The sequence below is a fragment of the Rhinolophus ferrumequinum genome, chromosome 18 (assembly GCF_004115265.2).
Source record: "Rhinolophus ferrumequinum isolate MPI-CBG mRhiFer1 chromosome 18, mRhiFer1_v1.p, whole genome shotgun sequence".
In the NCBI taxonomy this organism is placed as follows: domain Eukaryota; kingdom Metazoa; phylum Chordata; class Mammalia; order Chiroptera; family Rhinolophidae; genus Rhinolophus; species Rhinolophus ferrumequinum.
Window position 1 is genome coordinate 51,436,637 of NC_046301.1, and position 110,946 is coordinate 51,547,582.

General features: G+C 54.9%; 6 protein-coding genes across 11 annotated transcripts; 2 read left to right on the forward strand and 4 right to left on the reverse strand.

Annotated features, from left to right (window-relative positions):
* The first annotated feature begins 13,972 nt into the window (after positions 1-13,972).
* Positions 13,973-47,717, forward strand: UPF1 (UPF1 RNA helicase and ATPase). Of its 2 annotated transcripts, none has more exons than XM_033133631.1 (24): positions 13,973-14,322; positions 26,992-27,134; positions 28,650-28,739; positions 30,910-31,077; positions 31,448-31,628; positions 33,139-33,300; positions 33,914-34,031; positions 34,181-34,279; positions 35,334-35,442; positions 35,553-35,712; positions 35,812-35,930; positions 36,348-36,512; positions 36,603-36,717; positions 37,221-37,364; positions 37,722-37,935; positions 40,476-40,593; positions 40,890-41,046; positions 41,672-41,814; positions 42,777-42,951; positions 43,343-43,424; positions 44,528-44,689; positions 44,778-44,995; positions 45,299-45,421; positions 46,005-47,717. In XM_033133631.1, exons 1-23 carry the CDS (start codon positions 14,092-14,094, stop codon positions 45,416-45,418), a joined length of 3,393 nt encoding a protein of 1,130 aa, XP_032989522.1. In that variant the 5' UTR covers positions 13,973-14,091; the 3' UTR covers positions 45,419-45,421; positions 46,005-47,717. The 2 variants fall into 2 exon arrangements, with proteins under 2 accessions (XP_032989522.1, XP_032989523.1); XM_033133632.1 differs by having other exon boundaries at positions 13,974-14,322; positions 33,914-33,998.
* Positions 47,718-47,848: 131 nt separating this feature from the next.
* Positions 47,849-49,804, reverse strand: GDF1 (growth differentiation factor 1). Its single transcript, XM_033133633.1, has 2 exons — positions 49,453-49,804; positions 47,849-48,900 (listed from the first exon to the last, which is right to left on the reverse strand). The coding sequence occupies exons 1-2, from the start codon at positions 49,775-49,777 to the stop codon at positions 48,110-48,112; spliced, it is 1,116 nt and encodes a 371-aa protein (XP_032989524.1). The 5' UTR covers positions 49,778-49,804; the 3' UTR covers positions 47,849-48,109.
* Positions 49,805-49,955: 151 nt separating this feature from the next.
* CERS1 (ceramide synthase 1) lies at positions 49,956-66,119 on the reverse strand. Its single transcript, XM_033133634.1, is given in 8 exon segments — positions 49,956-50,094; positions 56,821-56,930; positions 57,161-57,308; positions 57,778-57,939; positions 59,538-59,718; positions 63,459-63,618; positions 65,870-65,893; positions 65,895-66,119. Coding segments are annotated over 8 exon segments (1,053 nt in total). The 3' UTR covers positions 49,956-50,051.
* Positions 66,120-69,292: 3,173 nt separating this feature from the next.
* Positions 69,293-83,622, reverse strand: COPE (COPI coat complex subunit epsilon). The gene is made up of 10 exons (XM_033133956.1): positions 83,337-83,622; positions 78,549-78,611; positions 78,226-78,326; positions 75,190-75,342; positions 73,986-74,039; positions 73,435-73,516; positions 72,154-72,309; positions 70,660-70,728; positions 69,621-69,695; positions 69,293-69,516 (listed from the first exon to the last, which is right to left on the reverse strand). Exons 1-10 carry the CDS (start codon positions 83,460-83,462, stop codon positions 69,469-69,471), a joined length of 927 nt encoding a protein of 308 aa, XP_032989847.1. The 5' UTR covers positions 83,463-83,622; the 3' UTR covers positions 69,293-69,468.
* A 173-nt stretch (positions 83,623-83,795) lies between these two features.
* Positions 83,796-91,026, forward strand: DDX49 (DEAD-box helicase 49). Of its 2 annotated transcripts, XM_033133951.1 has the most exons (13): positions 83,800-83,951; positions 84,804-84,927; positions 85,880-85,965; positions 86,054-86,175; positions 86,493-86,680; positions 86,831-86,971; positions 87,692-87,767; positions 88,047-88,123; positions 88,298-88,395; positions 89,340-89,414; positions 90,137-90,225; positions 90,317-90,388; positions 90,482-90,767. In XM_033133951.1, exons 1-13 carry the CDS (start codon positions 83,837-83,839, stop codon positions 90,665-90,667), a joined length of 1,449 nt encoding a protein of 482 aa, XP_032989842.1. In that variant the 5' UTR covers positions 83,800-83,836; the 3' UTR covers positions 90,668-90,767. The 2 variants fall into 2 exon arrangements, with proteins under 2 accessions (XP_032989841.1, XP_032989842.1); XM_033133950.1 differs by having other exon boundaries at positions 83,796-83,951; positions 90,317-91,026.
* A 601-nt stretch (positions 91,027-91,627) lies between these two features.
* On the reverse strand, positions 91,628-100,039 carry HOMER3 (homer scaffold protein 3). Of its 4 annotated transcripts, XM_033133954.1 has the most exons (11): positions 99,839-100,039; positions 99,332-99,481; positions 96,991-97,072; positions 96,755-96,911; positions 96,379-96,510; positions 95,200-95,307; positions 94,246-94,367; positions 93,571-93,727; positions 93,145-93,255; positions 92,941-93,027; positions 91,628-92,073 (listed from the first exon to the last, which is right to left on the reverse strand). In XM_033133954.1, the coding sequence occupies exons 3-11, from the start codon at positions 97,002-97,004 to the stop codon at positions 91,882-91,884; spliced, it is 1,080 nt and encodes a 359-aa protein (XP_032989845.1). In that variant the 5' UTR covers positions 97,005-97,072; positions 99,332-99,481; positions 99,839-100,039; the 3' UTR covers positions 91,628-91,881. The 4 variants fall into 4 exon arrangements, with proteins under 4 accessions (XP_032989845.1, XP_032989846.1, XP_032989844.1 ...); XM_033133955.1 differs by lacking the exon at positions 99,332-99,481; XM_033133953.1 differs by lacking the exon at positions 99,839-100,039 and having other exon boundaries at positions 99,332-99,756.
* Between the last annotated feature and the right edge of the window lie 10,907 nt (positions 100,040-110,946).

A 110,946-nucleotide genomic window follows, 5' to 3' on the forward strand; every position in this document is an offset into this window, starting at 1 on the left:
GACCACATCTTGTTTATCCGTTACCGGCTGAGGGACACTTGGGTTGTTTCCACATTTAGCTATTGTGAATAATGACTACTATGAACATGTGTGTGCAAGTTTTTGTTTGAACACCTGTTTTCCGTTTTCTTGGGTATACACCTGTGAGGGACATTGCTGGGTCATATGATAACTCCATGTTTAACTTTCTGAGGAATGCCGCACTGTTTTCTATGGTGGCTGCACCACTGGACATTCAACAGTGCCCGAGGGTTGCAGTTCCTCCACATCTTTGCCAACACTTGTCTTTTAGGTTTTTGATTATGGCCATCCTAGTGGGTGTGAGGTTGTATGTTGTTATGGCTCTGATTTGCATCTCTCTTCCTGCCGCTTGGGGTGGCAAAATGGGCCAGGCTTACGTTTCTTCAGCCTCTTTCCCCTGATAGGCCCAGCAGAGATCTCAGGGCTGACTCTCAATGCTCCCGGAACCAATCACTGTGGTGGGGGGGGGGGCGGGGAAGGAGATGGAGGAATTTGATTGATCAGACCAGGGGCCTGAGTCAGCCTTTCCCGGACAGCACCAGATGCTGAATAAGCAGATATGATGGAGCTTGGATCTCCTACCCCAGGCTCCTACCTCAGGAACTTTCTGGAGCACAGGCTGTTGGGACCAACCTGCTTTATAATGGGGGTGACTTTGGCAGTGTGCCAAGCCTGTATCCTCTGCCTCTGTCTCCAAACGCTACGTTTGAGGCGCTTCTTGCTGCCCTCTGCCCACAGGAAGCTCCAGTCCAGCCTCCCTGGAAGACTGCCCCTGGGGGCAGCTCCAGGCCTGGCTGAAACTCCTACTCTGCTGGCCTCCTGACCTGCCTCCGGAGAACCAGGCAACCTTGGACATCACAAGGAAACAGTCTTGGCCTGAAACAGCTGCTGCTGCCAGCCTGTCATTTCCAACTGGCTGGCAGATGGCAGAGGAGAAGCCCATAGGAGGGGCCTCCTCACCCCATCATTGGTTCCAAAGCTGCTCACAGCCCTGCTTCACAGCTGAAGGGTTGAAATGAGGAAATGCAGAATTGCAGGAATCGTCAAGATCTGGGCAGCAACCAAGACCCAGAGCTGGGGGGGGAGGCGGGGGGCAGAGGCAGGGAGCAAACAGAAGCCCAGAGAAGGCAAGACATTTGCTCAGGGCCACACAGTAAATGAGAGGCAGATCTGATTCTGATCTCCTGCTTTCATCCCTTTTTTTAAAAAATTACATTTCATTGTGGTAATAACATATAACATATACATAACAAAAACATAAAATTATCGTCTTGATGATTAAGTATGCCATTCAGTAGCATTAAGTATGTTCATACTGTGCAGCCATCACCAACGTCCATCTCCAGAACTCTTCATCTCGAAACACTGAAGCTCCATCCATATTAAACAACTCCCTATCCCCCTCTCTCTCCATCTTCTCAATCCACACTTGAACCCTTTCCTCTTAGCGACTAGAGTCAGAAGACCGGAAAGTGATTCAGCTCTGATTTCAAGCAGCCAACTTGCCCTTCTGGACTGGAGTATTTGGGGCCACCTGGGTCTTCTCCCTTGTGCTCCAAGCTGGGTTGTGGATGGTCCAACGAGGGATCCTTCTCATAGGAGTAATGATGCTCCTTGAGGTGGGTGATCTTTTTCTTCCCATTGTAGAGATGGAAAACCCAAGGCCCAGGGATGTGACAGTCCTTGTTTGGGGAATACCACACCCCATCCCACTTGCCTGGGAGGCCCTCAGGACTTGTCGGACAGGAAGGTCCCAGCACCCAGCCCAGGGCTTGGCCTACAGTAGGTGCTTTTAAGACCTTGAATGTGGAGGTGATTCCAGAGCAATGGCACATTTTCTGCATGGGAAACTGAGTCACCCCTCATGGCCAGAGAAATGTTGGGACCCAGCTTTTTGCCCTCTGACCTGAACAGGACCCTGGGTGGGTCTCAGGGCTTGTGCGCTGGGGGCGGGGGCCGTCCCAGGGCCTGTTTTTCCTCCCAGCACTGGAATTGATGACAGGAGGGGCGAGACCTCAGTGCTGGTGATTATTTTTTTAACCTTTGCAGCCAGAGACTCAAAGCCAAAGCCGCGCTCCCCCACCCCCCACCCCGGCCAGGCCTGGCCAGTGAGGCCACACGGAGGCCTGACCCCCTAGATGCCTCTCTGCTGGTCCGCCCCAAGCCACACGGTCATGGGGATGCATCCAACTGCACATCTGGACTTTTTGACTTGGTCCTGGTTTCCAGCTGGAGCAAGAGGACCCGGGATGGGGAAAATGTGGGCCCCACCTGCTTGCACAAAGGTTGGGGGTTAAGGGCTCGGCACATGCCCCCTACCTGCCTCTGCCCGTAAACCCCATCCAGGCCCAGACGTCAAAGGCCCACAGTTCCATCTGGAAAGGGGCCAGCCTGGCCTAGACATGTGGGCTCAACCAGACACTGGAGCTCACGGCCAAGGCGGAGCTGTTGGTCCCCAGCGTCACCTCTCTAAGGCTTTCCGTCTTAGGCAACGGCCCCACCATCCACTCAGGGCTGAGCCTGAGCCCTGGCAAGTGTCTGAGATTCCTTCCTGCCCCCCATATCCAATACGTCAGCGGCTCTTGTTCTCTCAGCCTCCAAAACATGCAAGTCCAAACACTTCTCCCCTCTGTGCAGCCCTGCCCTGCCAAATCCTGCCTACGGCCTGCCCCAAACTCTTCCCCACGGGAGCCATAGGAGATGTCTCAAAATCATAAATCAGATTGTTTTTCTCTCCAGCTAACACACCATCAGTGGCTCCCTATTACTTCCAGAATAAAACCTATCTCCTACCAGTGGTCTGCAAGGCCCCTTAGCCTATTCCCCGGCCTGTCTCCTCCTTGGCTCCCTCTGCTCCAGCGACACCAGCCTCCTGGCTATTCCTCCAACAGCCAAACCCTTTCCCTACCTCAGGACATTTGCATGAACCATCCTTCTGTCTGGAATGCTCATCCTCCATATTTACACGATACTTTCCTGTTCTTTTGGTCTCAGCTTAAAGATCACCGCCTCAGGAGGCCTCCTTCAAACACTGAGCAAAAATACCTTCACCGAACTTTCTTCCAAACACTCTTTACTCTTTGAAATTATCTTTGTATTTTCATATAAATACAAATTGTATGTTAGCCCCACTGCTTACCATCATCCCCAGCATGTACTAGATGGAGTTGTGTCTTCTTGGGGACGAAGGGATATACTAGCCCCAATGCCAAAGTTTGAGAAACATCTACCCCTCTGAGACCCCGTGAGTGCCCCAGCAACCCCCCAGGATTTATCACCCAGAACTTTGCTCTCAGTACATGCTAGGGTGGTTGAAGCTGGGCAGAGGGCTCACAGGGAGCGGGGCGGGGGGGCCAGGATAAGGGACCTCTAATTTCCAACTGAAGAAAGGAAAACAATCAGCCAGGTCAGAGGTCACAAAGGTGCTCAGGGTTGGGAGGTGATGGAGAACAGGCAGCATTCCTGGAACTCGATGTGGTTGTGGTGGGGCCCAGCTCATGTAGGGTGATGGGAGACGGGGCAGTGGAGTCTGACTCCATCCTGGGGCAATGGGGTGCCACGGAGGTGTGTGAGCCGAGGGCACGTCAGACCTGTATCCCATCGCCTGCGCCGGGCACTAGGAGGTTTCCTGCCCACACCTCAGCTGCTTGTAGATTCAACATGCTTATGCTGGCTAGGAGCTTCTCGAAGCAGCTTTATACAAATTCCTGTGGAGTGGACGGCGAGGCCACCCGCCATCTCTGCCACCACAGGGCTCAGCGAGTCCATCATGTGTAGGAGCCTCCCAGACCCATATAACATGCTGACAGCCACCTGGCCCTGCTGGGGCCCCTCGGTCTCCCTCACAACAGCCAAGTCCCCCCAAGACCTTGGGTCTGGCCACCCCATCCTGGTCCTCAGTGGACGCCAAAGACCTCTCTCCTTATTCCCCTGGAATTTTCCTTACTGGCCCTGCCAATGTCTCCAGGAACATATAAAGGAAAATGTTTCCTGTCCAAGTAGGGCTGTTTTATGGCTCTCGGGGGCTGGGAGTCTCACTGCAGAGTAGAAAGACCTCGTCACATGGCTGTTCCTCCTGTAGAGCCGCTCGGACCTGGCCCACCCTCCTAGGAGTCTCAGGTTCTGCAGGGACTTTCTAGATAATCAAAGTCCCCCTCGATCCCATCCCCAGACTAAGGAGAAATCCCCTGGAAAAACAGAGGCTCGGGCTACAGCCCAGAGCTGATGCATTTTCCATCATTTATTCACTCAACAAACACCTGCTGTGCTCCCACCATGAGCAGGTCTCTGTGTCAGCTGCTGGAGACACAGCGAGAACAAGTGGGATCCATGCTGCCCTTGGGTGGGGATCAGCATTGGGTGGGTGGGGGCTCCACATTACCCCCATGTCACAGGGCTGAAAACAGAGGGAGGCCGAGGAATATGGCAGTCTGCCCAAGACTGCACAGGGACAGGCAGAACGGTTCCAAAGTGGGTGTTCTTTTTTCTAACCGAGATGAAATACACATAATGTATAACTCACCATTTTGCCGTGAACAATTCAGTGGCATTTAGTACATTCACAATGTTGTGCAACCAGCACCTCTATATAATTCCAGAACATTTCTATCACCTCAAAAGAAGACCCCGTCCCAATTAGCAGTCACTCCCCAACCCTCAACCCCAGACCCTGACAACCACTAGTTTGCTTTCTGTCTCTATGGATTGTCCTGTTCTGGACATTTCATATAAATGAGATCATGTGATATGTGGCCTTGTGTATATAGTTTCTTTCACTGAATATAATATTTTCAAGGTCATCCTCTTTATTTTTTCTTTATTTTTACTTTATTTGCTGAAATATCTTAAAGCAATCCCAGGCCTCATGTCATTTCTCTATTTCTTTGCCACTTACACGGTTCCAAAACCACGTGGATTTTCATATACAACCGCAACGCATTTCCCGTATTCTAACTTTCCCAGCTGTCTCAAAAGTTGACTTTTTACAGTCAGTATGTTAGAATCAGGTTCCAAATGAAGTCCCCGTTTGGTTATCATGTCCCTTAACTTTCTCTTTATCCCCTCTCTGTTTTTTTTTTAAATTGTGGTAAAATAACATAAAGTTTACTATCTTAACCATTGTAAGTGTCCAGTTCAGTAGTAAGTACATTCACGTTGTTGGGCAGCCATCACATCGTGCACGTCCAGGACTCTTTCATCTTGCCAAAATGAAACTCTGTCCCCATTAAACACAAACTCCCATATTCCCCTTTCCCAGCCCCTGACAACCATAATTCTACTTTCTGTCGCTATGAATTTGGTGACTTTAGGGACCTCATATGAGTGGAATCACATAGTATTTGTCCTATTGTGTCTGGCTTATTTCACTGAGCATAATGCCCTCATGGTTCATCCAGGTTGTAGCAGGTGTCAGAGTTTCCTTCCTTTTTATGGCTGAATAATATTCCATTGTATGGATGGACCACATTTTGTTGATCCATTCATCTGTCAATGGACACTTACCGCATTGTTTCAATATTTTAGCTGTTGCTAATGCTGCTGCTGTGAACAGGTGTGTGCAATCATCTGTTTGAGGCCCTGCTTGCAATTCTTTTTGAAGGTGTTTGATCCAGGGCCCAGAACGTAAGACCAGGTGAGCTGGAACACGTTGACTTGGGGGTCACTTTCTCGGGGCATGGGATTTAACATCTGGGCCAAGACTCCAGGGGATGATGGTGCAGCTGGATAGAAGCCTGACGAAAGTGCTAACCCAGGCTGAGCAGAGTGGAAATGCTCGAGTGAGCTGTCCTGGCAGAAGGAGAGGGCCGTAAACGTGCTGGAGTATGTGGAAACTGCCCGTAGGACTGTCTGTGTCCCACGGGAAGGCCCACAGGACACACCATTTCCCAAGGAGTTCGGAGAGAGGTTCCAGCACCAGGAGGGAGCTGGGTGGGGGTCACCTCTTCAGGCCGTCACAGAGCTGGGCTCGTCAATGTCTGTGGCTGTGATGTGCTAAGTACTAGGGCCGGGTGGTACTTCGCCATCAAGAGCCAAAGCCTTCAATTATGCAAAGACAGTGTGATGGTGAGATTTAGGGGTTGGCCGTGGTGACATCCACAACCAGGTGACCCTAGGTAAGCACAGTGGGCCTCATTAATCAGCTGAAAGGCCTTCAGAGTAAACCTGAGCTTTCCCTGAGGAGGAAGAAACTCCGTCTTGTCAAAGATAAACAAAGCTGGGCACTAGTTAAAGTGGTCAGGATAGATATTTATTGGTAACAGACTATGACAATAAGGAAAAGGGTACAGAGCAGAGTGAACACAACTTCGATTGAGCATTTTAAGAAGAGAATGAGGGAACAGGGAGCGGGGTGAGTGGGGGACTCCATAGAGTCAGGGAGGTGAAAAATTGCAGAAAGCAGGCAGGAGGGACTGACCCACGTGAAACCCATCTGGGTTTGCGAACTGGCTCTTAGGGAAGTTCATCTCCTCACATCCCACAGAGGCCCGGAGACAGAGCCCATCTTCAGGTGTGGCTGCAACAGTCCATTCTTTTGGCACCCCTGAGTTTTCTCAGGCAGGCACTTTTAGGAGGGGTTGGGGTCCTCCTAGAGAAAAGTGGCCTGGAGCTTTTAGATACCATGTTAGTGTTTTTTCCAAGTCTTTATAGGCCAAGGTGAGATGGATGGGCAGCCATGACACTGAGGGTGCCATTTAATTAATACCCACAATCTGCAAAAAAGCAAGAGCAGAGGAGCAGGACCCTGAGGGTGGGTGCCCCAGTAAAGAGTCACGATTCCTTTGCCGGTTCCCAGACCTAAGCCGGACTGAAGAGTTCATCAGGTGCCAGGGCTCTGTGGTGAGTTTGCACTGTGACAACCTCCTAGCACTTCCCCAAAGCAGTCTGTGGTCCTCTTCCCAAGTGACTGTCCACTGCAGAAGTGGGTGCCCAGACATTCCAAGGACTAACAGACACGGACTGAGCTGACACTGATACCCACAGACCAAGGAGTCATCATGGCTGCCTGCAGACTGAGAGCACGAGGGGAGGGGGGACAGGTAGTGAATGGAGTCCTGGAAGATGTCCAGCTCACAGTGGACCAGCTCATCCAGCTCCGAGTATGGGGTTAGAACTGATGCTTCAAGGTTGGAGAAACTTAGTCCCGCTATTCAGTCCCTGGCCTGGGGGATGTAAGAGTGGGGGAGAGACTCTAGGAAACCTCTGAGGTTATTCCCACCTCCAGCCCAAGCAGTAAAACAGAAACAATATTGCATCCACGGAGATTAGGCCACTGTCAAAGGCCCAGAGGATGCAAAGAAGAGTCCCTAACGTCTCTATTTAATTCTCTGGTCAGCCATGCAGGCACCAGATGGGTCTTGGAGAGTGACCAAGGATGACTACAGGCCTGAAGGAGAAAATGCCCCACCCAGCGGCTCGGCCAGAGCGTATCACTAAGGCCTCGTGTGTGTCATATGTGGCCATTGGTTTGGCCCCTACATCCTTTCCTCTGCTGATTAGAAAGAAGGATCAGAAACAGTTCAGGCTCCCATGAGAAGGCCAAGGACATGCGTGGACAGTTTTGCCCCAAGGCTAGGCTCGCCAGATAAAACACAGATGCCCATTCTGTTTGGGGGGGCTGATGGGAAAGTTCTGGCACTAGATAGAGGTGGCGGTAGCACAACATTGTGAATGTAGTAGATGCCAAAGAATTTGTATATTTAAAAATGGTTAAAGTGGGAAATCTTATGTTTGCCACAATGAAAAACAACAACAAACAAATTAATAAAAATACAGGATAGCTCGTTGAATTTGAATTCAAATAAACAATAAATCATTTTTTTAGGGTAAGTATACCCCAAATATTACTTGGGCTATGCTTATCCTAAAAGTTTATTTGCTGCTCCACATGGCTAGTCATCAGGGAACTGCAAATCAAAAGCAAATGAGGGCGGACGGGTGGCTCAGTTGGTTAGAGCATGGGCTCTGGACAACAGGGCTGCCGGTTCGATTCCCACCTGGGCCAATGAGCTGCGCCCTCCGCAACTAAGATTGAAAGGACAACCACTTGACTTGGAAATATACACTGTTCTCCAATAAAAAAAAGTCCTGTTCCCCTTCCCCAATAAAATCTTTAAAACCCCCCAACACACACACACATAACGAGATATCACCTCATACCTGTTAGGATGGCTACTATGAAAAACCAAAAACAAACAGAAAACAACAAATGCTGATAAGGACATGGAGCTATTAGAACCCTCGTGCACTGCTGGTAGGAATGTAAAATGCTACAGCCACTGTGGAAAACAGTATGGAGGTTCCTCAAAATATTGAAAATGGAACTACCATGTGATCCAGCAGTTCCACTTCTGGGTAGAGCCCCAAAAGAATTGAAAGCAGGGTCTCAAAGAGATATTTGTACACCCATGTTTATAGCAGCGTCCTTTGCAATGGCGAAAAGGTAGAAGCAATCCAAGGAACTATGAGCTGTCACTCCCCACTTCCCCTCCCCAGCCCCTGGCAAACACTAGTCTACTTTATGTCCCTATGGATTTGCCTGTTCTGGACACTTCGTATCAATGGAATCATATAATATGTGACTTTCATGTCTGGCTTCTTTCACTCAGCATGATGTTTTCACGGTTCATCCATGTTGTAGCGTGTGTCAGTGCTTCATTCCTTTTTTATGGCTGAGTAATAATCTATTGTGTGGATGGACACATTTTGTTTATCCATTCACCTGTTGAAGGGCATTTGGGTTGTTTCCACCTTTTGGTGATTGTGTATAATGCCTGCATGGGCGAGGATCTCTTTGAATCCCTGCTTTCAATTCTTTGAGGGTATATACCCACAAGTGGAATTTCTGTGTCACACGGTCACTCTATATTTAACTTTTTGAGGAACTGTCAGACTGTTTTCCAAGCTGCATCATTTTACATTCCCACTGGCAGTGCACGAGGGGTCCGATTTCTCTACAGCCATGACATTTGTTATTGTTATTTTCCGTTTTGGATTACGGCCATTCTAGTGGGTGTGACACGGTCCGTTTTCCTTTTGATCCTTTTGTTACCTTCTAACACAACTACACCAGTTATTGAGTTCTGATGATTTTATTTTCTATCTCCCTGCTAGAAGAGGCCACACAGCTATCTATGAATTGGGGACAGTGACACGGGGTCAGGCCCACCGGGAGGTGTTAGTTAGTTTCCCACCCCAACACTTTCTAAAATAGCCACAGTGAAATTCCACCCAAAATGTATACCAGCGTGCAGCCTGGTGTGGGAATGAAGGGGGCCCCCAGGGGCCGTCTTCCTCTGGGAGATGCTAGATGGCCCTGCTGCCCTCAATAGCAGCTTTGAGTTGATGTAGGAATTGGAGCTTTGAGGCCAGGCCAAAACCCACCTCTCCAGACACCCCAGTGTGCCCCCAAAAAAGCAACCTGTGGTTGAATTAGAATCAAAGTGTCTGCCTGCTGTCCCCCCACCCAAGGCCTTCTGTGACCCATCATCACCTTCAAAGAGACCATTCAGAGAGCAGAGGAGACTATAAAATATATACACACACACTTATTTTTCTTTTCCCACCAGCATCACTGGGGCCTTGGCCACACATCCGTGTCCCACAAGGGCCTCCTTTGAAGCAAGAATGGGGCTGCAGAGGGGGGGGCCCACAGAAACCCACAAGCACCCACTGTTCCTGGGGGAGCTTCAGACGGGGTCTAGTCCATGGTCCAGTGGGGCTGGCCACTTCTCAGCAAGGGTGGGGTTTCAAGGGCCACATCTGTGGGAGCCTGGAGCCCGACAAAGGGTTTCAAAGAGGCCAGTGGCTGGACTGGGGGAGCAGCTGCAGGATCCTAAATGTCCTTTTCCCAAAGTTGTGGAATTTCCCTGTGGCAGCCACGGCTGCTTACCCTTGAGGGACCTCTCTTGGTACGAGAGAAGAATTCTATTTTCCCGGACTTGGAGGCTGGCATGGAATTCGAGGACGGGCTGGGTCAGCAGGTGGGGCAGAGTTGTGAATTTAGGGCTGGCGGGTGAATTAAAGTTGGCTTAAGTCACTGAGTGGGATGGGTCTAGGACTGGTTGAGATCTACCTGGGCTGAGAGAAACACACACCTGTGCTGAAGGCCCAAGAGGACTTTGTGTGGTCTGAAATGTTTTTAGTCTTTTCTTTTTTTTTAATTTCAATGATGAATTATTAAAATGCAGACAAAGCAAAAAAGACTAAGCATTCGCAAAGAGCTGGCGTTTGATGGCTGGTGGCCAGGTACTGCCTTAAGTTCTTCACATAACATGTGTAGGGTGTTAGGGCCACTGGAATCCCATTTCACAGGTGAAGCACAGAGAGGCCAAGATATTTGAGAGAGGTCACACAGCAAGCCAATGGCAGGGCGAGGATGTGAATCCAGACCTGCTCTGGTTAACCCAAACTCAGCAACTGTCTATCCTATGTGCTTAGAATATAGCCATACATGTATTTTTCTTTTTAATTGAATTTTATTTTTAAAAATCTTTTACTTTGGTAAAATATATAAAGTTGCCATTTTAACCATGAAATTCAGGAGCATTAAGTACATTCACCAAATGTTGTGCAACTATCACCATTATCTACTTCCAAAATTTCTCGTTGCCCCAAATAGAAACCCAGTATCCACTAAGCGATAAGCCCCCATCTCCAGCTCCCGCCCCCCCACCCCCAGCCCCGGCTAACATCTAATCTGCTTTCTGTTGCTATGGGTTTGCCTATTCTGGATATTTTATATGGAATCATTCACTCTGAGGTTTTTAGTGTCTGGCTTCTTTCATTCTGCAGGATGTTTTGGAGGTTCGTCCATGTTGTAGCGTGTGTCAGTGCTTCGTTCCTTTTTGTGACTGAATAACATACTACTGAATGGACAGACCACATTTTGTTTATCCTTCATCAGCCAGTGGACATTTGGGTTGTTCCTACCTTTTGGCTATTGTTACTAGTGCTGCTGTGTACATACGTGTACACGGATCTCTGCATCCCAGCTTTGAATGCCTTTGTTATAGTTTTCTCTCACACACACATTTTTCATAGACTACTAACTGTCATGGACACTACTTTTTTAAACAGCGTTATGGAGTTATAATTGACATACCAAATACTGCATATGTTTAACGTATACAATTCGATGTGTTTGATATACATCCACACCTGTGAAACCATCACCTTGATCAAGACAGTGAATACAGCAAGCACCCCAAATGTTCCCTCCTGCCTACCTCCTATCCCTCCCCAGGCAATCTCTGATCTGTTTTCTGTCCATTTACATTAGTTAGTTTGCACTTTCTAGAATAGCCTATAAATGGAATCTTGCAGTATGTAGCTTTTTGGGTCTGGCTTCTTTCACTCAGCATTACGCCTTGGAGGTACAGCCGTGTTGTTGAGAGTGTCAGTAGTGCACACCTTTTCATTGATGAGAAGTATCTTGTGTGTTCATACATTCTCCTGATGATGGACTTTCTAGTTGTTTTCAGTTTGTGATGATTGCAAATAAAGCTCCTGTGAGCCTTTGTGTACAAGGTCTGCTTTCATTTCTCTCCGGCAAATACAGAGGATGGGAAAAGCTGGCTCCCATGGTGGGTCCACGGTTAACTTTTAAAGAAATGGTCAAATTGCCTTTCTAAGCGGCTACACCAGTTTGTCTGTCCAGCAGCCTGGACAAGAGTTCTGGTTCATCCCTGTCCTCACCAGCGTGTGACAGTGTCAGTATTTTTCATGGTAGCCATCTCTGGGAAGGATCGTGGGAGAAATGTGCCAGAGATGACTGAGAAGCGAAGATTTTGACTAAATGTGACAATTCTTTTAGTCATCCCTTCATTAAACATGGGTAATAGGACACTTCGTTGTTCTACCCAAGCAGTGACAAGGGCTCAAGAGTTGTCCCCTAAAACATTTATTTAGAACCTATTGTGTGCTCACTATTGCACGAGGCCTTGGGTATAGAACAGCAAACAAGACTGACACAGTTACTGCCCTTCAGAGAGCTGGTTTCTGCCTTGGATTGGATCGGTTCTCTAGAAGCAGAGCCTGAGATGGAGATTCAGGGGTGTGAGTTTGGGGGAAATGTGTGAGGGAGTGAAGGACGCAGGACAAGTTAAGGAAGTGGGCTCAGCTGGAATCAAGCCTCAGTCTGATCCGGGTGAGGGGGGAACCCTGGAGCCTGATGACATTAGACTGGTCCCATTTAGTTGCGAGGGATTCAGCCTCTTGTGCCGCATACCATTCAGTCCTTGGCATGGGCTTTCCTAGGGTGTATATGTTTTAGAGGGGGCATGACCTCCCTGGTGAGACAGTTTGCTCCCGGACAATTCACAAGGGGTGGTTGTGAGCCTTTAGCAGTCAATACTTGCAGCAGCTGGCATGGGGGTGCGCCAACCAGTAAAAAAGTTCTGGGCAGGGCACTCAACAGCCTGTATCCTCTACAAAAAAGTGGTGTCCATTAGACAAATAATCGCACTGACAATAATTTAATCACAATTATGATTAATGCTGGCTATGAAGAGGGCTCTATCAGAGGAAGGGAGTGGAAGGTCTTGGGGTGACAGGGAAAGGAGGGCTAAGGAACACATCTGGAATCCTGGCTACCATGTCATTGGGACCTGGGGGTCAGCTGGTCCCGACTGCATTCTGGGGCTGGGCTCCCTCCTGAGGCACCTGAGCTGATTGGATAGGCTTTGAATTTTATTGAAACCATCTGTTGGCTTGTTCCGATTTCCCCTTAAACTGTCTTCCTGGAGGAGGGGAGATCTAATTATTCATTTTCTATACCCTCACATTTCAGTGCACAGGAGGCCAGAGAAGATGTGAAGAAGGAAAAAGGAAGCTCTTATCACGTTGTGACAGGAATACTGGAAAATGTGGAACCATAAAGTATCAGTAATAAACCAGGAGCCGTGTGAGATGACTTCAAGTATTTAGAGGGCCCCAGAATTTTGGGACAGAAAGGGAAGTGGAGGGTTCTTCAAAACATTTTGCAAAAAAGGATCCTGAGGCTCGGAATTTAAGGAGATTTAGGCTCATAAACCAGCGGCTGAATTTGGACAACCTTTTACTGAGCACCTACTGTGTGGGGGCATTATTCTCCGCATAGAAAAGACCTTATAATGAATAAAGCCAACCCCATGCACGTGAAACTTTATAAATATTAAGGGGGTGACTGGTATTTCATTTATTCTTCATCTTAATGGTTATTAATTCCCTTTCCCATGAAACTCAAGGCTCAGAGAGGTGAAATCACTAGTACAAGGTCACACAGCTGGTAGGTAGTCAGGTCTGGATTGTGGTCCCAATTGCTTTGCTATATACTGCCTCTGAATATTATTGTTTGAGGCAGCAGCAAACACCATTTCTGCGAGCAACAGGATCCCTGCAGGGCTGTCCCCACTCGTTTATTGAACCACTGCACACTGAGCACCTATTAAGTGTGCAGACACCCCCGTTTTACAGATGGGAAGACTGAGGACCAGGGGGCGTCTCCAGGAGATGGTGGTGTACTTCCCCAGCTCCATCTGCGTAGGGCATTCAGTTAGGGCTCAATAGAAGCGTGGACCATCGCAGCAGCACCAACCGTCGCGCGAGCACCCCTCTACAGCAGTTGGGGCGGGACTACGTGCTCCGGCAGCCGCCGCGACAGCAGTTGATAGCCCCGCCTCCGCCCCGCGCGTGCGCACTGCGCGTCCCGTCGGCCCACTCGACTCTGGGCGTCCGGGCGCGGTTGGAGAAGAGCGCGCGCCTGCGCCGACGTCGGGCTCGCGCACGCGCACCTGCGCCGGCGTCGGGCTCGCGCACGCGCACGGAGGTGGCGGCAGCGGCGGCGGTTCCTGCCGGGGGTTGCGAGCGGCGGGCGGCTCTGAGAGGAGCTGTGGTGCCGAGGGGCTCCGAGGCAGCGGCGGCGGCTCGGCGCGCGGCTCTCGGCTCGGCTCGTGCCGCGGCGGGCGTTTCGGTCCGGTTCAGGGGCGCGGGCGCGGCGGCGGCGGCGGCCCGAGGCCTGCGGCCTAGGCCTCAGCGCGGCTGCGGGCTCGATTGCGGCGCGGAGCCGGCCAGCGGGCCCTGAGCGGCAGCACCATGAGTGTGGAGGCGTACGGCCCCAGCTCGCAGACGCTCACCTTCCTGGACACCGAGGAGGCCGAGCTGCTCGGCGCTGACACGCAGGGCTCCGAGTTCGAGTTCACCGACTTCACTCTTCCCAGCCAGACGCAGACGCCCCCCGGCGGCCCCGGCGGTCCCGGAGGTGGCGGCTCGGGGGGCCCGGTCGGCGCGGGACCTGGCGCTGCGGGCGGACAGCTCGACGCTCAGGTGAGCGGCACATGGCGGCGCCGGAAGCCCGGCCGGGCCTCGGCGCCCGGGGACCTGCCCCGGCTCCCCCACTCCGGCCGGGCCCGGGATAACCTGTTCCCTCGTTCTCCACTCCATCTGGGCCCAGAACAATGTGCCCCGGGTCCCCGACTCCGGCCGGTCCTGGGCTGACCTGCCCCGGATCCCCTACTCCGGCTGGATCCGGGGTAACCTGTCCCAGGTCCTTCACTCTGGCTAAGCCTGGTCTGACCGGTCCCATGTTTCCCGTTCAGGTCGAGTGCGGAGTAATCTCTCAGGACCCCGACTCTGGCTAGGTTCAGAGTAACGAGTCCCGGTCCCACACACCGCCTGGGCGCAGGGCAGACCTGCTCCGGGTCCCACTCTGGTTGCGTCTCGGGGATCTGCCTTGAGTCCCCCTAAGCCTAAGAACTGTCCCGGATCTAGCTCAGGCCAGGTCTTAGGTGACTTCCCATAGGTTTCCTTCCGAGCATGTACGAGGTGACCTGCCCTACGTACTTCTCTGCCAGGTCATGGGTGACTTGTCCCCAAGTTGCCCTCTGCCTGGATCTCAGAGGATCTGCCCGGGTCCCCACTCTGGCGGAATGGGAACCGTGCCTCACACCCCCCACCTGTGGTCGCAGTCATCTGGACACCCCCCTTCTCACAGCCACGGAGCCTTAGGGTCAAATTTCCTCAGGCCCAGGGACTGGAGAGCGGAGGCTGCAGGCTCCAGGAGCACAAATGGAATTTTTGCCTCCGGTGGAGAGAACCCCACATTCGCTGGCTTTTGCGATTATTCAAGAGGCAGGTTGCGTTTTGTTTTTCCTTCTTGCATTGCCTGTTGCTGAAACCGACCTGTTACGTAACTCCACAGCTCTGCCTTGGAAAAGTTGGGTTTGAGTTTGTTCCTCCAGTGGGCAGTGATAGTGGGTTTTACATAAATGGATCTGCCACATCAGAAACTTTTGTTTTTAATGATGTGAATGTTTAGTGAAAGCGACTTAGGTATTTTAAATTTGAATTTGGGGGATGAGAAGTATCAGGCGTACACTTCCTGGAACTGGATGCCTGCTCCCCAGTGGGAGAAAGGGACTCCTTTCTCCCAGTGGTAGGGTCTTGGACTAGGGTCCCAGGGAATGTCTCCATCATCCTCTGGATCTCAGATTCCATTCCCCAGGTTTCCCTGTGCCTGGCACGTCCCTTAGGTTTATTTTCCTGAATTCACAGCCAGGGAGGAGCTACAAGGCTCACCTTATCACAGGTGTCAAGGCATGAGGTCCCAGTGCCTGGGCTGGGGCGACCACCCCATCCTCAGCCAGAGTGAGCTCAGACCCTGTTCTGGGGGATGAGGGTTATGTGCTAGTTGGGAGTCGTTGGTTGAGTCACTCCCGTGGGTAGACCACCCACTTGGCATTTCTTTTAGCCCCTAATAGAAGCGAAAAACATTTGACTCATTCTAACCCCAGATTCCTTAAAAATAGAAGTCTGATCGGTGGGGCATCAGAGAGAACAGGTGTGCAAGTGTGTATATTTTTCAGTTTTGTTTATGTGTGGTGGAGGGAGGGAGGAGAGAGGGAGAGTCTGCCTGGAGAGAAGAAAGAGCCCCTGGAGGTGTGTGATCACTTCTGTAGTCTGACTCTGTAGACCTCTCTGTTGCCACAGCTGTAAAATGGGGGCATAGCAGTTTTACTTTTGTTACTTTTAAACATGCATGATCTCTGGACTCATTCATATGGGCTAGATAGTGCTGTCTGTAACTTGTGCCCAGTGTGTCTAGAAGGTCCAGGATAAAGATCTCTTGGTCAAGCAGTGACCACGATCTGTGGCAGCGCAGGGTTGTGAATAGTAATTGGTTTTTTGCAAATCTTTTTTTTAACTGTAGCCAATACAACACAGCAAACATGGGTCAGCTGGGGTTCTAGTTTTGTTCCTCATATTTGTGATTAATTGCGGCGTGTCCTCTTTCAGTTGAAGTAATCGATTTATTTTCCTGCACCTGAACACTGAGCTGTACAATATAAAAGCATTAATACTCCCCACTGGAGGTAAACAGTACAGTGGAGCTCACTTGAGTTCTGATGACATCAAAAGGGCCTGTTCTTCCTTACTTTTAGTTACCCTGATGAGCCACCCACCTATACCTGTAGCCTAATTTTTGATTTATATTTGGGGAAGGGGAGTGATGTTTGTGTCACAAGAGGAGGCCCTGAATTTGGGGGCAGGAAAGTCTGAATAGAATTGGAAAGTGGAAAAAAATTGATTATCTTCTGTGCCAGGTGGTGGCATTTGCTCCCTACAGCGTTTGCTGGTCACAGCATTTGGGGAGCTTTTCCGTGTTTGTCCTCAGGAGTTGGCTGCGGAATGAACTGTGTGACGGGGTTGCCAGAGAGACTCAGAAACCTCCCATTCTAAATGCCTTTTGATTGAATCTTACTGGATTAGTGGTTGTAAAGTGTCAAGTGCTGTTGCAGCTGCTTTTGTTTCACAGTTTTATTGAAAGAGAATTTACATACCATACAATTTACCCATTTAAAGTATACAATTCAGTGGCTTTTAGTACTGAAAGAGTTGTGCAAACACCACCATAATCAATTTTAAGACATTTTCTTCACCCTAAACAGAAACCCTAGACCCCTTAGCCTAACAGTCCTCCCTCCGCCAACCCCAGGCGACCACTAATTTTATTTATCTCTGGATTTACATACTCTGAACATTTCCTACAAATGGAATCATACAATATGTGGCCTTTTGTGTCTGGCTTCTTTCAGGGAGCATGTTTTCAAGGTTCATCCATGTTGTAATATATATTTACTCCGTTGCTTTTCATTGCTGCATAATATTCCACAGGATGGACGGACGACATTTTGTTTATCTACACCTCCGTTGATGGACATTTGGGTTGTTTCCACTTTTGCCTTTGGTGAAAGGTGCTGCTCTGAACATGAGTGTACAACTTTCTTTGTGGATGTATGTCTTCAGTGAAATTGCTGGTCGTGTGGTAACTGTGTAACCCTTTTAGGAGCTGCCAGACAGTTTTCCAATGTGCAGCCACTTTTTTTTTTTTAAGAGGACAATTTATTTTTTTAATAAATTTTTCATTGAGGTACAGTGTGTTTCTCCAGGGCCCATCAGCTCCAAGTCGTTGTCCTTCAATCTAGTTGCGGAGGGCGCAGCTCAGCTCCAAGTCCAGTTGTTGTTTTCAACAACCATTTTCAAACATTGTTGCAGGGGGCGCAGCGCACCATCCCTTGTGGGAATTGAACCAGCAACCCTGTTGTCGACAGCTCGCATCTCCAACCAACTTAGCCATCTGGCCGCCCCTGGCCACTTTTGATACCACCAGGCCTGCCTGCTGGTTTTGTGTAGTTGGTTTTACCTGAAAGTTTGTTTAGAGGTAGAATGTGTGTCCTGGCAAGGGTGGAGAAATGGCAGGCAGGGGTGATTCCTGCTGAGCTCTTGAGTTGGTTCAAATAACATTCGTTTTCTTGTATGAAATGAAGCTGATATTTATCAAATTCTTTGAGATTCTGGAATGAAAAGGGCTGACACAGTCCTGCCAAGTGTCCTTAAAATAGAGGGACAGTTTTCTTTTGAGCATCTGACCCTTTTCCTGGGCCGTTCGCCTACGCCCAAGAGGGCTGGGAAAGGTAATTTCAGAAGCTTTTGCTTAATAGCTGGTATTACAACTCTTCTGTGGTCTTTCTAGTTGGAATATTTCCTTTTGACTGTTGGTACGATTGTGTTTCCTCCAAATATTGGAATTGTGGGGAAAATTTAAGAGTTGGGAATACTACCCAACCAAAAAAAGTAACTATATATGCAACAACGTGGATGCATCTCAGAATATGCACAGAGTGAAAGAAGCAATTAAACACAAGTACAGGTATATTCTACTTATGATGGCACTACATCCTGATAAACCCATTGTAAGTTGAAAATATATGGAAAATGCATTTAATACACCTAACCTGCCGAATGTCATAGCTTAGCCAGCCTGCCTTAAACGTACTCAGAGCACTTACGTTAGCTTGCCGTTGGGCAAAATTATGTCACTCCCCCTGCCCTGAGTCACAAGAGTATCGTACCACATATCGCCGGCCCAGGAAAAGATCAAAATTCAAACTACGGTTTCCTGAATGCATATCACTTTCACACCATCATTAAATCGAAAAGACTGTAAGTTCGGGACCACCTCTGTGTACACCATGAGTCCATTCATAGAAAGCTCTAGAAAGTGCTAGTAGCTAACTTATAGAAAGCAGATCTTTGATTGCGGGGAGGGGAAGAAAGAAAGCGGGAGGAGTGACAAAGGGCGTCAGGAGACTTGGGGGTGACGATTGTGTTCATTGTCTAGATTGCAGGGTTTACATTTGTTGACATGTGTCAACTTTAAAAATTAGACGCTCTCAACATATGCTGTTTATTATATGTCAGTTGTGCCTCAATGAAATTTAAAAACCACATGGAGATACCTCTGCCCACTCACTCAAGTGGCCCCCTCTTTTGAAAATGCTGGAAATGCCACTTAAAACTCTCATAGCTTGCTGGTTGGACCGTCAGCCACAGGTCTGTAGCCCAGCAGAGAAACAAGGCAGTTGCCCCAATGTGGGGCTGCTCAGAGTTCCAGCAGCTTCGTTCGTGAGAGCCCCAGACTGGAAACAGCCAGTGACATCAGCAGGTGACTAGATCCACAGAGGCTCTTCCTCAGTGGCAAGTCCCGAGCACACAAACGGGCTTCTTTCTCTTCTTCAAGCGAGAAGATGCTAGGATAACGAGTTGTTGCCTCGTCTTCAACCACGGATCTCCTGCCTTCAGAATTCACGGCAGGCTGTCCCATCATATGCTTGACCGTCAGGAAAACAGGTCCTCTTCTGCTCACTGTCCTGGAGCTTGTGACGAGGAGTGAGTTTGATCCAGCCCAGGGGTTCCTCAAAGTGGTGAGTTTAAAATTGGAGCGGGACTTTTTCCATCTGGTTTTGTGACTGTGCCGTTCGCCTGTGATCTCAGTGCGCCCTGAGCAACTTGGAGATAAGACGCTGGTAACCTTGCAGGAGCTCTGGCAAGGCTTCATCCAGCACTTTCCCCGATTGGATTTCCCGGGGTTGTTTCCAAATGGTGAGGACTCGACCAGCGATGAGGACAGAGGAAGGGCTTACGTGTCACTTACTGGTGACTACGTGCAATGACTTCTTACTCTATTTGCCTGTCGCTTCACCCAGATTCAGCAAGAGTGGGGGGAACGTTAATGCCAGTACAATACCAGTATTAACTAAACACCGAAGTTCTCAGTCCAGCTCCCACAAACCAAAGACAGACATCGTTCTAGTAGTTTCACTGAGGTGTGATCACAGACTGTAGAGCCCTCTTGTTTGTAAATGTGCGAGTCGCTGTTTGCCTAGTAAACTTGCAGGGCTGTCCGACCATCACCACAGTCACTCGCTACCTTTGATTTCTCCTGCACGCCGCCTTTTCTTTCCCCTTCCATTTTTCCTCTTGCTCATCTTTGTAGTCTTACGGCCACAGCGGTAACGTAGGGAAAGCAGGCGACCTGTGCTCCATCACTGCTGGTCACACGTCGGGGAGCTGTGCTAACCTGCGTGCTGGGGCCTGCTCCGGGTTCAGAGGTAGGCGCTGAGGCCTGGGAGCCCTCACGGGTGGGTCCGCGTTTACTTCTGTCTCCTCCGCAGGCCCTGCGGCCAACCGCTTCAGCCTGGCCCCTGACTCCCGCCTTCTCAGCAGTTCTGTTTGCTGTGCCTGGGGAGAGCTGTGGAGTCCAAGCGAGTCCTTTGCCAGCTGCAGCTGCTTTGTTAGCAACGACAGGTGCTGCCCAGACTGGTTGACCTGAAGGATGGTGTGGGCCCGGGAGAGGGCGTGGTCTGCCCTGCAGAGGGAGCGCCTTTGTGAGCGGTGTCCTTGAGTTCAGGAAGGTGCATCCGCTGGGCGGAGGGGTGGGCACGGGTGCTGCACAGGGCTTGGCGTGGAGAGCGAGTGTGCGCAAGGGCCCATGTGCCATGCAGAGGGCTTGGGCCGGCTTCTGGAGCCTCGGGAAACTACTGACGGGCTGAGCGGAGGCAGGGCCCTTAGACGGCAGAAGAGCCGGCAGAGAGTGGCCGAGGCCAGAAGGGGAGCTCAGGCAGCGGGTGCTGTGGGTGGGTGTGTGCCTGTGCGCGTGCAAGGTAGTGTGTGAATTACTACCGTACCCGGAGGCCGCATGGGCACGCCTGCTCCCGGGGCACTGCTCATCCCGCACTGGGCACCCTGCTGCCTCCGAGTCCTCACACGGACTTGTGTCTCGGGCAGACAGGAGTTCTGTCTGGTTTTCATCAGGGCCCCGGACGCCCCCGGCTGAGGCAGGGCTCCCCTTGACTGTGAAGTGGGAGTGGGAGCAGTCTGATCAGCAGACCCTTCCGAGACACCTGCGGGAGGAAAAAGCCCCCCGGAGTGGTGTGGGTGGAGGAGGGAGGGGCAGATTCTGGGCAGTTGAATTCAGGTAACCGTTAATGTTACCGCCGTGGCACGGCGGTCCTGCGGGGGTGCAGGGTCGTCCAGCCTGGCACCTCGCTGTGGCCTGGAAGGTGCTGAGGGGGAAGGGAGTCCAGCTGGGTCTCCAGGTCTTGGGGGTCTTGAATTCTTGCCGGAAGAGCTTTCCCTGAGAGAAGAATTCTGCCTCCTCTGATAAACATGGGAGGCTGGGTCCAGGGATCTGTGGCTGGAAAAGGGTCTTTGTGCCTTTTTGTGTGTTGGTCCAATAGCAGCTTGGGAACCGGCCCACCGACCGAGCTAGGCTTCCCAGGGTCCCTGTGGAGGCTTTCAGACATACAGCGGAGGGAGGCTGTGGGTGGCGCTTTGTCACCACTGACGATGGCACCTGCCTGTCTACTTGAGTTCCTTGCAGAGCTCAGCTGCCAGGGATGACAGTAAGCCTGGAGAGGTGGCTGTTGTCATCCCCGATGGGAGGGATTTGGTCAGAGCTCCCAGGGATTCCAGGGGGCTACCTGGTCCACCTGCGTTGTGTTTATTACGGATTCTCTCATGTGTGGGTAGAGAAAGGAAACCCTGTCCATCCGCCACTTTGATTGATTCACCTGTTTTGAAGTTTCTTCTCTTCCTTTTTTTCCTTTGCTGAAGTGTTTTAAAGTGTCACTTCACCCTCCTCCTGAGATTGCTTCACAGGAATTAGCAATACCCACCCACTGACCTACATTATTTAGTCTGCATTTCTAGAAACAAAAGGGCATCTCTCCTTAGAAGCCGTACTGTTATTTTCAGGTGAACAGCACCAGTAGTATTTCAGGGTCACCTAATATGTGGGGCTTCCTTTCTCCCCAGTCCGATTCTTCACTTGTCAGAAAGTGTCATCTTTGCTTGGTCCAGAGTCCTTCAAGGTCCAGCATTAATGTGATTGTCATGTCTCCCGTCCTGCTCTTCAGAGCAGCCCCTCCCTCTCCTTTGCATGTCACTGAGCTGGGACCAGTCTGGTCATTGTCCTGTGAGCTGTCCCTCCTTCCGGACACACCCTGACTTCCTCCACGTGTAGGGTGAATTCCACCTCCATCTCCTGTGAGAGTGGCTGGTCACGGGACTGGCCAAGCAGGGGCAGCTCAAGGTGACTCGAGGACACCTTGGACATGTCGAGGATAGTCTGCCTGTGGAAATGAACCACAGCGGTGGACTCAGCACGCTGACCAAGGGTCCACTGTAAGGGGGAGGAGGGCGGGGCCTTCTCATCCAACACCCAGTGGCACCGTGCGATGTCACCTTCTTTCTAAGTCAGAAATGGTTGACTTTCAGTTTCACGTGGTTTAAAACTAATGGATTAGAGGAGGCGAAAGGCACGTCATAAATAATGTGATCATTCAGTGGACTTTGAATTTAAACAGCCATAAAGGACGTTATTAGGACACTGGGGAAATGTACCTGTGCATGGTAGGTGGCAGTACTGTAGCATTATTGCTCCTGAGCGTGACCCCGTACAGGCACACCCCGGAGATACTGTGGGTGCACTTTCCAGACATCACAAGTCATGCGAATGTCTGGTTTCCCAAGTTATGTTTCTGCGCTACTGTGGTCTAGTCAGTGTGCGATAGCATTCTGGCTGAAAAAGGGCACATACCTTAACTTACAAATACTTTATTGCTGTAAAATGCTACCTATCATTGGAGCCTCAACAAGTCGTTATCTTTTTGCTGCCGCGAAGAGTCTTGCCTTCCATCTGTAAAAAAATGCAGTATCTGCAAAACGCAATGAAACCAGGTATGCCTGTAATGTGATTATGGGGAGAAAGCCCTTGTCCTGGGGCCCATGACTCTGAAGTGGATCAGGAAAATAAAAGTGTGTGTGCAGAGGGAGAAGCAGAGAGCACGTGTGGGGAAATGTGAGTGGCTGGGGAATCCAGGTGCTGGGTGTGGTGGCATTACATTGTAGCTTTGAAACTTTTTCAAAAGTTGGGGGAGGCTGGACCTTCTGTTAGCCTTTTCCTGAGGGGGTGGGGTGGGGGAGGTCAGAGGTCCTGTGGCTCCTCTCTGCCTCAGGCCACCCTGAGGGAAAGGTGATTTAACTCCCTCTTTTATATATAAACCTTGGGAATAAAAGAATAAATGATGAGTCACTTTACAGCCTTTGTGTTTTTAGATGAGAAGATTGTATTCATTTAATCCACACTTGGAGGGCCTCCTGGGGTGTGGGCTCAGTTCTAGGAGCTGCGGTCAGAGCAGGGAGTAGGACCTGCAGAGTGGCCCCACTGGGGTCCCTCAGAGAGTCAGGGGGGCCTCCCTGGGAGGCAGCCTGTGAACCAAGACCTGAAGGACCAGGAACCAGCTGTGCAGAGGCCAAGGGACAGTAAATGCTAAGGCCCCAGGGCACTGGCTGACTGGGAGGCTGAGGGACAGGAAGGTCTGCTTCATGCTGGGCTGTGATGCTTCCAAAGCTGCACGTCCATGTCTGTGGTCTCGAAGTTCTTTCTCGCACATCGATGGGTAGTTTTCCTATTGCTTTGATATGCACCACCTGAGTTCTGTAGTGGCTTGTACGAAACTCGGGCAGAAAACCTTTACCTTGATCAGCCCAGCAACTTCAGATAGTGAGTGTTAAGAGCACAGGTGGAAAGGGAACGGTTTCCCCAGTGACACCGCGCCTGGGGGTGGGCTTGGGGTGCCTGTGAGTGCAGGGAGGCCGTGGCCGTCTTGAGCCTGCAGGCCCCGGGGGCCTGGCTGGGGGTGAGCAGTTGATGACCTTGGAGGACCTCAGGCCTGCGTGGGCTGAGGACGAGGACACCCTGTAGTCCTTCTCCCATCTGGTCACCTGACGTGGGGTGTGGCCTTCTCTGTGGCACGGACTCACTAGTGCTTTGACTTATTTACAGTTTCTAAGGTCAGATGTATTTTTGAAGTTAATGTTACCGTAAAACTTTTCAGAAAGTAGAGGAAGAAACTAACAACCCAGCTATAGAAGTCAGTTTGTGCTGTGGCCAGATCACAGCTGTGCAGGAGAGGGGCGGAGTAGGAGCTGGGAGTGCGTGCACACGTGTGCGCATGAGCACACGCCAGCACACGGGTGGGGGGAGGCCACACCGCACTGCACTCTCCAGCCTTCCTGGCTGCAGTGAGGGTAAGGAGAGAACTCACCTGACTTTGGATCTGTATTCTGTTGTCTCGGGAGTTCCAAGAGTGGACTTACGATTTCCTGCCCCTTAGTCAGCCTGCAGGGGTCAGTATGGGTTCCCTAGGGTTGCCACCTGGCTGCTCGGTCTTCCTTAGGAACTGCGCGCTCTCCCGTTGTGCCCACTGCTGGTTCACGCCTCCTCTGCTGAGTGGAAGTGAAGTGTGAGGCAGGAGTGGTGGACAGAATAAGGCCACCCAGGAGGTGTGCATTTTTCCTTTTTCCTCTGCGTACTAATTCTGATGTTTCAGGAAAGGAAAGATTTAGGTATCACCAAGGATATTTCTTTATATGTAAAAGCTCATGCAACCTGATAAGAGATTTTAAGAGTTCTTCTAGACTAGGAGTCAGCATAGCCCTACTATTTTCTTGAAGGGCTAGATATAAATATTCCAGACTTCGTGGGACAAGAAGCAAAATTGAGAATATTATTAGGTATTTGAGCCAGTCATTAATGTAAATTGCTGAATCAAAGAGGGTAGCGCGCAGGCTGACCCCATTCCAGACCACCCTCTCCTGTATTCAGCATGGTATATATGCCCCTCTCACCGCCTTGAAGTGAAATCCGTGCCAGATCCTGGCCACACACTTTCAGAAAACCAGCATGTGTGTGCCTAGGTATATGTCACACCAAGAGACGCTGGGAGCCAGCAGTGCCAGCCCTGTTGGCAGCCTCACACTGGTGTTGCCCCTGCATGTGTCAGGAGAAAGATTGCCAAGTGCAGAGGTGACTCTTTGATAATCAGATTCACAATTTCAAACAAATCAAAACTCAATAAAAAATGTAACAACCAAATTAAAAATGGGCAAAGTACTTGAATAGACATTTCTCCAAAGAGGAAATACAAATGGCCAAAAAGCACATGAAAAGATGCTCGGTGTCAGGGAAGTGAAAATCAAAACCACAGTGAGATAACAGCTCACATCCATTAGGATGGCTGTTAAAAAATAATAAAACAAAACAAAAATAACAAGTAGTGCGAGGCTGTGAAGAAATTGGAACCCTTGTAGACTGGTGGGCGTGTAAAATGGTATCCCCACTGAGGAAAACAGTCTGGTGATTCCTCAAAAAGTGAAATATAGAATGACCATAGGTCCCAGCAATTCCACTTCTACGTGTATGTCCAAAAGAAATGAAAGCAGGGTCTTTAAGAGATACTTGTGTGCCCACAGCAGGATTATTCACAGCAGCCAAAAGATGGAAGCAACCCAAGTGTCCACTGGCAGCTTGGCTAGATAAACAAAATGTGGTAAATCTATGCAGTGGAATATTACTCAGCCTTAAAGAGGAAGGAAACTCTTGACACCCGCTACAACATGGATGAACCTTGAGGACATTATACTGAGTGGAATAAGCCAGACACAAAAGGACAAATACTGTGTGATCCCACTTATTTAAATGAGGTCCCTAGAGGAGTCAAGTTCATAGAAAAAAAGTACAGTGGTGAGTGCCGGGGTGAGGGTGGGGGGATTTCGTATTTAATGGGGACCGAGTTGGGGAAAATGGGAAGTTCTGTAGGTGGATGTTGGATGGTTGTACACCAGTGAATGTACTTTATGCCCCCAAACTGGGCACTTAAAAGTCCCTCCCATGGAGGGAGCTGAGCTGCGCCCTCCATGACTGGATGGAAGGACATGACTTGGGGCTGATGGGCTCTGGAGCGATATTGTTCCCCAATAAAATTAAAGGGAAAAAAAGTGGTTAAGATGGTACGTTTCATGTTGTGTATTTTACCACAACTTTTTTTTTTTTAAAGATCAGGGATTCACAAAGAAGTGCTTGTGGTGATACTATAGCACCGTCTTCTTTGCATTGAAATCCAGAAGCTCATTTTGATTTTTCCTTTTTTTCAAACAAAGCATTCCGTCTGTTTGTAATTAACCCGGTTGTTTCCTCCCTGAAAAGAGCACATTAATGTGGTGGCAGACACTGAAGTGGGGTTCTGATCGGAGCGGAGACCATTGCAGACTCAGGTGTTCCTGCAACAGGATGCTGACTTCCAGACACCCCAAATGCACCTTTGCAATATCCAGATCACCCCCTAGGGGGAGCTGCTCTTCTCACCAGAACTCCTGAGGATGGAATAGGGGGTGTAGGGCTGGAGCAGTGGACAGGGAAAGCCCCTGGGGGCACTGCTGGCTCAGGCTGTGTTGGCCTGCGCGCACTGCACACACCGTGGTTCTGGTTTTGGGTCCCCCGGCTCTGAGTGGCAGGGCCTCTGCAAGGGCATGGGAATAGTGTCTGCCCCAGGGCTCCTGTCACTTCCCCCCCCAACTCCGTGCTTCACCGCTACTGGACGGTCCTACTGCCTGACCCAGCCTTGTTTGGCTGTGGCCCGTGGGGGAAGCGGAGTCTCCTGGGCCCCTGAATGGACATTTGAGCTCAGCAGAAGTGCCTGTGAAATTCATGACTTAGCTACTTTGTGCGTTTTTGCTGTTGTAACAAAAAGGTAATACATTTAGAAGGATTATTGCCTGAATTCAGAAGGTTATCCTAACATTCAGTTTCTAATTCATAATCAAGAAGGGCTGCCTTCCTGTGAGGGGACTGGCAATGGAGGAAGTCTGGAGAGAGACCTGCCCCCACCCCACCCCCCCTTGGCTTTGGGAGGACCATTCACTATGGGATTCCAGGCTTCCGGCCTGACATGGTGCAGCTTTCCCCAGAGGGCACCTTAACTGGTTTGTAAAAAGTCATCTAGCTCCTCAATGATGGGCTTGAAGGCTTTTCCTCTGTATCTTGGTGGTGGCCATGGCTCTGGCAGACAGGGTTGGGGCCACTCCACAGGTGGATGACCTGGGCCCGCGGTGCACTGTTTGGGGTACTGGGTAGGCTCAATCAGGAAGGGGAGAGTCTGAACAGTCAAAGCAGAAGACACTAAACAGTTGTCTCTAAGCAGAACGCAGGCCAATGCTGCATGGGAGGGCGGCGAGGCTGCCCCCTTGAGGGGACGTCGCTTCCCGAGACCTGGAGGCGGCGGGCTGCATGGTGACACTGCTGTCCTATGGCAGGTGGGAGGACCTGAGGGCATCTTGCAGAACGGCGCCGTGGACGACAGTGTGGCCAAGACCAGCCAGTTGTTGGCCGAGCTGAACTTCGAAGAAGACGAGGAGGACACGTACTACACGAAGGACCTCCCAGCGCACGCCTGCAGGTGAGGCCCTGCCTCCTCCCCGCGCCAGGGGCCGCACGGAAAGCTAGGGCCCTGACGCCGGGCGCGCTGTGCTCGGGCCTGCGCGCACACGCCAGGCCCTTCTACTCGGCAGGACGGTGGGCTCAGCACCTTCTGGCACCCCTGATTCTCCCAGCAGATGGGGAAAGGGGCCCGTCTCTCTGCCTTCCTCAGCCCCGGGGCTGTTCCCGGTATCTGCCCCACTCATCAGAGAGAACTCATCACATTGGATGAGCATTTGCGGGCTTATAGGGTAAACAGCAGCCGAGATTTCGCTTACAGAAAGATGACTGTCGGACTCTGTAAAATTCTGCCTCCGATGTGTTCAAGATTCCTGAAAGATTGGGAAGTGAATAGTCAGTGGGTAGACCTGCATGCATGTTGACGAAACTTGGAATTACATCTAGCGCAGGACCCATCCCTTATATTTGGACTTATTCTGGCCTTTTTTGTTACATGCACATGAGAAAATTGAGACCAAAAGAGGTGAAATGATCTTGGTTGGAGCACTCGGCCAGTCATGGCAGCTTTGGACCTGAGCCTCAGCTCAGCCCTGCCCGCCCTTCTGGAGGCTGCCCCCACTTCTGGATGCTGCCCCCTGGGGTCTGCGCTCACCAAGGGACAGAGCCGCCCTTTTCCCGCTCTGTGGGCAGACTTTTTATTTTGGCTGTCTTTTCACTCTCATTTACAGCTGTTTTTGTATATGTGTGAGTGATGTATTAGTGTCCCTGTCATATGCACAGTTGTCCTTGGTCCTGGTGAAGCTACAGCTGGTTGAAGTCTACACAACTTCTGGCCCTCCCAGCTGTCCCCACATGTGGGTTGTGGGGGGGGAAGGTTCCTGGCCGAAGCACATTCTGATTTGAGACTGAGTCTTGGCTTCATACACATACAGAACTTCATGCGAAGCCAGTGTTTTTGTTTTTGGTGTGTTGATTTTCAGAAAAACGAGGCTGGGGAGTGGCGTCCGGGATTTTCCCGATGTGTTCCTTTCTAGCTGATGTCAGTCTGCACCCTGGACCCTCTGCTGCTAGGTCTGAGCCGTGTTCCTGGGAACACGGCGCCCTCTGCTGGAGCATGAACGTAGCGTGGTCACAGCTCACCTTCCCTATACCCAGAGCTACACTCGCTGGTCTCCCTGCTTATAAGTCATGTTCCTGAAATTTAAGGCCATGGGGGTGACTAGGTAACCTTGAGCGTGTTAGGCTCACCTGGCACCTCGAACAGCGCTCACGCCCCACCTGGAAGGGGCTTTTCTGCTGTCTAGGGTGTCTCCGAGGATCTCCACAGGACCCCAGCCGCTTCCTGTGCTCACAGCGCCAGGAAGCCTCTGCAGTTAACTGATTGGGTTTTGTTAGTAGGATCGTTGGGTTTGAGTATGTGTTTAATGAAAAACTTAAAAATGTTGTAAGAGGAAAGAATTTTACATCCTGCCAAATTAAAACCAGAGAGCGAGTGACCTTCCAGCTTTAACTGTTGATGTTTTTACTTTTTTAGTTACTGCGGAATACACGATCCTGCTTGCGTGGTTTACTGTAATACCAGCAAAAAGTGGTTCTGTAACGGACGTGGAAATACTTCTGGCAGGTAGGTATCAGGCCGAGCATGTGTCTTTAATCAAGCTATGTTCAGATTTGTGTGTAAATTATGGAAATGCTGAAGCGAAGCACAATATAAAATCACGCTAACAAACCTGGGTTTTTCCCTCCTCTGTGACGGGTTTAACTTGAAACAGATGGTGGTGTGTGAACGCCTTAATGTATTTACCCTTGATTTATTCTCTGGTTCTTTTTATTATGCAAGTTGGGTTGGCTTAATTCTCCTTCCCAGTTTTTATTTATATTTTTCTGCAAGATGAGCTCCTGGCACACCCGTTCATCTTCATTATGGGGTGCCCGGAGAGGATGTTTCCAAGACAGTAAGGGGCAGCCATGGGAGCTACTTCCTGGGAAGGCTTCCTCCAGCCTGAGCTCATCTGAGTCGTCTCGAGGCTAACACAGGCCAGATCCTGAATCATCAGATTCAATCAAGTTCACCAACCAGAGGCTCTGGGCTCCCTCCTGCTGTTGATCAGCAGCAGCTGTGATGGCCCAGGCTTGTGTTTGGAGGGATGAGAGCAGTGTGGTGCTGATGCTTGGGTTCTAGGGAGAGTCTGTCTAGCTCAAGCACGAGGGTTCCTCGGCTCCTGCTTCTGGCTCATTCCACCGTCACAGCAAGTAGAGTAGCGTGTCAGAGGGATAGGGCGCCAGGTGGCCAGCAAGGGAGTGGCATCTTCTTCTGAGGTTCATGTTTTGGAGAAGTAAAATGATGCAAGTCCACAAGCAGGTTTGTGTGCACGGAGCCTCCACCCGTCCTGTGCCTTCATCAGCTGTGGGCCGGCTCGCACCATCGTGCCGCCTGAAAACTGAGGGTTCAGAAGTGGGTCAGCTCGGAGTTAGATGAGAATTGTGGGGTTCTGAGCAAGGCAAGGAAGGGGGCTGATGTATTTAACAGACTTTAAAGGAACAGCATCTTCAGGGTGACCAAAAGAGATTCACGTCTCCTTTTCAGAATGTTCTGGGCAATTTACGTGTTATCATATTTGCATTAGTTCCTCTCCTGCAGGAAAAGCAATTAAGTAAAAGTTGTCTTAGTTGGCAACTCCAGCTTCCGGTCAGCAGAGCCAAGATCAGGAAAGTGAGGGAAGGGCCTCTAAGAGAAAACAGGCTCAGTCAACCAGCGTTGTGTGCTCTGCGTGAAGCCCCAGTGATAGATGACGGCAACCTGTTGCCTTCAGGAAGCTGCCAGTGTAGTGGGATGAGGTGGGCACAGAAAGAGCAAGAGGAAACCGCTGGTTCTGCTGATATGCTCAGTGGTGGCTCCAGAGAGGAATGGGGGACTTTGGGGGTGCCGAAAGGGACAGTGGTTGGATGACCTGATGAGCTTTGTGGGGCCGGAGTGGGTTAGAATGAGTGTTGGTGTCTGAGCCAAACCTTGCGACAGAAGGGGTTTCCTGAAGTGAAGAGAGTGTGGCAGCAAGGAGTGTCCAATAAAGCCACAACCAGGCTGCAGAGAGCCCGAGGCAGGGCCGGCCCCGCCTATGAGCCCCAGCGAAGCGGGCTTGGCATAGGGCTTGGCATAGTGAGGTCCTGGTTTAGGTGAGCTGTGGCCCAGAAATGAGAACAACAGCAGATCCTGTCCTGCCCATGCCAAGACGGTGGGGTGTCAGAGGGTTCCTTGCCTGCCCTTGTGCTTCCTGAGAGTAGCCCTGAGCCCCCCTACTCGGTATTTTTTACTGTCCTCAGGTTTCTAATACATGTGCTTATCAAGTTTCCTGGCTGGCAGCAAATTAGGAGGAGCTGTCGCTTCTGGCATCCAGCACGGGTCATGAGAAGTGACTTTGGGAGAAGCAGCAGAGAAGCCATGAGGAGCCAGAGGAGCAGGGAAAGGGGCAGCAGCCGGGGCTGATTCAGTGAGACCCGATAACTTGTATTTAAGAAAGCAGAAACTGGAAAAAGAAAAAAAAAAAAGGCAGAAACTATGTGAAACGTGTTAGGAAAGTTTTCCTTAAAAATGGTTCAAGTTGGGTTGACTTTTGCACTCAGTGGGGAGCCAGTTCTGGGGCTGGCTGGTCCCCTGGGATGCCAGATGGATGAGGTGTGACCGCCCCTGCTAATGGACCGTGAACGGTACCGGAACTTTTAACGGGGGCTCGAGAATTGGAAGTGGTGAAAAGCCAAACCTCGGGTGTTAACTATTTATCATTTCCTGGTTTCAGCCACATTGTAAATCACCTTGTGAGGGCAAAATGCAAAGAGGTGACTCTGCACAAGGATGGGCCTCTGGGGGAGACGGTCCTGGAGTGTTACAACTGTGGCTGCCGGAACGTCTTCCTCCTCGGCTTCATCCCCGCCAAGGCCGACTCGGTGGTTGTGCTGCTGTGCCGGTGAGGAACCCTCATTTCCGGGGGGCTGCTGTGCCTCAGTGGAACTCTGACATGCTTTCAGAGGGTTTCTGCTGACTGGCACGGGGTGTGAGGACATTCGGAGGTTGGGCGTGTTGGAGAGCTGGGAATGCTGAGTACCTCTCAGGGTGTGTTCTGGTTAAGTCATAAAAACAATTCTGTAAAACCGAAGACTGTTCTGAGTTTTAAGAGTTCAGAGCTCAAGTGTGTGGGGAGATGCGATTTATTACTAACAATTGAAAGGTAATTTGATCACATTATAAGACGCAGGGACAGGCACTTGGGGGTGAAAGGTAAGCCTGGGGTGCAGGTCATCGTCATCTTGGCTCTCCTGCCCTTGGGGCTTCCACAGGCAGCCCTGCGCTAGTCAGAGCAGCCTCAAGGACATCAACTGGGACAGCTCGCAGTGGCAGCCCCTGATCCAGGACCGCTGCTTCCTGTCCTGGCTGGTCAAGATCCCTTCAGAGCAGGAGCAGCTGCGCGCTCGGCAAATCACCGCCCAGCAGATCAACAAGCTGGAGGAGTTGTGGAAGGTGAGGCCTGCTGAGAATGCAAATCTGCCTCAGCACCAGTTTCCTGGAGACGGTGGGGTGCGGTGTCTTCAGAAATAGGAGATTCTGGAAGTAACTGCAAGAGACTGCAGCCTCTACCTGAAGGGGCCCTGACACGAACTGGCCCAGGGCAGCTGTGGGTGGATGTGTCTCTGGGCCTGAGTAGACAGGACTATGAGTACACTTTAAAACCTCCCTGGGCTGGGCCTGCCTGATGGCTCAGGTGATTGGAGCGCCGTGCTCCTAATGCCAAGGTTGCTGGTTCGATTCCCACATGGGCCAGTGAGCTGCGCCCTCTACAGCTAAGATTTGTGAACAACTGGGCTGTCGTGAGTAAGCTGGAGGTTAGCATGGGCTGCTTTGTGCTACCGTGTGCTGCCATGAGTGGTCGGCAGCCTGTGTGGTCGGCAGCCTGTGAGAGCTGCTCTGAGCTGCTGTGAGCGGCCAACCAATGACTGGCAACCGACTGCCTCAACCGGCGGGGGGTGGGGGGGGAGCGCAAGGCTCATAACACCAGCACGGGCCAAGGAGCTGTGTCCTACCCAACTGGACTGAGAAACAACGGCTGGAACTGGAGTGAGGTGGAAGACAGGGGGGCGCTAAAAAGTCCTCCCTAGGCCTGTGACATGTCTGAGCCAGGGTGACACCCGGTTGGGGGTGAGCATTTAGTGGGGAAAGGGATCTGGGTCCCAAAGGTCAGAGACACTCAGCCCAGAGCAGCCGAATGACTGAAGGGGAGTGGGGCCCCCAGGTCTTGTGTGATCTAGTTCTCCAGGGCAGCCCTCCTCTGGTTCTGTCTGTTTATAGTAAAGTTTTAATAACGAGGCTAGAAATTTTAATTAGGGCCCCATATAACCAGAAATCTTAAATGTGAATTTACCCTCACTTTGAGTGCAAGTCAAAATATTTTTCAGGCGTCATCTAGCACTTCCACTTTCCACTTTCATAACTGTTGTCACAGTTGTTTCACGATTCTTGTTTATATCCAGACAGTCCATCTCATGTTCTGTCCCTGCCAGGGAAGAGCGCATCACCCTATTGGTGCAGTAGAAGATCAGGAGGAAATGGGGAGGTGGGCCTTCCTCTGTTCACACAGCCACAGGAACCGGTGCTCTTTCTGGCATCCTGGAGGAAGTGTTGTTCAGGGACAGGCGATTGTGGAGGGCGCAGCCATTTGATGGTACACCTGGGCTGTCATCACCAAGACGCCCTTGTTGCTGTAACCCTGTGGAGGGGGTGGTAGGAGCAGCAGTGGAAGGAGGAGCAGGCAGGTGTCCAGCTCCCTGTGCCATGTGAACTTCCCCAAACGAGGGCTTCCCCGCGGGGTGGACACCACCGACTGCCAGACACCCTTCCCTGCGTCAGCCCAACGTCTGCTTGTTCAGAGAAGTGCTGGGTGTGCCCCGTTCCTCCGGTGATTGTTGAGCTTGCATGCAGCTCATTTCTTACACGGGTAAACCGGGATGAACTCGATGCTGTTCTTGTCTTCCAGGAGAATCCTTCTGCCACCTTGGAGGACCTGGAGAAGCCAGGGGTGGATGAAGAGCCCCAGCACGTCCTCCTGCGGTACGAGGATGCCTACCAGTACCAGAACATATTCGGGCCTCTGGTCAAGCTGGAGGCTGACTACGACAAGAAGCTGAAAGAGTCCCAGGTGATGTGGCGTGGACAGGAGGGAGTGGTCATTCTCACGTCTCTCCTGATGTCTGGGGAGGGCAGCTTTCCCTGCAGGCTGCCGATGCTGTCCGCGGCCCAGGCCGAGTGAGTCTGGAGCAGTGCACCGAGGGCAAACGCCCCGTCACAGGCCTAGACGCCGGCCATGTGCTGAGTTTAATTCCAACAAAAGTCCCTTGCAGTTCAGTTCGCAGCCTTTGCCCACAGCCACAAGTGACAGACCCGAGGAGCCAAGGCACACCAAGGCTGTACCTTGTTCTGGTCCCACGAAGAGCGTGTCTAGGAAGGACGAGACTCGGCGCTCAGGGCCATGTCCTCAGCTGTCCGCTTCCTTTCTCTCTCCGAGGACCTCCAAGAGCAGATGTCGAGTAGGGAATCCTGGCCGACTTAGTGCAGGTTCTGGGGGTCCTAATGGCTTCTCTCCCAGAGGGGCGCTTTTTTGGTGGTGCAGGCTGTTGGGTGCCGCTCTCTGCAGCGTGACGTCACAGCTCATGAGGTGGCCGTAGGGCACACGCCTATGGAAACCCGGACCCAGGAGTCCAGGCCATGTCTGGGTTGTAGGCTAACGGGGCTCTTATTTTTCATGTGCTCAGACTCAAGATAACATCACGGTCAGGTGGGACCTGGGCCTTAACAAGAAGAGAATCGCCTACTTCACTTTGCCCAAGACTGACTCTGGTAATGAGGATTTAGTCATAATTTGGTTAAGAGGTGATTTTAAGTTTTAAAATATTTGTGACCATAAGTAGCATTAAATTCCTAGTTTCTCCCTTGTAAAGTGTCCCCTTAATTTGAACTCTTCCTGGTGGCCACGTCGGCGCGTGTTGACAACGCTAACTTTCTTGCTCCTTCCCCGGAAGACATGCGGCTCATGCAGGGCGACGAGATATGCCTGCGGTACAAGGGCGACTTGGCGCCCCTGTGGAAAGGGATCGGCCACGTCATCAAGGTCCCTGATAGTATCCTTCATGTGACAAAAGGCTGGCAAAGGCGAGCTGTGTGTGGGTCACTGTGGAGACCAGTCCTGGGGCCTCGGGGGGAGGATGGCCATGGCTGGAGGGGCCCCTCTGAGTCATGTTTGTTTCAAGCCCCTGAGCCGTTTCTTCCCGCCCCTTCCGCCTCCCCCTCCCCCCTCTGGTTCAGGCCATCGTTTCTCAGTCTAGTTGTGTAGGAACACACCTCCCCGACCCGTGCTGATATCAGGAGCCTCGCGCTCCCCCCGGCTCAGGCAGTCTGTCACCACTTATCGGTCAGCTGCCTGCGGCAGCTCACGGCAGCTCTTGCCGGCTGCCGGCCACTCTGGCCACCGGCTGTTCATTGCGGCACAAGGTAGCCCGCGGCAGCACTCAGCAGCCTGCGGCAGCTCACGGCAGCCCGGCTCCAGGGAGAGCTGTTGTTTACAGTCTTAGCTGTGGAGGGCGCAGCTCACTGGCCCATGTGGGAATCGAACTGGCGACCTCGGTGTTCAAAGTTCAACGTTTCAACCACCTGAGCCACCAGGCCGCCCCCCCCCCTTTTTTTTAAGGCGGGCACAGCTCACAGTGGCCCATGCGGGGATCAAACTGGCAACCTTGGTGTTAGTACCACGCTCTAAGCAACTGAGCTCACCGGCCGCCCCCACTGAGCCGTTTCTTCAGGTGGACTCTGAGGGTTCGCCATTTATATGAAACTGATAGGAGCGCTGCTTTGCCGGGAGCCAGGTGCTTTGAGCTCTGCGCCTCAGGACTCTTGGGAGTTCACATGTGGAGCCCAGGTTCTGGACGTGGTGGCTCCATCCTGGCATCCAGGACAGTGCCCCGGGCTCAAAGGGTAATTGGGGTCGGGGGAGCTGGCTGCAGGGGACACCGACACCACGGGCAGAATCTGTCGGAATGAGGGGCTCACTGGCTGAGTTTTCACCTTTTGGCGCAAAGGAGGGTTCTGTCTCAATAACCAAGTGAGGTTATTGACCAAGGGCCCCTCAGAAAGGGAAAGCAGCTTGTGACAAGGATGCACCTTAACTCAGCGGTACAGATTATGGCGATGAGATCGCCATTGAGCTGCGGAGCAGTGTGGGTGCGCCTGTGGAGGTGACGCATAACTTCCAGGTGGATTTCGTGTGGAAGTCCACCTCGTTTGACAGGTGTGTCCGCCTTTGCTGCCACCTCTGCCTCTAGATGATTCTCTCATCCCAGGCTCAGGGCTTCCCACCCGCCCATGTGAGCGTGTGGCCAACCCGGTGCTTCCCCACAGGATGCAGAGCGCACTGAAGACCTTTGCCGTGGATGAGACCTCCGTGTCGGGTTACATCTACCATAAGCTGCTCGGCCACGAGGTGGAGGACGTGATCATCAAGTGCCAGCTACCCAAGCGCTTCACGGCACAGGGGCTGCCCGACCTCAACCACTCTCAGGTTCTCACTGTGCTGGGGGTGGGAAGCGCTCGGCCTGCAGAGCTGCGAGGTGGGGACTTGCCGGGCATCTGGACCCCTAACAGCTGCTTGTATCTGAAGGTTTATGCCGTGAAGACTGTGCTGCAGAGACCGCTGAGCCTGATCCAGGGACCGCCAGGCACGGGGAAGACAGTGACCTCGGCCACCATTGTCTACCACCTGGCGCGGCAAGGCAATGGGTAGGGGTTAGCAGGCCGATGTGCGGGACGTCCCGGCGGGTGACCTGCTCGCTGCGTTATACATTGTTGGTATTAGGTCTGGCTTCTGTGGTTGCTTTTAACAAGCCAGCCTGCTGTTCTCCAAGGCAGCATACGTGCTGTGCACGCCTCGGGGCTTGGAAAGTCTTCACCCTGCGACGGGGGTGAGGACGTGGGTCTATTATTGGCAGCACAAGTAGAATGAAAACTCAGGGCAGGAAGCTCCAGACTCACTGGGTTTTAAGCTCCTTTCACATCGTGCTTTCATACCTGGCTTTCATCTTACGTTTGAACCCGCTCCACTGCCTGGGATTCAAAACAGTAGTAGGCTTGGCTACTTAGCATTTCCTGAATCTCCTCTGGGTGAGCACTGACATGTTTGTTCGCCTTCTATTGAAGGCCTGTGCTCGTCTGTGCTCCAAGTAACATAGCTGTGGATCAGCTGACCGAGAAGATCCACCAGACGGGGCTGAAAGTGGTGCGGCTCTGTGCGAAGAGCCGCGAGGCCATCGACTCGCCGGTGTCGTTCCTGGCCCTGCACAACCAGATCAGGAATATGGACAGGTGGGTGCCTGACGAGAGGGAGGCGCATCTCCTCTGCGTGACCCTGGCACACGTGCCTCCATGCCCACTGACGTGCCCCCGTGCTTCCAGCATGCCAGAGCTCCAGAAGCTGCAGCAGCTGAAGGACGAGACCGGAGAGCTGTCATCTGCTGATGAGAAGCGGTACCGGGCCCTGAAGCGCACGGCTGAAAGGGAGCTGCTCATGGTGAGGGCACACAGTGGCACGTTTAGTCAGATGGTTCCCTGCTTTCGGACAAGACCTTGGATACCCTACTTGATTTGCCTTCTCTGCAATCACACAGACATGATTTTTAAGTGGTGTCCGCTCTCTGCCAGTCTCCCTGCTGCTGGGAGCCCCAGATCCTGGTCCAAACCCCCGGAGTGGGTCTGTTCTTTCACGACAAAGTGACCAAAAATGGATCCCAGCTCCATGCCTGTTCCCCGGCTCAGCTCTGCCCCTCAGAAGCTGTCTCAAGCCCCGAGCTGTCTGTGCTGGGAGGTTTTCTCCACTGAAGCGCAGACACTTAGGATCTCAAAAAAGTTGGTGTCACCGCAACCTGGACAATGGATGTTGTCAGGGCGGGACTGCTAGTTTAAATGGTTGTCAGGAGGGTGGGGACCAGAGCAGTGTCCTGTCCGTGCTTTTTGGGTAGTACCTGCTAACAGGTACTATGCGTGTCCCTGATGCTCACGTGATCTCTTCCTTAGAACGCAGACGTGATCTGCTGCACGTGTGTGGGCGCGGGAGACCCCAGGCTCGCCAAGATGCAGTTCCGCTCCATTCTAATCGACGAGAGCACCCAGGCCACTGAGCCGGAGTGCATGGTCCCTGTGGTCCTCGGAGCCAAGCAGGTGGGCCACGCCACGTATGGTGGCCGTAACTTGGAAACTGGTGTGCGCTTTCTCTTGTTCCGATTCTGTGTAATTCTTAATACTGTGAGGCTGTGTGACGCCCTGGTAGGGATGCTTGGCGGGCCCTTTGAGGGGGTCTTTGAAGGGTGGGTGCTGCACAGAGTGCCTCTGTTTGGGTCCCGAGAGCATGTATGAATGTGTTTCATGTCTGTGGCGGGCAGTTTTCCCATGTATCTTAGCACTGGAATTCATGTGGCTGGGTGGTTCTGTGGACCCTGGGCCCCTTAGTCCCCTGTAAGGCGACGTCTAGGCTACTTCATGCCTGAGCTGCTCACCCGTATGGGCCTCTCTTCGTAGCTGATCCTTGTGGGTGACCACTGCCAGCTGGGCCCCGTGGTGATGTGCAAGAAGGCGGCCAAGGCTGGGCTGTCCCAGTCGCTGTTTGAGCGCCTGGTGGTGCTGGGCATCCGTCCAATCCGCCTGCAGGTCCAGTATCGGATGCACCCTGCACTCAGCGCCTTTCCTTCCAACATCTTCTATGAGGGTTCTCTGCAGAACGGAGTCACTGCAGGTAACGCTCGTGGGGGAGACGGATGAAACTTGCCATGGTTTCCTTCCTGAGTGGCCTTACCTAGCGACCACTTACGTAGTAGGTGCAGGGGCACCTCGGAGAGGCACAGTGGTCAGCAGGACATCATGTCCACTCGGGAGTGTAGGTGCCTTGGGGGGTGGGCATAGTCATGGAATCACTAACGAACACTCACCCTCAGAGCGCGTCACGCAGCCCAAGGAACAGGCAGTTCTCAGAGCCCGGGCCCTGAGGTCCACAAGATGGGGGTAGGGTGGGGAGAGACGCCTTTCGTAGTGACACCGAGGCGGCATGTGACCGTCACCGCTGACACACACTGATGGTACAGAAGCAGCAGCGCTGGAGGCCAGTGGGGCCTCGCACAGATCTGGACGGTGCCACCAGACTGCCTCACAGTTGGCGGCAAGTGGCATTCTAAGTGTATGTCCACGCGACACTGGTGGGTGTGCAAGGTGCTTGAAGGAAGGGCTCACAGACGTATGGGTTGTTCAGATGGCGGGTACTTGGCAGCCGTTTCCCTGAAAACCAAGCTTGTGGCTTCAAGGAAAACAACGCAGTATTTATCACCAGTGATGAAATCTGAGGATTCAATGAAAATTAGTATTTCAGAAAACTCACGTCCCCTGGCATGAGCTGCCCGAGTGTCCCTGTTGCTGAGTGGTTTTTCTGATGAGATCACGGTAGTGACAGCGTCTGTGAGGGGAGTCAGTAGGCACTTCTCATCCCCGCGGCCAGCTAGTGTTGCATCGTCACTCGGGTCACATGCAGTCCTGAGTGCAGGGCCAAGTAGAAAGGCTGTTGTCCCGGATCTCTAGGGTGCCTCCCATCCCGCTTTAGTGGAGAATTGGGTGAATCTGTAAAGGCTATAAAATGTGTCACTGCCTCACGGGACACAGTGTGCAGTGGCAGATCCAGTGAGCCAGATAGCATACATGGCGAGTTGCACAGATTGACTAAGTTTACATTTTAGTGGAAAATAATGGTACTTTTTTGTTTAAAAAAATTTTTTTTAAGTTAATATGTCATGGGCTTATTTTTATTTTTTCTTTGTATTTTTTTCCTCTTTATAATGGGCTTATTTCTAAATGAAGTATAAATTTTCAGGTTTTAAAATACAGTGAATATCAGTAGGTTCAACCCACAGAAACAGAGTTTTTTTGACTTCTCAACTCTTCAGAGTGTAAAGGGGCTCTGAGACCAGCGTTGGAGAACCGCTGATTTAGTGTGTCATTCGTTCCAGCGGCCATGTCGACCTTGTCTCGCCCCACTTAATAGATAAGGCCAGCAGCACGCTCAGCCAGGACTCCGCAGCTGCTGTCCTGGGTGGGCCTGTGGGAGAGGCCATGACTGCCATCACCACGACACTTAGAACGCTGCTGGTCCGTCAGGTGGTGAGGCCAGGCCGCGAGGAGCTCGTTTGTGATTCGCTGACACGGTTGGCACTTCTGGGAAAGCCACTCACTACTTAGCGCTGGTTCAGGGACTGACGGTGGTTCATTGCTGTGGCATCAGTGCCCAGCACGTAGATACCGTGTTTCCCCGAAAATAAGACCTAGCCGGACAATGAGCTCTAATGCGTCTTTGGGAGCAAAAATTTATATAAGACCCGGTCTTATATAAATAAGACCCGGTCTTGTATAATATATACAATATAACCCGGCTATAATGTAATACAATGCCGGGTCTTGTATAATATAAGACTGGGTCTTAACATTAATTTTTGCTCCCAAAGACACATTAGAGCTGATTGTCTGGCTAGGTCTTATTTTGGGGGAAACACGATAGTACCCAATTGTATATTTTTTAAATTTACTAAAGTGTAAAGAAGTACCCAAACCCTAAGTGTCCAACTTAGTGACTTTTCACTACATGAACATAGCTGTGTACAGAAGCTGACCAGCCCCCAGGAGCCCCGTCAGCCTTGAGGTGACCCCAGGGTGGTGCTGGGGTCCACCCACACCTACTGACAAGGTGTCCTGACAGCTTTTGGCAGGACAAACTCACAGAATTTGGCAGGTGCTATAGACCAGCCCCAACCCCAGTGGGTGGTTAAACCTTTGCCAGCAGCCCCTGGGCTAACGGGCCACCTCACTCAACGGCCTCGGTCCTTGTTTGAATGACACAGACGAGCGATGGGCTGTTGGGATGCAGAAAAACCGGTTTCCTCACTGCTCTGTCGGTTACATGCAACTCTTCCCGTGTGGACCGTGACAGGACATGTCGCTCAACAGTGTCTTCTACAAAAGCTGGTTGTAGGGGCTTCTGTGTCCTGTGAGGACAGTAGTAAAGCTTCTAGAAGGAAACTATCTTCGTGACCCTGGCGTAGGCAAAGTTTTCTTGAACAGGTCGCAGAAAGCACTGACCAGTGAGACGTGTTCAGGGAGAGAGCAGCTGTGTCCCTGAAGCACAGTCGTGTGCACACGTTCGCTCAGTCCTGCCCTGTTGGGCAGGGTACCCGCTTGGGTGGCCTGTGACTGCGCTTCCATCATGGGAAGTATTGACTCTTGCCTCCCTGATGGCAGCGGATCGTGTGAAGAAAGGGTTTGACTTCCAGTGGCCCCAACCTGATAAGCCGATGTTCTTCTACGTGACCCAGGGCCAGGAGGAGATCGCCAGCTCGGGTACCTCCTACCTGAACAGGTAAGCAGAGGCTCGCCCACCCCGGCAGCTGGCTTCAGTGGCAGCCTGGCCAAGCAGTTGGTCAATGGGGAGAGCTGACACTGCCCTCCTCCTCACCCCGTTTTGTTCAGGCTCCTCAACCCACAGCATGTTCCCCTCTCACTTGTCATTGTGGTTTTCATGTTGAGTAGAGTTTCTGTGCCCAAGCGGGTGTGCCCTGCCGAGGGCACAGCTGCCCCTGTGCGTCCCCAGCCTCGGGCCTCAGGTCTCGGGAGCCCCCAGTTGCAGCCCAGGAACCGAATGCTTGGTTTCCTTAGGACGGAGGCTGCAAACGTGGAGAAGATCACCACGAAGCTGTTGAAGGCGGGCGCCAAGCCAGACCAGATTGGCATCATCACACCCTACGAGGGCCAGCGCTCCTACCTGGTGCAGTACATGCAGTTCAGCGGCTCCCTGCACACCAAGCTCTACCAGGTGCGTGCCAGGCCGCTGCCAGGCCCACCTGACCGCTGGCTGGGAGGGTGGCGTGTGCATGTGACCTGTGTTTCCGCCCGAGTCCTGCACCTCTATTCCAAGGATCGGGAACGTGGACCACTATTCGTGCGTAAAAGTGTTTTTCTCAAGATAGTTTTCAGAGCAAAACTGAAAACAGCTCCAGCACTGATCAGTAGGTATGGTTCGTGCCGCTGAGTAGTGGATGTTCTCTAATCATGAGAACTCTGTCCACTCCTCTGTCAACACCTGGGTAAAATGTCCAGGTGTGTCTGTCCGGAGGGTGATGGACAGCCTCCTAACAGTTAGTTCTGTAGTCATTTCTCCACGTAGAAATGAACCAAAATGCAAGCTAACGACTCTGATGATGACACATGGTTTCTGTTCTGTTAACTGGGAAACACCGCAGGTTTTCTGACGAGCCTGTGTGCTTTATTAGGGGGACACATTACCGAGATTAAAAAGACAAAGTAGGAAGGCAAAGAGAGAGGGGCTGGGGGTCAGGGCTGCTTGCGGGGGTTTGATGGTGCGTTTGGACATGCTTTGGGCAGCCTAGGAGTCCTTGAGGGCAGCCTGCTGGCTCATGGGGACCATGTTTGTCCTGCAGGAGGTGGAAATCGCCAGTGTGGATGCGTTCCAGGGGCGCGAGAAAGACTTCATCATCCTCTCCTGCGTGCGGGCCAACGAGCACCAAGGCATCGGGTTTTTAAACGACCCCAGGCGGCTTAACGTGGCCCTGACCCGAGCACGGTACGTGGGCCTTGCGGGCAGCAGTTGCCTCCCTCCTGCCTCAGGGCCCTGCAGGGGAACTTTCCCTTGGGGACTGGCCGTGGGGGATTCTCGTTGCCTGGTCCTCTGGTGACCAGTCCTCACGTCCCAGCTGCACTTTGGCTGGTGGCACAGGGTGTGTGTTGGGGGTACTTCACCAGTGCCCAAGGTCCAAGGGCTACAGTAGCAATTTAAAAGGAAGGGTTCACCCGCGAGTTGTCTTTGTTTCTCTGTCTTGATGGTTTTCTGTGGCCTTGGTCTCACAGACAATGTCATTCTCGGCTCTTCTGAGCTGAGATTCAGACCCAGTGGGGGAATATGTCCCTGTCAAGTTGTTGAACTCACAAATCTAATGTTTTGGTCCATCTCCTTTTTGGCTCTGGGATGTAACTGCTCTGAAACCGTGGTGACAGCGGAAGGGACCTGAGAACAAGGTGGCCCCTGTGCTGCCCCTGTGACAGCGGGAGGTTGGGCTCACATTCCTATGTCAGTTCCTTCCCCGTGCAGGGCACTTGGTTTTCAGTTACCCCTTCCTGTGGTCCGCTCTTGTTAGGTGGCCAGCATGGCGGGGCCGTCTCCCCAACACAGCTGGGTGAGGGTGAGCACCCACAGAAGCTAGGCCAGGCTTGGGCGTCAAGTTGTGTGTCAGGGTCCGCAAGGTGGCCCAGGAGGCCAGCTTGGTTGCAACAAGGAGACTAGTCTCTGAGTCCACCTGCCCACAGAGGTGTTTTGTCATCTGAGCTCCTAGAAATCTGCCCCCAGATAAACTGAGTGTAGTGTGAAGAGCTTGCAGGGTGGCCTCAGTGCCAGGCACTGGGCAGGGAGACAGGCTGGCCCCCAGGGACTTTGGACTGACGTTTTGAGTTCGGCCTCAGACTGTTCTGCATGGCATTGGCTCACTGTGCGGCCCGAAGCACTGTGCTCTTTGCACCCACTCCTTGCAGATACGGGGTCATCATTGTGGGCAACCCGAAAGCACTGTCCAAGCAGCCACTCTGGAACCACCTGCTGAACTACTACAAGGAGCAGAAGGTGCTGGTGGAGGGGCCCCTGAACAACCTGCGGGAGAGCCTCATGCAGTTCAGCAAGCCCCGGAAGCTGGTCAACACCATCAACCCTGTGAGCGCTGGCCGTGGGCGGGGGGGGGGGCAGGGCCAGGGCCCCTTTGTCCTCGCGCCCACATTCCGGCGCGCGGCTGGCAGCGATGGCCAGTGCGGCCTGTGGCGAGCGTGCACGTGTCAGTGTGCGCAGGAGCGGTGCGTGCTGCTGGCCTGTGTGCGCGGAGCCCTGCACACCAGCGTCCTCAGGCCTTTCTGGCCTGGGCCTTCTAGGTCCGCTAAGTCCTGGGCGCGTCCAGGAATCTGGGTAGTCAGGAAACCTTGTGAGCCAGGGGTGCTCTGGGGGGCTCAGTGCTGCTGAAGCCGAAGCCAGAGCTCAAGTGTTGAGCATCAAAGATCGCTTGGTCGTTTAAAAAGGAGTGGGATTCCTCACCTACTTACACTCTCCGCAGGGAGCCCGCTTCATGACCACAGCCATGTATGATGCCCGGGAGGCGATCATCCCAGGCTCCGTGTACGATCGGAGCAGCCAGGGTGAGTGTGCCCGGGGGGCGTGTTGACCCTTCCCACGCCTGCACTGCCTCTGTCCACAGAGACTTGCCTGCTGAGTCGCTTCTCAGCTGCTCTTCTGACATCAAAGAGTTGGTCTTTGGCAGTTTCTAAAAACAAGGTGTTTTAAACAACACAGCTCTTCCTGTTGTCCCGGTGCCCCAGCCTACCCTGTGCTCCCCTTCTCAGTGGGAGGTCACACTCTCAGCTCCTCCAGGCGGTCAGGTTTCATTCTTCCCGAAGCTTCCACTTGCTCTGTCAGACTCAAAGTGGGGTGCGTGTCCTCGTCTCCTGCGTGGGGGCTCTGTATCCTAAGGCTGGGCCTGGTTCCTGCTGCCTGAGCCAGTTTGTACAGTTTCTATTCATCCCCCAGGTCCCTGCCTGCGGGGACCCTTCCCCACTGCAGCCCCTGCAGAGGCTGTCAGCGCGACCTGCTCGTGCTTTACCTTGGGCTTCGTTCCCTCGTGTGCTCGCCATCCGTCCTGAGGGGACGTGGACCCCCGCCCCTCCTGTCACAGCCCCCTTTTCCTGACCCTGTATTCTGCTAGTCCCTGAGCTCAGATTGGAAATTGTGCTCTAACCACAAACCTCTCATCACCACCTCCAGTGAGTCGCCCTGTAGCTGAGGGTGTTGGCAGGTCTTCTCCCTGAGTCCCCGGGGGCCGACCCAGAAGCCACACTCCAGGCGCTGGCCCCAGACCTTTGTCTTCAGTAGATCCACTGGTCTGAGGAGTCGAGGCGTTCTCTTGCATTGTGCTGTGTGTATGGGACATCGGAAATATATTTTGGCACAAAAGGACCTTTTTTATTTGACGTGCTGTGTGGTGGTTCTCAATTTCTTGGGTCCCTGTAGCAGTGGTTGTCAGAATCCCCTGGAGAAATGAGTTTCCTGGGCGCCAGACCCCAGTGGGTTGAGAGGGGCATGACTGAGAATCGGCAGCGGTCTGGTCTGCGGTGGGGCACCCCAGGAACCACAGGTAGAGCAGTGACGGGGGACAGCGTCCCACTGTGGGCAGAGCAGCTGACTGGGGGCGGGCAGCAGGTTCTCGGGACCCCGTGGGGGACACGCCGTCCGCGCTGTCTTGCAGGCCGGCCCTCCAACATGTACTTCCAGACCCATGACCAGCTCGGCATGATCAGCGCGGGGCCCAGCCACGTGGCTGCCATGAACATCCCGATCCCCTTCAACCTGGTCATGCCGCCCATGCCCCCCCCAGGGTACTTTGGGCAGGCTAACGGGCCGGCTGCAGGTGAGCAAGCCCCGGCCTCGGAGCTCGCGCGCTTGGCGTGAGGCACGGACAGCCTTCAAGGACTGGAACCCTGGACGCTGTCTTTCAGGCCGGGGCACTCCAAAAGGCAAGACGGGTCGTGGCGGACGCCAGAAGAATCGCTTTGGGCTTCCTGGGCCCAACCAGACCAACCTACCCAGCAGCCAGGCCAGCCAGGACGTGGCGTCCCAGCCTTTCTCGCAGGGCGCCCTGACCCAGGGCTACATCTCCATGAGCCAGCCTTCCCAGATGAGCCAGCCCGGCCTCTCCCAGCCTGAGCTGTCCCAGGTGAGCCAGCCCAGGGCGCCCTCCCCACGTATGCCAACTCCCCTGACACCCCAAACGACGTGGAAGGACGTGACTGCCCTCAGCAGTGGGACTCATCCTCCCGTGACAGCGCCCTCCCAGTCCCAGGCAGCTGGTCTGGGTCACCTGTCTGCTGAGGTAATCCGTGTGCATTTCCTGCTGCTCAGGCTTGAGGACCAGGTTTCCGGATTCTTCTCTGGGCTGGGGGGTCCTGGACACGGAGCCGGTTCTCGAGGCTGCGAGGACATGTGACTGGCGGCTCACCTTCCCAACCATGTCTTTCAGGACAGTTATCTTGGCGATGAGTTTAAGTCCCAGATCGATGTTGCGCTGTCACAAGATTCCACATACCAGGGGGAGAGGGCCTACCAGCACGGCGGAGTCACGGGGCTGTCCCAGTACTAGAAGGCAAGCCCGCCCCCCGGGGGTGTCACCAGGTCCTGCACTTGTGGGAACACTCAACACATGGGGGGAGTCTCCAGTCCCGAGGGGCCAGCTCGTCCTGTGACCTAGCACTTCAGGTCCCTGTGCCTCTGCTGCATCCTGCCCATGGCACATCCTCTGCTGAGAGTCCTGGAACTCCTGAGAAAGGCGGGTGTGGGGGTCCATAGCCCCCCGGGTGGGCAGGGCGGAGGACATACCCTTTGCTCTGACTGGCAACTCATGAGGGTGACGGAGGTCCCAGCCCCAGGTGCGCAGGGCACTTCTGCTAGAGGTGCCTCTAGGTGCCTGTGAGGGCCCTGCTGTGTGCCAAGAAGGGGGGTGCTGGTGCGCTGGAGGAGGCGCCAGTGTTCACAGGCTCTCGCCTCAGCCCTCAGCAGCCTTCTCCCCCTGGGTGGGGAGTCACTGGTCTGGGGGCTGTCCAGCACCTGAGGTCCCATTTCACAGGTGAAGATACAGGTGCACCTTGGGGTGCGGAGAAAGCCCCTTGCCCTTCAGGTGCCGGCCGGTTCCCGTGTGACGGCCTCATGCCTGCCCTCCCTTCCCACAGGTGGCGGCAGAAGAGCTAAGCTACGTGGCTTAGTCCATCAGCATCTTATTCTGGGTAATAAAAAATAAAAATCAATGGATACCTGTTTTCCACTGCTAAAACTGAAGCACCACTGTGAGCGACAGGAGAGGGAGAGGATCACCCGAGAGAGAGCAGCCCGAGGTAGCAAGTGCCCACTGCTGGCATCGCGGCGAGGAGACGAGAGGGAGCGCGGAGCTGGGGCCGGCCCGCCCGCGAGCCCTGCAGCCGCTCGCCACGGAGGCCCCGCTCGCCGCATCCACACCGGGTCTGCAACCAGGCGGAGGGAGGAAGACCCTCATCTCAGAGTAGCCCTTTCCTCTGTTCTTTCTTTCTTTTTCTCTTTTATTGAAAGGGGACTACGTTTTCGCAGGAACAACCCGCGTTTCTGTGCTGAGCAGGCTCCTTGCAGGTGGCAGCTGTGCCGAGAGCCTTGCAGAGGCTCAGGTTTGTCGCGCTGAGACCACGTGGTTACGCTGCCTGTGTTCTGAGAGGGTTTTCATTTAAAGAAAATACTGTGTTTGGGGATTTTCTGTTTGTTTTTTAAAGATTCTTTCAAAGGAGTACTGAAAAATACTTTCCTGAGTTTCTCTCAGATCTTAGTGGTGGACCTGGGAGATGCAAGAAGCTTCCAGAAACAAAGTTTAAAGGAGTCACACGACAAGGTTAGGATCAGCTCCTGTGAGGTAATCATGGAGAGGAGGATTTTTGTTTTCAGTTTAGCTTCCAGTGGCTTCTCCCTGTGCGTCAGGGCAGTGAAGGGGCGCGGCCCCAGCCGATGGGCGGCTCCACGGTCCCTGCTGGACTCCAAGAAGCAAGGCGCTTCCCACGAGCAGCAGACTCGGCTCCCTGCGGGATCCTGGCAGGACTGACCGTGAGGACGGAGGGCAGGAAGGTGGCTGGTCACCGGCCGGTGGCTTCCCCAGAGCCCGTCCTGAGGAAGACGGCAGCCCAGAGGACACTTCCCAGGGACGTGCCCACAGTCACTGTGGCTCAGACAAGCCGAGCACCCCGCCCCCCTTATGCCCACCCCACTCCCACATTTGGAGCCCCTCTACCTGTGGGCACAGCTTCGATGAGGTGGGGTGGTTTCTGCCTTTTTTGGAAAAATGTTTCAGAAATAAGTTGGTTCTGTGCCAAAGGTGCTTGGAGGAGTTGGTCACCTCAGCTGGTACAGGGGCATCGGCCTGGGTCTGTTCTGGAAGTTCTCGTGGCTTGGAGAGCCCCCCTCAGCTCCTTGCACACCATGGGGTGGGGGTTATTAGTCTCTGGTGACCACCTCGGGGACCGTCCCCTGCCTGCCCAGGCCTTAGTAACCTTGACCCCCAGCGTCCCCTGCCCACGTGCCCTTATCCCAAAGCCTCCAGATGCCAGCTGGTACATGGAGAAATGGGGACACACAGGCACCTTTCTTCTGGCAAGGCCTCTTATCCCATTGCTGTAGGGCTTTGGTCCCCTTCTTTGGATAGGCCACCTAGAGGCATCTGGCTTGGATAGGCTTCTGCTGTGCCCCCTACGCCCGCCCCACCCCGTTCTTCTGGAGTGCTCTGCCTCTGTGCTGTTGGCTTTGTTCACCTTCTAGCAGCAGTTACTCTGAGTTTTCCAAATCGAGCGTCTGTACCAAGGCAATGTCACTTCTGATTTTTGGTCAATTTGTTTTAAGCTCTTTTTGTCACCAATAAAATCTTAAACAACTCTTGCATTCACGGGGCTGGATAAACTGCAGGGCGTTGAGAGCACTTGGTCTGGGTGAGGGCTTGGCTGGTTGGGGGACTCGGCCGCCTCCAGGACAAAGCTGAGGTGGGCTGGATCTGCACTGGGGAGCTGGAGAGGGCGCCTCCACCCCTCGGGAGAACAGCGCTTGGGCCTGCCAAGAAGTGGGGGGCATCTCCCAGGGTGCCCTGGCGTGTACGACTGCCTGGAGCTGGGGCTGTAAGGGCAGATGGCCTCTGCGGCCCCCCCGCCGCCCCTTTCCCCACCACCCATAGGATGGGTACAGCAGTTTCCTCCCTCAGCCCTAGGTGACAAGACCCAGACAGCAGCTTGGACCACGCAGTGTTTATTGGGCTCCGCTCCCGTGGGTGACGTCAGCGGCAGCCGCACTCATCCACCACCATGTCCTCGTAGTGCCGCAGGACCACGTTGTCGCTGTTGTCAAAGAAGAGGACAGAGATAGGCGACAGGCGTGCGGGCACACAGCAGGGCAGGCCGGCGGCGCTGGGGGCGGCCGAGTGCATGAGCGCGCGCAGTACAGCGTGGTTGAGTGCGGGTGGCCCGCCGGGCCCAGGCATCGTGGCGGGCAGTGAGCACTGGCCCTGGCAGTAGTTGGCGAGGAAGCCACGCGGCGCGATGACCCAGCGGTGCCAGCCCACCTCGCGGAAACTCACGTAGAGCCGCCGCGCGCGACACGCGCTGCTAGGGCCTCCGCTCACCGCGGCCTCGGCCTCGCGCCGCGGCCGGGCCAGGGGGTGGCACAGGCGTGGGTCGAGGGTCACCAGCAACAGCGAGGCCTCGGCCAGGCGGGCGCAGGCGCCCGGGGCCCGGGGACGCAGCGCCAGTGCCAGGCGGAGGCTGCGCGGCGCCGAGGCGTTCCGGGCCCAGGCGGCGCCCAGCAGCTCCGCGCGCACTGGCGTTTCCAGGGCAGCCACCACCTGGCGGAGCAGCACCGGGCCCACGCCCACGCCCTCGACCGCCCACGCCACGCGCAGCTCCCAGCCGCCCGCCGCACCAGCTTTCGCTTCCGCCGCCTCGAAGCGCAGCTCCAGGCGGGCCTGGCTTGGGAGCTCGGCGGGGTCGACGGCCGACAGATCGAAGACGACGGTCCACTCCGGGCACTGCCCCGCGGCCGAGGTGGGCTCCGGGCTCCGGGCGCGCACACCTGAGGAGGCAGTGAGAGCGCTCGGCTCGCGCTGCGTCCCCACTCGGTGCCCGCCCGCGCGAGACGTCTCGGTTGTGGCCCGGAGGAGGTGAGTGCCTGGGGCTGAGGGCGCAACCATCTGTTATAAGGCGTCAAATGGTGTGAAGGAAGAGGGGAGAGATGGAGTGGGGGCGGGGCATCGTTTGCAAGGAAGAGACGAGCCCAGGGCAGGGTGGCCTGCCTGTGTCGGGGCCTCAGGCAGGGGACAAAGATGAGCGAATGCCTGGGGCCGATTGGGATCCGATGCTGGGCCCGTGGGAAGCAGCAGTGAGGGAGGAGTGGGGGCAGGGCTTCAGCTGCAAGCAGGGGTCCTTGCCCGGTGCAAGGCTGCCTGACCTTGTTGCCACGCCCCCGGGTCCCCGCAGGTGTCCTCGGGGAGGAGAGGATGGAATGCAGGGCCCCAGATTGCTTGTGGGCTGGACGGGGCGGGTGGGTACCCTCGGTGCTGCTGGAGGTTCGTGGCGGGCTGGGGCGCCCACGGGGGTCTCGGCCTCCCAGACCCACACTACTCACCGCGGTCTGGGATGTGGCGCACGATGTTTCCGGCGACCCCCAGCTCCTCCACGTGGCACGGTCGCAGGGTGGCCCCTGGAGGCGTCCATCGCAGTTTCGCCCTGGCCTCCTGGGGGTCCCGGCGGCGGAACAGGCGCCACATGAGGGGGGGCACGGGCCTGTGCTTTGGGGCGCCCTGGGGAGCGTCGCGCAGCCCAAGAGCCTGGAGCAGAGCGGCGGCGGGGCCCGGTGCCATGCGGGCGCGGGCCGGGAGCGGCGCGGGTAGCAGCAGGGCCAGGAGGAGGGGAAGGACGTGGTGGCCGGGACGGCGTAGCGACGGTAGCATCCTCCTGGCAGGCAGCTGCCGGACGAGTGCTCAGGGATCCGGGTCTGGGCGGGGTCAGGGTCCTGGGGGGAGTGGCCGCGGTCCTGATGCTGGGCAGGGACCGACCCCAGGGCAGGTTCTCGGGGGTGCGGGGCAGGGGTCCCAGGAGTGGCCAGGGCCCTGGAGGGGCGGAGCTGGACGGGTCAGGTTCGGAGGTGGGGGAGCGGCGTGGCTGTCCCATGCTGCGAGGTTGGGCGGAGCCGAGTCCTGGGTGACCCCGCGGGAATCGAAGAGTTCAGAAGCGTTTGTCCTTCACCAAGCCGTTCCTCAGCGGCTTCCTGGGGGCCAAAACCGGGCCGGGTTAGCCTGGGGGCCCCACGACTCCGCATACCCTCTGTCCCGCCCGCCCTGCCCTCCACATCCCCTTTCCCAGCCTGGCTCCTTGTCGGGTTCCGCCCCCACAATTAAACCCTCCTCTCCCCTTCCCCCTTCCTTCCCGCCCTGTCCCCCCTGCACCCCCCCCCCCCCCGCAGCTGCTGGAGAGCAAATGCCAACTACCCACCTCTGCCTGAGGTAACCCTATGCCTCAACCTGGATCAACCCTGCCCTTTATCCCCCTCCTCTCCCAGGGAGGCAGAACTGGCCAGAGGCCCCTGCCACAGCCCAGGAAGGCTCACCTGCTCCACTGGCCCTAGCTGGCTCATAGCCCCACCAGGACAGGCTTCCCTGCCCTTCCATTCTCCATCCACTGTCCTGTCTATACCGCTGCAGCCCCTACTTGCCTTCCATGGGTTCAAAACAAGTTACACAAATTTTAAAACTCGAATCAATATGCTAAGTGTCCAGCTGAAGATCCCAAAGAAAGGCCCCTAACTTCTAAATATGCATGATTTGCCTATTTCAAACTTGTACAAAGATGTCTGCAATTTTCCAGAAACGCGACACTTTGAGATCTCTCCCATACACACTGCCGTCCCTCATAATTTCCATTTTCCCTGCAAGTCTCTGGGATTCTGATAGGGAAGGGCCCTGTGTGCCAGGGGTCTGCCCAGGCCGGTGTGACTGGACCTGACAGGGGGTTCTGCCCTGGCTCCTCACCGCCTGTGCCAAAGTTCGGAGTCGTATCCTGTTTGGCTGGCAGGTGCCCAGACAGCATCTCACTGCAGCCTACAGTCAATGACCATTGGCCACTCCTGTCCCCACTTAACGGAAACTCTACACTGTGGTACACAGCGTACCGGTCTCTGTAGTAGTGGGCTCTAGTCTAGTTTACACACAATTTTACTCTTTGTGAGCCAGTAATATGTTCACATTATCTAGACATCAGAAAGCATAGAAAACCCCGTGGGCCAGGGCCACTCCTGGGGGGTAGCCTCACACAGACAACTAGCAGACACCTTTCACATAATGGCATAGACTTTCCTGGAGAAGATTGTCTCGGTCACTTTAATTCATCCTTTCCTTGGGCTGGAGCCACTGGTTGTCCTTTCTGGGAGCACGCATCCCATCCTCGCTGCTTTTCCCTGGGTCACTGCTCATTCTCCCGCTGCGGCTGCCGCCAGCAGGAGGCCGTTATCTGTGAGGATGTAGATAAGACCTATGCGGACCTCCACATGTCCTTTGTCTTCTGGCTTTGCCTGTCTGTCCTTTAGATGAAGCAGAGGCAGGTTCCTGACTTTCTGACTGTTCAATACGTAGTTCAATTGCTAGACGACCCAATGTCTCACATTGGCTCCAGCTGGCGTTCACGGCTTCCACTTCTACACGGACATCTTTGATCCGTAGGAGTTTGCCCTGGGGCTGAGGCGAGAGAATCTCCAGATGGCCACCAAGTGTCCCACTGTGTTCCAACAGTCCTTCCTTCCCTCCTGGTGACCGTTCTTATTTGCTCAAGTGTGATGGATACCGTTCTGTTCCCGCAGTTTTAATTCCTGTGCTTTTATAGTGAGATGATTGCCTTCAGAACCGGTACCGCCGCCCTGCGCCTTTTCATCAGAGCTTTCCTGGTGATTCTGGAGTGTGTTAGCACACGTTTCCAAGTGTCCCTCTCCCCTCAGAAACAGTGTTAGTATTTTTTCCAGGGCAGGGGAGGAGGTGGGAATAGTCTCTCTACGATATCAGAAGTATACTTTTTGTTTCAGTGCACCACTGTGGGGAAAAAGAATGAGGTGAGGGAGAAGCTGGAGGGGAGACGAGGACAGGCGGCGACTCAGGAGGGATTCTGGATGTTTCCTGGAGGAAGGGGGGGCGAGGGGGCTTCCTGAGGTTTCCAAAGGTTTTCTCTCTGAGTTGCCATCAACTGCAATGGACAAATGTTCAGGAGAGGTCGTTTGGGGTGGGGTTGGGGGTTGTTTGGGATATTTTAGAAAAGTGACGTTCCTTTTAGAATGTGAAGCAGACACTGGAGACAGAAGCGCTGAGAACTGCGAGCGGGAGAGGAACTTGGACGTCGGGGTGGATTCAGTGGAAGGGCCCTGGGAGGCTGGCGGGGAGCAGGAAGCACCAGGTGGGGCAAAGGACATCAAGAAGTGGGGAGCAGACTGGTGGTTGCATCAGGGGGCACTGGGTTAGGTGCAGGGGTTTCTTTTGGGGGTGATGAAAAGGTTCTAAAACTGACTGTGGTGATGGTTGTACAACTCTGAATGGAATACATTGTATTCTACAAGGAAAATGGGCAAGTTATATGATGTGTGAATTCTGTCTCAGTAAAACTGTTATAAAAGAAACAATGAAGGGAAGGTGACCCCGGGTTTAGCACTAAGAAGGCTTCAGTGAAGCCAGACAGACGTGGTCTCAGGAGGTGTTGGGAAGCGGACCCTGGAGTGGGGTGCATGTGCGAACAGAGGGGAATGGAGAGTTCTTCCGTAAGGGAGGGGAAGAAGCTGGCCGGGCTGGCGCAGCAGGGTGGAGAGAGAGGGTCTCTCCTTGAGCAGAACATCCTGAGCAGGCAGTGGGTGGACGTGCCTGGCCCTGGCCAGTGGCCTCAGAGGGAGATGGACCGTCCTTTGACGTGGCCATCCTGCCACTCCTGTTTTCTTGAGGACACGGAGGCCAGTTGTCCGTCAAGGGGATGGATGATGGTGACAGCAGTTGGTGGCCAAGGAGAAGGAAGTGAGAGGCACAGGAGAGCAGGCATGCGCACACTGGGTATCGCCGAGGAGCGTCTGGCTCGTGTTGGCACTGCAGTGTGAGCGTGATGTACGGATCGCAGATCTTTAGAGACGGGGCAGCGTCGGAGAACCGGATGTACAAAGCAGTGAGGTGTCATCGGGTGGGTCAGCAGACCCAGAATGGGGTGAGGGTCCCTTGGGGGCTAGTGGTCCTTGTGGCCCCTCAGAGGACCATGCGCTTCAGACCAAGGTGCTGGGTCATGATCAGGGCACAGGGGCCAGCCCTGGGGCTGAACTGGTCCCAGAAGGTGGTCTGTCAGATGACCGGCAGCCCTGTTGTGGGGATGACCAGGAGAGAAAAGAGGGCTAAGCAGGAGTGAAGATGGGGCAGGGCAAGGAAGGGACTGCTGCTACTTGTTCTATGGTTTGTCTTTCATGAATTACTTGCAAGTGGTCTTTCAGTCGTCATTTTCTTACGGAATTTTCATCTACATGGTCTGCGTGATCCTGGTTCTGAGCAATTGAGGTTCCCCCTGTGGCTTGGTGTGGTCAATTCTGAGAAATGTTCCTGTGTTTAAAAACACCTGTTCACTCTGCTTCTGAGCTGCTGGCTGAGCTGCACAGAGCATGGCTTGTCTCCCTGGTCCCGTCTACCCAACGCTCAATGCTGTGTCATGTGCCACGTTCCACGTCAAGTTCTCTTCCTCTCTGGTAGATTTTTTTAAAAAACCCACTCATAACTGTCATGATTATTCATGTATGTTTATTTGGATGCCTACTTGAGATTCTACCCTTGTATTTTGCATTACTTATGCTGCTTTTTCTAACCTTCCTTTTTTGCACTTATTTTGTTGTACCTGTTTTTTATTCCATTCTCTACACCCTGGGAGTATTAACGTAAGTAGCTAATATAGCCTAAAGGTAATAATCTCAAACCTCTTGAAAAATGCAAAGCCCCCAATCCTGTTTCAGTACTGAATACTTCCGTTCTAATTTTTTTCTCTCTCAAATTAGGCATTTAAAATGTTTACTCGATTATATGTCACTTTTTCTTATGATCTGCCTCGAGAGAGCTTTCCTGTTTTCTGACATACAACTTTCTTAGCTTTTGTTCCTGTGGGTGTCCTGTCTCTTGTCTTTAAAGTTGTGTACTAAATTCCTGGTTGCTTGTTACTTTATTTCAGTACTCGAGGTGATACTTTACTCCAGAGTGTCTAGCGTCTCTTGTTACTGTTAGTCTGTCATTGTTTCATAGGTCATCTCCTCTTTTCTGTTTTGCATTTTCATTATGATGTGTTTGGGACATGGATGCCTTTTTATTCATCCTGCTTATGATTGATGTCTTGTCAATTCCTGGAAAGTTCTCAGCATATCTTCTCATATTATCTGTCCACACTTGTCTCCTATTAGAACTCAGCTAGACCTGGTCATTCTTAGAATTCTAGCTGCCATAGTTTCCATCTGTTTTTGCTGCATTCTGGGTAATTTCTTCACAGCTCTCAATTTACTGATTCTCTCTTCAGCTGTATCTAATCATGTGAGCCTTAACCGCGGTAGTAGGTTGAATGGTGGTCTCTGAAAATGTCCTAATTTCTGGAACCTGTGAATGTGACTTTATTTGGAAAAAGGGTCTTTGCAGATGTATTAAGTAAAGGAATTTAAGACAGAAAAGCCAGACAGAAGCAGAAATCAGAGTGATGCAGCCCCAAGCCAAGGAACATCTGGAGTCCCAGAAACTGGAAGAGATAGAAGGATCCTCTCCGAGAGCCTTCAGAGGGAGGGTTGCCCTGCCAACACCTTGATTTCAGGCTTTTGGTCTCCAGAACTGTGAGAGAATCAATTTCTGTTGTTTTAAGTCTGTAGTACTTTGTTACGGCAGCCCCAGGAGAGTAATATAACAGCCAGTGCTGTTTTTGACAGTCTCTCATGCCTTTTATTTTTTAAATAAACTTTTTATTTTAGAATACTTTTAGATTTGCAGAAATGTTGCAAAGATAGTACAGAGAGATCTGGTGTAGCCCTCACCAGCTTCCCGAATGTTAACATCCTACATTTCCATAGTACATTAGTCACCATTAAGAAACCAACGCTGGGACACTGCTATGAACCAAACTGCAGACTTTATTTGGATTTCCCCAGTTTTTCCACGGCTGTCCTTTTTCTGGTCCAGGATTCCACAATGCATTCAGTTCTCTGATCTGGGACAGGTCCTCAGTCTCCTTGGTTTCCATGACCTGACAGTTTTGAGGAGTCCTGACCACCCCATTTTTATACCCAACTGTGCTAACTCTAGCTGTCCTTGGGGAATCGAGTTCTGCTGCTGGTGCTCATGGGATTGGTCATGGCACCATTTCCCCTGACGTCATTTCTGTTCAGAGTTTACGCTCTGCCATCCTAGTGGGAATGCTGGTGGGGTGCCAGGCCCCCAACTCACATTATGCCTGGATATTCTTGGGCAGACAGAGGAGGGAGAACCTGGCGGGGCTGGGGTAGGGCCTTAGGCTCTGCATTTATAAGGACTCTCCACCAGGAGTTCACTGTTCTACAGCAGGAAGAGCTTTCCGATTTTTAGATTTGGCAAGCAGGTGCCTCCCTTGCCCTGCCCTGGAGTTCTCTGAGCCACCACTGCTTCTGGACACTTTTGAAGATCAGTCAGACTCCTTGCGGAGACCTTAATGATCTCTTGGCAGAATTCCCGACTCATGTTCCCAGGAAATCGATGGTCAAACACCTCCCAAACCAGACTCCTACCCGCCTCCGCCAGCACACTCAGCCCTGCCTAAATGGCAGCTCGAGCCGGAAGTCTTGGGTAGTCTTTGATTCTTTTATTTCAGTTGTACCTACATCCAAAGCAAGTCTGGTTTGTTCTACAACAGAGTTGGGATCTGACCACTGGGGCAACCTCCCCTGCCGCCCAGCCCACTCGTCCGTGATCCCCGCTCACCTGCCTGATCCCTCCCTATCCTGCTGCGGACTTTTTGGCCTGGGCACATCCTATCCGTAGTCCCGTGTTGGTGGGTGGAAAGTGCTTCTCTTTATTTGACCCGGCCTTGAGGGCCCTCCCTTGATCCCACTCTCTGCTCTGGCAGTGCCCCATTTCTCTGCACCTCTTGTCCTGCTTTACAAAGAGTTTTAAATCTCTGCCCCTCTCATCCTCCTCACTGCCCATCCTGACCCATCTCATTGAGCTCTGAGCTCACTGCTTCACCACAACCACCTTTTCCAGGTCAGTCCTGGTGTAGCCCTCACCAGAGGCCAAATCAGCTCTGCTCGGTCAGCACCTCGACCTCCTACCTGCTCAAACGCACCACACATTACTTCTGGGTCACTGCATACCCTGGACCCTGCTGGTCACCTAACCCTGCCTCCATTCACTCCTGGCCAGGGGCTTCAGATACCATCTGGCTCACATGGGGGGCTGGTGAGTCCTAAGGGCCCTGCCTGGAGGCCCCTTTTTCTCTCCTTCCTGAGGACTCCCACCTGCGCTGGACAGGGTCCGAGGCCCCAGTCCCATCTCCTGCTTGGGCAGCCAGTGGGCCAGCGAGCATCAGCACGAGCAGAATGTGGGCTCTCTGGGCCCCCAGGGGAGTGCCCTCCTCCCCACCTCCCCTGCCACACACAGAGAGGTTTCCCTCCGGCCTGACCAACCCCTGCTCCTCACCCACGGGGCCCTCGCTCGCCCGCTCCGGCCACACCAGTCCCTGGGCTTGGCCCTCACTGCTCCACGACGACACCTGATACCTGCCCTCACTGTTGTATCACTGTTGTATCATCTAACTCTGTCACTACGTCATCCATGCCTTTACTGCAGTCTCTGGTTTGGACGGAGGCTCCGGAGGCAGCATCCGCTATGGCCTCATCTGCTGCTGTGTCTCCAGGGCCCGCCTACAGAGCGCTCAGACTGACAGGCGTGGCTAAAGGAAGAACCTGGGGTGGCGGCCCCTCCACACTCACTCAGCTTTGCTGGGCTTGGGGCTCGGGGCCTCTGCTGCGTCGTATTCCCGCACATCCTTCAGCTCGCGCACTTGGCCTGTCAGCACCTTGGCAGCAAAAGCCACGATGTACTGTGGGAGGGGAAGGCACAGATGAGAAAAGAAGCTTCCTCGACCACGCAGCCCTCCCGATGGCGGTTCGCTTCTGCCACTGGCTGTTTGCCTGTGCTGTTTCCCATGCCAACGTGCCCCGCCCCGTGCCTGCGAAGGGCCTGCATCTGGACCACTGCTCGGGGAGGGGATGAGGGCAGGACCGATGGCTGAGAAGGTGGGTGGGTGAGCGCTGTGAGAAGCCCACTTACCAGGAACCAGTAAAGGTTCATGAGAGTGAGAAGCAGCAGGAGTGTGTTGAAGAAGAAGTAGAAGGGAATGTCAGGCACCGAGCGCAGGCTGCAGTGGCACGTGGCGTACAGGACCTTGAGCGGGAACCAGTAGAGGCGGAACCAGAACCTGTTGCGGGGAGGAACAGGTAGGGGAGGCTGTCCCATCTGGACTCATCTGTCCCTGCTCATTCCCACCCAGCCTTGTCCCGTTGCCCCAGTTTTGTTTGCCCCCTGCTCATCTATCTCCATTCCTGTTGTCCTTTTCTGCCCAACCAGGCTCCTTCACCACTCACTCCATTCATCGCCATCATTTCCCTGCGAGGCCCGCCCCTTCTATAAACCCACCTCCTTTCTTACCTGGCTAGACCTCCTTTCCGGCCTCATCACCCTTCCCGCAAGCCCTGCCTCCTTCCGACTAGCCCTTCCCCTCCCACCAGGCCTGCCTTCTTCCCCGCATAGCCCCGCCCACGCTCACCCAGTCCCCGCCTCCGACCAAGCCCACCTGGGGCCCCGACTGGCCCTGCCCCTTCCCTCCTGGCCCCACCTCTTCTCCTGCCTGGCCCGCCCCCATCCCCGCCCCTGCTCCGCAGGCTCACCAGCTGAGGCTGAAGCTGAGGCAGCCCAGGTCCGCAGCCAGGGCATGCAGTGGATGGTGGGAGCCTCCACGGGACTTAAAATAGACATTAAGCTTGGTGAATTCCAGCTGTACATCGCTGATGTCATGCAGGAAGAGCACCAGGATGCCTACATTGTGGTACCTGGGGAGGGAAGCGGGGAAGGAGGGAGAGAGGAGAGGTCACAATGGGGACACCCCACCCTGCACGGAGGCCCGCAAGATAGGTCCCTGGGCCGCGTCTTCCCAAGGACCCTTCAGAGCCATCCTCCCTGGCCAATCTGCCCTTCCCATCCCGCCGCCAGGCCAGATCAGGGGCAGCACCCAGGCTGTACTCACCCAATGGCAGCCCCACTGGGCCCTCACCCTCACTGTCCCTAGGTGACCCAGGAGCTTCCCTGAAAGCTCCTTCTCTAGTCCTTCCTCATTTCCACGCCCTCTGGCCCTCACAGGCCTGGGTCCTTCTGTATCCAGATTGCCCACAAGCTCACCAACACCCCCAGGTGTGTATGATTAACTTGAACTTCACTGTGAGCAGCAGATGCCTAGGAAAGGCAGCTCCCCACGAGAGTCTAAAGAACATGGAAAGCCGTTTCCCCATCTCTCCCCAGCATTCCCCCTCCGGCTGCTTGGGCCAAGAAGCCTAAATTCAGTCTAGATGGGGGTGTGGGTCTCTCTCACTATGTCTCTGCCCCACCTGGTCCTACTGCCCCCGGCCCTTTGCACATGCTGTTCCCAGCTCCCAACATGCACCTCCCTGGTGTTCATGGAGCTTTCCTTCTGCTCTTTTCAGTCTTTGCTTACCTGTCACTCCAGACCACCCCACCTAAACCTCACCACCCCTGCCGTCCTTATCTGGCGACTTGATTTTTCTCCATAGTTATCACCTTCAAACAAATGGTTACTTCTTTTCTTTCTTTTTCCTTTTTTTGGGGAGAGGGTGTTATCATCTGATTCTACCCTCTAAAGCAGTGCTGTCTAATAGGATTTTCTAGGATGGCAGGAATGTTCTAAACCTGCATTGTCCAATATGGGAGCCACCAGCCACACGGAGCCACTGAGCAGCTAAAATGTGGTCGGTGTGGCTGAGGAACAGAATGTGTGATTTTATTTAAGTTTAATTAAAGTTGAACTAGCCACCTGTGGCCAGCGACTACTGTACTGGAGGATGCAGCTAGAGCAGCAAGTCCAATAGGAACAGGACATGAGTGTAGACGTCATTTTAGACGATCTATCAGCCACATTAAAAAAAAAAGTAGAGAGGAATTAAAATTAATTTTAATAATGTATTCTAACTAACTCAGTATAGCCAAAATATTGTAATTTCAACATGTAATGGCTGTAACAAAGGCACTGGTGAGATGGTTGCGCTCCTTTGCCTTCGAAACTGGGGTGGATTTCACACAATCAGCAGGCCGTGGTTTGGATAGGCTCCATCTGAACGGCTCAGTGGCCACATGGGCTCTAAAATGCCAGCATTTGTCTGTTGTGTTCATGGCTGTGCCCCCAGCAGCACCCGCCATGTGGCAGGTGCTCAGGAAACACTTGTATGTGACTTGGCCCAGGGTGCCAACCGGGCGGGGTTGGAGGGGGATGGATGGGGTGGGGGCTCCCTCCATCTATTTCATCCCATCCCTCTGGAACCTTCCTGGAACCCTCCCCCATGGACGCCCCCATCCCCCCTCCCCCCCCCCCAGCCTCCCGCCCTTGCTCAGACAGTGCCCTCTGCCCTCTTGGACTCACCGGAAGGCATAGGAGGACACAATGAGGAGCAGGGTGACCACGTGGTGAACGAGCATGACGACCGAGTCCTTGCGCCAGGAGTCCATGTACAGCGTGGCATAGATGGAATGGCCGTAGAAGCTTCCCTGCAGCAGGTAGGCGGCTGCGATGTCCCGTGGCACCGCCATGCCTGGTGTCCAGTCTGTGGAGAGCCAGACCATACCACCAGGGACCTGCAGAGCCTCCAGGGCCCCCCAAGCAACCCCACATGCCCTCACACTGGGCATGCACCCTCCCCATGCTGGGGCAGGCCGAGTCTGGCGGGTGTACTGGCCACTGGTTTTCCATCCCCAATTCTCTACCCGTTACTGTTTTTAAAAGATTTTTATTAAAATATAGCTAACATACAGTATTATACTATTTGCTGGGGTGCACCATACTTATTCAACACTTATATACATAAAGGAGTGATCACCACGATAATTCCAGCAACCACCTGACACATACCACACTATCCCAATATTATTGGCCATGTCCCCTATATCTCCCCATTATTTTTTATGAATAGGTGTTATTTCCTAGAATAGTTTTAGATTTATAGAAAAAGGTGCTCCTAGCCTTGAAATCAGTCCCTTGCAGGACTTCTGACTCTGCTCTGGCTGCCCTTCCCATCTTCGCTTCCTTCTCTGTCGAGCCAGCTGGGATGCCCCTGTCCTGGGGACCCTACTCCCAGCAAATCCCCAACCTGCTGCCCACCAACGCCAAGCATTTCAGGCTCTCCCCAGGCAGGCTCCCTTACCCCTCCTCTCCTCCTGGCATTTGTGCCCACTCAGGCTTCACCCCTTCCTGGCAATACCGACCCCCCCACCTCTCACCTCTGCCCATCAGCAGGGCCACAGGCGCTGCCTGTTGACCTGGAACTCTCTGGACTCTGCCCCACCCCTGCCTCGGTGACGTGGAGCTAGACCCTCATGCCCCACTGGCGCTCTGCTGTTCCCTAGATACCTCCCGTGCCCCTGCTCATATGTGCCCTGGTCCTGCAACCGAGATCCACTCAGACCCCAACCTGGGTGCCCTCTTTGGTCCACACCGCCGCTCACTCCCCTGGCCCCCACGACCCCTACCCTGGTCCAGGCTCCACGGTGTCACACCCAGCGCTGCCCCAGCTCCTTCCGGCCTCTGAATGTGTTCCCAACTGCCCCTTCTCCCCACAGCAGCCTAGATGGCTGTGAATATGCAGATCCCGTGACCCAGCAATTCCACTCCGAGGTGTGTGCCCAAGGGAACTGAAAACAGGGACTCAGATACTTGTACCCCCGTCTCCACAGCAGCACTAGTCCCAGTAGCCAAAAGGTAGAACACAACCGAGATAGCCATCAATAAATGAAGGATAAACAACATGCGCTCCATCCACACAATGGAATATTACTCGGCCACAAAAAAAGGTGCACAGACACACACTACAATGTAGATGAACCTTGAAAACATGACGCTAAGTTTTCAGAAAGAAGCCAGACACAAATGGTCACATAAACTTTTTTGACCATTTTTAAGTTCAGTGGCATTAAGCACGTTCACACTGTTGTGTAACCATCCCCACCATCCATCGCCAGAGCTCTTTTCATGTAGAACTGAAACTGTCCCCATTAAACACTCACTTGCCCTCGGCCACCCTCAGCCCCTGGCACCACCATCTACTTTCTGTCTCTATGAATCTGACTCCTCTAGGGACCTCATATAAGTGGACTCACAATATTTGCCTTTTTGGGACTGGCTAAAATGGTTAATTTTATGTTATGAACATTTTACTTAATTAAAAAAATGCAAAACTCCCCACATGTCGGATCTCATCTCCTCCCATTTTGACATGTCCAGGGGTTCCCCAAAGCTCGACAGCAAAACTCACACTTCTAGCTGGGCCCTCCCTCAAGTTTCGTCCACAGCTGCATCCTCAGTTGTCTGGGATGCTGCAGTCAGTGGAGCCCCCTTCGGCGCCCCCATTACACACACCTGCCAGGTGCCTCTGTCCCTCTTTAGAAGGAAGGCACTCAGAGCCGGCTGTGGAAACGTGACACCACATGTTCCACCTATTGTACTAGCAATACTTACCTGGCTGAGCATTCTTCCTCCAGCCTCAGACCCCAGATCTGGGGCAGGGGGAAAAGGGGTGCATGTCAGTCGAGACTTTGTCCCTCCGTGCACATTGGGGGGCCGGGCTCTGTGCTGGACCTCCAGCCTCCTCTCCACACACATCCCACCTGCTGCTCTGGACGCTCCATGTCACCCCCACTTCTCCCCGGCCTCATCACCCTCCCCCACCTCCAGGACCAGCTCTTGGGCTTCGCAAACCCAGCTCCTCGTATCCTCCAGACCTGCCCCACTAAGGGGCGCCAGAATCTGGCGTTGTACCCACCCTCCTCTCACACCCACCTCTGGTTTGGTGGCAAATCCTATCAGCTCAGCCTTCTAAACATTTCTCCAATCAGCCACTTGTCCCCTCTGCACGACCTGTCCTGGTTGGAGCCCTCTCACCTCTGGTTCCTACCCTCAGGCCCCTGCTCTGCTCACAGCTCCCCCCACTCCCGTGAGTACGCCCACTGCCTGCCCGCACTCCTCGCTCCCAGCCCTGGCCAGGCAAGCTCTCTGCTCCTGGTCTGCCAGGGGGGTTTCCTAGCTGCTCCAGGCTCCTCTAGCTCCCCACTCAAAAGTCACCTTTGGTGGGGCCATCCCCCAATTGCTGTCGAAAATGCCCCTGCCCCCCACAGACATCCCATATCCCCCCTTCTCTCCTCACCCACGTTTTCTCATCAGCACCTATCACTGTTAACAGATTTTGTATTTCACTGTCGGTGAGGGCTTTCTCTGATCTGCTCACAGTTGTGTCAGCACAGAGCCTGGTACACAGTCGGTGCTCAATAAATGAGCATGCAAAGAAACAGCTAACTCTCAAGCATGGTATCCTATAAAAATTTATGAGGCCAGAGGAAACACCATGCCTGAAATTTTAAGAGAGTTCAATATAGTTCTTTTACATAAAAGAAAATTGAATGACAGCCAGAACCGCCCCTCTAGAAATTTACCACGTGGCAAATGCCTGAGGCAAAATGGCCATGTGGGCAGCATGGTCCCATGAAGATAGGTGCCCAGTAAACCCAGTGCTTGTCACCAGGACCCTGCAATGCAGGGCTTCCGTGCCCAGCCCTCCAACGGTGCCACCAGGAGCCCTTTCAGGCTGTTTGCATCACATGGCGGGAAGCACATCCATGATACACAACCTGGATACACAACCTGGGTACCAGCACAGGAACAGGGGTGCCTGGCCCCCCATCACAGGCCTTGTTTTCTATACTGGCCTGCCCATTGGTGATAGAGGACACTGCCGTCACCTCCTGCTCACCCCACCCAGAGCTCAGGCCTCGACCACCCCCACATCTAATTCAATTCACGAATGCAGTCACTTCTCACCATCTTTCTGCCTGCCAAGCTGGTCCGAACTACATTGGTCCCTTGCCTCTCCCCTGGGACCTGCTACCCTCCTCAACCAAGACTCTCCTATCTCCACATGGCAGCCAGAGGAAGCTTTTTATAATCCACAAACCCTCCCATTTAGAATGAAGCTAAAACTCCTGCCACCCTCCTCTTGTTCTCACACACCAAGCTTGTGCGTGCCCCAGGACCTTTGCAAATCCTGTCTACACGTGCTGTTCCTGACACCTTTAGTGCTCACCTGGGCCCACGCAAGGGGTCAGCTCCTCCAGAACACCTCCCCACGTCCTTATAGGGCCAGGGGCCCCCTTTCCTGCTCCTAGAGCCCCTTCGTCACCCGGGTCTGGGGCAGACAGCTGTCATGGGATGGCTGATGAATGGCACCTCCTCTGTGTACCTTTCTCCTTGGTGTTTAAAGCACAACCCCCTGCCCCCACACCCCATCAGGGCCCCTACCATAGAAGACGGAGGGTGGGTCATGAAAGAAGGGGTAGTCGGTGCCAAAGAGCAGGTAGGCACTGTAGCTCCAGGCGCCCAGGTAGAAGAGGAACTTCCATGCGCTCTCAGGCATCTTAGCGGCATCTCTAGGCTGGAGGCGGCACCGCTTCGCCAGGGGCTGTGGGTGAGGAGGGGGGTGGACATCAGCACAGGGGGCTTCTCCTTCTGGGTAGGGAGACCAAGGTCCAGGGACTCCCTGGGCTGGGCAGAGTTCGGGGGGGCCTGGCCCAATACCCGCAGCCGCCTGGAGTAACCAGAGCCCACGTGTGCCTGCCAAGGGCTAAACTTAGTACCCAGCTGTCCAGCCATGGTGTGCATAGGGGACTGAGGTGGGGGGACCTGAGGGAAACATGAAGGCCAGTCGGGGGACACGTTGGCATAAAGCAAGGGAGGGCAATGCGGTCTGCACAGGGGAGTCAGGGGGCTTGGGGGTCACGGGGAGCTGGGGGGTATGACAGTGAGGAGGAGATTAAAGGAATGATGTGGAGGGGTTTGTGGGGGTGAACCTGTGAATAGAACATGGAGGGGAACATGGGGCCATATGGGGGAACCTGGGAGGCTGGAACCCCAAGTGATCCTCATAGAGGAGAAACTTGAGGGGAAAGGGTGCCTCACAAGAGGAATGTGGAGAGACCGAGAGGAACAGGGCTGGAGAAGATGGGGTGGGTATTTGCAGGAGGACGTGAGAATGTGGGGGAACAAAGAAAATGGGGCAGGGAAAGGACAGCACAATGAGATGGGGTGACCTGAGGGAACATCAGGAAGAACATGAGAGAAGTGATGGCATGCAATGGTGAGGCACAGAATTACTTCAGGGGCCCAGCACCCATGGAGTCCAGGGTGGGGCGGGGCCTCAAGTTCCCCAGGGGCGGGGCTCCAGAGCTGCCGGGCCAAGCCCCGCCCCCTTCCTAGAGGCTGAGGGGGCTGGAGCACCTCCAGTTGCCATGGAGACAGCCAGAGCCAGCTCCGGTAACCCCAGGCAACCAGGCTGCTGCCAAGATGAGCTTTGGATGACTGGCAGCCCCTCCGCCCGTTTCTTGGGAAGGCGAGTCCCAAATTGGGGCGAGAGGCCCACCCGGGCTGGGGAGGGACGGCCCAGGGCTAGAGCCCGACTTCCGTGGATTCCAAAAGTGAAGGGGCACGTGACTTTGCTGTCCCGCCATCCGGCTCCCTCAGGAACGCAGGGAGAAAGCCCGCTCTGTCCCGGAGGCCCCAGAGCGACCACATCCCCCTCCTGGGTTCTGGCCCTCACCATCCCGGACCTCCCACTTCTCAGCTGGAAACTGGGAAGGTGAGGGAGCAATAAAGCCCGAATTGGGACCAGGGTTGACTATGGAGGGGACCCTGTCATGCCTGCCTCCCTCTCCCTGAGCAGGGTGACAGGAGGGGTCTCTTCCCCACGCGGGAGACACAGGGATGGGGGTGGGAACAATGGCAGCCAAACAATACCCTATCCCCAACTTAACAAGGACCAGTCTCTTCCTGGCCAGCAGAGAAAGGCCCCTTTGTTAGCGCTGGGCGCTCTGTCCCTGCACCCCTGCCACCTCCAGCCAGACTGAAACGGAGTGACCCCAGCTGGTCCACGGGGAGGTCGCAGCCGAGCTAGGGGCCCAAACGCCTTCCCAGCAGCTCCCACAGCTGACCCCTCCCCAAGGATGGGAGGGAGGCCAGGCGCCAATGTCACCACCACGGTCACTCTCCAGGCGGGGCGGTGGCCTCCCCAGGCTCGCTGGAAACTAGGCAATTCTGTCGCAGCCCCTTGGAGGTAGCACAGTTCGGCTTCCAAGACCCAGGGCCCTGCCACCTCTCCAAGGATGCGACCACCAGCGTGGGTGGGGGAGACCAGGCCTTTGCATCCCTTGGTCGGAGGAGGGCGCTGACTCCAGACAGGCGTGCGGCAGCGGCCGGGAGCCGCTTCCCGGTAGCAGAGAACAGGCAGCCCGGCCGCCACGAGGACCTGGGACCCCACTCCAGCTCGGGCTCCAAGGGGGGCTCCGCATGGTCCGGAGGCCCCTAAGCGCAGAGCCCTCCCAAGCCGCGTCCTCCGCTCCTGTGACCCTGGCTCGGCCCACATTGACCGGAATGGGTCGTGTTCCGGTTACCCCAAACACGAACACCCCACCCGTATCGGGGACCCCACGTCGAGGGTTTCCTCCGGCCCGGCCACACCCCCGCATCCACCCCCATCCCCACTCCGCACTGACTGCAAAGGGCGCGCTACGCTACGGCCCAGGACCCCGCGTCCCTTGCTCCTCCAGCCCGAGGCCCCCCACATTCAGTGACCAGCCCGCAGAGACAGAAAGGGGCGCGCGGCGGCCCGGAGTCCCCTAGCCCGGGGCTCCCATGTCCCAACCCCCAGCCGCACTGACCCGAAAGAGGCGCGCGGTGGCCGCGGGAGCGCAGCGCCGTCCAGCCGAGCGCTCCGAGCGCCAGCAGCAGCAGCTCGGGAGGCGCCAGGTGCGCGTGCTCGGCCAGGCCGCGGCGCGCCAGCCACCAGCCGCAGTCCGCACAGCCCCGCGCTGCCGCCAGCGCGCTGCCCCAGCCGCGCTGCACTAGCTGCGCGTAGCTCGGCATGGGCTCGGGCCCCGCTGGGCCCGCCACGGTCCCCGCCGCCGCCATGCCGCCCGCTCGCCGCTGTCCCAGCCGCCTGCGCCTGCCCGCGGTGGCCGCCGGAGCCGCGCGCCCCGCGTCACGCGCCGCAGCTGGGCCAGGGGCGCGCGGGCCGAAGCGCTAGGGACGGAGGGGCGGGGCAGGCACAAGCTCCGCCCCGGCGAGGACATGGGGCCCGGGAGCAGAGTCCATGATCTGGGGGCCCGCAGGTGCTGGGTCTCTAGGAGGCAGTTGCGGGGACCACGAGAGAATAAGTCCTGGCGTTGTCGCGCCGTCCTGGAGGCGGGCCCGCGCTCGGTCCCATTTTCCAGCAGAGGAAACCCAGGCATGGAGCTCCTGGGGCTCTCCCACCCCCACAATGTTTCCGCGACAAAGGGCGCGGTGGGCATCAGGAGGCAGTGCCCTTGACCCGGGACATACTCCTTCCCGGCCCCCCAGTCTGCCCCGTCCCATTCTCGCACCCCACCATTCCGAGGCCTGGCACACACTCGTCCCCGGCCTCCCCTACATGCAGTGTAAATGAAGGCCTCTGTTCTCCTTCTCAAAAGGACGCTGCCCATTCAAGGCTGCAGAAGAAACACCTGGTGGAGATTCTACCCTCCATCCCAGGGTTCCTGGACCAGGGACCCTCGTGTGGACACCCCCTAGGCTTGCTCCTCTGTGCTTAACCAGGCTGTGCAGGGGTTCCAAGTGTGAGGTGGGGGTCGTAGGCATCAAGGAGCTCCCTGGAGGAGGGATCAGGGGGCCTCAGTGGCTGAGGGCTGCGGGGCTGGGACCTGAGAAGCCACCTGCGCTCTGTGACCCTGAGGCCCTGGCAGGCCTCCCCTGCAACAGGTGAACACAGGCCTGCAGGGAGGCCAAGGGAGTGGGCGCCCACGTGATCAGAGGCTGGATTCAACACCAGGCTTCACTGGGACCCCAGATGAGCTTCCACTATCCACTGAGCAGGCCCTATGCCTGAAATCCCCAGGGACTGTCACTGAGGGCACCGGTCCCCTGCTGGATACCACCTCACCTGGCACTGACAGCCCCCATCCCTGCCCCCAGGACCCCCACCCACCTGTGCCTCTCCTTTCCCCTCACCTAGAATGTTAGCCCCTAGCCTTTGAGGTGTAACGACAGTGCAGGCATCAGTGGGGCCCCTGCAGGAATGGGCTGGGTCCCACGCCGCCACCAGCCTGACATGCCCAAGTGCACAGCTGAAGACAGGCAGGAGAGTCAAGGGCCATCCTCGCTTCTCTTCCCTCACTCCCCACCCTCTCCAGTCCTGCAGCACATCCGGTGGCCCCAGCATCATTCTTGAATCCAGTCCCTTCTCTGTACCTGCACAGCCTCATGTGGCTCTGGGGCACCTCGTGCCTCCTGCCTGGCATCCTGGCTTCCTCCTCACCCTGCCAGGCCTCCTCTGCTCACAGCCCTCCCTCATGGTTCCCACCAGAGTAAAAGCCCAACTTCTGCGACTCACCACCTGCCCTCTTGTCCTCTCCACCTGCTCCCTGTTCCAGCCACAGTGGCCTCACTGTTCCTCCAACACCCCAGGCAGTTCTGCCTCAGGGCCATTTTGCAATGGCTGTTCCCTCTGCCTAGAACGTTATCCCCCGCAGGTACTGGCAGGGCTCCTCCTCCAACTTCAAGCTTTATTTACAAATGTCACCTGCTCAATGCACCTCCCCGACGCCCCCATCATTCTCCTCGGCACCTGTCATCATCTGTCCTGCTGTATCTCTTAACTATTTACAATGATTTTAACCTTTTAAACCACAATTACTTTTAAATACCAACCTAATATTTTTGAATGTGTATGGGGGCAGGGGTTCATCATCCCATCAGATGACTAACGCTGCGGCCAACCTGGCAGGCAGAGGGGTTCAGGGTCCCGGGATGGCGGGACCTGTCCCTATGATCCGCCGGGCCTGTGGGGAAGCCCTGCACCTTCCCAACCACCCATCTCTGTCCTCCCACCCATCACTATCTGGTGTCCATGGCACCCATCGGTAATGGGAGAGGGCCCCTGCCCACCAGCCCAGCCCAGCCTCGAGTTTCATTCTGGCAGGGCCCAGACAGGAGGCTGCCAACGGATAGGTGCAGCACAGGAATGGAAAGTAGCTCCTGGTGCTGGCAGCAGGGGCCAGGGCTCCCAGGCACCAGGGGCCTAGTGAGGAGCTGCTGAGGTCCCAGGCCTGGTGCCCCTTCCCTGCCACCTGAGGGCACGCCCCCTCTTCCCACGGGGGAGCTCCTCCCCTCACACTGATGCCCCTGCCTGGGGAGGCCGTCGCTGCTCCTCTCTCCCCTGCTGAGCTCCCCTCAGGCAAGGAGGAGCTCAGCTGATAGGGGTCCCTTGCTTTGTGTCCTGTCCTGGATTTGGGCAGCCACCTCTGAGGCACATGAGGCTAGACTTGGGGAACCCGCGGTCTTACCTCCACCCTGGAAAGGACTCAGACACTAGCCCAGGGACAAAAGGCACGAAGCCCTGTCCAGCTCACCGACCCTGTGTGGGCCAGTGCCCCTGCATGGGCTGTTTCTGTTCCCCAAGATGCTTGTCCTCTAGAACCTGGCCTGGCAGCCAGTTCTTGTTGTTTGGGGGGACACAGCTTGAGGGTGACCTCATCCCAGAGCCCCAACCAGCCCCTAACCTGCTTACCCACCTCCCTCTCTGTTGTCCTCTTGGTGCATGGTGCTCACTATGCGTTTATTTCTCCAGGCAGGGAGCTCTGTGCTTTGGCCACCGCAGTGCTCCAGCACCCATGGCCCCAATGACAGGGGCTCTCAGACTTGGCCAGTGACACTCCATGGCAGCAGCCAGGAGCAGGGGCCTGGCGTGGGGCTGCAGTTTACTCCCATGAGGACACGGCACACCCCTTCCTCGCGTGGCCGGGCTGACGCCTGACAGCTTCTGGCCCCCTCACCACCTACAGACCACCTGGGGGTCCTGGCTTTGAATCCTGGTATCCCTCTTAATAGCTGTGACTTCTCTTTGCCTCCGTTTCCCTGGATGCCAACTGGGCTTGGGTGACATGGCTGTGCCTCCTGCAGCTCAGCAGCCCAGGACGACTGTTTTGAGGGGCAGGGGAGTCTGTGTAGCTGCAGACCAGGGTCTCTATAGAGGGCCCCATGCTCAGGCCCCTCCCATCCCAGCCTTGGTTCCCACACGCCCCCCTCAAAGCGGCTAGAGCAAACATGGATCGAGGGGGGACACCTGGAGTGGAGAAGTTTATTGACAGGAGGGGGCTGCGTTTCCAGCCTCTGCCTATGGCCAGAGGGAGGGAGCGTGGACAAGGGCCAGTGCCCAGTGCGGACGGCAGCACGGCGGGCCTCACCCCTGCACTGTGGGCACTGTGGGAACGGCTCGGCGGCCGCCTCAGGCGCTGGGAGCGTACTGTAGCACCAGCCTGTCAAATTCGTTTTCCTTCAACACAAAAGGTGGTGAGACAAAAAGAGAAAGGGAGACACATGAGCCAGGCCCCACGTTCTGGGTCCTCCCTGGCTGTACCTGGGGGGTCTGGGGCTCACCTTGGCCTGGTACTCCTTAATGAAGGGGTGGGACCTGTGGGCATCCTTCAGCTGGGACAGGTAGCGGTTTGTCACCTGTGGGGGAGGGGAGGCCAAGTTAGCTGAACATGGGGACCCCCTGTGGCTCTGACCTGCAGAGCAGGAGTGTGGGGGACGAGAGCTGCCCAATGGACTCCCTTGCAGGAGTCCTCGTCTCCCCATATGCCCGCTACCACCCCACCCTGGAACAGCACCTGGCAGAGCCAGGTAGACACGATAGCTTGGCACATGGATGGGAGATGCACCGTGGGGTTCATGTGAGTGGGCTGGACCTCTGCCCCCCTGGACACAGAGGTCAGGAGGAAAGGCCAGGTCAGGGGGGACAGATTTGGGAAGGGAGAAGAGTCTGAGGCACCCAGAGGCCTGGGGACAGAAACCTGAGGCCCCAGCAGAGACTTCGCTTTCGGCCTTGCCCCAGCCGCCAGGCCAGCCTGACCACACAGAGCTAGGACATCTGTCTCCCCGAGACTAGGGATGTGGGCCTGTTTCTGGGGCCAGTGGGAGGGAGGGCCGTCCTATCAGTCCTGCACCACCCCAGCCAGGCCTGCCTGAGGACCTTCCTGCAAGGGCCAGGGAATGACTGCCATGCAGCCCTGGGCAGGCCCCTGCCAGCTGGGCCAGTCACCTAAAGCAGCGGTACCCGGAATCCTCCTCTCTTCCCCCCTCAGACATGGTGACATCACTCACTCCCCTGGGCCCCTTTTACATCCTGTCACCCACCCCCAACACTGAGGTGGCACAGGCCGGGGTCCCAGACGGAATACCCTCTGAACCTCAGCCCACTTGTCCATAGGACCCCTGGGGGAAGCTGACCTATGGCCCTGGCTGGGGGGGACCCTGGAGGAGCACCTGTAATGCCAGCTTCCCAGGGCCCCTCAGCAATGGCAACTGCACCGCCCGCGGGGAGTGGGTTTGTGCCCCGACCCCAGGCCAACCCTGAAGTCCAGACCCTGAGGGCCAGACAATTCTCCTGCACCTGGCTGGGGTCGGGAGGGCCTACCTCAGGGGGCTTGCCTAGGTGCTGGGACAGGACGATGAGGTTGATCAGCGTCTCTGGGTGGCCACTGTCCTAGAAACACGGGAATGAACAGGCAAGCAGGGTCAGGTACTCCAGGCCCCAGACTTGGCCTGCCCACTCACCACAACCCCAGAGGGGGGGACAGGGCCTGCACAAACTCACACCCTCAGAAGTGGGGCAGGATCAGGGCTCCAAGACCCAGAGTGTTCCCCACGCTGGCCACTCTGCAAGCCAGCTAGCTCAGGGCCCTTCCTCCTGTCCCTCCCACCTCCCCACACCAGCTGCCTTCCCTCTGAGCTGGTTACTTCATCAGCAGACCAGGCTGAGACAGAGCCCCCTTGCCTGTCACAACTGGGGAGGGGCTATTTATCCTGATCTCAAAGTAACAAAGCCCAGCCAAGGGCGGCCTCAGTGCTGCCAGAGCCCAGCTGTCCCTCATGCTGGAGGATGAGGTCTGAGACCACAGGCAGACCCCGCCCACCCCGCCTGCTCCCAGGAGGCTCTGGCAGGAAGCTGCTGGGAAATTACAACCTCCAGAAGGGTGACGTCACTCCAGCCACCCACGCTGGGCTCTGAGGCACAGGGAACCCTGGGAACCCACCAGCTGCTGCCTCAGCTAGAGCTCCTGGTAGCTACAAAGCAGGAACCTGGGGGGAGCCCTGCCTGGGCACTTGGGGCAGAGATGTGCCACCCAGGATGCATGGCGCTGCAGGCTCAAGAGGCTGCATGGATGCTGGCCTCCTCCACAGACCCAGCTCCACCCCAGGGAGCCCTTCTTTGCGGAGACCCAGCTTCTCCCACAGCACAGGGCATTCTGGCAGGGTGAGGTAGGCAGCTCTGCATGTGCAGCCTGAGGACATCGGCTCATAGGAGCACCCGACTAACCCCCGTATGGTCTGTCCCCACTCTGCAAACAACCTTCCGAGAATGGCCTCTCGCAGAGGTGAACAGGGAGAAAGCTTCCTACTGCTGTCAGTTTATCATTATATTACATGTTTTCCAAAACTGAAAAAAGCTTTGATGTCTTTTCCCATTAGACAAATACAGTGAAAGACCTCAGATGTTGGTGGGGAAAATAGAACTGTGGCCGTCCCAGAGGACAGCGCTCTCGGTACCCCTCTTCTTGACAGGACCCAGGCACTGCCTCCTGTCTGCAGCTTCCTCTCCCCGCCCTTGTAGTGAACTGTGGGTTTCTCTTCCAAAACAGACCCGGGTGGGGGTCATATTGAGGCCCCTGGGCCAGGCAACCCAGGTGGCAGAAAGGAAGGGCTGGGCCATGTGTGTCCACTCAGCTCAGGCCAACTCAGGCCCTGGCTGACCGGGTCCTCCCATTTCCAAGAGAAGCTGGAATCAGGATTTTTGCAATCACGATTTTTAACTGATTTGCCATTCAAATCCCTATGTGGCTACGTGGCAGGCCTGTGTCACCTGCTATCCCCTCCGGGAGCCCCAAGATTTGGACTGGGTCTGCCCTACCTTGTCCAGTGCCTCCTGCAGCACGCCCTCGGCGGCCTCCCAGCGGCCCTGGGCCATGTGGCAGGCCGCCTGCCCATTGAGCAGCAGCAGGGTGGAGGAGCACTTGTCAGCCATTTCCTGGAAGATGTAGTAGGCGTCCTGCAGCTTCTCGCCACCCTGTGGGGATAGTTGTGACATCACTGCTTTGTTACCCTGTGGTCCAGGCCTACCCCTGCCTGCTCCCTCACGGAACAGAAGGATGCCAGCACTTTGCAGACATGAGCCCCGCAGAGGCAGCGCATAGCAGGCGCTCCTCGGACACTGCCCCTGTGCAGAGACCCACACAGCCTGGGTTCTGCTGACAGCGCCGAAACGACACACCCGCTCCCCCAGCCTCTGTTTACATACTTGAAGCTGAAGCTTCCAAAGGAAGAGTTCACCCATGGGCATCCAGGCCAAGTGGAGACCACTGGGGCACATGGCCCATCAGCGGTGGCCTCTGCTCTGCGACCAGCAGCCCTGCCCTGCCCACCCAGGCTCTGAGTTCTGTCCTCCTGCTAAAGACGCAGACTCATGCTTGTAGGGGAGCCTGAGACCGAGGTGTGCTTATGAAAAGGCAAGGCGACTGGAGAGAGCCATCGGGGTTTGTCCCACAGAACTGGACACATACTGGAAACGGGCCTGGGTGAGGCCTCATTCCCCGAGGGCAATGTAGACGCACGCAGATGGGAAGCACATTTTAAAAGGCTTCCACAAAAGAGCAACTCAGAGAACGGAAGCCAAGTGCCAAAAGCCAGCAAAGGAGCTGTTGCCTAGAGATGGGGGATGGGGGTGTCCAGGCATGTGGGGAGGGGCTGGGTGTGGGGGAAGGCACCAGGGGTACACTGGCAACGCCCAGTGCCAGGAGCCCACAAAGCAAGCCAGGCCCAGAGTCAGACTCTGGAGGACGGGGGCAATGCCAGGCTGGCCTGCTCCATGCATCCCAGGGGCACAATGTGGGCAGAGGTACCCTGAGTTTGGTTGGAGCCCCCGTTTGTCCACTCTGATTCTGGCCAAGCTGCTTGGCTGCGAGACACCCAGAATGGGGTCGAGTCTGAGTGAAGTGGGAAACGTGCCAGGGGTGGCCCAGACTTGGGGAGTTCCTCTGAGGGACGGGCCCCTGGCCCCAAATAAACAGCAGTTATGCCAACACAGAACCCCACATATGCATTCCCCTGCTGGGAGCAGCGCTGCTAGATGCAGGGGGCCACCTCCTGGCTCCCTGATGCTCCTGCCCCCCACCCCGTGTGCTTAGGGGCTCACCACAGCCAGGTTGACCCAGGCGGTGGCCAGCTGGGTGAGGGTGGCGTCCTCATCTTGGTCCTGCATTTTCTTCAGCTCCTTCCTGGGGGTGGAGGAGAGAGGTGGGAGGAAGCCAAGTGGCCTGGCCGCTGCCTCCCCCACCACACCCACTCCTGGCTCAGGAGGCGCACACAGCTTTGGGCCCACGGGCCCTGGCCCAGCCACCCCCATGCTTGGCTCAGATAGGCCAGCTCCACCACACTCGTGAAGTGTACCCCAACCCTGCAGGACGGTCCCCACCACCAGTATCAGAGGCATGGACCCACGGTCCCTCATCCCTGCAGGGAATGGCAGGTAAAGAGGGTGTGTCACCCCAATGAAATAACTGGAGAAATGATCGTGCCACATGTTCTGGGCCTCGGAAATAGTTTGGGGACAGTCCCCATGCGGAGTGCCCCCTTGAGGGCAGAGGCCCAGCTTCCGGAGAACATGGGTCCTGACTCGGCCTCGTTGCTGTTCAGACACCTGACGCACAGGCCCTAGCCCAGCAGCCCAGGTGGGGAGGGCCTTACCGGGCAAGGTCCAGGCGGTCCAGCTTCAGCAGGATCTGCACCGTCATGGCCATGCTACGGGACAAAGCAGGCGGTCAGCAGTGTCCCCACTGTCGCCCCATCAGGGCTCACTCCATGTGAGGCCGCCCCCTAGAGCATTCCTGAGTGCTCAAGCCACCAGCTCTGCCTGATAGAGGGGGAAACTGAGGCTGACCGCCAGCTTAGCAGAGCTGGACTCAGACCTACGCAGTGCTCACGGGGCCAAGCACCCCTCCCCTCCTCGGGGCCCTGGCTCCCACATCTCACCACTGTCCATGCATGGGCCAGACGCTCCTATGGGGTCCCGAGGGCAAGACTCCAAGCCTCCCTGTCCTCCCCAAGGCTGGGCACTACATCTCCACCATGCCCTCTCCCCTTCCCGAATTCAGTCCCAGATGCAGCACTGCGTGGGGCGGCTGATCAACCCTTCAGTTCCCCCAACCATTGCCTCCCTTTCGGCCCCAGAGAGCTGTGACTACCCATTACTTATATGGCTGTTTGTTCCCAAGTTTTCCCACGAGAACATGACCCAGCACCCAGAGCAGCACTCACAGAACCTGAGAAACACTTGCAGACCCACTGCCTTGTTAGCTCTGCACCACGCCTGTTTCTCACCTATTGCACACCCCTTTCTGGACTGAGGCAGGAAGTAAACAGACACGTAACAAACATATGAGGGAAGGCAGGCACCAGAGAGCTCACGGGGGAGGGCAACGGTGCCGTCTAGGGCCGCAGCCCCGGACTCAGAGCCTTGGACACAGCGTCAGCCCAGAGTCGTCTCCTGGGTGGGGGATGGGGCTGAGTGCACGCTGCGCTGGGCTCCAGCACCCCAACCCTGGAGCACCCTTAACAAGGGTCAGCCTCAGGGGAGGGTCTGGGGGGGCCTGGGGAGGACACGGAAAGGCCAGGGTCAACAGAGTGGGGGTGTACAGAAACCACAGGCAGAGACAAAGGTGCTTTCTGCTCTGCCATTGGAAACAGAGGGTTTTCAGCCCCGGGCACTGTGCCCTTGGAGCAGCAGCCCAGCTGTGCAGAAAGGGGTGGCGTCTCTGAGACCAAGAATAGGAGCTGCAAGCCTGAATCCCACAGAGCTCTTAAAGCAGCACCCCCTTCTCCACTCCCAAGACGACGGCCCCGGAGGCCCTGAACAGCCAGGCCGTCCCCCCAGAGCAGGACGGCCGCTCACCACTCCAGGCTGTCGCCCTGGTGCAGGGCGCGCAGGGCAGCGTCCGGGTTCTGGTCGTGGAAGTAGATGGACGCGGCCATGAGCAGGAAGGTGGTATTGGTCACATCCACGCTCCTGCTCATCTCTCGGTCCAGCTCCGCGATCAGCGTGTCCCTGCAAAACAGGGCGCGTTCAGGGATATGAAGGACAGTTTGCGGAATGTAATCAGTAGTAGTGTAAAGATTTCGTAGGGTATCCAGTGGACACTTGTCTTATTAGGGAGACCACCTCAGGGACGGTGTAGATGCCTGATCACTGCACTGTACACCTGAAGCTGAAGCTGAACAATAATGAATGTCAACTATAGTTTCACGTATATACAGTCACAAGGAGTGGAGCACAGCATGAGCAATCAGAGACAGTGGAAATGTAACGTGTGTGATGTCAGAAGGGTAGTAGATTGGCGGAGAGGGGTTATCACTGTGTGAGGGGTATGAATGTCTAACTAGTACATTATTGTGCACACCTGAAACTAATAGTAAATAGATAGATAAAACAAGGCGCCCACATCAGGAAGCCGCTTTGCCCCTGCGGGAGCAGACACACCCACAAAGGGCAAGGTAGGCCCCCAGGGGTGCACAGCAGCTGCAGGGAGGGGGCAAAACAGGTCCAGCTGTCTCTATCTAGCCCCACTGCATGCCAGTCTCACCACCTTCCCACGAGGCACTTCTTTCCCTCACACAGACAGGGAAACTGAGGCTGGGCACTCTAGGCGGGTGGGTAGATGTGCTGTAGGAGGGGCCACGCCCACCACACAGCATGAATGATGGCCCAGGCCTCAGGTACCTCAGCTCTCAGAGAACTAGGTGGCTATTGTGCCGACTCTGCCTCTGACACCGGACACGCTGACTCACCAGGGGGCCTGTGCAGGGACATGAGGCTGCCCAGCTGAATCACACCAGTGACATTGCTACCTTCCCAAGGCCTGTGGTCCCGGCCCAACGTGCCAGCCACTCCTGGCAGGTGGGCGTTATGCTGGGCTGGGGGTTGGGGCCGGCAGCTGGGGTAGTCAGGGCTGGCCAAGGATCAGCTGGACAGCCCCACAGCCCCAGGGAGCCCGAGCCATGGTCTGCTGAGCTGGAAAATGAAGCTGAGACCCCATGTTTCAGAGGGCTGCTGAGTAGTTAACGGGAGAAGGGAGGCGTGGGCCCAGCCCAAGTCGCTGCTGCTATCCAGGGTCCACAGTCACCACAAATGTGTACATGTCATGCAGGTGCTACGGAGGAGCCCCTGAAGCTGCTGGCTTGGTCCCTGGAACACAGGCTATGGACACACTGCCTGCTGTTGTCACTGCGACGTTAGTGTTGTACGTTGCACCTGTCACGTACTGCAGTTATCCTCATGGGCTCCAGTACCTTCTCCACCGCCTGCTTGCCAGGCTGTCTTGGAGGGGCAGTGGTTTGTGCTGACAGGATGGACGCACCACACGTCACTCTGCTTTCTGGAGCACTACCCTGTGCCCCATGCTTCCTGTGGTTTCCTTTCTGTTCTGCTCCCAGCAGCCACCGCTCCTGGAGGGCCCCAGGATTCTTTCCCCTTCCATATAAGAACGGGGCTTGTCACTCTGGTTAGTGAAGTGTGAAGCAGGAGAAATGATGGCCTCTGGAGGCCACCTGTCTTAGTGTCCTGGGGCTGCTGTCATAAAGCACCACGAACCGAGGGGGTCAAAACAGGAATTTATTTTGGAGGCCAGAATCTCAGATGAAGGTGTGGGCAAGGCCGGCTCCTTCCAGAGGCTCTGACAGGCCTCTCCCCTGGTGCTGGTGGCTGTGGCAATGCTTGGCCTGTGTCCGCATCATCCCGATCTCTGCCTCTGTCTTCTCTATCTCTCCTTCTGTCCCTTACAAGGACACCGTCACTGGACTTAGGGCCCAGCCTATACCCAGGATGATGTCAAGATCCTTAACTACTTCCATCTGCAAAGACTACATTTCCAGGGAGGCCACATTCACAGGCTCTGAGTGCCAGGACACAGACATGTCTTCTGAGGGCCCCTATTCAGCTGCCCCCGCTGACAAGCAAGCCCCTGATCACAGGAGGCAGGGACAGGACGCAGCCCTCCAAAGAACTGGAGGCGGGGGTCACAGCAGACAGTTTCACCCGCAGCCACAGTGGCCCACGAGGGAAGCGGGGAATCACCAAGGTCAGGACCACATCCTGGTCTAGGAAGCTCTCCAAAGGGCAGAGATCGGGGAATGGCCCTCTGAGAAGTGTCATGGTGCCGTGAGGGACAGCCCAAGGTGGTGGCGATGACTTCCTGGCGCTATGATGGGGGTAGGGGGTACAGAGTAGAACTGCTCCCTATGGTGAGCCTTGAGGCCCGTGGGATTGTGTGGGGGCTCCAAGCACAGGTGAAGCAGGGTCACCTGGCTTCCACCCACAGCCAAGAGGGCCAAGTACTGGGCGAGCATCCCTGTGGCACGGAATGGTCCCTGAAAATGTAAACCAGGCACTGCCTGAGGCCTGCACACTGAGCAGCTAAGCACAGGCGGGTTAATCCTGGAGAGCTCAGCCCCAGCCCTCGCGAGGGCAGGCGAGGCCCACCCTGCCCTCCCTGGGCCACAGGACGGTGTGGGGTTTCTGGGTCCCTAGAGCTCCGCCCCAGCCACTGCCCTCAGGAGTTTGACAATCGTTGGTCGGTAGCCTGAGGCTGGGGTGAACCCACACCTCAGGGTAAGGTCTCGGCGTATCCCTACCTGACCCCCACCTAGCCCTCCGCCTGGGGAGATGGTCAGCAGGTAGCACAGCCATTAGCCCCGTCAGGCTGAGGGTCCCAGCCCTGAGTGTCTGGGGGAGGCCCCATCTGCAACACCCAGGGCTGTACATTCAGAGAAGCCCTCAAAGTCCCCTGAGGGCATGTACACACGTCCTTGTTTCTGATCCCCCAGACCCCTCTGCACCAGGGTCCACTGCTGCCCCCACTGTGCGGGTGGAGGAAACTGAAGCTCAGGGAGGCGAGGGGGCAGGGAGGAGGGATGCAGGGACCCCAATCCTCACCTCTGGCTGTCACTGGCCAGGTACTCGGCGAACATGCGCACAGCCTGGAGCTCGGGGGCCGAGGAGGGCTTGATCTCATCCAGGACCACTCCGTACTTCCTCTGCAGTGAGAAAAGCATGCCGTCAGCTCCACCTGCCCCCCTGCCATGAGGTTTACACATCTTCTCAGGGCTCCAGCATCACCCTGGTGAAGCCCTCATGCCTGGGGCCGGCACCCACAACCCCCAGGGATCCTACAGCCTGCCAGATGCGCCGCCCCCACTCAGGACTCTGTTCTTGACTCTCCTTTCCCGGGGACATTGGTGGTCACAGCCCATGCTTACCTGTGCAAGGTATGCTCTGTACAAGAAGACATCCCTTTCCACGTCTCTCTCTGGGCTTGAGGTCTGTGGAAACAGAGGCAGGTCACGACACATGGGGCCCTGTGCCAGACAGGCCCTCAGAGGCCTGGAGTTTCCCCTGGTGGAGTGCCAGCCCGGGCTCTCAGCTGCTTGTGACCTTGGACAGCAGGAGAGAGGCCTCCGCTGAGGGCACACAGCATAGCGGGCACTTGACCTTGTCCCATCCCAACATCCCCCCAGAAAAGAGGCCCGACTATCACCCGTTCATCCAGGGTGAGAGACCGGACACCACCGCAAGTGCCACAACCACTCCAGCCACAGGGCGAGAGGGTGGGTGATGCTGCAGAACAGATGGGACCCAGGTGGAGATGTGCAGAGAACTTTCTGACAAATACTTCCCTGCAGCTTGTTCCTGTCCTGCTTTGTTTCAAAACATTCTTCAACGTGACGTACAGAAGAGATGAAGGTTTGCCTAGCTCAGAGGACCTTTCCGGGATAGTTCAGCTCTGCTGCCCTGGTTCAGGACGTCCGTGTCCAGCCTGGGCCAGGTGAGACCTTGGGAACCACCCTGCACTCGGGGAAGAGGTCCACGGGCTGCACCCCTCAGCCCAGCCAGTGCACAGAGCCGAGAAGCAGAAGTAAGGTGACCTCACACAGCATTCACTGCAGGACTGTGAGGAAGGTCCCAGAAAGCTGCAGGGAGGTGAGGGACCCTCCCTTGGGAGAACAGCTTTTGGACCCCAGGGTGCTGGCCGACTTCCTGGGAGACCCTGTGGTGCCTGGGACAGGGGGCATGGGGGCGCTGGGACAGGACACCTGGGGAGCTGGGAGAGAAACAGTGAGGTGGGAAGGGGGGCTGGCCACCTCACGGTGGCCACTGTAACAGCCTCCAAACTGCAGGGGCTGGGAAAGGGCCCAGAGTTGGCCTGTGCAGCTGCCACAGCACAGGAACAAAGGATCTGGAGTCCTACAGATGGGGGTCCACCAGGATTGCCCCCCCACCAAAGTGAGAAGATTCCTAGTCATAATGCCCAGCCTGAGGGGGGTGGGGGTAAAGGTGGTAAGCGTGTCCTCCTCCCACACCAAGGGAGACCATGAATAAGAAGCCTGGCTCCTGGCCCCAGCCCAACTCAGGCCAACTTCACCGCAGGACCCCAGGGGTTTCCTCTGGCCTTGGTGACCAGGCTGGGGATCTGGTCATGATCGGAAACATAGCATCTGCTCAATAAGTGACTCTCAAATGACCCTCAGAGGTGGACACTGGTAAGGACAATCCATGTGGGGGACCCCCACACCACCTGCAGTAAAAACATAGACAAAACGCTGGTTCTTGGTGTCTTCAAAGCAAGGGTACAATGGGATGCCCTGAAGGGGACTCTGGTTCCCAGAGGCGACTCGGAGCCTCAGCTGCTGTTTGTAAAACAGGCACCATCACTGACCCCATAGGACCATTGAGGTGTTACCGAGATGCCTGTGCAGCTGCTCAGGACCCTCTCCCTCAGCCAGAGAGTGGAGCTTCTGGGAGGCGTAAGACCAAGGACAGATGTACAGATCGGGGGCACCCCAGGGACCCCGATGCACGCCACCAGGGGAGCACTCTGGTCCTCAGTCCTGGCAGCTCATCAGAATCACATGGGAGCCCAGAAACCCGCCATGCCAGGAGGCCCATGCCCATGAATGCTGCCCAGCACTGGGGTGGTCCTACCTGCCCCCAGGCAGAGCAGAGGTACAGCCAAGACCTGACAGCAAGGGGGACTGTGTGGGGAGGCCAGTGATGGAGCGAGGTAAGAGGTCGTGTCCCCTTCCTTCATTGTCCAAGTGGCCATCAGAGTCACCTGACCACACTAGACAGTTAGCTTCTCGAGGCTTTCTTCTCTGTTTTGTCCCCAATACCTGGGTGATGCCTGCCATCTTGTGGGCACCTGAGAAATGTTTGACAAATGGGGACGTGACGGTGACAGCGCTAGGACACACCAGTGTTCTACCTAAGGCCTATCTGAGGTTTGCTGGTGTGGCTGTGATGAACAACCACAAACTGAGGACTTTATTGTCTCACAGTCCTGGAGGCCAAAAGTCTGTGATCAAGGTGTCACCAGGGCCACACTGGCTCCAAAGGCTCCAGGGGAGGATACTTCTTTGTCTCTTCCAGCTTCTGGTGGCCCCAGGCATTCCTTGGTTTATGACTGTATCATTCTAACCTCTGCCTCCATCTTCTCTGTCTGCCTCAAACCTCTCTCTGTCTTTCTCTTAGAAGGACACCAGTCATTGGATTTAGGGCCTTAAATCCAGGCTGATCTCATTTAGAGATCCTTCACGGAATTACATCTGCAAAGACCCTTTTTGCAAATAAGTCACATTGACAAGTTCTGGGTGGACATCTTTTCAGGGACAGCATTCAAGATAGTACAGACTGCCCAAGAGGTTTAGGTGTCCTACGGATCAGAATTAAATCACATCAGATGAACAGTGCTCGCATTCTCTGGATGCCTCAGGGATATCTTGGTCTGGTGCTAGCACATCTTTATCACGTTGCCAGAGTGTCGGTTGCGTGTGCCTCCAGACAGAGTGACTGCTGGTATGGTTTTCAGTCACTCTCTTTGTACAAAAGATCATGCTGGTTCTTTCAGCAGCAATGTAGTCTGCATATTATGATGTAAGCAGAACAGACACATAGCAGAAGACAAAGGGTAGAACGTGAGCGCAATGCTGAATTTCACAGTGACCCTACTGATAGATGTCATTGTTCCCATTTGATGGAGGGGAAACTGAGACTCAGAGAGATACAATGATGACTCAGACCTGGTTTCAGAGAGAACACAGGAAAGCCGGAATCTGAACCCAGGTCCATCTCAATTTTCTCACAGCCTATACTATCCCAGCAAGGAAGCACACACAATTCTGGTGGTGGGCCAAATAAGGCTCCCCAGAGAGATCCACGCCAGTCCTTGGGACCTGTAAATAGCTCACATTACATCACAAGAGGGACTCTGCTGATGTGATCAAGGTTATGAACGCTAAAATGGGGAGAATGTGCTGGTTATCTGGCCGGGTCCAGTCCAATCGCAGAAGGCCTTAAAACAGAAACTAGGCAGAAGGGAAACTCGAGACTCCAAGTATGAGAACCCCGTGCCTAGTTCTGAGATGAGGGGGCCACATGCGAGGTTGAGAACTGAAGAGAAGCCTCTAGGAGCGAAGCGTGGCACAAGGTGGAGAGCCCAAAATCTGAACGAGTTTGGAAGCAGATTCTTTCCCAGAACCTCCAGAAAAGACACAGCCCAGCTGACCCCTTGATTTTAGCCTGCTGAGAACCATGTTGGACTTCTGACCTATAGGAACCGTGAGACAATAAATTTGTGTTGTCTTAACCTGCTTGTGATAAAGTTGTTAATGCAGCAACAGAAAAATTAATACAATCGTGCAAATGTTATCTCAACAAATCCTAACAGCTTCCTGAAATCTGTTTGAGGTTGTCTATATTATACAATGATGCTCCGAAGGCCAGAAGCATGGAGAGCAAGCCTTCTTTACTGCAGAGTCTACATTCCTCCCAACCTTCTGGCTGCCTCTATGAAGACATGTCACTCCCTTGCTTGGTGCTCTGATGGCCTCCAAAGCCCTGCTGTTCCCCCAAGGCCCTGCCCACCTCATTCTCAGTCCCCCGTTTCACCACCTCCCCACTTCTGTTACACAGGCCTCTTATGCCTTGACTACCCTGAGCTCATACTTGTCTCAGCACCTTTGCAGCAACTTATGGGGTTAGATGCTTCTCAAGGTTCAGTGTCAAGTTCAAATGAGTCAGAGAGGCTTGATGAGACCACTCCCATGTGAAGCAGCAACCCCTCCCTCCCAATTTCCAACTCAGCACTTTTTATCTCCCCACGCCCACACACAGTGCTCAAGTTCAAGTTGTAATTACATATTCACTCACTTCTTTACTCATTTATTCTCTTTGGAACACTAGGCGGTGAAGGCAGGTAAACACCCTGCCATGTTCACTGCTCTTAAAAATTCTCCAATGGTTCATTCTCAAAGTGACAGTAACAGCCACGTCCCTTCCTCAAAGGTCCTGCTAATGGCTCCTGCTGCCCCCTCTCCAGTCACCGGCTCCTCGCTGGCGTGTTTATTTTCTAGTTCTCAAACAGCCAAGCTCATTCCCACCATGCTCCATCACACCACCTCCCGACTTGTTTATTTACTCATTTATGTACTTGCTTAATGTCTGTCTCCCTGGCAAGGCTGAGATTCCCGCAAGAGAGCTGGGAGTTGTCTATTTTATCACAGCTTTGAACCCAGCACCAATACGCTGACTCATACAGATGAATGAATGAATGAATGTGCGAGTTTGGGGAGAAACGATCCGGCTAGTGGGGCAAGGTAACGTCGGGGAAACCATTTATCTTGAGCGTCGGTATTCTCATCTGTAAAATGAGGATAAACAGTCCCTACTTAACGGGAATTGAAGGTATAGCGGCACAATGTGGGCGCTCAACAAGTGAGAATTATTACCATTATTATTACCAAAGTGGTGGCATAAATGCCTCTTATTCAAATGCCTGCCAGCGCGCAGAGCGAGCACTCTGAGAAGTATAAACTGCTACTTCTTTGGGTGTTGTCACGGAACAAGGATTAACTCCTCACTGCTTCTGAAGATATGAGTGGGGGAGTGGGGTACGCCGCGAGGGGAAGAGAGTTTTCAAAATCAGAGCGCTACCCGCGGCCATCAGGAAGCGTCCTCCGCCCCCAGCGTCCCGCAACCCGAAGCGGCCGCACCTTCACCCGCTGCGCCTCGTTGATGCACTGCTGGTAGCTGCCGATGTAGAAGGCGTTCTTCACGTCGAACAGCTCGTCCACATCCCCTGAGCCGCCAGGGGTCGGGCCCGGGGCCGGAGGCGCCATGTCACTGTGGTCTCACTCACTCCTCTTCCTGAGGGACACGTCGGCCGGAAGCAGGGCGCCCCCGCGGGACACACTGGGAAATGTAGTTTACTTGGCCTGGAGATGAGCTAATGGAAGTCTCCGAAACGGGAGTAAAGGGGCGGAAGACGCAAGTGCGTCTTGCAGAGCATTTCGGGAATTGTAGTTTGATTCGATCCTGCGGGCCACTGGGATTCACCGAAACGGTAAGAAAAAGATCGAGGCTGGAAATGGAAGAGAAAGCTAACGAGGGTGAGACCACGCTGGAGGCGGGTCCAATCAACGGGAGAGTTTAGTGACGTCATCGGCACGCGCCGGAAGCGCGGCTCACACGGGTTCTGCGGCCGGCGGCGAGGATGGCTGGGTTTGCGGAGCTTGGACTGTCTTCGTGGCTCGTGGAACAATGTCGGCAGCTAGGTTTGAAGCAGCCCACGCCCGTGCAACTCGGCTGCATCCCCGCCATCCTGGAAGGTGAGTGTGGCCCGGTCTCCTCCCCGGGAGGCGTGCCCGCTCCTGTCGCCTCCCTTCCCTTTAACCCACGCTGGTCCTGCGAGGCGAGGGGCAGCCTCGGGCGTTTCGGGGATCCTGGGTTGAGGCACACTAGGCGGTTTTAGCGTTTAGGTTGCGCAACTGACTCGCTGTGTATCCCCGCCAAGTTATGTAGCCTCTGAACTCTCATAGTCTCAAGAGTTCGGGTGTGGGGGGGGGGCGGTGTTGGTGAATGACTAACCGATAATACTGGTAAAGTTGAGTAATTTGTACTACTGTCTTCATTTTACAAATGCAAAGTGAAGTTGTCAAGATTACTGGTAGATCCAGGACTCTGGTCCTGTGACTTCTGTTCTCACTCATCTGGCCCAACCCAGTTTTGCCATTGCAGAGATGTCCTCACAAAGCCTAGGATGTAGCAAGTTGAGGGATTAAACAAAGGTGAAAGAATCCACAGGGAGCATGAGATGCAGACTGGGGGAATTCCCCCAGATTCCCCCAAGTTCATGCTGGGGGCAGGGTTGTCAACATTAAGTGGTGGTTGGTAGCATCTTGGGTCAGATGGATGTGGGTTCTAATCCAGCCTGCTACTCATCAACTATGTTCCTGGGCAAATCTCTGAGTCTCAGTTCCACCTTCTATGAAATGGAAATGATAATGGCCTCTTTCTCCCAGAATTTATCAGTTGCCCACAATGGGAAGTTGTTAGTATGCCCGGAATGGGAGTACCCGGCACACAGTTAACTGCTCATTAAATGTTAGCTGTTGTAAACTGTGCTCAATGGAACATCGTATATACCTAAACTGTGTTGATGTCGCTTGCCCTCTGCCCAGGTCGGGACTGCCTGGGTTGTGCCAAGACCGGCAGTGGCAAGACGGCAGCATTTGTGCTGCCCATCTTACAGAAGCTGTCTGAGGATCCCTATGGCATCTTCTGCCTTGTCCTGACACCCACCAGGTGAGCCCCACCCCCCACAGGCCTCCTGGGTGAGTTAACCAGCTGTGTTATCTTGGGCAAATGCCTTTACCTCTCTGAGCTGCACTTTCCCTGTGTGCAAAATGGGGACAGAAATCATGCCTCCTCTTAGGTGTGCTACAGAATTAAACAAGGTAGCATGTGAAAATGCTGAGCACAGGGCTTGACTCAGGGCAAGAGGCAATACAGGAGCTGTCAATAGTCTTATAGCTCAAAAACCAGGCATATCTTCGGATCCTGGGCGGATAGACTCGGTGATTGACGTAGGTCCTCTCTAATGGCATTCTATAAGGCTGTGGTCTGGGAACGGGTGTGGTCAAGGAACGCTTCAGTCATGGGTGCTTAAAGGATGAGAAGCGTCTCATCCTAAAGGGACAAGTTTGGGGAAAGGTAATCTAGGCAGAGGTCTGCTGGTGCATTCATATGCAGAGGTGTGAGTGGCAGAGAACAGAAGGGGTACTGGGGCTGGGCACGTTAGAGCCAGCTTGAGAAGGGCCTTGAATGCCAGGTTAGAATTGATTCTGAGGGAGTGTGAGCAGGAGAGAGTAAGACAGGAGGCTGGGAAGTGGGGACATGGGCCGAGGAGGGACTTGGACACTGACTGGCCCCAGGGAAGGGGGCACTAATGCTCGGGGTTCAGGCTTTGGTAACTGGTGTCAAGGCCATTGCTGAGGACATGGGAGGAGGAGAAGCCAGTTTGGGTGGGACTGGTGGGGGTGGGGCCGTGGGCTGTTCTGGGACCCAGTCTGGTGAGGGAGCAGAGCCCACACAGCCCTCCAGTGCTCAGTGTCAGAGATTTTGTCTAAAGCGGACCGGGAGCTGTGCAGGGTGTATGAACAGGAGCCGGCGAGTCAGGAGGCCGCGGCGGTGGAGGTGGAAATGTGAGGCAGGCGCGGAACCCGTCTGACCCAGCCCGGCTCCTTCACACCCACAGGGAGCTGGCCTACCAGATCGCAGAGCAGTTCCGAGTCCTGGGGAAGCCTCTGGGCCTGAAGGACTGCATCATCGTTGGCGGCATGGGTACGCGGGCCCCAGGGAGGCTCTGAGTGTGGGGTCCCCGCAGCCTCGGACCACCCGCCCAGCCCCACCTCTTGCCATCTACCTGCAGACATGGTGGCCCAGGCCCTGGAGCTGTCCCGGAAACCACACGTGGTCATCGCCACGCCGGGGCGCCTGGCTGACCACCTCCGCAGCTCTAACACCTTCAGTATCAAGAAGATCCGCTTCCTGGTAAATTGCCCTGGCCACTGATTCATCCATTTGGGGAACATATGTCCCACAGGCCGTCGTAGTAGCATGTTAGGAACATAACAGAGACAGGGTCAGAGACCCATAAGAGGTGACCTGTACTAGCGAGAGTGGTTGGAAGCAGGGCGTCTCTGAGGAGGCGGCATTGGAGCTGAGACAGGTGAGGGAGCAGGGCCTGCAAAACACTGAGGGAGAGTGCTCCCAGGCCCACGGCCAAGGCTGGGAAGGAGGCCCACGGGGGAAGCAGGCCAGCCTTGGACAGCGCCCTCCTCCCCATCCCCCGGCTGCCGGTGCTGCAGGTGATGGATGAGGCTGACCGCCTGCTGGAGCAGGGCTGCACTGACTTTACAGTGGATCTGGAGGCCATCCTGGCAGCCGTGCCGGCCCGCAGGCAGACACTGCTCTTCAGTGCCACTCTTACCGACACACTCAAGGAGCTGCAGGGCCTGGCCACCAACCAGCCCTTCTTCTGGGAGGCTCAGGCCCCGTGAGTCTACAGCCACCTTTGGTGGGGGAAGGCAGGCAGCAGGAGGGGGGGGCGGGGGGGGCGTCACACCCAGTGGAAGTTATTGCCCATGGGTGGGGCAGGGGATTAGCCAAATTCATCAGAAGGGGAAACAGGCCTGCCCGTCCCCAGAGTACGCACTGTAGAACAGCTGGACCAGCGCTACTTGCTGGTGCCTGAGAAGGTCAAGGACGCCTACCTGGTCCACCTGATCCAGAACTTCCAGGATGAGCACGAGGACTGGTCCATCATCATCTTCACTAACACGTGCAAGTGAGTGAGGGTGGGCCCCCCCATTTGCCCCCCGAGCGAGGGTTGGCTCCCCCATAACCCTTCACAGAAGCCTAAGATGTGGCCTGAGGTCATGGGTGGGAGGCATGCAGCACTCCAGGGCCTGTGCTCAGACCAGAGGTTTTGGAGGATTTGCTCAAGAATGCTCACAGAGATCAAGCAGCTCACCAAGGTTACCCCTCCTAAAGGTGGCACCAGGATTTCGGGTTCCTCAGACCCGCCTTAACCTGAAGGGCTTGTGGCCTTGAGCTGTCACTACCCTTGGAACAGCCTATCCACTGTTGTCTAGGGTTGTCACTGAGGCCCAGTGCAGTGGCACCCCCACCTGGGGTCGTCCTCCCCGTGGTCCCAGGGGACTTGACAGTCCTCTGAAGCATAGAGGGAGATTTCAAGAAGCTGTAGACTGTTCTAGCATGAACCAGTAGATGGGGACGCCACACCAAGAATGTAGATGGGCACTGCCCCCTAAGAATGTATTGGCTACCAACACAGATGGGCCCTGGATGTAGGGCTAACTCTTGTTTGCTTAGGCCAGGGGAGGAATCAGAGAGAGGACGGCAGTGGACAGGACACCCTGCACCTCTGCTTGTTCTTTCCCAGCTGTGCAGGGCCACCTGCATGGGTCCCGGGCAGGGGCGGGGGCAAGAGTGCTTTTCCAGGATCCTGGTGCTGGAGGGACTGAGAGTGTGTCCTTCCTGCCAGGACCTGCCAGATCCTGTGCATGATGCTGCGGAAGTTCAACTTCCCCACTGTGGCTCTGCATTCCATGATGAAACAGGTGAGGAGACCTCCGCCTGCCAGACTTGCCGAGGCTCCTCCCAGCCTCAGGGCGTTTGCCCAGGCTCCTCCATCTGTCTGGAGCACTCTTCCTGCCGCCCCTCTCTGTCCTGGTCTGCCTTTCTCACAGTCCTCTCTTACTGGACTGTGGGAGCCCTGTGAGGGCAGGACCATCCTGGCCTCCGCCTTGTGCCCACGCCTCCTACAGTAAGTGCTCAAAACATTTGCCAAGATGCTAACTGATCCTCAGCCCCCCAATTCTCTCCCCAACCTGGCATAGAAAGAACGGTTTGCTGCCCTGGCCAAGTTCAAGTCTAGCATCTACCGGATCCTGATTGCAACAGATGTAGCTTCCAGGTGAGCAGCGCAGGGTGCTCCCTCCCATATGCTGGCTCGGTGACGCCCCACAGAGGGGCCAGAGGGGGAGGCTGGCCTCGGGCAAGCCCCAGCTTCACTGCTAAGTGACCTTGGATGAATTCCAGCCTTGGTTTGCCCACGTGGACAGTGGTGCTGACCAGCCTCTGCCTCCAGGGGCCTGGACATTCCTTCTGTGCAGGTGGTCATCAACCATAACACCCCCGGGCTCCCAAAGATTTACATCCACCGAGTTGGCCGGACAGCTCGTGCAGGTGAGCAGACACGGTGGGGTGGCTTTGGGGACCCATCCCTCCAGCCTACCCACACTAGGAGGAGCCAAAGTCATGAGCTGGTAGGACATAGGCGAGAGGCAGTACTTCACAGGTGAGAGCTGTTAGAGGCGGCGTTTGCAACTTGGGGACTTGTCCTTTCAAAAGCAAAGGTCGGAGTACTTTGGCTTCTCTGTCTGACTACATGCTGTCTCCTAGGGACACGGGACACACTGTCCCAGTCCCCACAACTCCCCGTTGCCTCACCCCAGTGCATGAGCCCTGGTGGATGTGATATTGCCCTGGGGGTTTGGTGTCCAGGTTCAGCACCTCGTTGTGACCCCGGCCAGGGGCCAAGGAGGCATCCATCTCTCTGTTCCCAAGCCCTCCCAGGGAGGGGCACAGCATTTGTGAGATTTTTCTCATGCCTAGAGTGGAGAGACGTGATTTCTGGGGCCTGGGGGCCTGGGCCTTCTCTCCTGCCCTGTGGCCTCAGGCAGGTCACACGAGCTCTCTGGGCCTCACTGTTTTGTCAAAGGATGGGTAATGAGAATGTGATGCCTGTGGGGGACTGCTCTGAGCGTCACAGGCCTCGTCAGCTGTCCGTGCTGGTCCGTCACAGAAATGGGGGACAGAGAAACTAGGATGCAGAGATTGGAGCTGAGGCCTGGCAGGACTTATTGCTCACATATCTCAGCCTGGGCTCCATGGCAGCCAGCCAAAAAGGGAAATTGACCGAGTTCGCTGGAGAGCCGCCTCTCCCTGGTGTCCTACAGCTCCCGAGACAGACCCACCCATTACACCGCCCTGAGACCCTGGGCCTCCGTTACCTGTGCCCACCTACCCACCAAGTTCTGCTCCCCGCAGTTGAGAGGAGCCCTGATCTGCCTGTGTTGATCCCCTATCCTGTCCCCGGCACACAAGGTAACTGTGGTGCATCCTCACAGGGCGGCAGGGACAGGCCATCACCCTGGTGACACAGTATGACATCCACCTGGTTCACGCCATTGAGGAGCAGATCAGTGAGTGAGGGGATGGGGCGAGGGAGGGACACCGGCCGCCTTCTTACACGAGCAGACTAAACTGCACCTTCCTTTTTGTGCAACCTCCAAAGATGTGATTAAACCTGAAGCCCCCCGTAATGGCCGTCAGCAGCCAAAAGTCACATGTGGTGGGCAGGGACTTTAGTTTCTGAGACCAAGCTGTGTGGCTAGTCCCTGCGGATGGGTCAGAGGCCCCAAGTACAAGGCCTGGGCCTGTTTAAAACCCCCCTTAGGTGGTTTAACGTGTCACCAAGACCAAGAACCACTGGGCGTCTCCAGTTACCATACTGACTGTCCTAAAATTCAGAAACACCTTGACTTGAAAGGACACTGTATCCAAAAAAATCCCAAAAACTCCCAGTTCGACTCATACTGTCGGTAACCACAAAAAGAGAGCAGTCTCTACCTTACTTAGGTCAGAAATCCCAGATCTTGGTGATGGAAGGAGAACTGACTCTGGGTGGTGAACACAGTGGGATTTATAGATGATGTAATACAGAATTGTACACCTGAAATCGATGTAATTTTACTAACAATTGTCACCCCAATAAATTAAAAAAAAAAGATATCCCAGATCTTGCCCACCTGATCTTTATCTGATATGACCCACCACATCGGGAACTCACTATGTAGCTGGAATTCCTTTCCCTATCATGTCGGCCCTGCCCCGCCCCCACCCTGGGCCCCCACTGTCCCCACAGAGAAGAAGCTGGAGGAGTTCTCAGTGGAGGAGGCCCAGGTGCTGCAGATTCTCACACAGGTCAACATGGTGCGGAGGGAATGCGAGATTGTGAGTATTAGGGAGCAGGTCCTTGGGGCCCAGAGTACTCCCTTCAAGATGGGCACCCCCATGATGGCCTCTCCCTCCTCCCCAACCCCAGAAACTGGAGGCAACCAATTTTGATGAAAAGAAGGAAATCAACAAGCGGAAGCAGCTGATCCTGGAGGGAAAGGTGAGGGCTAGGTTGGCAGGTGGGTCGGGGGGCAAGGTTCCCAAGGGGTGGAGGACGACCAGCTCAGCCACCTGCCCTTCCTCCCCGAGCCAGGACCCTGACCTGGAGGCCAAGCGCAAGGCTGAGCTGGCCAGGATCAAGCAGAAGAACCGGCGCTTCAAGGAGCAGGTGGAACACACGCTGCAGCAGCAGGCCAGCAAAGCTGGCCGTAGGAGGCATCCAGCCAGGGCCCGGCCTGAGGTCCATTCAGCCTCAGTGCCCACCCAGGGCCCGGCTTGAGGCCCACACAGCCCCCACCTGCCCAGCCTGGGACTCCTTCATCGAGCCGAGGGTTGGAAGGTACTCCCCTGGGGATAGTCTCCCCTTCTGTCCTGCCCAGCCCACCTCAACGGAGCCCATGGACACCCACAGTACATGGATCGTCCATCCTGTGGCCCCAGCTGGCCCCTTCTCAGCACCTTGGCCAAGAGTCAGACTACAGAGGAGGAAAGAATACTGGCCACGTGGTTGGGCCCAGCTCCACACAGAGTGACACACTCCCCGCCGGCCCAGGGTCACTGCAGCGGGTACTGTGGGGCCCCAGAGTGAAGATGTGTCACTTGTAGGAGGCATTCAATAAATAGGTCTTTTGACTTCCACAGTCTGACTCTTGGGGAGCAGGGGCAGGGGAGGAAGGTATGGCCACTTGTGCCTCTCAAGTCCCCCAGAAGTTCATGTCACTCCACCCCACCCTCAGTTCTCCATTCCCTTTGGGCGAGGACCAAAGCTTTGAACTGCAATGCTGGTTGTTCCCGCTGGGTGACCTTGGTGAAGCCCCTTGGCCTCAGTTTCCTCATCCAGAAAATGGGCATAACAACTTCACCTGTCCAAATGTGGCCCTGAGATTGGTGAGATCATTCCCTTGCCTGGTGAACAGGGCTGTGGTCTAGGAGCTTCCCTGCTGCCCATCTTGTCAAGTTTGGCATTTGTAGCCAGAAGGTAAGGGGACTTAACCAGGGGCCACCTAAGTCCAAACTAGTCCAGACAGCAGGATGAGCCCCAGGGGATGGGGGCAGCAGGACCAAGCAGAGCTGTGTGGCCTGGGCATGCCTCTCAGGCTCGAGCCTCACCCTGCTCACCTGTAGGTGGCTTCCCAGACCTACATGGATGGAGGGCAACTATGGTGCACCTGAGGAAGCAGGAAAAGGTCCAGTGACGGCAGTGAGGTGCCTGGGTGCCCACATACCACACACACACAGCCACGCTTAGAAATGTAATCTGGGCATCAGCACGTGCCCCGGGAAGTCTAGAAATCCTACACAACGAAAAGCCCCAAACAGCCCCTGAGCTGTGAGTGGCCAGGCCCTACCTGGGCTGAGTTGGCCCCGTCCCTGCCAGGGCGAAGGGCCTGCTGTGCCGCCTGCGGCCGGCCCATGCTCCAGGCGGGAAGCTTTCATGTAAAACCCCTCCCACAGGCCCCAGCTCCCATGTGGACCAGTGGCAGGGCTCAAGGCTCAGGGGTTTCCCTCAGCCAGGCGGGCCAGGCCCTCGCGAAGCTCGCTCAGCTCAAACAGCCTGACGTCCAGCAGCTGTGCAGCCCGGCCCACCTCGGCCCGTGCCCGTTCCCGCTCAGCCCGTGCCTCCTCCAGGCTGCGCTCCGTTGCCCGCAGCTGGTGCTCCAGCTCCGTGTTGCGGGTCTCCAGGTCCTGCAGAAAGATAGCAGACAGGTTTGGTGGCCCCCACAAGTGTCCAGGGTCATCAGCCCTGCCTAGGGCATCCAGCACCTGAGTGCCATACCCCCAGACCCCACTCTGGGCCAAACCCCCTCTGTCTCGGTGGCCTCCTCCCTACCACCTCTGCCCAGGTCTCCCCGGTCCCCCATCAATTTGGAAACCACAGAACTGATCACGTCCCTATTCTGAAAACCCTCCTGTGGCCCATCAGGCTGGGGATTAAATCCATACCCCTCCCTCTTCTTGCTCACTCCAACTCAGCTTTGCTGGCCTCCCTGTGCGTCCTTGAACATGCTGATTTCCTCCCCACCTCAGCTTTTGCACATGCTGTGCACTCTGCCCAGGAGACAATTAGGGAGCATTTCCCCAGCCTCTCTCTCTCCCCGGGACACTTTTGGAGGCACCGTATCCTTTAACATCTCCACCTGCAGACTCACAGGATGTGCCCCATGAACATTTCTCGGATGAAGTCTTTAGCGAAAGCCAAGCCAGCCAGACCTAGGTTCAAATGCAGGCTTCTGACCTTAGGCCGGGGACGTGTGAGGGCTCCATGGTGTCAAACACGGGAACTCAGCAGGGACTCAAGAATTGAGTGAATGGATGAACATGAAACATCGTACCAATAACAACCATTTACAAACCACTTCGGACTTTCCATGCATCTGGTTTTCCTCATCCTACTTATAACCTTAGGTAGATGTCTTCCTGACCTCATTTACAGGTGGAGAAACAGGCTCAGGGGGACCCACCAGGAAGGGAAGATCACAGGTCTGCCCCACACCAGAGGGTGGCTGCCCGTAAATATGGACACCCCACACACACCCTGGCAACCACACACACCTGCACCTTCTGCTGCGTCTCCTCGCGCTCCACTGTGTCAGGGACCTCGCGGGGCCCACCAGCCTGGCTCTTCAGCGTCTGGATCTCCTAGTGGAGAAGAGTTCCTAGAGCCTGTGCTGGGTGGGGGTCCTGTTCCCTCATGGGAGGTCAGGGAAGGTGAGGCCTGGGGATGCACACGCACAGACACTCACACTCGGTACTCACCTGGTCCTTGGTTTGCACTAGGGCCTCCAGCTGCTCCAGTGTCTGGCCAGTCCCCTCCTTCTCGCTGACTGGGGGGGGCTCCAAGGCTGCCTGGGCCTCCAGCTCAGCCACCTGCGTGGACAGGAAGGTCAGCCACTTCCTGGGGAATCTGCCTCCTGCTCAGTCCAGCTCATGACTAGGCATTCACCCTCTCTGATTGGAGCTACCACCCACTCTTGGCAGGGAGGACTTTGAGTTCTGACACCCCTCTGAGGGGGGCTCTATTTCAGACCCATTTTATAGAGCACAAAACTGAGGCTCAGGAAAGCGACCTGCAGAGATCACACAGCCAGTGCGTGAACCCAGGAGAGACATGACGTGTGGAGGCAGGGGCTCCACAGTTTGCCGGGCTACTTGGGGGTCTCTAGGAGGGAGAGGTCCTCGTACCCGCTGCCTCAGCCGCTCAGCCTCTGAGCGCTGGCCCTCCAGCTGCTGCCTCCACTGGGCGGCGGCGGCGTTGGCCTCTCGTAAGGCGTTCGCCAACTTATTGTTGCTGTCCTGCAGCGCAAAGAATTCGGCCTCCCACTGCACCTCACCCACGGAGCTGCGGGAACAAAGCAGGGTCAGGGCAGGCGCTGGGCTAGGGGTCACATTTGGCCGGGGGCGTGGCAGTTTCAGGGAGGCGGGTCTCGCCGTGGGTGGAGTCTTGGCTGGGCGGTGCTAGGGGCGGGGCCAGTGTGGGGCCGTCCGGGGAGGTAGATCCCTGTCGGGGGCGGGGTCAGAGCAGGCGTGTGGTGTCAGCTAAACGAGACAGTGGGAATACCGCAAGGGGTCAGCCTATGGGGACGTGGCCAGACCGGGTGGGACTGGGAGGCTCCGGTAGGTTTAGAACTATCCAGAGGAGGTGGAGGGGGCGGAGACTGGGCCAGCCCCGGGAAGGCGAAGTCAAAGCAGGAGCGCATTCGAGGAGCACGGTAGGCTCCGGAAGAGGCAGGACTGGGGTTCAGCCTCCTCGTTTCCAGGCTTTGGGTCCACGCCGGTCGCGCCCCAGTAGCTTCTAAGAAGCTCCTCTCCCCTCCCTTCGTCCTGCTCCGCTCCTGTGCCCCGCCCTACCCCCCTCACCCCTCTGACAGCATCTTCTTGAGCCGCTCGCGCTCTGTGGGACCAGGGGCGTCGGCGCTCTGACTGCGGAACAGTTTCTCGTCGCCGGGGCCGTTGGTGCTGACGAGGGGGCTCGGGGGCACCTAAGGGCGTGGGCAGAAGCGGGGTCACATGAGGGGATGGTTTCAGTCAAGGACCGGTTACAATGTCATGGTTGGGGTCAGGGCTCATGTTACGACTGGCGTTGTGACAAGGCGTCCTCCGGGCACCAGGATGCGAGCATGCCCCTTCCCTCCTCACCCAACCTCCACAGCTCCCCATGACACCTTTGAGGGAATTCCAGGCCCTGGCCCCACACCTTGCTTGCCTGGGCTCTCACCAACCCCCCAGGAGCAAACCTGATGCAGTCCCGTCTAAACCCACTGAAATACTTGAAATCTGCCCAGGGGGAAGCAATCTGAAACCTCTGTGCTAATCCCTAGGAATAAAGCCCCTCCCTGGAGCCTAATTTCAACATCCATTTCAGATTCTGACAGGAAGTCCGCTGCACCAGACTGAATTCCTTATAAATCCACCTTGCTGCCTGGACCACGAGCCCTGAGGGCAGGGGCCAGCCTGCTTTTTCATCTCTAACCTTGGTCCAGGCCTGGGCCTGGCACACAGCGGGTGGTCAACGAATTATGCTGAATAAATTAATGGAGGAACGACCCAGGAACAGTTCTTTACTGCTCCTGTACTTAGCCATCTCAACTTCAGGTTTTGACTCTGCCATCTGACCTGGCTTTCTGGCTTTCCCTGACCCAAAACTAAGCCAGACTCCCTCCCGCCCCCCCACACATGCTCCATGGCACCTACACCCCTCCTCCATGGTCCTTGCCATGGATCTGTGAGCATTTGGTCTTGAGCACCAGCACAGCACATGGACCCCCCAATATCGGTTGAGTGCCGGACAGGCATGGGACAGGGAGGGCTGACCTGGTGGGCAGTGAGCCCCAGGGCTGGACTGGTGAGCTCCCCTCCATCCTGAGATTTCTCCCTTGCCAGTCTTGCTGCTTCCTTCACTTCCTGGAACTTCTCAGCAAACTAGGGTGGCGGGGCAGGAACAGATAGTTAACAAACCCCTGGTCCCTCCCCCAAGGCCCCACCATGTCACCCCCACCCAGTGTCAGCCCCGTCACTTAGGAAGGGACTTTAGGAACTGTGTGCATCCCCTCGTCTCAGGAACTGAAAGAGTGGGAAGAAGGTTTGGAAAATGATGCCCCAATGAGCAGTCAGTTTGAGGGTAAAAATGGGATGTTCATGGAGTAGGGAGCCCTCTCAAAAAGGGATCCCCATTTTCCTCTCACTGAGGCTTATTTCAGCAAGCTGAGCCTCAGATAGGTGCTAGTCTGTCTTTAATGCCTGGGACACGTGTAAATATCCTTGTATGACAAACAGAAAACAGGTTTTGTGCTCAGAGCTCTAGCCAGTGAGAAAATGATTGCCCTGTTCTCATTTTTGTTGTATTAATGTTTACTGCCCATACCAGCTTTCCAGTTAGGGTAGGATACACTTTTTTTTTTTTTCATTTTAAAATAAATTTCCTTACTTTGAAAATAATGTTTTAAAGAAAATATTTACAGATATACAGCCACTTGATTTGTGCAAAGGGGCAGTGCAATTCACTGGGCAAATGGTCTTTTCAAAAATGGCCCAAGAGCAACTGCATATTCATTCAACTGCAAAAAATACTCCTACCTTACACCACCCACAGAAATAAATTCACGACCTAAATGTGAAAGGAAAACAAAAGCTTCTAGAAGAAAATTGTCATGCCTTCGGCAGGACTCAGGGCACTAACTATCCAGAAAAACAATGGATAAAACAATACTGAAGTTTAGAGACAGCAGAGGGTGGAAGGAAATGATGATGTACTGCCAGGGTGTGTGGGGAAGTACCCAGCCCAGGGACCCAGAGAGGGGCAGGGTGTGCCTGAAATCGGTTGCAGGTGGCCTGCAGAGCTGGGATGTAAACCAGGGAACCAGGACGGGGCTTCTGGCTTGTCTAATTCTGCAGCTGGGAAGGTGCAATCCCAGCACCTGCCCAGGGGCCCCAGTGCATCCAGAAGACCCACACCCAGCCCTCTCCCTCCTACCTCACACCCCCGAGACCCACCTGGGTCAGGTGCTGCTCAGAAGCAAAGCCAAGGCCATAGACAGTGTTGGCGCGACTGTCTGCCCACTGCCCGAACTTCTGGGAGGTTTTGGTAAAGGTCATGTTGGGAGTGACAGTGCTGTTGATAATGGCCTGGGGAGAGGGGAGCAAAGTTCAAGGTTAACGGGACTGCTAATAATGAACGTCAGACCTTGGAGGACCACTTTGTATTAGTGCCTCGGAGGCTCTGGTCTGAGCCGTTTCAGGAGGGAGACTGAGGCTCAGAAAGGGTCAGGGCTCCCTACTCCCTCTGCCCGTAGCCACACAGCAACAAGCAGACCCAGGCCTATTGCTGGGACCCCTGTCCCCTGCTGCCCCACCCAGGCCCCGCCAGGACCTTGGCACCCCCGATGCTGATGATTCGGTAGACATTGCGGGTGGCATCGTAGAAGTAGGAGACAGTGAGTGCGTGCTTGCCAGCGGGGATCCAGTTCCGCTTGGTGGCTGGGTCAATCTGGAACACGTGTGCCCGTGTGCTGAAGATGGGCTGCTCCCTGCGTGGGGAGAGGGCTCTCAGTGGGGGCTGGGCACCTCCAGGGGCTCAGGGCCAAGCCGGTAGAGACAGGGGCTCACCTGGCTGTGGACATTGGTCAAGCTGGGCTGGGTGAGCTCCAAGGGGCAGCCAGAGGAGTGGCAGGAGCTGCTGGTTCGGCCTCTGGGGGGAGAAGGGGCTTGTCAGTGTCCCACCAGGACACGCTGAGTGAGGCCAAGCAGGTCCAACCTCAGGACCCAACACGAGGTGCACCGTTCACAGAACTTCAATCAAAAAGGTGAGGGAATCAGTAGGTCACTCAGAGCAAGAAGACCTTGACTTTCTCCACCCAGAGAAGCCCCTACCACACTCTGGGCAGGAGATGGCTCTCTGAGAGGAGCCAGGTGGCCCCTGACATCTCAGCATCCATCTCTCATTGTCCTGAAGGCCAAGGCCAGCTCCCGCTCAGTATTTCCCCACACATTCACCCATCACTCCCCAAACCAGGGCCTCCAGCAAAAAGTGAGGCATCACCAAGTGCCTACTGGGAAACCAGTTCCCACAAGCCCCACAGAGGGACCCCTCCACTTCCACTCTAGGCCCCAGGCACAGACTTAGGGTCAAAGTCCAAATCTTCAGGGAACCCCATCCTAGTTAAAAAGACAAGATGTAGCCAAACAGGACCAATCACAGGTGCCCACTGCCAGACCACCATCAGCACTCACTCCCAATACCATGGGGGTTGGGCGGGACCCAGGATTGGGAGATGGTCTGCCTAGTCTCTGCTGGTTCCTCTAGCCACCCCACTCCCACCAAAGCCGGGAACAGCTGCCCAGGGAGACTTCCTGACCCTCCCGCGCCCACAAACTTGCATCCAGGATATCTGCAGGGGATCCAGGAGGGACCTAGGAGAAGGGGGGACACATTGGAGGAAGGGATGCACGGCCAAGTGGCCTCCGTGGTCAGAGGGGGACGTCCCCCCCCTTCCTGGGCAGCTGCTGTCCTGGTCACAGGGTCTGAAACCGGAGCCCCTGGTGGGGGAGGGGCGGCAACTCTGGCCGGGGTTGGGGGCGGGTCCTGGGTCTGGCAGGGGCTCCGCGGCGCGCAGGGGTCCCAGAACTCACGCCCTTAAGGCCAGGACTCTCCTGCAGAGACTTGCGCATTTGGGGAAAGTTACTCACCAACTAGTCATGTGCCTCGGACGCCGCCGGCGGTGGGGCTCCGGGAGGGGGCCCAACCGCCGGGTGCCCGGAATCCCCAATTGCCTGTGGGAGCGAAGCCCCACCCCACGCGTCCCAGTCGGGGGCCTGATAGTCAGGATTGAGTCCCCACCCGCGTCAGGAGCGGGGCGCCCAGTACTTCGGTTAGTGAGGCCTTCGACCCTGGAACTTCCGAGATCCCTGCGACGCCCCCGACTCCAGGACCAGAACTTCGGGGACCATTATCTGCCTCCTCCACCCCAAGGTCCAGAACTTCGGGGATCGTCCGCACCGCCCCCAATTCCTGAACTTTGGGGACCCCCTGCCACACTTCTATCTCCAGGTCTAGAATTCGGGGTACCCTTGCGCCGACCCCCGCCCCAGGTCTGGAACTTCGGGAGACACATTCCTGCGACGCCGAGCGCGGAACTTTGGGAATCCTTCGCACTGTCCCCTCCCCGACCCGAGCTCCGGAACTTAGGGGCCCCTGCGCCCCCGCAAGACCTGGAACTTCGGGATTCCTCCGGCTGCCCCCATCCTCCGTGTCCGGGACTTCGGGGACACTGGCGCCCTTCCCCGGCCCTGGAATTTCGGGGCCCGCGCGCCCCGACGCAAGCTCGGCCGGCCGGGCTCACCCTGCCTGCTGGGCGCCCCGTGAGCGTCCGGGCGGAGTCGGGTGCGGCCAGCGGTGCTAACTCCCCGCACCGGGCGCCCGGCTCTCTCGATGGCTCCGGGGCTCGCGCCCTCCGCGCCGCCCTCCGTGCCGCCCGCGCCTTTGTCTGCGCCGCCGCCGCCGCCCGCGCCGCCTCCGGTCCCATCGCGGTCGGTCCCGACGCGGCCGCCGCCCGCCCCGCCTCCCCGGGCCCCGAGGCCTCCCGCAGCGCCCTCTACCGGCCCTCCACGGTGCTGGGGGTGGGGGAGCCCATAGGAATGGGGAGAGGGGTGGGATTGGGGGTAAGGGCGGGGAAGGGGACTGGGGTGGGGGACCCAGAGACCGAGACGGGGCGGGGGGAGGTAGAGACACAGGAGATAGACAGACGGAGAACTACAACAATGTAACAAGACAACTGTGGCAATGCCAACAACCGTAGGGGATGGTGATCGTTGGTGTGTTATAGGATCCCTGAATCTAGGGCTTAGGGATGGTCGGGGTCCAGTTCCCACCGAATGGTGAGTCTGGTGGAGTTCCGCAGGCCTGGATTGCCGCTTCTGGTCAGAGGGAGCCCGCCCTTCATACACTTACCAGAAGCAGGTCCTCAGGGGGCTGAGCTGCGATCACCTCCCCAGGCCTGAGCTTGCCTCCAAGTTGCACAGTGCCGTTTGGCGGTGGGCAGAGGCAAGGAGGCCTTGCCCGAGGCTCACAGTTCCCTGACGCTCTGAGCTTTCTGACAACCTGAGAAGTTTTGCTTTTGGTCTGTCACATCTCCTTTCCCTCTTCTTTTATTTCTGTTTGCCTGACAAGAATCACACATCTAAACTGGTAGCTACTTTCAAATTACCTTTAGATGAATTCTAGAGACTTAGTCCCAGGCCAAAACCTGAGTTTCCTCCCTCCAGGCCTTTGCCCAAGCTGTTTCCTCTACCTGGAATGCCCTTCTGACAGGCATATATTCTGCCTGGTCCTTCGAGGCTCAGCTCCCCGCCCCTCTCCTCCTGGAAGCTTCTCTGACCATCCTGGGCTTGGAAGCGATCTTGCTCTGCCCTGCCCCACTCTCCTTTCCCTTTCTGTCGGATAACTGATGTGTGTTACCTGTTTATTAGTTCAGTGCGGCCAGGTCTGGGAGCTCCTGGAGGGCCAGCCCATCTTGGACCCCCAGCCTTACTGGGGAAAGAGGCACAGACTCAGTTTCCCAGGCTGCTTCTAACTTCACAAGGCATCTGTACGAGCAAAAGATTTGGCTTCGCTCTCAGGCCTGAAGCCACAAAATGCTTGAACACTGTGGGGAACAAAGAGAATACCGTCTGTTCTGTGCAAAAGTGACTTTTCCTTATTACCAAAGAAATAATAATAAAGTAACTGGAAAGGTGCCTGCAGGGCCGAGTCTTCTGGAAGCTGCTTAGGGTGTGCTGAGTGCCAGCCGGCTACAGAACTGGGGCCACGTGGCCATTCAAGGGGGAGGCAGGCGAAGGGCCCAGGCCAGCTTTCCTCCTTGTGTGGGCAGAAGGCAACAGCATGAGAGAGAGTGGGGAGTTGAATCCTTTCCTGGACACCCCTCTCAGGCTCCAGGAGGGGCTGGGATGCTGCTGGCCTTGAGCAACCCTGACCTGAAGTTGTCTTAGTCAAGTCCAAACTGAGGGAATGGCTTTGTCAGTACAGACCTGTTTTCTCACCTGGAGAATGGGCTGATGAGCATTGGCCTGGGGTTGGGGAGGAAGCAGTGAGGATCCAGGTGACACCAGCAGCTCCTCACTCTCTCTTGGGTATAGATGGGTAGGGGGCTTCCCTGAGCTGCCACCCTTACCCCAGCCTGAGCCCACTTCTCCTTGGGTCTATCCTTGCAGGGTGGGCAGAAGCACCACCCCAGAGTGGCTGACTAGAAGTAACAGCTTTCCCTTGGGACTAAGGAAGGACATGAGAGAATGAACAACCTGTCATAGGAGGCACCAAGCGAGGACTAGAATGGCTTGTTGGGCTCTAGGGAAGCAGTTTGCAGAGTGGCGCTTATGGCCTCTATTTATTGTGACCCAACCTTTGTACTAAAGCTAAATCTTCTGTCCTCTCTGGAGGGTTCCTGTCCCACCAGAAGAGGGGAAGTCTGTCACTCTTCTCCAAAGGGACATGCCCAGCTACAGGACATGAGTCACAGTGGCTACCTATATCTGTTGTGGCATGATTTGGTTACCATCCACCTCTTTCACAGCTCTGCCCAGCACCTAGAGCAAGCCTGACCTGCAGGAGATCCTCTGTAAATGCTTCCAGAAGGAAGGGATCGCTAGATCCCAACATTGGTCTTTGGTGGTCTCCAGAGTCACAGGAGCCAGAAAGTGACTCCCAGCCCTGCCTCTTACCAGAAGTGTGACTTTAAAGAAGCCACTTTCCCTCTCTGTGTCCTAGTTTCCCCACCTATAAATGTGCATAAGAATGGTGCCCACTTCTGAGGTTTCCTGTAAGGACCCAAGTCCTTGTATGAAGAGGGCATGATCCTAGGAGCTTAATTAATGCTCACTGTTATAAACATTATATTTATTCTTGGCTGTCTGGGCATGTGGTTTTGATCCTGAGCAAAGTTCTTAAGATTTTCTCTGTTAGAGGGTGAAGGATTCCAACCAGGTGTAAGCTCTTGGGGACAAAATTGGTCCAACCTGGTGTGATATCCTCTAAATATTTAGCTCTGGGTCCCTTATGTGCCCCTCCAGCCATCCTCCTCTTCCTTCTCCCCATTCCCCCAGCCATGTCCAGTTGAGCCAGCTACCAGAACTAATCCTCTGGGAAAACTCCTAATCGTCCCTCAACACCCCACCTCCAGTGTTCTTTTCTGTGAGAAGCCCTCCCTCCTCTTCCCCTAGATTTTCCCCAACACTTTCCCTCCTTCTGGCCCAACTCTGACCCCAAGGGGCTGCCGGTGTCTGTGTCTAACTCTGACTCCGCTACCCTGAGGCACCTCAAGAGCTGGGCTGAGGCTTCCCTTTAGCTTGGCGTCTCCTGGCATTGGGTGGATGCATGGGGGTTATGGCAGAGGAGAGTTTGATGACTCGATATTGGTGATAGTAACTCTGCCTTATTTTATATCTAACTCAACTTCTGCCCAAAGCTAAGGTTAATTCATTAAACAGCCCCCAGGAAATAATGGAGCCCGCTGGCTCAGGCCCAGGCACACAGGTGCTTGAGGAGGGAAGGGGTCCAGCCCTGGGTTATGAACTTGAGCTCCCAGGACCTGGGCAGGTCAGGGGTGGGAAGTGGCAGCACTTGTGCCCCCTCCCAACTCCAAACCTGGATCCCACAGACCTAATTACCCTCATTGCCACGTGCACTAATTACCTCTGTGGTGCCAGGTGGCTGGGCGGGGGCTGCTCCACTTTTGGGAGGTAGGTCGGGACCGATTATTTTTGGCTATGCCGTCCTTGAAGGCTCTGCCATCCACCAGCGTGAAGGGCAGAAAGTGGGGCGAAGAAATTGCGGCCACGACAGGAGGGACACTGGGAGATGTGTGGGTCGGGTTGGCCCAGGAGCTCCCTGAGCAGGGGTTTTGGCCTGAGGCCTGAGGGTCTTTGGCACATAGCTGGAGGTGGCAAGACCTGGAGGGGCTGAGAATCAGCTCTGAGGTGGACTGGTCTGGAGGCCTGTTTTAATCGTGGCACCATCGGGGGGAGAGGGCTTGCTGTGGAGGGCTGGTCAGATGGGCCTGGCTGGGAACACCAAGCACCACTGACTTGCTGTGTGTTTCTGAGCACATGACGTCCTCTCTTTGCATCTTTCCTGAGGGATCAAATGGGGATAATAACTCACACAGTGTGCTCTGGGCAGAGGGCACAGCATGTACCAAGGCCCTGGGGTGGAGATGGGCTGGGTGCATTGGAGGAACAGTGGGGAAGCCAGGTGGCCAGAGTGAGAGGAGAGTAGGGGATTCTGAGGGTTGAGGGGGTCACAGGCCAGGTGGGGCCTCATGGGCTATGATAAAGTGTGTTGGATTTATTCCAAGGGTACTTGGGAGCCATGGGAGAGTTGGGAGCCAGAGAGGGAGAGACGTGATCAGATTTACAATGCAGGCTCCAAGCTGGTTTTTAGCTTTTAGGAGAGAACCAGGTGTCTATATATGTGGAAAATGGGCGCAGAACCTCCCTGAGCCTCAGTTTCCCCATCTTGGGTAGAGTCCTGAGGCTTAGACAGCCCCAGCGCGCACACTGGACCCTCAGCCAGGGAAGCTCTCCTCCCCCCAAACTCCCAAATTCTGGCCAAGCAGTCTACATGGGCTCTCCTTTGCTTGCCCTGTCCTCCTACTCTCCTTCTGCGGCCTTGAAGGAACAGCTGTGGGAACAGAGAGCGGGAGGCCTCAGGGAAGGCGGAGAGGAGGGGCTCCGGGGGCTGTGTTCCTGCTTGGTGACAGCCTACGCGGGGCCGACGGGTGCTGAATGTTCTTGCAGGAACTGGGTGACTCACATGTGGCAGCCTCTTCCCTTGATCTGCTAGGGGAGGCCATTCCTGGTCTCCAGGCACAGACTGAAGTCAGGATTCACCTCTCTGGGACGCCCCCAAACGAGCCCTCCCTCTGCCTCCCAGGATCCCTTTAACTGGCTGCACTGCTCACTTTCCTGCTCCTGCACCTTTCATGGCTCTCCTGGAGGCTTCAAAGGGAGAATCCAGCTCCCTATCACCATTGGCTACACTGCTGGACCCCACATCTGAACCTCTGCATTCATCTCCAACACTCCCTCCTCCAGGAAGCCTTCCCAGACTCCCTCTACTCCTCCAACCCTGACCTCATAGGAGGGGGCTATCTCTGCCCCCACCTCAGATCAGGGCTTCTCAGAATCCAGGCTCAGGCCAAGGCCTCTCAGGGCCCCATCATCGCCCAGTGTGGGAGGCCACAAAGGGGACACTGGGGAGGACCCCTGCTGTGCTCGCCTAACACAGGACCCCATGGGCCCGACCTCTAACTTCATTTTTATAGAAGAGAAAACTGAGGCTCAGGGGCCTTAAACCAATTCTCCAAATCAAAACTGGCCAAGTGGAAAGCTTGGCTTTAAACTGGGTCTGAGAGCCAAGCCCTGCTCCCTGCAGCCTTTGGAGCCTTATTTACACACTGGTAGGGGAGGAGGCATCACCTGCCTGCAGGTGGACTTGATACAGTCTGGGCTTAGACACCCAGGGTGGGAGAGCCTGTCTCCATGGACACATTGGGGGCCTCCCTGGGCCTCTATTTCCTTCTCTGTAAGATGGTGGTTCCTTATCTGTTAACTCATGTTTATTGAGCACCTCCTGTGTCCCAACACTCTGGGAGGCCCTGCCCTGAGGGAGTGCACAGCTATCTGGTGCATAGACAGATGATTAACAGAGGAACAAGTAGGTTGACTTCCGACAGTTTATGCAAAGTAGAGAAAAACAGACAAAGCAACAAGCAAAGACCCGTAGTTGGTGAAGGCTGCTCAGAGAAGGGGAACAGCATGTGCAAAGGCCCTGACGTGGGAATGTGCTCTGCCCCTTGGAGAAGCATTGAGGACGCAGGTGTGGCCGGAACAGGTTGACTTGGGGGGATAGTGAGGAGCCTGGTGGGCAAGGAGCCTTTTGGGCCCCAGCAGAGTGTGGACTTTATACTCAGAGCCCTGGGGAGCCATGAAAGGCTTTTGAGCAGGAGAAGGTCAGGATCTGTTTTTACATGTGCTGGATAAGTTTCACCAGAGTGCCACATGGTAGATGGACTGAGAAGGGTGATCCTAAGACTTTCTTCCTCTGTTATCTGGAGGCAGAGGGTATCCTGGGTTGTGCTTGATAACAAATGACGGTTATCAGCCCTATTATTGTATCTTTGGGGTTGGCCACAGGCTCTGAGTTCATATCACTCCCAGGGCCTTGGGGAGGGAGTCTGTCTCAATAACCCCCTTTCTGTTCTATCTGGCCCTTCTTTCTCCTCTCTCTCTCTCTCTCTCTCTCTCCCTCTCTCTCTCTTTCTCTCTCTCTTTCCCTCTCTCTCCCCCCTCTGAAGCCCTCTTATCTCTGAAATTCCAGGCCTCCAACAGGACGGAAACATCTGCTTCCCTGAGTATGGATCCTGCAGCCCCAAGGGAGGTCACAGAAGAGCCTCCTGTCCCCCAGGCTGGGGGAGGAGGACCACTGAGGGAAAGAGAAAGGGTCACACATTATGCACTGGCTGCATACACAGGGGAGACACTATATACAGGCTGCATTCAGGGGTCTGCATTCGAGTCCTGTCCTGTCCTATTCTGTCTGGGAGGCCTGAGAGCGGTGGCCACATGATTTCCGGGTGGGGAATCACAGCCAGGCACAGGATGAGTGCTTGTCGATGGATCCAACAGGGCAGCATCACCTGCCTGATTAGCAGGACCCTGCGCAAACAGCAAATTCAGAAAATTATTCAGAACTTTAAGACAGTGACATCAGAGCGTTAAACTCAGAAGCTGGCCCTGCTGGGAGCTTTGCCGGTCACCTTCTACAACTGGGGAAACTGAATCTGAGAGGGGGGCGTGCCAAGAGGAGAGGGACCTGCGGGGACCCTCCCACCTCCTGAAACAGTGGCAAGTGTGTTGAGTGGCTGATGGGCTGGTGAGTAGATCCCAGGAGCTGGGCCATATCAACCTCATTCTTGGTGAGAGGCCAGAAGGAGCCGTGGCATACATTTTCTAACAGGATCAGCTTTATGTGTTTTCTCTTCTGACTGCCAAAGTAACACGTGCTCAGTGTAAAACGTTTTAAGAAACACAGACAAGCATAATGTAAATAGCATTTAATTTCCTGAGTGCATTTTAATTATGAACTTAAAATGTGCTTGGTGTTCACTGGTAATTTAAAACACACTGGAGGGGTGGCCGGTTGACTCAGTTGGTTACAGCACAGCGCTCATAACACCAAGGTTGCCAGTTCGATTCCCAAGATGACCCACGATGGGCCAGTGAGTGCACCCTCCACAAGACTGAAAACAACGACTTGACTTGGAGCTGATGGGTCCCAGAAAAACACACTGTTTCCCAATATTCCCCAATTTAAAAAATTAAAAAAAAAAAACACACTGGAGCAGGATACAAACAAAATTCAGACGCCATCCCTGCCTTTGGTGGGCGTGGGCTGACACACACCAGGTGCTCCATAAATATCTGCCAAGTGAATGAAATTTTAAAAATAAAACAAATGCCCAGAAATCACTGTTACTAACATGATGGTCTATTTCATTAGATTTTTTTTCTTTTTTCTCTTCTCAGCCACAATGCAATCATACAATACCCACGACTTCTCAGTGGAGGCCCACTTTCCACACTGATCAATACCAGTCTGCCCTCTTGTGTTGAAAGATTTCATCATCAGGGGCTACTCCATGATTTATTAAATTGATCCCCTAGGGTAGGGCATCTAGTTTGCTTCCTGGAGGGTCACATTTTGGGGACGCCTTTAAAAGTGGAATCACACATGTTCAAGGCTTTTGATGGACACTTAGGGCCATACCGCTTTCCATACCACGTGTGCCAAATCTTACTCTGCTCCCAGCAATGGTGGGTGAGTGTGCCCATTTCTCTGAATATTTGACATTTGCAAATAAATATTAGAGACATTTACTTTGCAAGATGTGGATTAAAACCAGAGGTCCCCAAAGGGGGAGTGAGGAGTGACTTTTTATAGACATGGAGTTTCCTTTGAGGGGATGAAATGTTCTGGAACTAGATAGAGGTAGTGGTTGCACAACACTGTAAATGTGCTAAGTGCCACTGAATTACACGTGTTACAATCACTAATTTGTGTTATTTGAATTTTAGGTCAATTACAAAAAATCAGAGGCCCCAACCTGTGGGGGGGGGGGTCTCTGGCTTCTAGAAAGTCCCCAAACTCTGCTCTAGTGTCACCTCCTCCAGGAAGCCTCCCCTCATTATCACACTCAACAAACCATGTCTCTTCCAGCACTTTCCATTTATCCTCTTGTTAGTCTTCAGAGCCCTCTCCCTCCCTGGAATAGTTTCATTCATTCATTCTACAAAGGTATTTTGAGGCCTAATAATGTCCTGGGCCCTCTGGGTGTCGGGATTACAATAAGCATAACAGGTAACTATATAAACAAGGAGAAGTCACATGGCAATATGCCCTGAGGAGGAAATCAAACAGGAAGCAAGAGATGTTCTGAAGAGCATGGAAATGGGTGGGGTTGGGAGAGTGAAGTGGGGACTGCCCTACTGTCTCCAGGACATGCAGGGAGGCCCCTCTGAGGAGATGACATTTGAGCTGAGACCGGAAAAAGGAGGAGTCAGGCATGCCGAGATCAGAAGGAAGGGCATCCCAGGGGGAGCGTACAGCACACGCAAAAGTCCAGAGGTAGAAAAGTCCTCGGCATGTGTGAGGAACATGGGGGAGGGCGCTGCGGCTGGAGCAGTGTCTGCATGAGGGAGAGGGAAGGTGAGGAGGCCAGGGAGATGCACAGGGGCTGGGCCTCCCATGGGGCCTCAAGGAGTAGGCTCTATTCTAGGATGATGGGAGCCATGGGAGTTTTCTGAGCTGGGGAGTAACTTGGTGTGGATTGTAAGTTCTGGAAAGTTCCCTGTGGCTGTTGTAGGGAGAAGGGACTGGGAGACAGTTGTGTCAGGGACAACAAAGATGATAGCCTCTGGGGGAGAGATGGCCTATCTGAGTAGAAGGAGCAATCATGAAAAGTTGGCCAAGGGTGGGGGGGTGGAATGTTCTGGAGTCTGAGGAAGGAGAGGAGTCCAGGGAGGCTCTTGGATGTCTGGATGTTTGACAGAGCTTCTCCCTGATTTGGGGAGACTTGGAGGGCACTGGGCAGGTCTGAGGGTGGCCTGGGGGCCTCACGTCCACAACCTCCAGTGGATGAAGGCGCTGGACATGGGCACGGTGAATTTCCCCTTGGCAAAGACATGCATGGGGAATACACAAGCAGCCCGATGTACACCTTCCCCCTCAGAGGAAGGCAGGAAAAGGAAAAAAAAAAAAAAAAGGTGGGGTTGAGGCGGGCAGGAGGCCACATGAGATGTTTCACCATCCTGTGGGAAGGAAGCAAGTTAGAGCTGGCCTGTGCCTCCCCACCCTTTGGCAAACACTCTCAAAAGTCACTGCATTGTGCTGACAGGGCAAAGCTTGCTTGGCTCAGCCATCAGGACAGGCCCACAGGGGACTTGGAAACTATTCCGGATCGAGTCACATGTTTCTGGGTTGGACTCTCTGCCCTACCCCTGGCTAACTGTATGAGCCTGGACATGGATGAGCTTTTAAATAAATGGTTCTGGAGCAACTAGATGTCCGTGTGGAACAAGATGAATGATCCCTACCTCACACCATCCACATAAATTCAACCTTGGGCAAAGCCCTTTCTTAGTCTGAGCCTCCTCTGCGAGATGGTCCTCACCTTGCAGGGCTGTTGTGGGATTGGGTCCCAGGAAGCCTGCTGCGTGGCCAGCACACAAACAGCTACTGCCATTATCATTATTATTATTTCTTTAAAATTCTATGAGGCGCACACATGAGTGCATTTAAAACCGGAGAAATAAGGTCTATTGATTGTATTCATGTCAATTTTCTGGTTGTTACAATGTACTGTATTCTCGCAGGATGTTCCCACTGGTGGAAGTGGGGTGAAGAGTACCCCACATCTCTCGGTATTTGTGTTTTTCAACAGCTTTATTGAGATATAATTCATATGCCATAAAATCTACCCTTTTAAAGTGTTCAATTCCGTGGTTTTTTCAGTATATTCACAAAGTTGTACAACCACCACCATTATCTAATTCCGGAATATTTTCATCATCCCCGAAAAGAAACTCCATGACAATTAGCAATCACTTCTCAGTCTCTTCTCCACCTACCTTGTGTCCACGGCTAATGTACTTTCTGTCTGCACAGATTTGCCTAGTCTAGGCATCGCATGTAAATGGGACTCTATAATACGTGGCCTTCTAGTTTACGTCTGGCTTCTTTCACTCATCCTCATGTTTTTAAGATTCAACCACATTGCAGCCTGTATCACTATTTCATTCCTTTGTGGCTGAATAATATTCCACTGAATAGATATTTCATATTTCTTTATTCATTCATCAGTTAGTAGACATTTGGATTGTTTCCCCTTTTGACTATTATGAATAAGGCTTGTATTCAGATACACGTTTTTGTATGAACATATGCTTCCAATCCTCTGTCTTATTTCCTACAACTGCATGCAAATCTAGAATCATTTCAAAATAAAAGCTTTAATGAAAGGGGAGAAAAGACTTATAATGCTGAGGATTAAGATTACATGTTGAAAATAATGGAAAACAATAAATATTATTTTGTAAAGTGGGGGCAACCTCTACGAAGATAGTGAAACAGCCCTTAGCCCAGGCCTTGCCATTTCCTGTCTGCTCTGGGGCTCTTACCGCCCACCCACCCTCCCACCTGGAAATGCTGACAGACCCTTACCAGCCAATGACAAGTCTTACAATGGTTTGATGTACCTAACCATACCCGCCCCCCCAACTCTAATGCCTTCTATAGCTTCCCATCATCTTGCAGCAAAGTTGACCTGCTTGGTGGACCTTGGAGCTCTCGCCCTTGCTGACATTTCCACTGCCCTCCCACAGGTACCCCTTGTGCCTACCCTGCTTACTCCCTTTCTGGTTTCCTCTGCCCAGATGCAGCCAGTCAATATGCCTCTGTGTTTTTACCTTTGTGGTGGGTACATCATGGAAGACTTCTCAGAGGAGGTGGCATTCTAGGGAGTGGGCTTGTAGGGAAGCAGACAGATGGTTAAAATTTAGTTTCAATTGGGTCAGGCAATGGTGCCTAGTTCTTTGGTCAAATACTATTCTAGATGTTGCTGCAAATGTATTTTCTAGATGTGGTTAACATCTCCAATCAGTTTACCTTAAGAAAAGGAAGTTATCCTCGATACTCTCTGGATGGGCCTTATTAATCAATTAAAGGCCTTAGAGCAAGAACTGATTATCCTGGGGAAAAAAGACTTCCCCTCAAGACTGCAGCATAGAAACCTTTCCTGAGTTTCCTGCCTGCTAGACAGAGACTTCGAACTTACTACCCCCAACAATCATGTGAGCCAATTCCTTAAAACAAGTCTCTTCGTATACTGTACATAATGTACATATATCCTGTTGATTCTGTTTCTCTGGAAAGCCCTGACTGATACAGGCACCCAGAAGCCCGGCAGTGGCGGGAGGCAGGGCTTGCTTCTCAGAGACAGGATTTCCTGGACAAAGTGAGAGCATCCAGTGGCAGAACCTCAGCCGCTTTCCTTGGCCTTTCCCAGTTGGATGCAGGCCAGGCTCTCGGCCTCGGAGGCTATCCAAGACACCTGCAGGCCAAGGACGCACATGAGAGGCCTTGGGTTTCATGGTCCTAGGCAGAGGTCGCCCCAAGGTGCTGATCCAGCCTGCCAGCCTCAACGAAAATAAACCCAGGGCAGGGGAGCTGTGAGATTAGGCACGCGTGCGCGCGCACACACACACACGCACACACACATACACAGACAAAACAACCCATGGCCGGTTCTGGGGCAAAGATCTGAGTGTGGCCAGCCACCTGGACAGGGCCATCCTTGGCCCTGAAAAGACTGAGAGGTGGACCAAGTGGCCTGGAAGAACAAAAAATTTCATTTTGGAGAGACTCAGGCGAGAGGAAATGATTACAGAAGCTGATAATGAAAGGGTACTTTCTCCTCAGGGGACCCTGACGTCCCTCGTAATCTGGGGCCTTGGAGGTGCCCTTCCCAAATGAGGCAGTGGGGGCAGATGCCAGCCCACATTTCTGATTTCAAAGCTTGTGGCACGTGGTCTCCAGTCTACCCAACCAGGTGACTATTTAATAGGGTTCAATATAATCATTAAACATGTATTGACCGTCCTCAACATCTACCCAAGAGAGGTGAAAACATACATCCACACAAACACTTGGACCCTTGGACATGTGTTCATGACAGCACTATTAATAATCGCCAAAAGGTGGTAACAACCTCGGTGTCCATCAGTGGATGAATGGTAAACAAAATGTGTTCCATCCGTACAATGCAATAGTATTCAGTCACGAGAAGGAAAGAAGCTTTGACACACACTATAACGTGGATGAACCCCAAAAACACGATGCTGAGTGAGAGAAGTCAGACACAAAAGCCCACATGTTGCATGATCCCGTCTATATAAAATGTCCAAACCTGGAAATCCATAGAGACAAAAAGTAGATTAGTGGTTGCCAAGGGTGGA

Coding starts and splice junctions, on each gene's coding strand:
- DDX49 (XM_033133950.1), top strand. CDS start 83,837: ATGGCTGGGTTTGCGGAGCTTGGACTGTCTTCGTGGCTCGTGGAACAA. Junction 83,952..84,803: donor CATCCCCGCCATCCTGGAAG/GTGAGTGTGGCC, acceptor CCCTCTGCCCAG/GTCGGGACTGCCTGGGTTGT. Junction 87,768..88,046: donor TGCATTCCATGATGAAACAG/GTGAGGAGACCT, acceptor AACCTGGCATAG/AAAGAACGGTTTGCTGCCCT.
- COPE (XM_033133956.1), bottom strand. CDS start 83,462: ATGGCGCCTCCGGCCCCGGGCCCGACCCCTGGCGGCTCAGGGGATGTG. Junction 74,040..75,189: donor CAGGGCGACAGCCTGGAGTG/GTGAGCGGCCGT, acceptor TTTGTCCCGTAG/CATGGCCATGACGGTGCAGA. Junction 69,696..70,659: donor ACCTAGGCAAGCCCCCTGAG/GTAGGCCCTCCC, acceptor CCTCCCCCACAG/GTGACAAACCGCTACCTGTC.
- HOMER3 (XM_033133955.1), bottom strand. Junction 95,308..96,378: donor CTGAGCAGCACCTGACCCAG/GTGGGTCTCGGG, acceptor CCGCCACCCTAG/TTTGCTGAGAAGTTCCAGGA. Junction 93,256..93,570: donor CTGAGCGGCTGAGGCAGCGG/GTACGAGGACCT, acceptor CTGTCCACGCAG/GTGGCTGAGCTGGAGGCCCA.
- UPF1 (XM_033133631.1), top strand. CDS start 14,092: ATGAGTGTGGAGGCGTACGGCCCCAGCTCGCAGACGCTCACCTTCCTG. Junction 31,629..33,138: donor AGCTGGAGGAGTTGTGGAAG/GTGAGGCCTGCT, acceptor CTTGTCTTCCAG/GAGAATCCTTCTGCCACCTT. Junction 34,280..35,333: donor CGTCATCAAGGTCCCTGATA/GTATCCTTCATG, acceptor TCAGCGGTACAG/ATTATGGCGATGAGATCGCC.
- GDF1 (XM_033133633.1), bottom strand. CDS start 49,777: ATGCTACCGTCGCTACGCCGTCCCGGCCACCACGTCCTTCCCCTCCTC. Junction 48,901..49,452: donor GCGCCACATCCCAGACCGCG/GTGAGTAGTGTG, acceptor CTGCCTCCTCAG/GTGTGCGCGCCCGGAGCCCG.